Genomic DNA, 126,697 nt, shown 5'->3' with positions numbered 1-126,697 from the left:
GTTGGACTTTAACTTGGTGTTTTGAGACTTCTTACGGTGTACTTACACCTCAGACATTGTAGCAGGTCAGGAAGGCAGTGTTGGGGTTGACCACGGCCGAGGCAGCTACATACAGCCACATATTCTGTTATACTTGAAGGACTGCGGATTGAATGTGAGGCATTATGGGACTGGACTATCTTGACCACATTCCTGTGACTGCTCAGTTTCTGCAATCACGGACCATTGAAGCTGCTTCGCAGAGCCCCAACAGAGGACCTGGTGAGAATATTTACTCAGAATGAGTTAGAATTAAACTTATTCCAGGACCAGCTGGTGTTCAGTGGCTGAGATTCCTGAATCTGTAAAAAGGGGGTCTGACCAATCAACAAACAGTGGTAAATAGTTAGTTAAAAAGCGTTCTCAGGCATTGTTTAAATTATTTTATCCCAAATTTGTGATCAGAACTGTGAGGGACTTGTGATCCGATATTCAGTGAAGTGACGATATACTCCAAGTAGCACTGGACTGAAAAGCAGACCTCTGAGAGTAGATTCTAATGGTTATAATCCTACCCAAGCATGGCCAGTGAAAAATCAGAGCTCTTACCTGCTATTTGGAAACTAAGAACAAGAAACTTATTGATAAAATTATTAGAGAATACAGCCAACGTTTCGAGACTGGAAGACATTTCATAACAGCTCTTATGAAGGGTCATCCATACTTGAAACATTGGCTCCACTCTGTCTCCACAGATGCTGCCAGACCTGCTGAGCTTTTCCAGTATTTTCTGTTGTTGTTTCAGATTCCAGCATCCACAGTATTTAACTTTTATGATAAAATGATTAGTTCTGATTGGAAACCCCACGACCCTCCCGCAAAACAGAGGGAGTGGTGGCAAAAGGGGAAAAAGGATAAGGATGATAAAGTCTGGGTTCTGATTCTCCGAGCCCATGTAGAATCAACAAAATGAGTGAAGCAGTTTATAAAGAACGGAAGTTATCCATCCCTAAAAAAATTCATCAAATAAAAGTAATTAAGTTATGGAATATAACAAAAAAATTCAGAGATGAAGTTTACAATCTAGTTTGTTTTGATTTTTTACTTGTGTAAAGTGGTATTATTGTGGGCCAATTTTTGAATATAACATCCCTGCTGTTCAATTCTATCTCTCGAGAATGGAACCCTATTTATGGGCCCCAGACCTTAGGGAAGATGTGAAGTTCTTAGAGAGGGTGCAGACGAGATTTGCACGAATGGCAACTCACATCATTAAAAAGTAGCTGGATCAGCACTTGGCAAGTCAGAACAGTTAAGGCGATGGGCCAGGTGCTGGTAAATGGGATTCGGTGGGAGGTCAGGTGTTTCTTGCGTGTCGGTGAAGACTCGATGCGCTGAAGGGCCTCTTCTGCACTGTACGATTCAATGATGAGGCAATTCAGTTAGTTGGAGAGAGTGGAGCAGCTGAAATTTCTCTCTTTAAATCAGTCAAGACATTAGGGTCTAGAATGGGGTCATTCGGTCCACTGATTCAATGCTGGCACTTTGCATGTCAAACTCTTGTCCGTTCTATTTATTGACAGATCCATGCTCACTGCTTCCTGTCCTGGAGTGGAGATGCCGGCGTTGGACTGTGGTAAACACAGTAAGAAGTTTAACAACACCAGGTTAAAGTCCAACAGGTTTATTTGGTAGCAAAAGCCACACAAGCTTTCGGAGCCTTAAGCCCCTTCTTCAGGTAGAGAATAGAGAAACCCTACAGTACAGAAAGAGGCCATTTGGCCCATCGCGTCTGCACCGACCACAATCCCACCCAGGCCCTACCCCCATATCCCTACATATTTACCCACCATTCCCTCTAACCTACGCATCCCAGGACACTAAGAGGCAATTTTAGCACAGCCAATCAACCTAACCCGCACATCTTTGGACTGTGGGAGGAAACCGGAGCACCCGGAGGAAACCCACGCAGACACGAGGAGAATGTGCAAACTCCACACAGACAGTGACCCAAGCCGGGAATCGAACCCAGGTCCCTGGAGCTGTGAAGCAGCAGTGCTAACCACTGTGCTACCGTGCCGCCAGGTGAGTGGGAATTCTGTTCACAAACAGGGCATATAAAGACACAAACTCAATTTACATGAATAATGCTTGGAATGCGAATACTTACAACTAATCAAGTCTTTAAGATACAAACAATGTGAGTGGAGAGAGCATCAAGACAGGCTAAAGAGATGTGTATTGGACACTTTCAGCTCTCTGTGTCCTGGACACAGCTGGAAATCTCCATGCAGGCTCCCAGACAGATATATGTCTATCTGACTGGACTAACAATGTGTGGAATGTACAGACTGGGGGAACAATGGGTGGGGGCGGGACTCCCGGGTCCGCGCGCCTGAACCCGGAGACGTCACCGCGGAGCAGAGTGATTGCTATTGGCTGATTCAGGCAGGGCTCCATTGTGCCGTCACAATGATTCAGAGGGGCGTTCCCAGCACACAGTGTCCCATTGGCAGCAATATCACTGGTGACAGAAGCAGCACACTGCGGATTGGGCACCAGCTCAGCGCGGCTGGCGGTCAAAGCCCCGCCCACACCCCACGTGGGCTCGGGTTCCGCCCCCACATTGTCCACATGCGGGAGATTAGCCAATGGCAACGCGTGGAGGACCGGATGGGCGCTGGTCCTCCAGCCAATCAGAATCCGGGCCCTGTGTCAATGGCTGCGCGGAGCTTGGTCCATTGTCTGTGAGTAAAGTGTTTGAATTCTGCGCTCCAGAGGACTGTGGAGCCTCAGTCATCAAATATTTTCAAGAGAGAGATTGGTAACTTTTGAGGCATTGAGCAACCTGGGGGATAGTTTGGGAAATATTGGTCCTATGGAAATAGTGTGAGGTCGATCAGCCAATTCTCAATCAATGGTTGAGGCAGTTCGATGGGCTGAATGGCCAACTGCAGCTCCAATTTCTTATGATTTCTGTGTCCAGGGCAAGAAGCAGTGAGCATGGATCTGTCAATCAGCCTCAATCAGCACCTTCAGGAGAATTGGGAGGGTGAATATTAGATACAGCAGAGTGAGAATGGAGGGAGAGTGTGTGGGATGGAGATTTACAGCTTTTGCACAATGAGAGAGGAAAGAATGTTCCATAGAAACTAGAATTGTTTGTTCTGAATTTCTATTTCTATTTCTAACTCATTTTACAGGATATTGAAAGAGGAATTACAGGCTGAAATCTCAAATGTCACGTCTAGATCTGGCAGTCATATTCCTTGGGAGCGAAATATCATCGGCCTTTGAATCTGGAAGGGGAAATGTTTGTCCAGTCTGTCGATTTGAAAAAAAATTCAAACATCAGTGTGACTGGAACAGCACCAACACACTGTCACACTCGAGTGAGTGTGTTCCAATGCACTGACTAAAGAGCTTTAACCAGTTACACAGCCTGAATAAATATCACACCATTCACAGTGAGGAAAGACCGGACTGGTGTTGTGCCTGGACGAGGCTTCAACTGATTGTCCACCCAAGAGAGCGGCAAGGACACCTGCACCATGGAGAAACCATGGAAATGTGCGGACTGTGGGAAGAGATACAGATACCCATTTCAGCTGGAAGCTCATCGGCGCAGTCACACTGGGGAGAGGCCGTTCATCTGCCCTCAGTGTGGGAAGGGATTCGCTCTGTTATCCACGTTGCAGAAACACCAGAGAGTTCACACTGGAGAGAGACCGTTCACCTGCTCTCAGTGTGGGAACAAATTCACTCGGTTATCCAATCTGCAGGCACACCAGCGACTTCACACTGGGGAGAGGCCATTCACCTGCTCTCAGTGTGGGAAGGGATTCAGTCAGTTTTCCAGCCTGCGGACACACCAGCGGGTTCAGATTGGGGAGAGGCCGTTCACCTGCTCTCAGTGTGGGAAGGGATTCAGAGCTTCATCCAGCCTGCTGATACACCAGCGAGTTCACACTGGGGAGAGGCCCTTCACCTGCTCTCAGTGTGGGGAGGGATTCAGAGCTTCATCCAGCCTGCTGATACACCAGCGAGTTCACACTGGGGAGAGGCCGTTCACCTGCTCTCAGTGTGGAAAGGGATTCACTCGGTCTTCCAGCCTGCGGACACACCAGCGAGTTCACACTGGGGAGAGGCCGTTCACCTGCTCTCAGTGTGAGAAGGAATTCATAACTTCATCCAACCTGCGGACACACCAGCGAGTTCACACTGGGGAGAGGCCATTCACCTGCTCTCAGTGTGGGAAGGGATTCACTCAGTCATCCCACCTGTGGAGGCACCAGCGAGTACACACTGAGGAGAAGCCATTCACCTACTCTGTGTGGGAAGCGGTTCAGTGATTCATCCAGCCAGCAGAAACACCAACAAGTTCACACTGGGGAGAAACCGTTCACCTGCTCTGTGTGTGGAAAGGGGTTAAGACCATAAGACATAAGACATAGGAGCGGAAGTAAGGCCATTCGGCCCATCGAGTCCACTCCACCATTCAATCATGGTTGATTTCAACTCCATTTACCCGCTCTCTCCCCATAGCCCTTAATTCCTCGAGAAATCAAGAATTTATCAATTTCTGTCTTGAAGACGCTCAACGTCTCGGCCTCCACAGCCCTCTGTGGCAATGAATTCCACAGACCTACCACTCTCTGGCTGAAGAAATTTCTCCTCATCTCTGTTCTAAAGTGACTCCCTTTTATTCTAAGGCTGTGCCCCCGTGTCCTAGTCTCCCCTGCTAATGGAAACAACTTCCCTACGTCCATCCTATCTAAGCCGTTCATTATCTTGTAAGTTTCTATCAGATCTCCCCTCAACCTCCTAAACTCCAATGAATATAATCCCACGATCCTCAGACGTTCATCGTATGTCAGGCCTACCATTCCTGGGATCATCCGTGTGAATCTCCGCTGGACCCGCTCCAGTGCCAGTATGTCCTTCCTGAGGTGTGGGGCCCAAAATTGCTCACAGTACTCCAAATGGGGCCTAACCAGTGCTCTATAAAGCCTCAGAAGTACATCCCTGCTTTTGTATTCCAAGCCTCTTGAGATAAATGACAACATTACATTTGCTTTCTTAATTACGGATTCAACCTGCAAGTTTACCTTTAGAGAATCCTGGACTAGGACTCCCAAGTCCCTTTGCACTTTAGCATTATGAATTTTGTCACCGTTTATAAAATAGTCCATGCCTCTATTCTTTTTTCCAAAGTGTACGACCTTGCACTTGCCCACGTTGAATTTCATCAGCCACATCTTGGACCACTCTCCTAAACTGTCTAAATCTTTCTGCAGCCTCCCCACCTCCTCAATACTACCTGCCCCTCCATCTATCTTTGTATCATCGGCAAACTTGGCCAGAATGCCCACAGTCCCGTCATCTAGATCGTTAATATATAAAGAGAACAGCTGTGGCCCCAACACTGAACCCTGCGGGACACCACTTGTCACCGGTTGCCATTCTGAGAAAGAACCTTTTATCCCAACTCTCTGCCTTCTGTCTGACAGCCAATCGTCAATCCATGTTAGTACCTTGCCTCGAATACCATGGGCCCTTATTTTACTCAGCAGTCTCCCGTGAGGCACCTTGTCAAAGGCCTTTTGGAAGTCAAGATAGATAACATCCATTGGCTCTCCTTGGTCTAACCTATTTGTTATCTCTTCAAAGAACTCTAACAGGTTTGTCAGGCACGACCTCCCCTTACTAAATCCATGCTGACTTGTCCTAATCCGAGTTCTCTCGGTTATTCTGCCTGCAGACACACCAGGGAATTCACACTGGGGAGAGACCGTTCAGCTGCTCTGTGTGTGAGAAGAGATTCAGTTTTTCATCTCAGCTGTTGGTACACCAGCGAGTTCACGAGTGATTCCAGGGGTCGATTCTGCTGTTATTGTTTCTGCTCTCAATTATATTGGTCAATGGGGAGGGTCGGAGGGTTTCTTTCTGCTGGACTGGTCTGTCTCACAACTTTACTTCCAATGGCTGATGCTCTTTGAGTCTTGTTGCGAATACCTGGTTTCAAATTTCACAAGGATCACAGAGTGACAGGGTGCTCGGAAGTTCAGAGATATTTAGTCAGCATTTCTGTTTGAAACCTCCCAGATGCCCATCCAATTTCCTTTGTCATTGTTTATTGCCTCCACTTCCTCCACCCTCGTAGGCAGCGAGTTCCAGGTCATTACCATTCACTGCATCAAAATATTATTTCTCACATGGGCAGCACGGTAGCACAGTGGTTAGCATTGCTGCTTCACAGCTCCAGGGACCTGGGTTCGATTCCCGGCTTGGGTCACAGTCTGTGTGGAGTTTGCACATTCTCCTCGTGTCTGCGTGGGTTTCCTCCGGGTGCTCTGGTTTCCTCCCACAGTCCAAAGATGTGCGGGTTAGGTTGATTGGGCATGCTAAAAATTGCCCCTTAGAGTCCTGAGATGCGTAGGTTAGAGGGATTAGCGGGTAAATGTGTAGGGATATGGGGGTAGGGCCTGGGTGGGATTGTGGTCGGTGCAGACGCGATGGGCCAAATGGCCTTTTTCTGCACTGTAGGGTTTCTCTGATTCTATGATCCCACCCAAAACTTTAAATTTGCTTGTCATCCTTGTCCCATCAGCTAATAGGAACAGATTTTCTTTGTCCACCTGATCTAAACCTGTCAGAATCTTGTCCACCTCTATCAAATCTCCCCTCAACCTCCTTTGCTCCAAGGGGAACAACCCCAGCCTGACATTGACAATAAAGATCAATCCAACAGAATATGTTACCTTCTGAAATCAAATGGGAATGTTTAATTTCTGTTTTAAAGATACTGTGAATATATTGTCCTGGACAATAAAGGAATTGGAATAACTCACCTTGGGTGTGGTTGAATGGAATATATCAATCTGGAACCCACTTACATTCTAGTGAAAGTCTGGAATGTGTAGCTGGAAGTCCCTTCCTAACAGCACTTTGGGTCACCTATACCTCAGGCATTGTAGCAGTTCAGGAAGGCAGTGTTGGGGTTGACCATGGTCGAGGCAGCTACATACAGCCACATATTCTGTTATAATTGATGGACTGTAGTTTGAATGTGAGGCATTGTGGGACTGGACTATGGAGTCATAGAGGTTTACAGCATGGAAATAGGCCCATCAGCCCAACTTGTCCATGCTACCCTTTTTTTTAAACCCCTTAGCTAATCCCAATTGCCCGCATTTGGCCCATATCCCTCTTTACCCATCTTACCCATGTAACTATCTAAAAGCTTTTTAAAAGACAAAATTGTACCCGCCTCTACTACTATCTCTGGCAGCTTGTTCCAGACACTCACCACCCTCTGTGTGAAAAAATTGCCCCTTTCGACACTTTTGTATCTCTCCCCTCTCACCTTAAACCTATGCCCTCTAGTTTTAGACTCCCCTACTTTTGGGAAAAGATATTGACTATCTCCCTTATCTATGCCCCTCATTATTTTATAGACCTCTATAAGGTCACCCCTCAGCCTCCTGCGCTCCAGAGAAAAAAGTCCCAGTCTATCCAGCCTCTCCTTATAACTCAAACCATCCAGTCCCAGTAGCATCCTAGTAAATCTTTTCTGCACTATTTCTAGTTTAATAATACCCTTTCTATAATAGGATTGTTAGCGCGAGTGAACAGATACCACACCACTCGCACCCAGAGCCAAGATTGATAGCAGCACAGTTTATTATAGTGTTTTACGTCGACGGAGGTACAATCAGGACAGAGACAAGACAGTCCCGAAAAGTACTCTGCTTGCCTGCCAAAACGGAGTACAGTTATAGTAACGATCTGTTTTGATATGTAAATGGTTTGTGAGTGGTTTCCTGATATAATCATCCTGTTTCAATAGGTTTGTGGGTGTGGAGTTTGATGTGTAAATGGTTTTCTTTTATAGTTATCCCGTTAATGGGTTTTCTGGTCTAGAGTTTTAATATGTAAAGTTTGGTTTAAGAGTGTGATAATTGCTTTATGTCTCTGAATTCCTTTGGACAATGGGTGTTTGATGGGATGTCAGGAAGTTTTCCAGGTCTCATGGTATTTTCTGAATAGCATATTGATGCGAGTTCCTGAGTCTTTGTCAACCTGGTTTCTGTGTTTAAAAGATGTCTGCTTGCCTTACTCACACCTTTCTGGCTGAATGCTGTCCTGTTTTGCTTCATTTATCGAGTTATAGTTTAAGAAATATTCTAATCCTAATACCCACAAAATTTATGCCCGCCTACAGTCCCCCCTGTCGGTCAAAAGTGAATTTTTGTTGTTTATTTCCTTTTCACTTTTCTAACCGATCTTTCTCCCCTTTATTATATTTTGTGTCCGGTGCTTCCTGCCTCCGTACGCTGCAGTCGTACAGTTTAGGGGAGTCCCGGAGTTTGTCAAATCATGTGGAGGCGGGAGTAATCATCCCGCTTGGTTACCTGCCCCATCATACCAATTGTTCTAACTAAGTTCTTATGTGCTTTCATTCTCTTCCGCTGGCGGTAGGTGTAACATGTAGCCAATCCCCAGGAAAGGGCTAAGATGAGCTGGATGACCACCAGTGTGTGCGATGTAATTTGGACCCAGGGGTGGATGTTTACATTTAGACCCCAGTCCCACACCTTCTGTACCCATGTTTGACTTCGTAACGCCGTCTCGGTATCTTGTTCCAAGGTTTTGATGTGTGACTGTAACCGGTGGTATAATCGGACGGAGTGTCCTACTTTAAGTCGGAGCTCCCTTAGGACTTCGGTCAGGTGTGGGATGGGGGCTTGCTCGGGTTCTTGGTAGTCTCTTAGGTTGTCTTTTAGGGGGTCTGTGGCATTAAAGGCTATGGTCTGCCTATTTCGGATATTGGTGATGTGAGCTTGACCTATAGTGACTGGCTTGCGCGGGGTAAAACAGAAGTTAGGGTCGGGGATTGGGCATGTTAATCCGTTATATGTGAATGATGTACGTGTGGTGGCCACACAGTATCTACCCCGCCCCCCGTATCCTGCCCGGGCGAAATGTGGGTCTACGGGTATAATCTCTAAGGTGCAGTCCTGTGTTCGGTTAAACCCACATTCTGCTGCCTCTCCTTGTCTCAGTGGGTGAGGACAGATGGTGACCTCTCCCCTCTGCTTGCACCCTGCGAGAGAAACACTGGACATTATGCCATGTTTGGAGATGGCCATGTTTTCGGTTATGTGGTAGCGGAGGGAAGCATTGCCCCTAACAACACCAATATTTTCAATTCGGAAGATGGGGAATGGTCCAGCGTCCTGTGTGACCGTTGGAATTAGCAGAACCATTCCTATCCCGGTGCCCTCACTAACCTCGCAGTCGGGGATTACTGGATATACTCGTGTCATCCCCTTCAGGGTCCGGTCATCCAGCACCCCCTTCTGATCTGCGAGTTGCGCTAGTTGGGCGCTGTCGATCCAATCGGGCACTTCCCCCCTGTGTACCTGGTCCAAATTGTGTCGTATTTGTGCCACCATCCACTGACCATATGCATGGCATAACTGTCCCTGTTGTACCCGGGCAGTGTCTTCCCTTTCCCTGTCTATGAGGCGATTGATAGTTCGGGCATGTGCTTCTAACACTGCAATCCCATCTAGTTGGATATGGGCGCCCGCTTCCCCTAAGAATGCTTGTTCCGCCTGCTGGTCTAATGACCGCTGTAATATGTTTTTCATTACCCCTTTCAGCTGTTCAATTTTACTGTTGAGGCCCTGGATGTCAATGGAGTTAATCATTGTGTCTCCTGTATTCAGCCCTGTGAGCATATCATTGATAATACCCCGTTTGCTTCGGTATGTGTTGGTGTTTATGTTTCCCCTGTAGTGTGTGGCCCCCATTGCGTCAATGGCCCGTTTTATGGTCTCTCTCTCTAACATCTGATACAAGTTCTGTACCTGTTCTGAGCAATGCCTGGGTACCTGGATTCCTGAAATGTCGATCAGGACAGGTACCACCTCATGTTTTACGTTGTCGTACACAATTTCCCCCTCGTTCCACAACACCAGTCCTCCCTCCGGTCCCCTGCTTTGCAAGGGACAGGGTAAGATTTCGGGCCTTGTGGTCGTGGGGGCCCGCGTTGGAAGCGGTGCAAAACATACATACAATGAGACTGCGGGAGCCTCAACAAGTCCGTAATAGCCGCAAATGTCCATGTTTGAATTCAAAGTGTCCTGTGGTCGGGCCTCTTGTGGGTTGTCGGGGAGGGCGCAGAGAGTCCCAAAAACGCACTGGTCTCTGTTCTGGAGGTCCCGCTGTTGAATGCATGTTCGGAGTCCTTCTAAAGTGCAAGTGAAGCAGATCTCGTTGATACCCGGGTAAACTTGTAGCCATGCGTTAAGATAAGTTCTACTGTTCATAGGGTCCGGTCCAGCTGGCACACATAGTGCCTCGGATGTGTTGAAGGCTACCCCGTGGAATCGCGGGTAGATGGGGTGTTCTTCGGGTGCCACACTCGTCAGGAAGGTCGCCGCGAGGATCATCCTCCAAGTGGTCCACATGGTTCTGGAGAGGGGTTGGGGGAGGATATATAAAACCTGGTGGCCGCCAGTCGTTAGGTTCATATTAGGTGATGAACTTGTCTTACTTATCTTATTCTTATTTCTATCTACATATATACATTCATGCCTCGGTTGGCATATAGTTCCTTTAGTGTTGGAAAATAAAGGTTGTTATTTCGATTTCCGCTGTAAGGACAAAGATGGTTAAGGGCCAATACGTGGAGTGGACGGAGCATCCTCTGTCCTTTCAGTCAGTCTGCTCTGTCCTCTTTCCCCGTGGTGATAGGATTTTAATTGCGACCAATGTTTCCATCGGCCTTTTCCTTTCACATCGACACACGCACATGTATCGCTGGTAAGGATAACCTCGTGGGGTCCCATCCATTTCGGTGCAAACCCGGGTCGGTCTGGGGCAATCCGAATCAAAACCCTATCCCCTACTCGAGGGAGGGTGGGGGTATGACTGACATTTTCCTTTTTAGCCTGGTCTCTAATGGCTTGCTGGTCCCTGGCTGTGTGGTGCAGGTCTCGGAGTTGTGAATCTAAGTGTTGCACATATCGTTTGAGCTTGTCCCGGAGGGGTGTCATTTCTTCCCCTCCCACGGCGATGTTTTCGGGGAGTCGCATTGCTCTCCCGGTCATTAGTTCGAACGGGGTGAGCCCTATGGTTCGACCTGGGGTGGCCCGTAGGCGCATCAGGATACAGGGAAGGACATCTACCCACCCCTGACCTGTTTCTGCGATAGTTTTTGCTATCGTGTTCTTGAGGGTGCGATTCATTCTCTCTACCATTCCAGCACTCTGGGGGTGGTATGGTATATGGAACCGCTGTCGGATCCCTAAGGTTTTACATGCGTGTTTCATTACCTTGCCTGTGAAGTGTGTCCCCTGGTCGGAGTCCAGTTGCAACGGGACTCCCCATCTGGGTATTATCTCATATGCTAAGATGTGGGCTACAGTGGTTGCCCCGCAATCCCGGGTTGGGAAGGCTTCTACCCATCGAGTGAACTGGTCAATGAGGACCAGGCAGTACTTCTTCCCACGACTGGTGGGTAGAGGGCCGATGAAGTCAATTTGGAGGTTTTCCCAAGGTCCCTTTGGTCTGGGTTGGTTTGCTAGTTTAACCTTCAGGGGCCGGCCAGGGTTATGCTGTGCGCATATGATGCATCTTTGGCAGTGCTTAGCTACATCCCGCCCCATCCCTGGCCACCACCAATCTCCTGATAAACGAGCTAGGGTCCCATCCCGTCCGGAGTGGTTTGGTTCGTGGTGGAGTCGAAGTAGTTCCGCCTGTATGAATGAGGGGGCGACTACTTGATGTCCTTTCCTCCATATACCATCTTCGTCTAAGGACGCCCCGGTCTGTTTCCATCGCGCCACCTCGTCTGGGTCAGCGCTACCCTGTAGTTTATGAACATCCATCTCTTCCATGGGGGAAGAGATGATGGCAGCTATCTGTGGGAGGGCTTCCCCTGCTGCAGCTTTAGCAGCGGCATCTGCTAGTTGGTTCCCCTTCTGCTCTACAGTCCTTGTCTTTTGATGGGCTTTTATTTTAATTACGGCTGCTTCTGAGGGTAGTCTGGATGCTGTGGCCAGGTCTCGAATTATATTTTCATGTTTTATGTGTCCCCCCGCTGCGGTAATGAATCCGCGCCTATTCCATGCTATCATATAGTCGTGAACCACCCCGAACGCATATTGACTGTCCGTGTATATGTTTACCCTTTTGTCCCTTCCTGCGCTAAGGGCCTTTGTTAATGCTATAAGTTCGGCCACTTGAGCAGAGGTCTCCCCCCCCATGGTGCCCTTTGCTATTAGTGTTCCTTCCTGATCTACCACTGCCCATCCTGTGCGGTACTGTCCCTCCACCTGCCTTCGGGACCCGTCTACGTATAGTATTATATCGGGGTTCTCCAGTGGCTGATCACTAATCCCATCCTCTGTATCCATGTCTGGGTTAATCGGACAGTGATGTGGACTGCCGTCTGGAAGGAACCCCTCTGCTGGGTTTCTTCCGGTATCTCGTACGATTTTAATAGATTGGTCCTGAGGAAGGAGCACTGCCTCCCAAGTTGCCCTTCGAGCATCTGAAACAGTTCGGAGTCGACCTGTGTTTAATAATTCTACTATTGTATGTTTTGTGTGCAGGATGATCTGTCCTAACATAGTAATGGGTTCGCACACCCTGACTGCCCATGCGGCACAGTCCAGGGCTGCCACACATTTGTGTAGTCCTTTGGCTATCGGGGACTGCCGCACCGAATAATATGCTACAGGTCTCATGGTGCCCCCACTTTCTTGAGTCACAACGGAGCTATAGAATCCGTCCTCCGCATTATAAAAAAGATGGAACGGTTTCGCTATGTTGGGCAGGCATAAGGCTGGGGCCGCTAATAATTCTGATTTCAGGTGGGAGTATGCTGTTTCTTGTTCGGGTCCCCATTCAATGATTTCTGCCCCCGGCCTCCCCCCTTTTACCAATCGCTGGATAGGTTCTGCTATGGATGCAAACTGATCGATGAAATTCCGACAGTAATTAAAGAGTCCCATTACCCTACGCACCCCCCTAACTGTGTTCGGACGGGTCATGTTGGCAATTGCTGTTTTTCGGTCCGTGGGAAGGGTTTTCTTTCCCTGACTTATGTAATGCCCCAGATATCGGACCTCTGGTTTTGCGAGTTGTGCTTTGGTTGGGTTAACCTTAAATCCTGCTGTTTGTAAGCCCCGCAGGATTACTGACAGGGCTCCCAAATGCCCCGTCGGGTTAGTGGAGGCGATCAAGATGTCATCCACATATTGGAGAAAAGCGCTCTCATAGGGGGATAAGTTACAATTTTCGAGGGCTTTGCTCATAACCCGGTGGAATATGTTGGGGCTATTGTGGAATCCCTGGGGGAGACGGGTCCAGGTGTACTGTCTACCTCCACAGGTGAAGGCAAACTTCTCCTGGGAGTCTGGGTGGAGTGGAATTGACCAGAATCCGTTTGCTATGTCTAGCACGGAGAAGATACAATATTCAGGTCGCAGTCCGTTAAATATAGTGGCCGGGCTCGCAACGATAGGGTGTTCCTTTGGGGTGACCTTATTCAGGGCGGTATAGTCGATGGTTAGTCGGTAGTTCCCGTCTGGCTTACGGACGGGCCACATCGGGGAATTTGTGTGGGACACGGTGGGTCTCAGGATGCCCCGTTTAACCAAAGCCTGGACGATTGTTTCGGTTGCCTGTAACGCCTCGGGTTTTATGGGATATTGTTTATGAGGGGCATGGGCTGGTCCTTGTATTTGTAAAGGAAGGATTGTGACGAGACCGCAGTCTTGCTTGCCTGTAGCCCAGACCCGGGGTAGTGCTTGACATAAGAGTCCCACTAGTCCCTCCTTCTTCCAGTCTCGGGCCGTCGGAGCCGGAGCCCCCATGCCTATGGCTGCTACGTTCTTATTAGGGACCCAGTATCCTTGGATCCCGCTCTTGTGTTCTTTCCTTGCCGTCCACAGCAGGCGCTTATTGAAAGCGTCCACCACTGCTCCTAACTCTCCCAGGAGGTCTATTCCCAAAATTGTCCCTTCTTCATTTGGGCCCACCCAGAAGTGTACGGGGAGTATGATCCCCTCTACCTCAAGTAACACTGCTTCGCTCTGATATGCTATAGTCCTATCCCCCCCTATTCCTACTACTACTATGGAACGGTGGGTGGTGGGTAGTGCCATGTTGGTGAGGGATATCGAAGCCCCCGTATCTATTAATATTTTGCATCGCCGGCCCCCCTAACGATGCATTCACCCAGATACGGGGGTCCGTTCCCGGGGCGGGGGCCGATGCCACTCATGCAGATTTTTGTGCCGCCAAGGTTTGTATAATGTCCAGCAGCTGCTGGTGGCTGAGGTGCGCTGGGTCCGAAACCACCTCATTCTCCCTTATATCTGGGGCGCTTGCCGGGGTTTTCTCCAGTCTCTTCGGGGGCGCTCCCTTTCTCCTTGGGATCCTTCTGTCTTTGCAGGTAGATTCGGTGTGTCCGATTCTGCCGCACTTATTACATGTATTAGGAGGGTGCGGGATTATAGCTTGGCATTCCCTTTTGAAATGGCCTAATTCCCCGCACCTGTAGCAATGTCCTCCTTCAGTTCCTACCGCTGATATCCCTGCTCTGGCGCCCTGTGTTTTCCTTTGCTGGTTGTCTACAGTGACAGCCCAGTTTTCTAATTCATCGAAGGTGTTAAAGTTTACCAATCCTGTCTTTAGGATAGCTTGGTGTGCTGGGCTCAGCCCATCCCTATATAACTGGAGGAATGCCGGGTTCTGTCTATCTGCATCTGGCATTCCTCCGTGGGCTACAAAGGCATCGAATTTTCGTCGCCCGTATTCCTGAGCCCCTTCCTCCTTTTTCTGCGTTACTCCTACTATTACACTCCAACTCACGGGGACCTCCCCCATGGTCAGGATAATATCGTTTTTAAAGCCTGTCAGAGCCTGTTCCTGCTCCCGGCGGCTCCCGTCTAGGTCTGCACACCAAGTCCCATTCTGGTGTTCTGCCCGGAGCCGAGCCCAGTGATTCTCGGGCATCTTGGCTCTTACTAACCCTGCTATATCTCGGTTGTGTAAGTTGTGGCACAGTTGCATCTCTTTCATCTTTTGCCAAAAAATTGCGTTACTGTGCCTGGGCTGCAGGGTTGGGAGCTTTTCTAGTAATTTCATAGTGTCCCCTGGCGAGAGTGACACATAAGTCATTTTAATTTGGGCCTGCCTTCCTCGCCCGTCTCTCCCTTGTCCCCCTGGGATACATTCGATCTTAAGAGGTGCTGCTTTGGCGTTTGGGGGATCGGTGGTTACCGGGGGACTCCCCCCTGTTGGGCACCGAGGACTTGTCTCGTCTATTAAGCACTCCCAATCGGGACATTCCTCGTATGGGGCTTCACGGGAGAAGTCGGTCAGTGCCGGCAACACGGGGTTAATAGCCATCACAGCAGCATGCTTTTTCTGTTCAGCCTTTTCTTGTTTATCCTGAACGTACTTATGGACTCGCCCTGCTAGGGTGAGGTGTGCCTTTAGTATGAGGATCCAAGCCTTATCATCCTTGTTCCTCTTTTCCGTTGCCCACCATTCCCGTTGGCTCTCAAGGGGGTCTTGGGGTTTCCACCCTGTTTTAATCATGCTTTTAATTAGGTTCTTGTTTTTATCTGCTAGATAGCGGGTGAGGGACCCTTCCGGCCCCCATTCAAAAATGGTCTCAATGCTATCCATGTCGAATCTCTTAGCTAAGATCAGTGGTGTACTAATCCTGGTTTGGTGCTTCCCACAGATACTTGTGTAGGTATCCCTGGGGTTCCTGGTTTGGTGTTTCCACTGTCAGTACCTTTAAACCTTCAGCAGTAACACGCAGAGCCCGTCCTGCATGTAACGGGGAGATCACCGCTCACAGAGACAGGGGGGGGCTCTGACCACGACTACAGGGGCCGGGGGCCACTCTTTCCTGACCAAATCCTACCGCTAAATCAATCCACAGAGGCTCGCCGTTTCCCTATCTCCCCGGGAATCACCCTGACCTGGGTGCGGACAAGCGTGGGATTGACCGCAGGTAGGAGTTCCCCCGGCGTGTAGCCGTTCTTTCGCGCTACCAGAGGTCTCCTGCTTGTAGTGCCCGAAGCACTCACAGAGGCTCCAGACTTAGTAGCGCCCGGACATGTAGCAGACTCCTCGCGGATCTGTTTCCAGTGGCCCAGACTTTCGCGCCTGCAGAGGTCCTACCCGACTTGCAGCGCCCGGACTTAAACCGAACTTCGTGAGTCCGCGTTCATTGGCCCTAACCCTGGACGTCCTCCCGGCCTCCCGGCCACTTAACCCTTGTCTTCCTTAGGTACCTTTTGGGTCAGCTAATGTCTGGTCGGGTCCGCTGTCAGGGATACACGGAATGCAACAGTACACAATCAATTACAATTCGCGACCCCGCTCACCCGCCCAAAGAAGAACCTACCCCGCTGTGCAGCTCTCGATCGGGCTCTGTTCACAAGTTCAGATCGCGGCAGCCGTGGAACACTGCTGGCACTGGGAATTCCCGCGGACTTTAAATGAGTAAAGATACTCACCCAGTGTTTGAGAGGCGATGTTCCAGCGGCGGTCACGATCCCGGACGAGCCCCCAATTGTTAGCGCGAGTGAACAGATGCCACACCACTCGCACCCAGAGCCAAGATTGATAGCAGCACAGTTTATTATAGTGTTTTACGTCGACGGAGGTACAATCAGGACAGAGACAAGACAGTCCCGAAAAGTACTCTGCTTGCCTGCCAAAACGGAGTACAGTTATAGTAACGATCTGTTTTGATATGTAAATGGTTTGTGAGTGGTTTCCTGATATAATCATCCTGTTTCAATAGGTTTGTGGGTGTGGAGTTTGATGTGTAAATGGTTTTCTTTTATAGTTATCCCGTTAATGGGTTTTCTGGTCTAGAGTTTTAATATGTAAAGTTTGGTTTAAGAGTGTGATAATTGCTTTATGTCTCTGAATTCCTTTGGACAATGGGTGTTTGATGGGATGTCAGGAAGTTTTCCAGGTCTCATGGTATTTTCTGAATAGCATATTGATGCGAGTTCCTGAGTCTTTGTCAACCTGGTTTCTGTGTTTAAAAGATGTCTGCTTGCCTTACTCACACCTTTCTGGCTGAATGCTGTCCTGTTTTGCTTCATTTATCGAGTTATAGTTTAAGAAATATTCTAATCCTAATACCCACAAAATTTATGCCCGCCTACAGGATGACCAGAACTGCACACAGTATTCCAAGTGTGGCCTTACCAATGTCTTGTACAACTCCAACAAGACATCCCAACTCTTGTATTCAATGTTCTGACCGATGAAACCAAGCATGCCGAATGCCTTCTTCACCATTCTGTCCACCTGTGACTCCACTTTCAAGGAGCTATGAACCTGTACTCCTAGATCTCTTTGTCCTGTAACTCCCCAACACCCTACCATTAACTGAGTAAGTCCTGCCCTGGCTCAATCTACCAAAATGCATCACCTCGCGTTTGTCTAAATTAAACTCCATCTGCCATTCGTCAGCCCACTGGTCCAATTGATCAAGATCCCGTTGCAATCGGAGATAACTTCACTGTCCACTATGCCACCAATCTTGGTGTCATCTGCAAACTTTCTAACCATGCTTCCTATATTCCAGTCCAAATCATTAATATAAATGACAAATAACAGTGGACCCAGTACTGATCCCTGAGGCACACTGCTGGTCACAGTCCTCCAGTTTGAAAAACAACCCTCTACAACCACCCTCTGGCTTCTGTCAAGAAGCCAATTTTGTATCCATTTAGATACCTCACCCTGGATCCCGTGAGATTTTAACCTTATGCAACAACCTACCATGCGGTCCTTTGTCAGAGATCTTGCTAAAGTTCATGTTGACAACATCAACTGCACTGCCCTCATCTATCTTCTTGGTTACCCCGTCAAAAAACTCAATCAAATTTGACCACAGCTCAGTTTCTGCAATCATGGACCATTAAAGCTGCTTCGCAGTGCCCTGACAGAGGACCTGGTGAGAATATTTCCTCATTGAGTTAGAATTAAACTTATTCCAGGACTGGCTGGTGTTCAGTGGCTGAGATACTCGAATCTGTGAAAAGGGGGTCTGACCAATCAACAAACAGTGGTAGGTAGTTGATTAAGAAGTTAAGAAGCGTTCTCAGGCATTGTTTAAATTATTTTATCATAAATTTGTGATGAGAACTGTGAGGGACTATGACCCGATAGTCACTGAAGTGACGGTATACTCCAAGTAGCACTGGACTGAAAAGCGAGAGTAGATTCTAATGAATGGTTATAATCCTACCCTAGCATGGCCAGTGAAAAATCAGAGCTCGAGTGATCAAGAATAATAATGTGATAAGGTGCGAAGGAATAAGATCTCACCGTGTAAAAATCAAGTTGGGATGACATTTGTATCACATAGGAGTCAATGAATGGAATACATTGGGTATTGCACATCCCCTAGCCTGGCCTGATTGAACACATGAATGGGCTATTGAAACAACAAATCAAGCTTGACCACACACTCAAAGAGTGGCAAAGGCCTTACATAATTTGAATAATAGGCCACAAAAAGGAGGGGTGGCACGGTGGCACAGTGGTTAGCACTGCAGCCTCACAGCACCAGGGACCTGGATTTGACTCCTGGCTTGTGTCACCATCTGTGTGGAGTTAGCACATTCTCCCCGTGTCTGCGTGGGTTTCATCCAAGTGCACCGGTTTCCTTCCACACTCCAAAGATGTGGGTTAGGTTGATTGGCCATGATAAATTGCCCTTTAGTGTCAGGGTGTTATAGGGTAAATAAGTATGGTTATGGGGGTAGGGCCTGGGTGGGATTGTGGTTGGTGCAGATTGGATGGGCCGAATGGCCTCCTTCTGCACTGTAGGGATTCTATGAACCCTCTTGAGTCAGATGATAAAACAACCTGTCCCTTCAATTCTTCCCCCAGACAGGGAATATGACACACCTGTATGTAAGGGTGGCAAGGTGTGGGTACATATCTCAAACCAAACCCCACAGAAAAGGGGAGATAATTGCTGCTCGACATGCTTGGCTTGTATCTCCTAAGCTGCGTTCACTCCCTATGCATGGGGGATGGAAGGCATCCAGTAAAACATGCACTCAAAACAAATGTACTTGTGGAGAAGGACAGAAATATTATTTGTATAACGTCACTGTCCAGGCATCCGTGCTCAGTGCGGCGGATTGTAGCCAATGGCCTTTTGTGGTGGTATGTCCTCTACATAACTCCTCATACATGAAGCTTGTACCTTACAGCTGAGTCATGGCCAATGTCAATAGGAATTATCGCCAGTTAATGATACTATTATGCATGAAATTGGACAAGTTTGGTGGGGAAGCGATGGTCTCGTGATATTATCGCTAGATTACTAATTCAGAACTCAGCTAATGTTCTGGGGACCCAGGTTCAAATCCCACCACAGCAGATGGTGAAATTTAATGAAAAAGATCTGGAAATAAGAATCTCCTGATGACCATGAAACCATTGTCGATTGTCAGAAAAAAAACATCTGATTCACAATGTCCTTTAGGGAAGGAAATCTGCCATCCTTAACTGGTCTGGCCCACATGTGATTCCACGAATAATTTAAAAAAACTATGTCTGCATTACCAGCACTCACAATGTACATCTGAATGCCAGATAGCTTGAACCCCCTGTAAACCAATGTTGGAAAGATGCATGGGACATATTTGATGTACATACTAATAGAACATATTATTTGATATAGACACACCCACGGTATTGTGCATCTGCCTTCAATTGAACTTGATAAATTATGCAGGTTTATTGAACAAAATACACACGTTTCTGCACACCTAAGTTAAGACAGGCAACATCTTCTTAGGCAGAGTGTGGAAATGACCTGTGCTTAAGGCAAACTTCACCAAACATCGGGTGAACTTAATTGCCTCAGTTTTCACCTTTGGTGGGATGTTTTTAATGTATGGTCACCCAAAGCATCCGCTGTTTTTACTTTAATGTTACATCCTGTTGTCATACTGCTACTTTGTACCCTTTTGTTGTTCATTTTAATTGTCTTGTGGCACAGCGTACGTGCATTGTTCACACAGGTCATTGCTGTGAAGGAACTTATACAGGTACAGATGGGATTGCTGCGTTGGCTGCTGAATCTCAGGGTGGAATGTATAGAAAGTAAAGAGTTAAGATATTCACCAGTCAACTCAGCATTTATTCATGCTGTGAGAACCTAAAGAAGCAGCTGCGCTACAGTCACAAGCTGACCTTCCAGTGCTGTATTTGTATATTGTTTCCCAAGCCTGGGAATTGACCAAATCTCCTGTCAGGTTGTTTGTGCCGCACTGTAAAACACGGGGGGCGGGGCTTCGACCCGGGTACGTTGGTCTTCACCTTGGACCGGGATCACGAACGTTGCCAGGACCTCTCGAACTCCAGGCCAGCTGTCGTTAGATTAGTCCCCGACAGGCAGAAGGCAGTGAGACTCATTGTTTTAATTTCTCTCGTATTATTTACTCTTTTTGAATAAACCATTATAATAGTTTAGGGATTATAATTCTGGTCTGTCTCTTATTTAACATTCACGTGGATCATTGGTGGCACGGCGGTACAGTGGTTAGCTGCCTCACAGCGCCAGGGACCTGGGTTTGATTCCCAGCTTGGGTCACTTGTCTGTGTTCTCCCCTTGTCTGTGTGGGTTTCCTCCGGGTGCTCCGGTTACCTCCCACAGTCTAAAGGACGTGCTGGTTAGGTGCATTGGCACCTAACCTAACTGGGTCCAGTGCTAAATTCTCCCTCAGTGTACCCGAACAGGCACCAGAGTGTGGCGACTAGGAGATTTTCACAGTGTCTTCATTACAGTGCTCATGTAAACCTACTGTGACACTACCCAGAGGAAACCCATGCAGACATGGGGAGAATGTGCAAACTCCACACAATCACCCAAGGCTGCAATTGAACCCGGGTCCCTGGAGCTGTGAGACAGCAGTGCTAACCACTGTGCCAGCCCATGTTTGTGACCGGGTGTCCCTAGAGAGGGAGCATGTGGTGACTACCAACACAAGATCTTCCGTGGGCACTGCGGGGGCTGGAGTTCTTCATTTCTCACCAGAACCACATCATAGTTTTAAGTTTTTAACTTTTCATTCACGGTTTAGTTTTTGTCCCTTTAAAGGACTCCCCCCCCGAACCCCCCCGCCATTCATTTAATTTGATTGTTTAATTTGATACAAATTCTGATGTTAAAAAGAAGGGCAATTCATTATTGACCCCAAATAACAGAGAATATGGAACTTGGTCCATGGTGAGTGGTTGAGGTGAACAGCATGAATACATTGAAAGGAAAGTTAGATCCACACATGAGGGACACAGTAACAGAAGGATATGCTGATAGGGAGGAGATGCAGTGGGGTAGGTGGAGGCTGATGTGGACCAAATTATTGACAGACCAAAAGAGCTGACTGGCCCGGCCCTGTGCTGGAGACTCAATGGAACAGAGACTAATGTATTTATCTGAGAACTACCTGTAGTGATAGATACAGAATCTATCAATAAATTCAGGCCAGGCTTAAGGTTCATGGTGTTGTAATCTCAGTGAAAACAGTGTGGAGCAGCCCCAGCATCTCGGTTACAATGAATACTCATCTCCTGAAAGTCCTTGTGTGGCCAGTGACAATGTGCGTCTGTGAAAGCTGGACCATCGAGACGAGCGGCACAGTGGTTATCACTGCTGCTTCACAGCTCCAGGGACTTGGGTTCGAATCCCGGCTTGGGTCACTGTCTGTGTGGCGTTTGCACATTCTCCTCGTGTCTGCGTGGGTTTCCTCCGGGTGCTCCGGTTTCCTCCCACAGTCCAAAGATGTGCGGGTTAGGTTGATTGCCCATGCTAAAAATTGCCCCTTAGTGTCCTGGGATGCGTAGGTTAGAGGGATTAGCGGGGGGATATGGGGGTAGGGCCTGGGTGGGATTGTGGTCGGTACAGACTCGATGGGCCGAATGGCCTCTTTCTGTGCTGTAGGGCTTCTAAGATTCTAAGAGTGACGAGGTTCCAATAAAAGTGTTTGAAATGAAAGGACTCAGACGGATATTCCTTGTGTCACGGACGGCAAAGTGGGTGAATGAGTGGGTGCTGGAGAAAGCTGGTGTTCACCGGAACCTGTCTGAGGCTCTCACATCCCGGAAGCTCACCTATTTTGGACAGGTGTTGTGAAAAGGGAGGGAGTGTTTGGAAAAAGAGGTAATGCAAGACAAACACCTGGAAAATGTGTGCAAGGAAGGCCCGAGACGGGTGGATAATATCGGAATGTGGACCGGCCTCTCGATGGGACAGGCAGTGGAGAAAGATTGTCCAGAGCGCGGCCAACCCTCAGAACGAGGACGGATAAAAGACAAGACACCTGTAGTGGGAGGAAAAAGACTATTTACTATCCAGGGTAAAATTAATGTACTCGATAGAAACTAGGAGCAGGCCGTTCAAGTCTGCTCCACCATTCAACATGATCATGGCTGATCCTCGATCTCAATGCCATATTCTCCCCATACCACCTGAAGCCATTAAAATCTAAAAAAAATCTATCTCTTCCTTGAACATATTCAGTGACTGGGATTCCACAGCCTTCTGTGGTGGAGAATTCCACAAGTTCACTCCCCTTTGAAGAATTTTTTCCTCATCTCAGTCTCATCTGACACCTGCTTTTGTGGATCATTTCAGTGGAAATGTGCCCTCGCTCAAAGGGAACCAGCCACTGGAATGAAAATTGAGAGACCGGTCAGTCCAGCAGCAAGAAACCCTCCGAACCTCCCACTTCACCAACTGTCAGAATGAACATGGTTCAGTCCTGGATGTGATTAACAGCAGCAATAACAGCAGAATCCAACCCCTGTCATCACTCGTGAACTCGCTGGTGTCTCAGCAGGTGGGATGGCCGAGTGAACCCCTCCCCACACTGAGAGCAGGTGAATGGCTTCTCCCCAGTGTGAACTCGCTGGTGTCTCAGCAGGTTGGATGATTGAGTGAATCCCTCCCCACAGTCAGAGCAGGTAAATCGTCTCTCCCCATTGTGAACTCGTTGGTGTGTCTGTAGGGTTGATAAATCACTGAATCCCTTCTCACATTCTGAGCAGGTAAATGGCCTCTCCCCAGTGTGAACTCGCTGGTGTCTCCGCAGGGTAGATAAATCACTGAATCCCTTCTCACATTCTGAGCAGGTGAATGGTCTTTCCCCAGTGTGAACTTGCTGGTGTCTCAGCAGATGGGATGACTGAGTGAATCCCTTCCCACAATTGGAGCAGGTGAATGGTTTCTCCCCAGTGTGAACTCTCTGGTGTCTCAGCAGACTGGAGGAATCTCCGAATCCTTTCCCACACACGGAGCAGGTGAACGGCTTCTCTCCCGTGTGAACTCGCTGGTGTGTCAGCAGATGGGATGACTGAGTGAAGCCCTTCCCACAATTGGAACAGGTGAACAGTCTCTCCCCAGTGTGAACTCGCTGGTGTTTCAGCAAAGTAGATAAATCACTGAATCCTTTCCCACACACGGAGCAGGTGAACGGTCTCTCCCCAGTGTGACTGCGTTGATGTGTTTCCAGCACAGACGGGAATCTGAATCCCTTTCCACAATCGCCACATTTCCACGGTTTTCCCATGGTGTGGGTGTCTGCGTCTTGGTGCTTTTCCTGACACTCTGATGGTTAAACAGGCAATGGTTTCCCCGTCCTAATGAGTGACTCTGTCAGAGCTTGGTGTGAAGTTTTGAGATTTCTATTGGCAAATCCTCCCCTTTTAATATCCTGTAAAAGGAGTTTAAAATCTCATCACAGTCAGTACAGCTCAGAAACTGAGAACAGACAATTCAAGTTGCTGTGGAACATTCTTTCCTCACTGGCTTAAAGTGAATAATGAATTTAAAACATTATTGCAAGTCAGCAAATCAATCAAAATGCTCACAAAGGAGTGGAATTTCTCTCCAGATGTACAGAAATCAGAAATCGTAAAATTATGTTTAATTCATACAGAATTTTAAGAACTCATAATCTCTACAGTGCAGAAAGAGGCTCTTCAGCCCATCAAGTCTGCACTGATGACTCAGATGAATGAACATGGTTCAATCCTGGATGTTATTAACAGCAGCAGTAACAGCAGAATCCAACCCCTGTAACCACTTGTGAACTCGCTGGTGTCTGAGCAGGTGGGATGACTGAGTTAATCCCTTCCTACAGACATAACAGGTAAATGGCCTCTCCCCAGTGTGAATTCACTGATGTGTCAGCAGATGACACTAAAATAGGTGGTATTGCAGACAGTGAGGAAGGTTATCAAAAATTGCAGCAGGATCTTGATCAGCTGGGGAAGTGGGCCGAGAAATGGCAAATGGAGTTCAATACAGATAAGTGTGAGGTGTTGCATTTTGGAAAGTCAAATCAGGGTTGGACTTTCACGGTGAATGGCTGGACCTGAGGGAGTATCGAGGAACAGAGAGAACTTGGAGTTCAAGTGCACGGTTCTCTAAAAGTAGAGTCACAGGTAGGTAGGGTAGTGAAAAAGGTTTTTGGCATGCTGGCCTTCATCAGTCAGGGCATTGGGTATAGAAGTTAGGAAGTTATGTTGCAGTTGTACAGGAAGTTGGTGAGGCCGCAGCTGGAATATTGTGTTCGGTTTTGGTTGCCTTGCTATAGGAAAGATGTTATTAAAGTGGAAGGAGTGCAGAAGAGATTTACAAGGATGTTGCCAGGACTCAAGGGACTGAGTTATAGAGAGAGATTGGATACACTAGACTTTTTTCTTTGGAGCGTAGGACACTGAGGGGTGATCTTATCGAGGTGTATAAGATCATGAGAGGCATGGATAGGGTGAACATACTCAGTCTTTTTCCCGGGGTTGGGGAATCAAGAATGAGAGGGCATAGGTTTAAGTTAAGAGGGGAAGAATTAATGGGAACCTGAGGAGCATCTTTTTTACACAGAGGGTGATACATACGTGGAATGGACTGCCACAGGAAGTGGTTGAGGCAGCGACATTGACAACTTTTAAAAGGTATTTGGACAGATACATGGATAGGAAAGGAGGGCTATGGGCCAAATGCAGCCAAATGGGGTCAGCTTGGATGGGCATTTTGATCGGCATGGACCAGTTTGGGCCGAAGGGCCTGTCTCCGTTCCATCGATTCTATGATTGGATGACTGAATCCCTTTGCATACACAATGCAGGTGAACGGCCTCTCCCCAGTGTGAACTTGCTGCTGAATCACACCAGCCCCAGAGCCAAGGAACCTCTCACAGATAACAGAGCACAGCACTAAAAACTCTGAATTGTAGGTGAATGTTCAATAATACTCACCTCTGGAACAATTTCACTCTTTTCAAATTTAAAACCTCCTCCTGGAGCCTGCAGCTGGAAAGATATCAGAAGTACTGGAGTCAGGGAAAAATAGCAGTCATCAAATCTTCCAACTCCCTGTAAAAGGAGGTTACAAGAGTCATTTGTCAACTGTGGTTAGAAATTATGAGATAAACATTTTCCTTGTTTGAGATTGCTGTGTAAATCCTCCCCTTGCAACTCCCTGCTAAAGGAGTTTCCAAAATCCATCAGTCAGTCCAAGATAGAAATTTGTAACATTCTCTCCTATTTCCTTGTGTACAATTATTTAAGATCAATATGCTTACATTGGGAGCAGTTCAGACAAGATTCACTCAGCTGATTCCAGGCATAAATGTGTTTGTTTTATGAAGAAAGTTTGGGCAGGGTGCATCTGTACTCATTAACTTTTAGATAAATGAGAGATGAGCTTACTGAAGCATGTAAGATTATGTTGGTGCTTGACAAGATAAGTCCTGAAAGAATGTTTCTCCAAAACGGGAAATCTAGAACTGCAGGCAATTTAAAAATAAGGCTCTAAGACAGAGATGAGGAGAAATTTCTTCTCTGAGGACCAATAGCCTGTGGAATTCTCTCCCCCAGTGAGCAGTCAAGGCTGGTTCATTGAGTATATTCAAGACTGCTTTCTACACCATTTTCACTCCCACTCATGGGTTAGGGAGGTTGGGGCTGGAGGAAAATACAATGATCAGATGAGACATGAGTTTACTGAATGGTCGAGCTGAATGTGTCAATGTGTACTGAATGTGTACTGAATGTGTCAATGGCCTGCTCCTGCTCCTAATTCTGATGATCCTTTTCTTCTGTTATTCGGATGGCCACACATTCACCCTGCATAACCACCCCCTCTGAAGAGGGTGTACAGTAACCCAGCCCTGTTAGTCAACGAATCAAACATCTTCTCTCCTGGTCACCAGGACCCTGGAGCTCCACCCATTGCAGATGCCAGAATCTGAAACAAAAAGAGAAAATGCTAGAAAATCTCAGCAGGCCTGACAGCATTTGTGGAGAGAATAGAGCCAACGTTTTGAGTCTGGATGTCCTTTCGTCAGAGCTAAGGACAAAGAAAATCAAAAACAAATTGAGGGTGGGGGAGGGGGAGCTGTAAAACGACAAAAAGAATGTAAATTAGGGTAAAGATGACAGAGAGAAGTGCTAAAAGTGTCCATTAAGGGATCATAATGTGTGAATGGCAGAATAGAGGTACAGATGGTTCAGGCAGTTGGCTTGAACGGTGGGGTGGGGGTGGGGGAGGCAAGGAGAGTGGGATTGGAAAAGTGGAAAAATGAAAGAGAGAAAGAAGGATGATAAAAATGGATGAATGAGATGAAAAGAAGAAACAGGATTAAATAAAATAAATGGAAATGGGGTGATGGTGGAGGGGAGTGTTCATGCTCTGAAGTTGTTGAACTCAATGTTCAATCCAGAAGGCTTTAAAGTGCCCAATCGTTCCTCCAGTTTGCGTTGGGGTTCACCAGAACATTGCAAGGATGGACATGTGGACTAGAGCGTAGTGTGGTCTGTTGAAGTGGCAAATACAGTAAGAAGTTTAACAACACCAGGTTAAAGTCCAACAGGTTTATTTGGTAGCAAAAGCCACACAAGCTTTCGGAGCTGCAAGCCCCAGCTCCGAAAGCTTGTGTGGCTTTTGCTACCAAATAAACCTGTTGGACTTTAACCTGGTGTTGTTAAATTTCTTACTGTGTTTACCCCAGTCCAACGCCGGCATCTCCACATCACGAAGTGGCAAATGACAGGAAGGTCTGGGTCCTGCCAGAAGGTGCAACACCTGCCCCTTTACCTCCTCTCTGCTCACCATCCAAGATCCTAAACACCCCTTTCAGGTGAAGCCGTGCCATCTTTATCCTAATTACATTCCCTTTGTCCCATTCCACCCCATAGTATAAATCTTTTCTGATTCTCTTTACCCTTAGCTCTGACAAAGGGTCATCCAGACTGGAAACATTGGCTCCATTCTGATTCTGTCCCCACAGAAGCTGTCAGACCTGTTGAGCTTTTCCAACATTGTCTGGTTTAGCTCCGCCCACTGCCTGCGCATGCGCCCTGCTCCCCGCGGAACAAAGATGGCGACCACGGCACAGGGCCTGATCCCGGATAAAATCCCCGCAGCTGCAAACCCGAGACCCGTCGGGTCTGATTCCGACCTTGCGGCCTACAGCGGGTGTTTGTGAAGCCTCCGCTCCTTCCCCACCCCGGCTCTGCACCGCCCTCCGCCCCATCGACTCTCACCGCTGGAAAAACCGTCTCCCGCACTCGCAGGGCTCCGAGTAAAGTGACACTGCGCCTGCGCATTGGGCGCCTGTGGCGTAAATAGGGCACTTTCACACCCGCAGCGAATGCTGGGTGATAACTGCACCATTGAATTCTCAAACAGTTAATACAAAATAAAATTGTTAACGTTTGAGATAACAAAATATTGTGAATTGGTGATTTGCTGTGCTCTATTTCTGGAAGATCTGCTGTGGATCACACAGAGGTATCAAAGTTTTTACACCGTTTCCCCTCTCACTCATAGAGTCATAGAGGTTTACAGCATGGAAACAGGCCCTTCGGCCCAACTTATCCATGCCGCCCTTTTTTTAAACCCCTAAACTAATCCCAATTGCCCGCATTTGGCCCAGATCCCTCTATACCCATCGTACCCATGTAACTAAATGCTTTTTAAAAGACAAAATTGTACCCACCTCTACGACTACCTCTGGCAGCTTGTTCCAGACACTCACCACCCTGTGTGTGAAAAAATTGCCCCTCTGGACACTTTTGTATCTCTCCCCTCTCACCTTAAACCTATGCTCTCTAGTTTTAGACTCCCCTACCTTTGGGAAAAGATATTGATTATCGAGCTGATCTGTGCCCTTGATTATTTTATAGACCTCTATAAGATCACCCCTCAGCCTCCTACACTCCAGAGAAAAAAATCCCAGTCTATCCAGCCTCTCCTTATAACTCAATCCATCAAGTCCCGGTAGCATCCTAGTAAATCTTTTCTGCACTCTTTCTAGTTTAATAATATCCTTTCTATAATAGGGTGACTAGAATTGCACACAGTATTCCAAGTGTGGCCTTACCAATGTCTTGTACAACTTCAACAAGACGTCCCAACTCCTGTATCCAAACTCCTCTGTTGATGGTGCTGATTCTGGCTGGGTTCAATCGCACAGTCACTGGTTCCTCTCTCTGTCCCTGATACTGAATATTCACTCTTCTATATAATGATACAACACAAATAGAAACCATTTGGCCCATTATGTCTGTGTTGGCTCTCTGGAAGATCTATCCAATTAATTCCACAGCCCTGCTGGCAGAGTCAGAACAATGTATATCTGCTGCAGTAATCTGAGACCTTAATGGAAAAAGTTTTCCAGTCGGATAGTTCTCAGACACAATTGCCCTGTGGAAAGATTGATTATCCAATTCATTGAGCAGATATAAAGTGCCCATTAAGCACACAAAGTGCCTGCCAGAGATTAATTATATATTTCTGCAGACCCCCATATACTGTAGTGATATTATCCTAAAGGGACAAGGGAGTATTCCAGTGTGTTAAGAGTAATTGATTGATGGAATTACAAAGAAAAAGAATTAATGTCCTAAATCTTCAGAATTATTACTTGGCTGGGATGTTTCAGTGTGAAAGAATCCCACATATTAGTCAGGCAAAGAGGTATTGTCCAATGGACCTGTTAAATACAAATCACTGTTAGATTGCACTGGGGTTTATGTGATCTGGTTTTATGAACAAGGTCTATATCAGACTGGAGCTGTGTCTTTGATTCTCCACAACAGTTGTCATATCCTCACTAAATATCCACCACAACCACAACAGTTAGCCCAGAAATCTGAATTTATTGTGATCACAGCCTTCAAACTGTTACTGATACAATCACCAAATATTCTGAAAGCTCCTTTGGTTGTAATTCCCTCACAGAAAACCTACCCCTTTGGGGGAGAAAACACGGCTTCTCCACAGCAGAAAGGAAACCACTCCTCACCACTCCAAACTGAAAGATTGGGGATGTTGCTGGTAAGTGTCCAGGACAATTGCTATTTGTGAGGTGAAGGTAGATCAGCAGCAGGAGTTAGTGAAGGGAGTGATGGTAATAACCAAGCAAACTGAATCACCAGGAAAGCTGCTCTAGAGGAGATTCCATGGGATCCACTCAAAACACAATCGTTGGGACTTGTACGACAGACTCCAGGTAAATGTCTTTTAAAAACTTATCAGGACGCTGACCCAAATGTGACTGTGGGCAAAGAGGGTGGGCACCATAGAAAAAACTTCCCCTCATCACTCACAGCAAGTAAGGACTCACTCATCTGACACAGACTTTTTTTAAAATCACAAGCATGGTTTGAATTTGACTTTAGTCACACCTTAGAAAGGTAGTATAAGATCAAAGCAAGGCATATTTCTTGTTTTTTGACTCCTCAATATTATACAAGATGATCATACTATCAGCAGCTGAGGATGCGTCAGAATGTCCATCAGCACCTGAAGCTGTGCCTCATCTGTATCTAAACTAATCAGATCCTGCAAAATGCATTGTCCTAATGAACACATCCCATATTATTGATCTTCCCTGGGAAACACTGCAGCTTGATTATACCAGCTCACTCTCCACACTAAAAGGAGGAGACTGGTATATCCTGCTAATTACAGGTATATTTAGCTGGTGGGTTGAAGCTTTCCCTGTTTGTAAAAATGATGCAGACACTACAGCTAAAATCCTGTGGGAACAGATCTTTACCAGATGAGGTTTCCTGAAATGGATGGAGAGTGATAATGCTTCCTCAGCAGAAATAATGTAAAAGCTCTGTAGTCTTTGGAAAAGAAAAAATCCAGAAAAATATATATTTTTAAAAAAGTTGATGAATTTCATATTTATCCAGAAGTAAAGCCCAGTCAAGATAGGATGGTTATTATTGTCAGAAGCAAAACCTGACTCGCAGAATGAACATTGTTCAGTCCAATTGGGTGGCCCTGTGGCACAGTGGTTAACACTGCTGGCTCATAGTGTCAGGGACTCGGGTTTGATCCACAGCTTTTGTCACTGTCTTTGTGGAGTCTGCACGTTCTCCCCATGTCAGTGTGGGTTTCCTCTGGATGCTCTGGTTTCCTCCCACAGTCCAAAAGACATGCTGGTCAGGTACATTGGCCATACTAAATTCCCCCTCAGTGTACCCGAACAAGCGCCAGAGTGTGGTGACTAGGGGATTTTCACAGTATCTTTATTGCAGTGTTAATGTAAGGCTACTTGTGACACTAACAAATAAACTTTAAACTTTTTTAAAAAACAGCAGTAATGACAGCAGAAGCCAACCTCTACAGTCACCTGTGAAGTCACTGGTGTCTAACCAGGTTCATAGAAATCATAGAAACCCTACAGTACAGAAAGAGGCCATTCGGCCCATCGAGTTTACACCGACCACAATCCCACCCAGGCCCTACCCCCATGTCCCTACATATTTACCCGCTTATCCCTCTAACCTACCTATCTCAAGACACTAAGGGGCAATTTTAGCATAGCCCATCAACCTAACCCGCACATCTTTGGACTGTGGGAGGAAGCCGGAGCACCCGGAGGAAACCCACGCAGACACGAGGAGAATGTGCAAACTCCACACAGACAGCGACCCAAGCCGGGAATCGAACCCAGGTCCCTGGAGCTATGAAGCAGCAGTGCTAACCACTGTGCTACCATGCCACCCAGGTTGGATGACTGAATGAAGCCTTTCCCACACCCAAAGCTGATAAAAACTACTCCCCTCTGTGGACTAATTGGTGTCTCAACAGGTTGGAAGAAAGGGAAAGTCCTTTTGCATCCATGGATCAGGTGAATGATATCTCCCTCATGTGAATGAGTTGGTGATGCACATTTCATGTCTGCTTTTAAAGGTTTTCACACATTCGGAACATGTAAACACTCCTTTCAGTGTGAGCAAGGTAATGGTCAATGAGACACGGTGACTGAGCAAATCCCTTCCAGCACAAATGTTCGGGTTTGGAATGCACTGCCTAGATTGGGTGGAAGCAAGTTCAACTGAGGCACTCAGGAGGGACTTAGACTGTTATCAGAAAAGGAACAATGTGCAGGGTTTGATTTGATTTGATTTATTGTCACATGTATTCATAGACAGTGAAAAGTATTGTTTCTTGCGTGCTGTGAAGGAAGGGATTCAGTCAGTTTTCCAGCCTGTGGACACACCAGCGAGTTCACACTGGGGAGAGGCCGTTCACCTGCTCTCAGTGTGGGAAGGGATTCAGAGCTTCATCCAGCCTGCGGACACACCAGCGAGTTCACACTGGGGAGAGGCCGTTCACCTGCTCTCTGTGTGGAAAGGAATTCACTCGGTCCTCCCACCTGTGGAGACACCAGCGAGTTCACACTGGGGAGAGGCCCTTCACCTGCTCTCAGTGTGGGAAGGGATTCATTCAGTCATCCCACCTGCGGAGGCACCAGCGAGTTCACACTGGGGAGAGGCCATTCACCTACTCTGTGTAGGAAGCGGTTCAGTGATTCATCCAGCCAGCAGAAACACCAACAAGTTTCTTTTTCCGCTGAGGCGAGGGGAGAAAAAAACCAGAGGGCATGGGTTAAGGGTGAAAGGAGAAAAGTTTAGAGGGAATATTAGGGGGGGCTTCTTCACGCAGAGAGTGGTGGGAGTGTGGAATGAGCTGCCGGATAAAGTGGTAAATGCAGGGTCACTTTGAACATTTAAGAAAAATTTGGACGGGTTCATGGATGAGAGAGGTGTGGAGGGATATGGTCCAAGTGCAGGTCAGTGGGACGTGTCTGCCTGCAGACACACCAGGGAGTTCACACTGGGGAGAGACCGTTCAGCTGCTCTGTGTGTGAAAAGAGATTCAGTCTTTCATCTCAGCTGTTGGTACACCAGCGAGTTCACGAGTGATTCCAGGGGTCGATTCTGCTGTTATTGTTTCTGCTCTCAATTATATTGGTCAATGGGAACTGGCCGGTCTCATGACTTTGCCTCCAATGGCAGATGCTCTTTGAGTCTTGTTGCGAATACCTGGTTTCAAATTTCACAAGGATCACAGAGTGACCGGGTGTGAGGAAGTTCAGAGATATTTAGTCAGCATTTCTGTTTGAAACCTCCCAAATGTCCATCCAATTTCCTTTATAATTGTTTATTGTCTCCACTTCCTCCACCCTCGTAGGCAGCGAGTTCCAGGTCATTACCATTCACTGCATCAAAATATTCTTCCTCACATGGGCAGCACGGTAGCTCAGTGGTTAGCACTGCTGCTTCACAGCTCCAGGGACCTGGGTTCGATTCCTGGCTTGGGTCACAGTCTGTGTGGAGTTTGCACATTCTCCTCGTGTCTGCGTGGGTTTCTTCCAGGTGCTCTGGTTTCCTCCCACAGTCCAAAGATGTGCGGGTTAGGTTGATTGGGCATGCTAAAAATTGCACCTTAGAGTCCTGAGATGCGTAGGTTAGAGGGTTAGCGGGTAAATGTGTAGGGATATGGGGGTAGGGCCTGGGTGGGATTGTGGTCGGTGCAGACTCGATGGGCCGAATGGCCTCTTTCTGCACTGTAGGGTTTCTCTGATTCTGTGATCCCACCCAAAACTTTAAATTTGCTTGTCATCCTTGTCCCATCAGCTAATAGGAACAGATTTTCTTTGTCCACCTTATCTAAACCTGTCAGAATCTTGTCCACCTCTATCAAATCTCCCCTCAACCTCCGTTGCTCCAAGGGGAACAACCCCAGCCTGACATTGACAAAGATCAATCCAACAGAATATGTTACTGTCTGAAATCAAATGGGAATGTTTAATTTCTGTTTTAAAGATACTGTGAATATATTGTCCTGGACAATAACGGAATTGGAATAACTAACCTTGGGTGTGGTTGAATGGAATATATCGATCTGGAACCCACTTACATTCTAATGAAAGTCTGGAAGGTGTAGCTGGAAGTCCCTCCCTAACAGCACTTTGGGTCACCTATACCTCAGGCATTGGAACAGTTCAGGAAGGCAGTGTTGGGGTTGACCATGGCCGAGGCAGCTACATATAGCCACATATTCTGTTATAATTGATGGACTGTAGTTTGAATGTGAGGCATTATGGGACTGGACTATGGAGTCATAGAGGTTTACAGCATGGAAATAGGCCCATCAGCCCAAATTGTCCATGCTGCCCTTTTTTTAAAACCTCTTAGCTGATCCCAATTGCCCGCATTTGGCCCTATCCCTCTATACCCATCTTATCCATGTAACTATCTAAATGCTTTTTAAAAGACAAAATTGTACCCGCCTCTACTACTACCTCTGACAGCTTGTTCCAGATACTCATCACCCTCTTGTGAAAAAATTGCCCCTTTCGACACTTTTGTATCTCTCCCCTCTCACCTTAAACCTATGCCTTCTCGTTTTAGACTCCCCTACTTTTGGGAAAAGATATTGACCATCTACCTTATCTATGCCCCTCATTATTTTATAGACCTCTATAAGGTCACCCCTCAGCCTGCTACGCTCCAGAGAAAAAAGTCCCAGTCTATCCAGCCTCTCCTTATAACTCAAACCATCCTAGTAAATCTTTTCTGCACTATTTCGAGTTTAATAATACCCTTTCTATAATAGGATGACCAGAACTGCACACACTATTCCAAGTGTGGCCTTACCAATGTCTTGTACAACTTCAACAAGACGTCCCAACTCCTGTATTCAATGTTCTGACCGATGAAACCAAGCATGCCGAATGCCTTCTTCACCATTCTGTCCACCTGTGACTCCACTTTCAAGGAGCTATGAATGTGTACCCCTCGATCTCTTTGTTCTGTAACTCCCCAACACCCTACCATTAACTGAGTAAGTCCTGCCCTGGCTCAATCTACCAAATTGCATCACCTCGCATTTGTCTAAATTAAACTCCATCTGCCATTCGTCAGCCCACTGGTCCAATTGATCAAGATCCCGTTGCAATCGGAGATAACTTTCTTCACTGTCCTCTATGCCACCAATCTTGGTGTCATCTGCAAACTTTCTAACCATGCCTCCAATATTCTCATCCAAATCATTAATATAAATGACAAATAACAGTGGACCCAGTACTGATCCCTGAGGCACACTGCTGGTCACAGTCCTCCAGTTTGAAAAACAACCCTCCACAACCATCCTCTGGCTTCTGTCAAGAAGCCAATTTTGTATCCATTTAGATACCTCACCCTGGATCCCATGAGATTTTAGCCTTATGCAACAACCTACCATGCGGTACTTTCTCAGAGATCTTGCTAAAGTTCATGTCGACAACATCAACTGCACTGCCCTCATCTATCTTCTTGGTTACCCCTTCAAAAAACTCAATCAAATTTGACCACAGCTCAGTTTCTGCAATCATGGACCATTAAAGCTGCTTAGCAGTGCCCTGACAGAGGACCTGGTGAGAATATTTCCTCATTGAGTTAGAATTAAACTTATTCCAGGACTGGCTGGTGTTCAGTGGCTGAGATACCCGAATCTGTGAAAAGGGGGTCCGACCAATCAACAAACAGTGGTAGGTAGTTGATTAAGAAGTTAAGAAGCGTTCTCAGACATTGTTTCAATTATTTGATCATAAATTTGTGATGAGAACTGTGAGGGACTATGACCCGATAGTCACTGAAGTGACGGTATACTCCAAGTAGCACTGGACTGAAAAGCGAGAGTAGATTCTAATGAATGGTTATAATCCTACCCTAGCATGGCCAGTGAAAAATCAGAGCTCGAGTGATCAAGAATAATAATGTGATAAGGTGCGAAGGAATAAAATCTCACCGTGTAAAAATCAATTTGGAATGACATTTGTATCACATAGGAGTCAATGAATGGAATACATTGGGTATTGCAGATCCCCTAGCCTGGCCTGATTGAACACATGAATGGGCTATTGAAACAACAAATCAAGCTTTTAACCAGTGATCACACACTCAAGAGTGGCACAGGCCTTACATAATTTGAATAGGCCATAAAAAGGAGGGGTAACACGGTGACACAGTGGTTAGCACTGCAGCCTCTCAGCACCAGGGACCTGGATTTGACTCCTGGCTTGTGTCACCGTCTGTATGGAGTTTGCACATTCTCCCCGTGTCTGCGTGGGTTTCATCCAAGTGCTCCGGTTTCCTTCCACGCTCCAAAGATGTGGGTTAGGTTGATTGGCCATGATAAATTGCCCTTTAGTGTCAGGGTGTTATAGGGCAAATAAGTATGGTTATGGGGGTAGGGCCTGGGTGGGATTGTGGTCGGTGCAGATTCGATGGGCCGAATGGCCTCCTTCTGCACTGTAGGGATTCTATGAAACCCCGTGAGTCAGATGATAAAACAACCTGTCCCTTCAATTCTTCCTCCAGACAGGGAATATGACACACCTGTATGTAAGGGTGGCAAGGTGTGGGTACATATCTCAAACCAAACCCCACAGAAAAGGGGAGATAATTGCTGCTGGACATGCTTGGCTTGTACCTCCTAAGCTGCGTTCACTCCCTATGCATGGGGGATGGAAGGCATCCAGTAAAATATGCACTCAAAACAAATGTACTTGTGCAGAAGGACAGAAATATTTTTTGTATAACATCACTGTCCAGGCACCCGTGCTCAGTGCGGCGGATTGTAGCCAATGGCCTTTTGTGATGGTATGTCCTCTACATAACTCCTCATACATGAAGCTTGTACCTTACAGCTGAGTCATGGCCAATGTCAATAGGAATTATCGCCAGTTAATGATACTATTATGCATGAATTTGGACAAGTTTGGTGGGGAGGCGATGGCCTCGTGGTATTATCGCTAGATTACTAATTCAGAACTCAGCTAATGTTCTGGGGACCCAGGTTCAAATCCCACCACAGCAGGTAGTGAAATTTAATGAAAAAGATCTGGAAATAAGAATCTACTGATGACCATGAAACCATTGTCGATTGTCAGAAAAAAACCCATCTGATTCACAATATCCTTTCGGGAAGGAAATCTGCCATCCTTAACTGGTCTGGCCCACATGTGACTCCACGAATAATTTAAAAAAACTATGTCTGCATTACCAGCACTCTCAATGTACATCTGAATGCCAGATAGCTTGAACCCCCTGTAAACCAATGTTGGAGAGATGCATGGGACATATTTGATGTACATACTAATAGAACATATTATTTGATATAGACACACCCACGGTATTGTGCATCTGCCTTCAATTGAAGTTAATAAATTATGCAGGTTTATTGAACAAAATACACACGTTTCTGCACACCGAAGTCAAAACAGGCAACATCTTCTCAGGCAGAGTGTGGAAATGACCTGTGCTTAAGGCAAACTTCACCAAACATCGGATGAACTTAATTGCCTCAGTTTTCACCTTTGGTGGGATGTTTTTAATGTATGGTCACCCAAAGCATCTGCTGTTTTTACTTTAATGTTACATCCTGTTGTCATACTGCTACTTTGTACCCTTTTGTTGTTCATTTTAATTGTCTTGTGGCACAGAGTGCGTGCATTGTTCACACAGGTCATTGTTGTGAAGGAACTTATACAGGTACAGATGGGATTGCTGCGTTGGCTGCTGAATCTCAGGGTGGAATGTATAGAAAGTAAAGAGTTAAGATATTCACCAGTCAACTCAGCATTTATTCATGCTGTGAGAACCTAAAGAAGCAGCTGCGCAACAGAAACAAGCTGACCTTCCAGTGCTGTGTTTGTATATTGTTTCCCAAGCCTGGGAATTGACCAAATCTCCTTTCAGGTTGTTTGTGCCGCACTGTAAAACACGGGGGGCGGGGCTTCGACCCGGGTACGTTGGTCTTCACCTTGGACCGGGATCACGAACGGTGCCGGGACCTCTCGAGCTCCAGACCAGCTGTCGTTAGAAGGGTCTCCGACAGGCAGAAGGCAGTGAGACTCATTGTTTTAATTTCTCTCGTATTATTTACTCTTTTTGAATAAACCATTATAATAGTTGAGAGATCATAATTCTGGTCTGTCTCTTATTTAACATTCACCTGGATCATTGGTGGCACGGTGGCACAGCAGTTAGCTGCCTCACAGCGCCAGGGACCTGAGTTTGATTCCCAGCTTGGGTCACAGTCTAGGTTCTCCCCGTGTCTGTGTGGGTTTCCTCCGGGTGCTCCGGTTACCTCCCACAGTCTGAAAGACGTGCTGGTTCGGTGCATTGGCTATGCCAAATTCTCCCTCAGTGTCACCGAACAGGTGCAGGAGCGTGGCGACTCGGGGATTTTCACAGTGACTTCATTGCAGTGTTAATGTAAACCTACTTGTGACACTAACCGGAGGAAGCCCATGCAGACATGGGGAGAACATGCAAACTCCATCCAGACAATCACCCAAGGCTGGAATTGAACTCGGCTCCCTGGAGCTGTGAGACAGCAGTGCGAACCACCATGTCAGCCCATGTTTGCGACCAGGTGTCCCTGGAAAGGAAGCATGTGGTGACGACCAACACAAGGTCTTCAGTGGGCACTGTGGGGGCTGGAGAGCTTCATTCCTCCCCAGAACCACATCATAGTTTTACGTTTGTAACTTTTCATTCAGGGTTTAGTTTGTGGCTGTCCCTTTAAAGGATTCTCCCCCCCCCCCACCCCCCACCCCTCCCCTCCCCCACCCCCCCTCCCCCCACTCCCCACCTTCCCATTCATTTAATTTGATTGTTTAATTTGATCTAAATTTCGATGTTAAAGAGTACAGAAGGGGAATTCATTATTGACCCCAAATCACAGAGAATATGGAACTTGGTCCATGGTGAGTGGTTGAGGTGAACAGCATGAATACATTGAAAGGAAAGTTAGATCCACACATGAGGGACACAGTAACAGAAGGATATGCTGATCGGGAGGAGATGCAGTGGGGGAGGTGGAGGCTGATGTGGAGCAAATTACTGACAGGCCGATTGAGCCGGCTGGCCCGGCCCTGTGCTGGAAACTCAATGGAACAGAGACTCATGTATTTATCTGAGATCTGACTGCAGGATCGATCAAACAAACTCAGACCAGTCTTAAGGATCATGGTGTTGTGATCTCAGTGAAAACAGTGTGGAGCAGACACAGCATCTCGGTTACAATGAATATTCACCTTCTGAAAGCCCTTGTGTGGCCGGTCACAATGTGCGTCTGTGAAAGCTGGACCATCAATAAGAGTGACGAGGCTCCAATAAAAGTGTTTGAAATGAAAGGACTCGGACGGATATTCCGTGTGTCACGAACGGCAAAGTGGATGAATGAGTGGGTGCTGGAGAAAGCTGGTGTTCACCAGAACCTGTCTGAGGCTCTCACATCCCGGAAGCTCACTTACTTTGGACATAAGAACATAAGAAATAGGAGCAGGAGTCGGCCATCTAGCCCCTGGAGCCTGCCCCGCCATTCAATAAGATCATGGCTGATCTGAAGTGAATCAGTTCCACTTACCCGCCTGCTCCCCATAACCCTTAATTCCCTTATTGATCAGGAATCCATCTACCTGTGACTTAAACATATTTAACGAGGTAACCGCCACTGCTTCAGTGGGCAGAGAATTCCAGAGATTCACTACCCTCTGAGAGAAGAAGTTCCTCCTCAACTCTGTCCTAAACTGACCCTCCTTTATTTTGAGGCTGTGTCCTCTAGTTCTTGTTTCCTTTCTAAGTGGAAAGAGTCTCTCTGCCTCTACCCTGTCGAGCCCCTTCATTATCTTATATGTCTCTATAAGATGTGTTGTGAATAGGGAGGGAGTGTTTGGAAAAAGAGGTAATGTGAGACAGAACACCTGGAAAATGTGTGCAAGGAAGGCCCAAGATGGGTGGATAATATCGGAATGTGGACCGGCCTCTCGATGGGACAGGCAGTGAGAGCAGCTGGGAAATCAGTGGAGAAAGATTGTTCAGAGCGCGGCCAACCCTCAGAATGAGGACGGATGAGCGATAAAGGACCTGTAGTGGTAGGAAAAAGACGTTATTACTCAGGATAAAATTACTGTACTGTAAGAAACTAAGAGCAGGCCATTCGAGTCTGCTCCACCATTCAATATGATCATGGCTGATCCTCGATCTCAATGCCATATTCTCCCCATACCGATTGAAGCCATTAAAATCTAAACTAAAATCTATCTCTTCCTTGAATATATTCAGTGACTGGGATTCCACAGCCTTCTGTGGTAGAGAATTCCACAAGTTCACTACCCTTTGAGTTAAGTTTTTTCCTCATCTCGGTCTCATCTGACATCTGCCTTTGTGGATCATTTCAGTGGAAATGTGCCCTCGCTCAAAGAGAATCAGCCACTGGAATGAAAATTGAGACCGGCCAGTCCAACAGCAAGAAACCCTCCGACCCTCCCACTTCACCAACTGTCAGAATGAACATGGTTCAGTCCTGGATGTGATTAACAGCAGCAATAACAGCAGAATCCAACCCCAGTCATCACTTGTGAACCCGCTGGTGTCTCAGCAGGTGGGATGACTGAGTGAATCCCTTCCCACACACAGAGCAGGTAAATGATCTCTCCCCAGTGTGAACTCGCTGGTGTGTCAGCAGGTTGGATGACCGATTGAATCCCTTCCCACACTGGGAGCAGGTAAATGGCTTCTCCCCAGTGTGAACCCGCTGGTGTGTCAGCAGGGTAGGTAAATCACAGAATCCCATCTCACACTCTGAGCAGGTGAAAGGCCTCTCCCTGTCCCCGCTGTGAATTTGTTGGTGTCTCAGCAGGTTGGCTAACTGAGTGAATCCCTTCCCACAATTGGAGCAGGTGAACGGCCTCTCCCCAGTGTGAACTCGCTGGTGTGTCAGCAGGGTGGAGGAATCTCCGAATCCTTTCCCACACACGGAGCAGATGAATGGCCTCTCCCCGGTGTGAACTCGCTGATGTGCCAGCAGGTCAGATGAATCTCTGAATCCTTTCCCACACTCTGAGCAGGTGAATGGTCTCTCCCCAGTGTGAATGCGATGGTGTCTCTGCAGACTGGATGACCGAGTGAATCTCTTCCCACAGTCAGAGCAGATGAATTGCCTCTCCTTGGTGTGAACCTGCTGGTGTGCCAGCAGGGTGGATGAATCTCTGCATCTTTTCCCACACACTGAGCAGCTGAATGGTCTCATCCCTGTGTGAACTCGATGATGTCTCGCTAAGTTGGATGAAATACTGAATTTCTTCCCACACACAGAGCAGGTGAATGGCCTCGCTCCGGTATGAACTCGCTGGTGTGTAAGCAGGTCGGATGCATTAGTAAATCTCTTCCCACACTGAGAGCAGGTGAATGGTCTTTCCCCGGTGTGACTGCGTCGATGAATTTCCAACTCAGATGGGGACTTGAATCCCTTTCCACAATCCTCACATTTCCACGGTTTCCCCATGGTGTCGGTGTCTGTGTCTCGGTGCTTTTCCAGTCACAGGAATGGTAGAATGGGCGATGGTTTGCCTCATCCTATTAAATCGAGTGACTCTGTCAGATCTTGGTGTGAAGTTTGGTTTGAGATTTCTTACGGCAAGTTTTTCCCTTTTAATATCCTGTAAAAGAAGTTTGCAAATGTCATCACTGTCAGTTCAGCTCAGAAATTCAGAACAACCAGTCACTGATGGGATACATTCTGCCACATGGATAATTATGGATTGTAACATTGTCATTAAAACATGTGATACCAAAGCCACAGCAATGTGGTTGAATCTTAAGTACCTACCAAGGGCAACTAGAGATGGGCAAGAAATGCTGGGCAGCCAGCGACGTCCATGTCCCACAAATGAATACAAACGTGATTGTGTAAATAATTTACATTTAAAAATGTCTTCTGTCAACGGTGTAAATACTCATTTATATACGTATATCTATATATATATATATTTACATATTTATAAATGCTCATTTTGTCATTGATTTCCTGAAGCTCCTGTTTTGAGTTTCAGACAGTTCTATGCCAAGTGTTTGAGGTGATTAAAAGTCTTTCATCTTACTCTTTGCATATTGATGTTCACTAAAGCTACACAGATTGATTTTCTTCTCATTATAAATATATTTTCAATACTTAAAAGGACAGTCTTTCAGCAATCCCCATTTTCCTTCTTTCTGGTACACTTGGCTTTATTTATGAATTTGTTCCTAATTTTATCGGTTTCCCCACCCGCCACAATCTCCACAACACAGCAAAAATAATCACTATTCACTAATTGGGACTGTCAATGGCGGGCTTTATACCCAGCATTCCCCGCGGTGCTGAAAGTCCCCTTTCGACACTGCAGGAGAGTCGTGCGCAGGTCCAATGCTAATCCAGTTGGAGCATGCGCAGTACGAGTGATGTGTCCTGAGGCAAAGACGCTTCTTTGGTTAACAGGCAGTCGGTAAGGATGCGGAAACCCGGAGTGAGTAACGGAGGCGATTCTGGTTGGGGAGAGTTTGTAAACACCGGGTGAATTCTCTAACCCCCTATACGAACCTGAAGGTGCTGCGTTTGCCGCTCCGGGTCTTTTTCCCGAAACGTGGCCCCGGTTACTGGCCGCCATCTTGGTTCAAAGCCGAGGAGTGCGCATGCGTCTTCGTTCAGGTGATGTAACAGAGTGGACGGGGCTTCAGGGTCTCTGTTCCCAACTGGGTCCTAGTGCCCGGTGTACCATAGCTGAGTTAACAGATTTTAAACAGCTTCACCCACTCCCAGGCTGCAGCTGATGTTTGCAGCCTAATGGAGTCCATGGGCCATGTTTACATTATATTAATATTATATTATAGCCCAAAGATGTGGATTGCCCATGTTAAATTGCCTCTTAGTGTCCCACAATGTACAGGTTAGATGGGAAATTGTGAGGTTACCAGGATAGGGTGAGGAAGAACACCTGGCTAAGATGCTCTGTTAGAGAGTCGGTGCATACTCAATGGGTCAAATGGCACATTCTGCACTGCAGGGATTCTATATTCAGTGTGAGATGTTGCAGCCCTGTATAGTTACCTGAAGGAGCTGCTCTGCAACCTTTGTTAACACTTTCGCCCCAATCTCCTAGTCTTTGGCTGTGTGGGGGGAAGTTGGGGAGAACAAAGAAAAGTACAGCACAGGAACAGGCCCTTTGGTCCTCCAAGTCCATGCCAATCATGATACCCTAATTTACAAAAAACCTTCTGCCCTTACTCGGTCCGTATCCCTCTGGGCAGCATGGTGGCACAGTGGTTAGCACTGCTGCCTCAGAGCTCCAGGGTCCCAGGTTTAATTCTGGCCTTGGATCACTGTCTGTGTGGAGTTTGCACATTCTCTCCGTGTCTGTGTGGGTTTCCTCCGGGTGCTCCAGTTTCCTCCCACAGTCCAAAGATGTGTGGGTTAGGTTGATTGGCCATGATAAATTGACCCGAGTGTCAGGAGAATTAGTAAAGTAAATGTGCGCGGTTGCGGGAATTGGCCCTGGGTGGGATTTTTAAACATTAATTTATGGGACATGGATGTCGCTGGCTGGCCAGCATTTATTGCCCATCCCTCGTTGCCCTTGTTCAGAGGGCAGTTGAGAGTCAACCACATTACTGTGGCTCTGGAGTCACATGTAGGCCTGACCAGAAAAGGATGGCAGATTTCCTTCCCTAAAGGACATCAGTGAACCAGATGGGTTTTTCCGACAATCGACAATGGTTTCATGGTCATCAGTAGATTCTTATTTCCAGATATTTTTTGTTGAATTCAAATTCCACCACCTGCTGTGGCAGGATTCGAACGCGGGTCCCCAGAACATTAGCTGAGTTTCTGGATTAATAGTCGAGCGATAATTTCTAATTCCTCCCTATTCAAGTACCCATCCAGATTCCTGTTAAATTTTGCTAATGTGCCTGCTTCCACCACCTATTTCACAGCACGTTCCAGGCACCCACCACTCTGTGTGAAAAACTTCCACTGCACATCTGCCTTAAACATTCCCCTTCTCATCTTGAACCTGCGCCCCTTGTAATTGATAATTCCACCCTAAGAAAAAAACCTCTGACTATCCACCCTGTCTATGCCTCTCATAATTTTGTAGACCTCTATCAGGTCTCCCGTCAGCCTCTGTCTTTCCCGCGAAAAATCCGATTCAACCTCTCCTCGCCAACATCCTCGAGACCAGGCAACATCGTGGTGAACCTTCTTTGCACTCTCTCCAAAGCTTCCAGGTCCTTCTGGTAGTTTGATGGCTAGGAATGCATGCAATACTCCAAATGTAGCTTAACCAAGATCAGAGTATCTTCTCCTGGACCTGCTCTTGGGCCAGATTCAAACAACAATTTGTTGACGCTGAATGAGCAGTGTCCATAGCAATTGGGTGGATGTTGCATATCCTTGCAGTCTCTCCTGGAGAGGGAGCATGTGGTGTCCACTGATGCACTTGCTACCTTCCACAACTGATGAGCATCGCAGGGTACAAAGTAACTTCAAGACATTGGAAACAACATTCTGGTTTAGTTAGGAAGCTAACCTTTCTTCTTGTTGGTACTTTGTTGCTGATCTTTTTCTTTTAGTTTGTTTGGACCACATATTTGGGGAAACAAACAAGGGAAAAGAATATTCAATAGAAAATTAAATATCTGTTCTGAATTTCTATCATGTTACAATGATAATTTTTGTAAACTCCTTTTACAGGGTATTAGAAGAGGAAGTTTTGCAAATGTGAAACTCAAACACAACATCACACAAAAATACAGCAAAATTGTTCCATTCATCAGAACCTGATTATCATCGACCTTTGAATGTGGAAGCAGAAATGTTTGTTTGTTTTGCAAACATCAGTGTGACTGGAAAAGCACCGAGACACACACACACCCAAGTGAGAGTGTTCCAGTGAACTGACTGTGGAAAGAGCTTTAACCAGTTACACAGCCTGAAAAAAACATCACAACATTCACAGCCAGGAGAAATCATCACGTGTTCTGTGTGTGGATGAGGCTTTAACTGATCATCCAACCTGGAGATACACAAGGACACCAGTGCCATGGAGAAACAGTGGAAATGTGCGGATTGTGGGAAGGGGTTCAGTTACCCTTCCCAGCTTAAAAATCATCAACGCAGTCACACTGGGGAGAGACCATTCACCTGCTCCATGTGTGGGAAAGGATTCATTCAGTCATCCCACCTGCTTTCACACCAGCAAGTTCACCTTGATGAGAGGCTGTTAAACCATTCGGACTGTGAAAGCAACTTTAAAAGCTCGGAGGACCTGGTTACGCACCAGGTTGTTCACACTGAGAGACAGTTCAGTTGCTCTCACTGTGGGAGGGAGTTCATACGATCACAGAACCTCATCGAACATGAACGCACTCACACTGGGGAGAGGCCATTCACCTGCTCTGTGTGTGGGAAGGGATTCACGCGATTATCCTACCTCACTACACATCGTCTGGTTCACACTGATAACAGACCTTTCAAATGTACTGAATGTGAGAAGAGTTATAAAACCACAAGTGAATTGCTGATACACCAGCGGGTTCACACTGGGGAGAGGCCATTCACCTGCGCTGTGTGTGAGAAGGCATTTGCACGATCATCCCACCTCGCTAAACACCAACTGGTTCACACGGATAAAAGACTTTTCAAATGCTCTGAGTGTGAGAAGACTTACAGAACCACAACTGACCTGCTGACACACCAGCGAGTTCACAATGGGGAGAGGCCATTCAGATGTACAGTGTGTGGGACAGGATTCACTCTGTCGTCCAGCCTCCAGAAACACCAGCGAGTTCACACTGGGAAGAGGTCGTTCACCTGCTCCACGTGTGGAAAAGGATTCATTCATTCAGCCAATCTTCTGACACACCAGCGAGTTCACACTGGGGAGAGGCCATTCCTTTGCTCTGACTGTGGGAAGACATTCATCCACTCATCCCACCTTTTGAGACACCAGAAAGTTCACAAATGACGGAAGGATTTGGATTCTGCTGTTGTCTTTAAAAATTCATTTTACAGGACGTGAGGGTCGCTGACTGGGCCGAGCATTTATCGCCCATCCCTAATTACCCTCCATTGCAGAGGCCATCTCAGAGTCAACTACATTGCTGTGGCTCTGGAATCACATGTAGGCCAGACCAGGTAAGGACGGCAGATTTCCTTCCCTAAAGGACATTAGTGAACCAGATGGGTTTTTCTGACAATCGTCAATGGTTTCATGGTCATCAGTAGACTTTTAATTCCAGATTAATCACATCCAAGCCTGAAACATGTTCAGCCTGAGAGCTGGAGTTTCTTCATGCTGATGTTAATAATCTCCATAACTTGCTGCAGTTTAGTATTCCGATGCGAGTCAAATGAACTAATATTATTTCAGGCACACAGTCTGATTTATTTCTCCAGGATAAGAGGAGATTATTCGATATCCTGTTACTGACTGCTCCATTTGTGAGTGTTTTTTTTCTCCTTTCTCACTGTCTGGATCATTTCAGTTCTCAGACCTTCAGCTATTGGACCCAGACCTTCCAGAGCATCTCTCTTAGCCTGGGGAATCAGTGAAGGTAGTGATAACACACTCGGCCTCGGTCAAAGCAAAACCCAGTCTTGATGTGCTGGACCCATCATTGAGAATAGGGATGTTTGTGAAGTGTCCTCTTCCTGTGGATCCACTTTGGGCTGAAGTCAGTGAGGTCTCTGATCTGTGTTCTGTTCTTTATACCAGTAAAAGAAATAAACAAATAAAACAAGTGAAATCTCCTCAAAACATCATTGTAACAAAAAGACAGAACTTCAAAGAAAATGTATGAAAATTAATTAAAATGTTGTTTAATATAAACCAAAAGTAAATGGGCAGCACAGTGGTTAGCACTGCTGCCTCACAGCGCCAGGAACCTGGGTTCAGTTCTGGCCTTGGGTCACTGTCTGTGTGGAGTTTGCATGTTCTCCCCGTGTCTGTGTGGGTTTCCTCCGCGTGCTCGGGTTTCCTCCCACAGTCCAAAGATGTGCAGGTTCGGTGGATTGGCCGTGCTAAATTGACCCTAGTGTCAGGGGGATTAGGAGACTAAATATGTGGGGTTACGGGAATAGGGCTTGGGTGGGATTGTGGTCGGTGCAGACTCGATGGGCTGAATGGCCTCATGCACTGTACGGATTCTATGATTCTGTGACATGAAACAGAATGAGGGTGAAAGGTAACTAATGAGACTAAAATGTCATTACTGGGGGGCCGGGATTGATGATGCAGCCCAGACCCCACAAGAACCCACCAGTCATGGAAGGCCTGGCAGTGGCAGTGGACACCACGTGCTCCCTTTCCAAGGCCACCCAGCCGTGAATTTAACCCTGGTACAGAGGCAGACATTTGGGTTGGTGGAACCCCCTCGAGCAGATCAGTGTTTGGGAAATGGATGTCTGTAGAACATGAGGGCAGGGTTACATTGTACAGGAAGAGAAACAGAAACTCAAACAGCACAAGAGGCTGGTTATTGATGAATCTTGTGAGCACTATTCCCAGGGTATTAGCAGGGGATGATTTACAGGTCGGGAACTTATAGCCAAACATCACACTGAGCTCGAACAGAATCACTCGATTCATCAGGACCTGAATATCATTAACCTTTCAATGTGGAAGGAGAAATGTTTGTTTGTTCTGTCTGTGGGAAAAGATTTCATAGAAACCCTACAGTGCAGGAGGCCATTCGGCCCATCGACTCTGCACCGACCACAATCCCACCTAGGCCCTACCCCCACATATTTACCCGCTAATCCCTCTAACCTACACATCTCAGGACTCTAAGGAGCAATTTTTAACTTGGCCAATCAACCTAACCCGCACACCTTTGGACTGTGGGAGGAAACTGGAGCACCTGGAGGAAACCCACGCAGACACGAGGAGAATGTGCAAACTCCACACAGACAGTGACCCAAGCTGGGAATCGAACCTAGGTCCCTGGAGCTGTGAAGCAGCAGTGCTAACCACTGTGCTACTGTGCCGCCCTATTTCAAATATCAGTGTGACTGGAAAAGCACCGAGACACAGACACACCCGAGTGAGAGTGTTCCAGTGAACTGAGTGTGGAAAGAGCTTTAACCGGTTACACATCCTGAAAATACATCGCAGCATTCACAGCGAGGAGAGACTGTATACATGTTCTGTGTGTGGATGAACCTTTGACTGATCATCCAACCTGGAGAGACACAAGGACACCAGCACCATGGAGAAAGCATGGACATATGGGGATTGAGGGATGTGATTCATTTACCCGTTTCAACTGGGAAATGATCAACACAGTCACACTGAGGAGAGAACTTTCACCTTCTCCATGTGTGGAGATGGATTTACTCAGTTATCCAGTCTGTCGGCACACCAGCAAGTTCATTCGGGGAGAGGCTGTTCAGATGCTCCATGTGAGGGAAGGAATTTGCTTACTCATCTGACCTGCTGGCGTATGAGCAAGTTCACACTGAGGAGGGTGCATTCGCCTGCTCTGTGTGTGGGAAAGGGACTCACTCCATCATCCAACCGACTGAGACACCAGTGAGTTCACAAATGAGTGCAGGAGTTGGATTTGGCTAATGCTGCAGTTAGGATTGGATGTGTGGGTAAATCCTGAGGTGTGTAAGAAATGTGACCCAGCCGCTCTCTTCCATGGATCAGAGCTCCTAGACATGGAACAAAAGCTCCTTTACAACTGTGTTTAGAGTCAAGAAGAAGAATGGTGATTGCTGGAAACATGCTGTCAAATCAGAGATTGGTGTAAAGCTGGGATCTGTTCCTGACTGAGTGAAACGGCAGGTTTAAGTTTCCAGTCTGAAAAAAGTAGAGATTTAAAATGTTAGTGTGAATTCCTGAATCTACCAATGTAAGGCAATGGAAACATCAAGTTATATTTCTGTCTGGAACCTTTAACCATCTCTCACCTTCCATTGACTTCAATGTGATGGAAACTCACTGTTGAAATCTCTCAGCATTTGAAACATGTTTACAAATGATTGGAGGGTTTTTAGTTCAGATCTTTCTTCTGTCCACTTGAGGTATTAAATAACAGACTTTCTCCTGTGAATATCCAGCTGGAGTTTGGGCCCTGATGTATTTCCTTGTTCATCTTGTTGACTCTAAATATTTGAATCTTGTGGTTTCAAACACCAGATAATCAAATTCCCAACAACAGATTGTCTTTTACTGACTTTATTAACTGCACTGCAATAATACAGACAGAGTAATTCCTCACATGGTTCCAGTGCTCAACGAAGTACTGAAATGATCAAATTTATATGCGTTTCAGAGCCTGTAACATAGGAATGGTGTATTGGTCTGTAACTTTAATTCAATGTTCCTTCTTTTAATATCATGTCCACCACTTTCCTGTTACCTGATCAATTTGTTTATTGTTATTACAGGATTGTCACATATTTCCACTGTTGTATCTTTAATTTTATGAATCTTTGACGTAAGTTACACAGCAGTTAAGTCTTTGGGCTGTGAATGTGTTTCTTGAATAAAATACCATTACATTTTTAAAACAGGAATTCGATCTGGAGAACAGAGATAATACAGTCGATTCAGAACTCCCTTCTCCTCAGCTCTGATCTAAAAGGCTACGACTCTCATCAACTTTTACAGATGCACCATAGAAAGCATTCTTTCTGGTTATTTCACAGCTTGGTATGGCTCCTGCTCTGACCAAGACCACAAGAAACCACAAAGAGTTGGGAATGTAGTCCAGTCCATCACGCAAACCAGCCTCCCATCCAGTGACTCTGTCTACACTTCCCATGGCCTCAGAAAAGCAGCCAGCATAATCAAGGACCCCACGCACCTCGAACATTCTCTCTTCCACCTTACAAAAGTCTGAGGTCACGTACCACCCGAGTCAAGAACAGCTTCTTCCCTGCTGCCATCAGACTTTTGAATGATCCTATCACGTATTAAGCTGATCTTTCTCCACACCCTAGCTATGACTGTAATATTATATTGGACATCTTCTCCTTTCCTTCTCCCCTTTGTACTTTATGAACAGGATGTTTGTATAGTTCACAAGAAACAATACTTTTCACTGTATCCCAATACATGTGACAATAAATCAAATCATCCCTTTCCCCGTGTACTCTATGTACGGTATGCTTTGTCTGTATAGTGTGCAAGAAACAATACTAATACATGTGACTATAATAAATCAAATCAAATTCAGTTTAAACCCGGTTTGCAGACATGACATTCCATTCACATACAGAAGGTGAGTGAGATCCTGTGAGACACACACTGAGCCTAGGAGCTGAAAGTGATTCACAAACTGTGTTTTGTGTTCATTGATCCCAGGAATGTTACCAAACCTTCCCTGGATCTCGAGGCTGGGAGAGACACTCTGGTAGGTATGGGGAGCTGGGACTTGTCCATGAGAGTAACTGAAGGTATGAGACTGAAATAATCTCGAGTTAGAAAGGAGAAAAGGTTCAGTCCTGGGTGTGATTCTCAGCAGCAACAGCAGAGTCCAGCTTTGTGGGTAAGATGTGAAGTTTCTGGTGTTTCAGCAGGCGGGATGTCCGAGTAAATCTCTTCTCACACACAGAGCAGGTGAGCAGCTTCTTCCTGGTGTGAACTCGCCGGTGTTTAACCAGGTCGAACGACTGAACAAATCCCTTCCCACACACACAGCAGGTGAAGGGCTTCTCTCCAGTGTGGATGCGTTCGTGTCTCTGGAGGCTGGAGGACTCAGGGAAACGCTTCCCACACACGGAGCAGATGAAGGCCTTCTCCCCGGTGTGAACAAGCTGGTGTTTCTGCACGTGGTGTAAACAAGTAAAGGCCCTCCCAAACACATGACAAATGTACGGCCTCTCCCCGGTGTGAACCCGCTCGTGTATCACAACATGGGACAAACGAGGGAAACTCTTCCCACACACGAAGCAGGTGAACGGCCTCTCCCCGCTGTGAACTCGCTTGTGTGCGCGCAGGGCGGATGACTGAGTGAATCTCTTCCCACACACAGAGCAAGAGAATGGCCTCTCCCCAATGTGAATCCGCTTGTGCATCACAAGGTGCGTTGAACGAGTGAATCCCCTCCCACACTCGGAGCAGGTGAACGGCCTTTCTCCGGTGTGAATTCGTTGGTGTATCACAAGGTCAGATGAGCGAGTGTATCCATTCCCACACTCGGAGCAGGTGAATTGTTTCTCCCCCGTGTGAACAAGTTTGTGCCTCAGAAGATGGAATGAATAATTGAATCTCTTCCCACACACAGAGCACGGGAACGGCCTCTCCCGACTGTGAGTACACTGGTGTCTCAGGAGACTATTGTTCGTTTTAAAGGTCTTCTCACACTCTGAGCATTTAAAACTTCGCTCATCAGAATGAATGAGCTGGTGCTCAGTGCAGTGGGAGGACTGAGTGAATCTCTTCCCACACTGGGAGCAGCTGAATGGCCTGTCCTTGGTGTGAACTTGTTGGTGCTCAGTGAGATGCACTGAGTCGCTGAACGACTCCCCACAGTGAGCAGCTGAACGGTCTCTCGTGTGTGTGAAGGAGCTGGTGCTCTGCAAGGCGGGAGGACTGGCTGAACCTCTTCCCGCAGTGGGAGCAGCTGAACGGTCGGTCGTCAGTGTGAAGGAGCTGGTGTTGGGCCTGTTCCTCAGGCGTCTCAACGCTGTCCCCAGAGTCAGAGCTTTGAAGAGGCTCCTCATCAATGTGATCGAGTTGGTGAGCCAGCAGGTTGGACGAACACATGAATTTCTTCCCACACACGGAGCAGGTGAACGGACTCTCACTATGGCGAGCTCGCTGTCGTGTCAGCATGTTTTCCAGCTGTATCAATCCCTCCCCACAGGAAGAGCAGGTTTACAGACTCTCACCAGCTTCCTGCTGAGACAGTCAATTAAATCCCTTCAGGTGTACAAATCTTCACATCCTGACGAATTGACTTTCCAATTGTGACACAAAGTTTGGTTTGTTTTTCCTGACTGCAAATCCTCCTCTTCCATTACCCTGCAAAATAATTTCACAAAGAATTACATAGACTATATAATACACAAACAGGCCATTCGGGAAATCTAGTCTGTACGGAGTTTCTACTCCACACGAGTCTCCTCCCATTCTGCTAACCTCATCTCAGCCTTTCAGCTTCACTTTTCTCTCATTCTCATCTAGTTTCCTTTTGAAAAAATCTAAGTTATCTGTCTCAACTACTTCCAGTGAGTTCCACATTTTAACAACTGTTTGTGAAAAGAAATGTCTCCTGTTTTCCTGTTGGATTTATTAGTCTGGATTGTGCACTGTGAAGATGTGGTGCAGTGGGGAATGACCCTTCTTCTGAGTCAGAAGCTCTGGTTTCCAGTCCCACTCAGAGTACATGGCCGAGGAAGGTGTGTTCATAATGTGGCCAAACTGTAAATCATTCATAGAATCACTACAGTGCAGAAAGAGGCCATTCGGCCCATCGTGTCTGCACCGACCACAATCCCGCCCTTGCCCTATCCCCATGCATTGACCCAGGCTAGTTTCCCTGATACTAAAGGGCAATTTAGCATGGCCAATGCACCTAACTTGCACATCTTTGGACTGTGGGAGGAAACCAGAGCACCCAGAGGAAAGCCACGCAGACACACTGAGAATGTGCAAACGCCACACAGACAGTGACCCGGGCCAGGAATCGAACCTGGATCCCTGGCGCTGTGAGGCAGCAGTGCTAACCACTGTGCCGCCATGCTGCCCTTCGAACATACACCAATGATAGACAATAAGAGCAGGAGAGATTCCTGGTCAGTCATATGATGGAAATAATTTGGAGCCTCTCCCATCACTATCCATGGCTCCACGGGTAGCGGATATAAAAGTTTCTGTTGCCACTGCAGCCTGGTTCCTTGTGGGGTCTAGCTGGCTGGTGTGGATCAGATTGGTGTCGACAGCACGTGGTTCAATCCCCATTCTGGCTGGGGTGGATTTGGGTTCTGCCTCTTTGCCCTACCCATGGCGGAGATCCTGACACTTTGGTCAGTCATGATGTGGAGCTGCCGGCGTTGGACTGGGGAAAACACAGTAAGAAGTTTAACAACACCAGGTTAAAGTCCAACAGGTTTATTTGGTAGCAAAAGCCACACAAGCTTTCGGAGCTCCGAAAGCTTGTGTGGCTTTTGCGACCAAATAAACCTGTTGGACTTTAACCTGGTGTTGTTAAACTTCTTACTTTGGTCAGACCAGCCTTCAGGTAGAGAACACAACAATCAGAAGTTTGTGTGTTCATGGCTCCCAGTATTAGATAGATCAACAAACATTCTAACTGCTAATCCCATTCAGAAGAGACAAATAATTCTCTTGATTTGAGTTTGCTGTGTGTAAACCATCCCCTTGTAAAAGAGTTTCCAAAATCCATCACAGTCCTCCTGCTGAAGGGAGCACTGCGCACGCGCGCTGCTGCACTGCCACTGATAAAGATGGCGCTACGCATGCGCTTTTCTACACATTGCCCCCTACAAAGATGGCGGTCGGTATCCGGGTCTTTCAACCGCGGAACCAGCTGCGTCTCATTCCGGGATTGAGGCCTCTATCGAGGATTATCTGAAACATCGGCACACACCCACCGGCTCCAGCTCCCTTCCGCTCTCAGACGTTACTCACCCGCTTGATATTTAACACGACCGCCTCTGTTCTGGTTTTTGTGGCGGACACCACTGATTTCTAAACCTTTCCCTCCGACGCCATCCTTCCCGCTCACCCGGCACTTACTCACTGGCTGCATACACACACTGCGCATGCTCCACATCACAATACCCAGGGGCTGATTGACGGCAGCTCCGGGCCATAGGAAGAGGGGGCGGGGCTGGAGGACCGAGCGGGAGCGGCTGGTCCTCCAACCAATCGGAGTGAATGAGGGGCGGGACCTGAAGCATGCGCAATGCGGGTAATGGCGACGGACGGACGGTTTTAATTTGGAAGTGAGATCAATCCGAGGTCGAGGGCGGCGCGCGGGGAATGATAAATATGGCGGGTGGGTGGAGAGACTTTGTAAACATGTTGTTCAAACCCAAACCCCGGAAATGAACTTCCCGGTTCCCCCCCCTTTGTACAAAATGGAGCGGCAGCTTGTAGTGTTAGACCCGGGCTGACTGCCGCCATTGAGGCTGCATGTGGGAGGCCGGCAGGGATTGTGATCGGAGAGTGAAGCCCTGACGTCACAATGGAATGGGTGAGGGTGTGACGTCACAATGGAATGGGTGAGGGTGTGACATCACAATGGAATGGGTGAGAGTGTGACATCACAATGGAATGGGTGAGAGTGTGAGGTTACAATGGGATGGGTTGGAGTGTGAGGTCACAATGGAATGGGTGAGAGTGCGATGTCACAATGGAATGGGTGTGAGTTCCAGATGAGCTGAGACTGGGCTGGAGTCGGGCGATGTCACTGACATGTGGCCCAGTGGCACAGTGGTTAGTGCAGCTGCCTAACAGCTCCAGGGACCCGGGTTCAATTCCAGCCTCGGGTCACTGTCTGTGCAGAGTTTCTACATTCTCCCCGTGTCTGTGTGGGTTTCCTCCGGGTGTTCCGGTTTCCTTCCACAGTCCAAAGATGTGCAGGTTAGATGGATTGGCCGTGATAAATTAACCCTTGGCATCAGCAGGATTAACAGGGTAAATACGGAGGATAAATGGGGATGATTGGGCCTGGGTGGGATTGTTGTTGGGCTCGATGGTCTGAATGGCCTCCTCACACTGTAGGATTTCTATGAATGAAGGTAGAAATAAGCAGTCTTGATGATGATGTGGATATGTGGCTGGAAGCTCATCCTAGAGTGAAATATTTCACCAGGGTTGTGAACAGCCGGTTCAGCTTCAGCCAATTGCCAAGAAGAGGGATAGAGTTGCTGGTGAGGGAGTGGAGTTTGTAGTGGGGGCTGAACACAATGGGTTCAGTCTTCCCAGTATTTTTTGAAAGAAATTTCTGTTTTTTAGTACTGGATATCAGACAAGTCAAGATATGAGTTGGAGGGGAACTTGGAGTTGATGATGCTCACATTTACCTGTTATCTTGGTCCTTCGAGGTGGTGGAAGTTGAGGGTTTGGGAGATTCTATCAATGTTCTCATTGAGTTGTAGATGTATAAAATCCCTCTCCTTCATTCCCGATCTCTCCTATTTCTCTCTGTCTTTTCCCATAGTGCCCAGACTGGATGGCAGGTTCCCTTCCCTGAAGGACATTAGGAAATCAATTGGGTGTTTTGACAATCCAGCAGTTTTCATGGTCACTTTTTCCTAGTGCTGTCCCCACAAATTACCAGGTTCATTCAGCTCAATTTCACAACCTGCCTTTGTGTTTTTGTGGGTTCTCTCTCACTCCCTTTTTCTGTTTTAATTCAATTTCACAGGGTATTAGAAGAGGAGGATTTGCAGTTTGGAAACTGAAACCAAGCCTGGTATCAGCACCTTATGGAGTCGGCCAATTTATTGTACCCTGAATATCATTGCATTTTGAACATGGAAGAAAATAGCACTATTCACAGTGGAGAGAAACTGTACACATGTTCTGTGTGTGGACAAGACTTCAGCCAATCATCTGACCTTTCGGAACATAATTGCAGTCACAACAGAGAGAAACTGTGGAAATGTGGGGACTGTGAGAAGGGATTCAAATCCCCATCCTTGCTGGAAATTCATCAACGTAGTCACACAGGGGAGAGGCCATTCACCTGCTCCCACTGTGGGAAAGGATTCACTCAGTCATCCAGTTTACATATACACCAGAGGACTCACACTGAGGAGAGGCCATTCACCTGCTCTCTGTGTGGGAAGGCATTCAATCGGTCATTCAGCCTAGCATTGCACAAGCGAACTCACACGGGGGAGAAACCATTCACCTGCTCTGTGTGTGGGAAGGGATTCAATCAATCATCAAACCTAGCAAAACACCAGCGAATTCACAGTGAGGACAGACCATTCACTTGCGCTGTGTGTGGGAAGGGCTTCAAAGCATCATCCATGCTAACAAAACACCAGCACGTTCACAATGGGGAGAGGCCATTCAGCTGTTCTCAATGTGGGAAGAGATTCGCGCTCTCAGCCAACCTGCTGACACACCAGCGAATTCACACTGGGGAGAGGCCATTCATCTGCTCCCAGTGTGGGAAGGGATTCACTCAGTCATCCAGCTTACACATACACCAGAGGACCCACACTGGGGAGAGACCATTCAGCTGTTCTGTTTGTGGGAAGGCATTCAGTCAGTCATCTAACCTATCATTACACCAGCGAGTTCACACTGGGGAAAAGCCATTCACTTGCTCCCAGTGTGGGAAGGGATTTGCTCGCTCATCCAACCTCCTGATACACCTGCGAGTTCACACTGGGGAGAGGCCGTTAACTTGCTCCCAGTGTGGGAAGCGATTCACTGACTCATCTCACCTGCTGGCACACCAGCGAACTCACACTGGGGAGAAGCCTTTCAGCTGCTCCCAGTGTGGGAAGGGATTTGCACACTCAGGCAATCTGTGGACACATCAGCGAGTTCACACTGGGGAGAGACCATTCATCTGTTCCCAGTGTGGGAAGGGATTCAGTCAATCATCCAACCTAGCAATACACCAACGGATTCACACTGGGGAGAGGATGTTCACTTGTTCCCAATGTGGGAAGGACTTTGCTCACTCACACACGTTGCAGGGTCACCAACGAGTTCACACTGGGGAGAAGCCGTTCACTTGCTCTGTGTGTGGGAAGGGATTCAGTCAGTCATCAAATCTGCTGAAACACCAGCGAATTCACAAGGAACTATTGTGATTGAATTTTGCTGTGAATCATATTCAGACTGAACCATGTTCATTTGGGTCTGTTTCTGCTGAATTGAAAAGTGACTCCAGCCCTGCTGTAGGTGTTAATATTGTTGGTCTGAGAATGAAGGATTTGGGGTCAGGAAACTCACACAAAACATCAGATCAGGATTGGATGGAGCCACACAATTTATCGTAACATGAAAAGCAGAGATTTTTGAACCTGGAAGGAAACAGCACCGTTTACAACCACAGTCACATTAGCGAGAGACCATGGAAATGTGAGACTGTGAGGAGAGACTCAGTTACCCGTCAGAGCTGGAAACTCAGTGGCGCACTCACACTGGGGGAAGGCCATTCACCCACTCTGAGTGTGGGAAGGGATTCACTCAGTCTTCTGAGCTGATCACATTGGGGAGAAACCATTTAACTGCCCTGAGTTTTGGAAGAGATTCACTCGGTCATCCACACTGCTGAGTCACCAGCGAGTTTACAACTAACCACAGTGATTGGACTTTCCTGTTAATCACATCGAGGACCGAACTATGTTCAATGTAAGTGAACTGGCAAATGAGGTTAAGGAACAGGTCAATAGAGGTGCAGTGGCAGATTTGAAAGGGTTATTTCAGAAAACCCAGAACAGATACATTCCAGTGAAGAAGAAAAATTCCAAGGGGAGGATCCACCATCCGTGGTTCACTAAAAAAGTTAAAGATAGTATAAAACTTAAAGAAAAAAGTAAACAATTGCACAAAGATGGGTGGCAGGTCAGAAAACTAGACAGAATATAAACAGCAAAGAATGATAAAAAGATTAAATAAGGAGAAGAATTGGAGTACGAGAGAAAGGCAGCTAGAAAGATAAAGATGGATAGTAAATTAGAAATCTTTGTATCCTCATTGGCTACCGGGGAGGTCCCAGAGGATTGGAGAAAAGCCAATGTTGTTCCTTTGTTTAAGAAGGGTAGCAATAATAATCCGGGTAATTACAGGCCGGTGAGCCTTACATCAGTGATAGGGAAATTATTGGAGAGGATTCTTCGAGACAGGATTTATTCCCACTTGGAAATAAGTGGACGTATTAGTGAGAGGCAACATGGTTTTGTGAAGGGGAGGTCATGTCTCACGAACTTGATCGAGTATTTCGGGGAAGTGACGAAGATGATTGATGAGGGTAGGGCAGTGGATGTTGTCTACATGGACTTCAGTCAGGCCTTTGACAAGGTCCCTCATGGCAGACTGGTGCAGAAGGTGAAGTCGCATGGGATCAGAGGTGAGCTGGCAAGGTGGGTACAAAACTGGCGTGGTCAAAGAAGACAGAGGGTAGCAGTGGAAGGGTGCATTTCTGAATGGAGGGCTGTGACAAGTGGCGTTCCTCAGGGATCAGTGCTGGGACCTTTGCTGTTTCTAATATATGTAAATGATTTGGAGGAAAATGTAACTGGATTGATTGGTAAGTTTGCGAACGACACAAAGGTTGGTGGATTTGCGGATAGCAATGAGGACCATCAGAGGATACAGCAGGATATAGATCAGTTGGAGACTTGGGTGGAGAAATGGCAGATGGAGTTTAATCCAGACAAATGTGAGGTAATGCATTTTGGAAGGTCTAATATACATAGGAAATATACAGTAAATGGCAGAACCTTTAAGAGTATTGATAGGCAAAGGGATCTGGGTGTACAGGTACACAGGTCACTGAAAGTGGCAATGCAGGTGGAGAAGGTAGTCAAGAAGGCATACAGCATGTTTACCTTCATCGGCCGGGGTATTGAGTTTAAAAATTGGCAAATTATGTTGCAGCTTTATAGAACCTTAGTTAGGCTGCACTTGGAATATAGTGTTCAATTCTGTTCGCCACACTACCAGAAGGATATGGAGGCTTTGGAGAGGGTACAGAAAAGATTTACCAGGATGTTGCCTGGTATGGAGGGCATTATCTATGAGGAAAGGTTGGAGAACCTTGGTTTGTTCTCACTGGAGCGACGGAGGTTGAGGGGCGACCTGATAGAAGTCTACAAGATTATGAGGGTCATGGACAGAGTGGATAGTCAGAAGCTTTTTCCCGGGTGGAAGAGTCAATGACCAGGGGGCACAGGTTTAAGCTGCGAGGGGCAAGGTTTAAAGGAGATGTACGAGGCAGATTTTTTACGCAGAGAGTAGTGGGTGCCTGGAACTCGTTGCCGGGGGAGGGAGTGGAAGCGGATACGATAGTGACTTTTAAGGGGCATCTTGAGTTTTACATGAATCGGATGGAAATAGAGGGATATGGTCCCTGGAAGTGTAGGGGTTTTAGTTCAGTGAGGCAGCATGGTCGGTGCAGGGCCATGGAGGGCAGAAGGGCCTGTTCCTGTGCTGTAATTCTCTTTGTTCTGTAAACATTTCTCTGGATATTTGAATAAAAAAAGAGTTATCCAAGTGAATGTTGGTCCAAGAGAAAGTGATTCCGGGGAATTAATAATGGAAAGTGAGGAGGTGACAGATGAATTCAACAGGTACTTTGTATCAGTCTTCACTATAGTTTAGTACTCTACCCGATAGTATCGAGGATAGAAGTAATATCTTATCGGGGTGTGGAAGGGAGAGAGGAACTCCGGAAAACTGCTGTCACTTATGAAGTGGTACTGAGCAAATAGTTGGAGCTGTCGGCTGACAAATCCCAGACCCTGATGGACTTCATTCTCGGCTCTGAAAAGAAGCAGCTCGTGAGATAAAAGCAAAGTATTGCGGATACTGAAAATCTGAAATAAAAACAGAAAATGCTGGAAAGACTCAGCAGGTCTGGCAGCACCTGTGGAGGGAGAAACAGAGTTGAAATTTTGAGGCCATATGGCTGTTCTTTAGCTGAAGAGGGGTAGAAACAACTGGGGTGAGATAGTTGATGCATTGTTTTTAATTTTCCAAAATTCTCTGGTTTTGGTGAAAGTTCCATTAGATTAGAAAGTAGCAAATGTAACTCCTTTATTCAAAGAAGGAGAGAGACCAAAAGCAGGAAACTACAGGACAGTTAACTTAACATGCCATAGGAAAAATGTTAGAAGCTATTATTAAATATGTTACAGCATGGCAGTGAGAAAAATTCAGGCTATGAAGGAGAGTCAACATGGTTTTGAGAAAGGGAAATCATATTCAACCTATTTTCTCAGTTCTTTGAATGAGTCACATGTGCTGTGGATAAAGGGGAACCAAAGGTGCATAAAGGCGAATGTACTGAGATTTCCAGAATGCATTTATAAGGTCAGTGTGGAAAATGAAAACTCCTAGTGGGGCGGGGGGAATGGTAACATATTGGCACGGAAAGAAGATTGGCGAGTTAATAGGAAACAGGATTGGCATAAATGGGTCTTTTTCTAGTTGACTGGATGTGACGAGTGGTGTGCCACAGGGATCAATGCTGGGACCTCAACCTTTTTACCATTTATATCAATAACTCAGATGAAGGAATTGAAGGTATGGTTGCTAAATTTGCCTGTTCGGGTACACTGAATTTGGGAGAATTTAGCATAGCCAATGCACCGAACCAGCACATCTTTCGGAATGTGGAAGGAAACCAGAGCACCCGGAGGAAACCCACGCAGACACGGAGAGAACGTGTTGACTCCACAAGACAGTGACCCAAGCCGGGAATCACACCCGGGCCCCTGATGCTGTGAGGCAGCAGTGCTAGCCACAGTGCCACCATGCCACCCAGTTGGACTGAACAATGTTCATTCTGAGAGTCAGGTTTTGTTTCTGACAGTAATAACCATCCGAACTCAACTGGATAAATATGAAATTAATCAACTTTTTTTCAAAATTATTCTTCTGGATTTTTTCTTTTGGAGAGCTATTACACTATTTCTGCTGTGAAATGAGAACTATTGTCATTCTCCATCCACTTCAGGAAGCCTCATCCAGGATTTTAGCTATTGTGTCTGCATCATTTTTACAAACAGGAAAGGTTTCAATCCACCAGGTAAACATAGCTGTAATTAGCAGGATCTACCAGTCTCCTCTTAGTGTGGAGAGTGGGCCTGTATAATCAAGCTGCAGTGTTTCCCAGGGAACATCAATAATGTGGAACATGTTAATTGGGACAATGCATTTTGCAGAATCTGATTAGTTTGAACACATGAGGCACAGCTTCAGGTGCTGATGGACATTCTGATACATCCTCAGCCACTGATAGTATGATCATGTTGTATAATATTGAGGAGTCAAAAAACAAGAAATACGCCTTGCTTTGATCCATCAAATATACTAATTCCTTTCTAAGCCATCGAGTTGTGACTGAAGTCAAAGTTAAACCATATTTGTGAAAGAAAACTTCATTGTGTCAGATGAGTGAGTCCTTACTTGCTGTGAATGATGAGGGAAAGTTTTCTCTATGGTGCCAACCCTTTTTACCCACAGTCATCTTAGGTCAGTGTCCTGACAAGTTTTTAAATGACATTTAACTGGAGTCTGTCGTACCGGTCCCAATGATTGTGTTTTGGGTGGATCCCATGGAATCTCCACGAGAGCAGCTTTCCTGGTGAGTCAGTCTGCCTGGTTATTACCATCACTCTCTTCACTAACTCCTGCTGCTGATCTACCTTCACCTGGCAAATAGCAATTTATCCTGGACATCCAGTAACATTCCCAATCATTCAGAGTTTGGAGTGGTGAGCAGTGGTTTCCTTTCTGCTGTGGAGAAGTTGTGTTTCCTCCCCCAGAGGGGTAGGTTTTAGAACATAGAACATAGAAAGCCACAGCACAAACAGGCCCTTCGGCCCACAAGTTGCGCCGATCACATCCCCACCTCTAGGCCTATCTATAGCCCTCAATCCCATTAAATCCCATGTACTCATCCAGAAGTCTCTTAAAAGACCCCAACGAGTTTGCCTCCACCACCACCGACGTCAGCCGATTCCACTCACCCACCACCCTCTGAGTGAAAAACTTACCCCTGACATCCCCCCTGTACCTACCCCCCAGCACCTTAAACCTGTGTCCTCTCGTAGCAACCATTTCAGCCCTTGGAAATAGCCTCTGAGAGTCCACCCTATCCAGACCCCTCAACATCTTGTAAACCTCTATCAGGTCACCTCTCATCCTTCGTCTCTCCAGGGAGAAGAGACCAAGCTCCCTCAACCTATCCTCATAAGGCATGCCCCCCAATCCAGGCAACATCCTTGTAAATCTCCTCTGCACCCTTTCAATGGCTTCAACATCTTTCCTGTAATGAGGTGACCAGAACTGCGCGCAGTACTCCAAGTGGGGTCTAACCAGGGTCCTATAAAGCTGCAGCATTATCTCCCGACTCCTAAACTCAATCCCTCGATTAATGAAGGCTAGTACGCCATACGCCTTCTTGACCGCATCCTCCACCTGCGAGGCCGATTTAAGAGTCCTATGGACCCGGACCCCAAGGTCCCTCTGATCCTCTACACTGCTAAGAATGGTACCCTTCATTTTATACTGCTGCTCCATCCCATTGGATCTGCCAAAATGGATCACCACACACTTATCCGGGTTGAAGTCCATCTGCCACTTCTCCGCCCAGTCCTGCATTCTATCTATGTCTCGCTGCAACTTCTGACATCCCTCCAAACTATCCACAACACCACCTACCTTGGTGTCGTCAGCAAACTTACCAACCCATCCCTCCACTTCCTCATCCAGGTCATTTATGAAAATGACAAACAGCAAGGGTCCCAGAACAGATCCCTGGGGCACTCCACTGGTCACTGACCTCCATGCAGAGAAAGACCCCTCCACAGCCACTCTCTGCCTTCTGCAGGCAAGCCAGTTCTGGATCCACAAGGCAACAGCCCCTTGGATCCCATGCCCTCTCACTTTCTCAAGAAGTCTTGCATGGGGGACCTTATCGAACGCTTTGCTGAAGTCCATATAGACCACATCCACCGCTCTTCCTTCGTCAATGTGCTTGGTCACATTTTCAAAGAACTCAACCAGGCTCGTAAGGCACGACCTGCCCCTGACAAAGCCGTGCTGACTACTTTTGATCATACTAAACTTCTCTAGATGATCATAAATCCTGTCTCTCAGGATCCTCTCCATCAACTTACCAACCACTGAGGTTAGACTCACCGGTCGGTAATTTCCCGGGCTGTCCCTGTTCCCTTTCTTGAATATAGGGACCACATCCGCAATCCTCCAATCCTCCGGAACCTCTCCCGTCTCCATCGACGATGCAAAGATCATCGCCAAAGGGAATCTTTCCATCGACGATGCAAAGATCATCGCCAAAGGGAATTTTCTGAGGGAATTACAACCAACGTAGCTTTCAGAATATTTGGTGATTATATCGGTAACAGTTTGAAGGGCTGTGACCGCAATAACCTCAGAGTTCTGGGCTAACTGTTGCGATTGTGGTGGATATTTAGGAAGGATACTACAATTGTTGTGGAAAATCAAACACACAGCTCCACTCTGATACAAACCTTGTTCATAAAACCAACACCTGATCGCATAAACCCCAGTGCAATGTAATAGTTATTTGTCTTTAACAGGTCCATTGGACATGACCGCTTTTGCCTGACTGAGACGTAGGATTCTTTCATACTGAAACATCCCAGCCAAGTAATAATTATGAAGATTCAGGATGTGAATGCTTTTTCTTTGTAATTCCATAATTCAACCATTGGCCCTTTAGGATAATGTCACTGCAGTATTTGGGGTCTGCAGAAATATACAATTAAACTCTGCCAGGCACTTTATCTGCTTAATGGGCACTTTATATCTTCTCAATGAATTAGGCAATCAATCTTTCCACAGGGTTGATTGTGTCTGAGAACTATCCGACTGGAAAACTTTTTCCATTCAGGCCTCAGAATACTACAGCAGATATACATTGTTCTGGCAGAGAATTAATTGGATAGATCTTCCAGAGAGCCAATACAGACATAATGAGCCAAATGGTTTCTATTTGTGCTGTATCATTCTGTAAAAGAGTGAATAATCAGCATCAGGGACAGAGAGAGGAACCAGTGACTGTGCGATTGAACCCAGTAAGAAGTCTGACAACACCATGTTAAAGTCCAACAGGTTTATTTGGTAGCACAAGATTTCGGAGTGTTCCTTCTTCTTCAGGTGAGTGAAGAGTTCTGTTCACAAACAAGGCATACATCGAGACAGACTCAATTTACAAGATGATGGTTGGAATGCGAGTCTTTACAGGTAATCAAGTCTTTACAGGTATAGACAATGTGAGTGGAGAGAGGGTTAAGCACAGGTTAAAGAGATGTGTATTGTCTCCAGCCAGGACAGTTACTGAGATTTTGCAAGTCCAGGCAAGTCGTGGGGGTTACAGATAGTGTGACATGAACCCAAGATCCCGGTTTAGGCCGTCCTCGTGTGCGGAACTTGGCTATCAGTTTTTGCGCAGCAATTCTGCGTTATCGTGTATTGTGAAGGCTGCCTTGGAGAACGCTTACCCGAAGATCAGAGGCTGAGTGCCCGTGACTGCTGAAGTGTTTCCCGACAGGAAGAGAACACTCCTGCCTGGTGATTGTCGAGCGGTGTTCATTCATCCGTTGTCATAACATCTGCATTGTCTCCCCAATGTACCATGCCTCGGGACATCCTTTCCTGCAGCTTATAAGAACATAAGAACATAAGAAATAGGAGCAGGAGTAGGCATCTAGCCCCTCGAGCCTGCCCCGCCATTCAATACGATCATGGCTGATCTGAAGTGGATCAGTTCCACTTACCCGCCTGGTCCCTATAACCCCTAATTCCCTTACCGATCAGGAATCCATCTCTCCGTGATTTAAACATATTCAACGAGATAGCCTCCACCACTTCAGTGGGCAGAGAATTCCAGAGATTCACCACCTCTGAGAGAAGAAGTTCCTCCTCAACTCTGTCCTAAACTGACCCCCCTTTATTTTGAGGCTGTGCCCTCTAGTTCCAGCTTCCTTTCTAAGTGGAAAGAATCTCTCCACTTCTACCCTATCCAGCCCCTTCATTATTTTATATGCCTCTGTACGATCACCCCTCAACCTTCTAAACTCCAACGAGTACAAACCCAATCTGCTCAATCTCTCCTCATAATTTACACCCCTCAACTCCGGTATCAACCTGGTGAACCTTCTCTGCACTCCCTCCAAGGCCAATCCTTTCGCAAGTAAGGGGACCAAAATTAGGAGCAGAAGGAGGCAAGTTCAGCCCTTCGAGCCTGCTCCGCCTTTCAATCAGATCATGGCTGATCTCTCCCTGGTCTCAAATCCACTTCCCCACCTGTTCCCCATATCCATCTTTCCCTTTCTTTTTATCAGAAATATGTCTATCTTCCTCTTGAAACAATTCAATGATTCAGACACCACCTCGCTATGTGGCAGCGAGTTCCACAAATTCACCATCCTCTGAGAAGCTCCTCATCTCAGTTTTAAATCTATAGCCTCGCAACCTATACCTGTGTGACCTCTTGTTCTAGATTGTCCCATAAGAGGAAACATTTGCTCTACATTTACTTTATCAATCGCTTTTAACATTTTATGTCCTTCGATTAGATCCCGCTCATCCTTCTAAACTCCAGCGAGTATAGTCCAAACTGCTTAATCTCTCCTCATTTATCATCCCCTTCATCCCCAGAATAAATACTCAATTAACTGTTTGTCGATTCAATCAGGCTTAAGTGTTGAATGATTCTTCTGAGCTTATTCTCCCAAACAGTTCCTTTACCACAACCATTACCTCTCCCTTTGCCTTTTGTTCCAGGATGTTTTTGTCATTTATTCTCATCCGACCTCTAACCAATCCCTAACTTTCCATTTTGTTCCACCTGACCCTCCTCCATTTCTCACCAGAATCAAACCCATCACATTTCTCCCTCTCTTTAGTTCTGAGGTAGAGTTACATTGGACATGAAACGTTAACTCTGTTTCTCTCTCCACGGATGCTGCCAGACCTGCTGTGTTTTTCCAGTTCTTTCTGTATTTACTTTCGATCTACCTGTAGTGATGGGAAAAACATTATTTACCACCGAGGATAAAATAAATGTTTTTCAACAGCATTTGTGAATCCTTTCGGTGGAAATGTACTCTCTCAGGCTCAAAGAAATTTAGCCCACTGGAAGCAAAGTTGTGAGACCGGCCAGTCCAGCAGAAAGAAACCCTCCGACCCTCCCACTTCCCAAACTGTCAGAATGAACATGGTTCTGTCCTAAGTGTGATTAACAGCAGAATCCAACACCTGTAATCACTTGTGAACTCGCTGGTGTGTCCGCATGTTCGATAATTGAGTGAATCCCTTCCCACAATCAGAGCAGGTGAACGGCCTCTCCCCAGTGTGAACTCGCTGGTGTCTCCTCAGGTCAGATGAATCACTGAATCGCTTCCTGCATTGGGAGCAGATGAACGGCCTCAGCCCGGTATGAACTCGCTCGTGTTTCCTGAGGTCAGACGAATGACTGAATTGCTTCTCACATTCAGAACAGGAGAATGGCTTCTCCCCAGTGTGAACTCGTTTGTGCGTCCGCAGGATGGATGAATTACTGAATTCCTTCCCACACACAGAGCAAGTGAATGGTCGCTCCCCAGTGTGAATTCGCTGGTGTGACCGCAGGTGGGATAACTGGGTGAATCCCTTCCCACAATTAGGACAGACAAATGGTCTCTCTCCAGTGTGAATTCGCTGGTGTGTCTGTAAAATGGATGAATTACTGAATCCCTTCCCACAAACAGGGCAGGTGAACGGCCTTTCCCCTGTGTGACAACGTCGATGAATTTCCAGGTGACTCGGGCAACAAAAACATTTCCCACAATCCCCACAACACATTTCCATGGTTTCTCCATGGTGTCAATGTCCTTGTGTCTCTCCAGGTTTGACAATCAGTTGAAGCCTCGTTCACACATACAACCCGTGTGCAGTCTCTCCCTGCTGTGAATGGTGTGATGTTGCTTCAGCCAATGTAACTGATTAAAGATCCTTTCACAGTCACTGCATTGTACACTCTCACTCAGGTATCATTCTCTGTACTGTTCCAGTCACACTGATGTTAAAATCTTTCACAGCAGACAAAAAGGACAAACATTTCTCCTTTTAGATTCAAGATTGATGATATTCAGCTCCCGATGAATGGAGTGACTCTGTCAGATCCTGATGTGCTATCTGCTTTGAGAGTTCTGTCTGCGATATCTCCTCCCCTAATATATTGTAAAAGAGTTTACAAACGTTATCAGTGACAGTACAGGTTAGAAATTCAGAACAGAATTTTAATTGCGAAGGAACATTCATTCCTCTCTCATTTATCGAAGGCCGTAAATATCTGGACCACACACTCTCTATTCACATTCTGCTGTATTTAATACATACCCAATAACACTATGATGTATAATTATACAGTACTCTATTACATGATTAGAGATACATAGGGCTGTGAGGGAGTATTTTATTTCGACAGCTAGTGTTGCTGACCTGAAACTCTCTGCCTACCAGCTTGATGGAAGCAGAGAAGGTGAATAATTTCAGAATGAAATTGGGGGGGGGGGCACTTGAAGGAAATAACCTGTAGGGGGACTGGGGATGTAGAGAAGGAATGGGAGTGACTGGATTGTCCTACAGAGTGTTAGCATAGGCTCAAATTACTGAATGGACACCTTGTGTCGTAATGACGCTGACTGGAAATGCATATTGTAGCTACAGTAGGATAATACAAGATTAGAAATAATTAATGTATTTTGTTACAAATAATATATCTAATCTGTACCATATTACAAGACTAGACGTATCTCTGTCCTATCTTAATTTAAATGTCAGCCTATCCTGGAGAAACCATCTCTTTAATTGTGAACATTAGGAAAGAGACCATCCTTTTACCCAGACAAATAAATGTGTCAGACTGAGAGAGCGAAAGGATGTCAATGTCTTGAAGAGAGAGAGACCTGGGGCAACCTTTCCAGAATCTGCAGCCTCCCTGGATTCACTTCCTCTCCCTTCAGTTGCTGCAAGTCCCCAATTACCCCCAGAATGAGAAAAGAAATGGAAAGGGGGATGAAAGAAAGTGTTTCACTCACAAATGGTAGAGACAGGAGGAAGTTTCAGTCTGTTGTGCACCTCAATCTGAGTATCACAAAGCCCGATTGGCTGAAGGACCAGAGTCCTTCCGGTCTTTTCCCATTGGTCAACACCTCAGCACGAAGGTCAGAAGGCGGGCTGCCCCGCTCATGCGCAGTGTCGCCTCTCCACTGGACATGCGCAGTCCCAGGCCGGGGGGAGGGGGTGATCACCAAGAGGCTTCTCGCTCTGGCCGGAGCCGCCAGCCGGTTGCCTGGAAACCTTGGCTGGAGGAGGTGCAGGGGGAGGGGAACAATGGGTGGGGGCGGGACTTCCGTGTCCGCGCGCCCGGGCCTGCGCACTGGCACCCCATGACGTCATTGTGGAAGAGACTGATTCCTGTTGGCTGATTCAGGCAGGGCTCCATTGTGACGTCACAATGCGGAAGCTCGATTGATTCAGATTCAGACTCAAACTCCCTCCTCTGGGCAACATCTGGGAGGAAATCAATGTTTCCCCCTTTCCATTTCTTTTCTCATTCTGGGGGAAATTGGGGACTTGCAGCAACTGAAGGGAAAGAAAGTGAATCCAGGGAGGCTGCAGACTCTGGAAAGGTTGGCCCAGGTTTCTCTCTCTCTTAAAGACATTGACATCCTTTGCAATGTTCCACAGGAACTAGAATTGTCTGAGCTGAATTTCTATCTTGTTCTGACAGTGATGACTTTTGTAAATTCTTTTGACAGGATATTAGAAGGAGATGATTTGCTGATAGAAATGTCAAGATCTAACATTCACTCAATTCATGGGAGCTGAATGTCATCGGTTTGAATCTGGAAGAAGAAACGTTTATCTGCTTGAGTTGGGTGAACCATTGGTGTGAACAGAAAAGCATCGAGGCCCGTGCAACCCGAGTGACGGTGTTCCAGTGCACATATTGTGAAAACTGCAGGAGAGACAGAAAGACACTCAGATCATGGAAAAAGCATGGAAATGTGAGGACTGTGAAAAGTCATTCCGTTCCCCATCAGTGCTGGAAATTCATCGACGCAGTCACACCGGGGAGAGGCCATTCACCTGCTCCAATTGATCCACTGGAGCAAGCTGAGAGGGGTGATTGAAAAGCAGCAGTGCTGGTAAGAGATTAATTGGATTAATTGAATTGTTTATTTATTTAATTAGTCAGCTAGTGTGTGTATTTTTTTGGCCTTTACTTTAACAGCAGTTTTTCAAGTTTAAAGTGAAAACTAGAAGTGGGCAGCAAAGGAGTCTGGGAAGGGTTTTTATTTTAACTTTAAAAGTCAGTTACCTGGGAGGTTCCCCCTCATTGATCCACTGGAGCAAGCTGAGAGGGGTGATTGAAAAGCAGCAGTGCTGGTAAGAGATTAATTGGATTAATTGAATTGTTTATTTATTTAATTAGTCAGCTAGTGTGTGTATTTTTTTGGCCTTTACTTTAACAGCAGTTTTTCAAGTTTAAAGTGAAAACTAGAAGTGGACAGCAAAGGAGTCTGGGAAGGGTTTTTATTTTAACTTTAAAAGTCAGTTACCTGGGAGGTTCCCCCTCATTGATCCACTGGAGCAAGCTGAGAGGGGTGATTGAAAAGCAGCAGTGCTGGTAAGAGATTAATTGGATTAATTGAATTGTTTATTTATTTAATTAGTCAGCTAGTGTGTGTATTTTTTTGGCCTTTACTTTAACAGCAGTTTTTCAAGTTTAAAGTGAAAACTAGAAGTGGGCAGCAAAGGAGTCTGGGAAGGGTTTTTATTTTAACTTTAAAAGTCAGTTACCTGGGAGGTTCCCCCTCATTGATCCACTGGAGCAAGCTGAGAGGGGTGATTGAAAAGCAGCAGTGCTGGTAAGAGATTAATTGGATTAATTGAATTGTTTATTTATTTAATTAGTCAGCTAGTGTGTGTATTTTTTTGGCCTTTACTTTAACAGCAGTTTTTCAAGTTTAAAGTGAAAACTAGAAGTGGACAGCAAAGGAGTCTGGGAAGGGTTTTTATTTTAACTTTAAAAGTCAGTTACCTGGGAGGTTCCCCCTCATTGATCCACTGGAGCAAGCTGAGAGGGGTGATTGAAAAGCAGCAGTGCTGGTAAGAGATTAATTGGATTAATTGAATTGTTTATTTATTTAATTAGTCAGCTAGTGTGTGTATTTTTTTGGCCTTTACTTTAACAGCAGTTTTTCAAGTTTAAAGTGAAAACTAGAAGTGGGCAGCAAAGGAGTCTGGGAAGGGTTTTTATTTTAACTTTAAAAGTCAGTTACCTGGGAGGTTCCCCCTCATTGATCCACTGGAGCAAGCTGAGAGGGGTGATTGAAAAGCAGCAGTGCTGGTAAGAGATTAATTGGATTAATTGAATTGTTTATTTATTTAATTAGTCAGCTAGTGTGTGTATTTTTTTGGCCTTTACTTTAACAGCAGTTTTTCAAGTTTAAAGTGAAAACTAGAAGTGGGCAGCAAAGGAGTCTGGGAAGGGTTTTTATTTTAACTTTAAAAGTCAGTTACCTGGGAGGTTCCCCCTCATTGATCCACTGGAGCAAGCTGAGAGGGGTGATTGAAAAGCAGCAGTGCTGGTAAGAGATTAATTGGATTAATTGAATTGTTTATTTATTTAATTAGTCAGCTAGTGTGTGTATTTTTTTGGCCTTTACTTTAACAGCAGTTTTTCAAGTTTAAAGTGAAAACTAGAAGTGGGCAGCAAAGGAGTCTGGGAAGGGTTTTTATTTTAACTTTAAAAGTCAGTTACCTGGGTGGTTCCCCCTCAGTAGTAGTTTTTTTTTCTCTCGGGCCCCTAGCCCTATAAATTGGTGCAGAGGAGATACCCGATCCTCTACACTGGTAGAGGATCCCACCCTTCCATCCTCCTCTAACCTAATTATAAGTGTGGGGAAGTTTTTTGTTTTCTTTTTTTCTTGCTGGTAATGGCTTCAGGGATGGCAGTTCAGGCAGTATGCTGCATCTCCTGTGGGATGTATGTGGTGAGGAAATCCAGTAGTGTTTCAGGAGATTTTAGTTGTAAGAAGTGCATTAGATTGCAGCTTCTGGAGGAGCGTGTAAAGGAGCTGGAGGGGGAGGTAGAGGAACTCCGCATAATTCGGGAGGCGGAGGTGGAAGTTGATAGGAGTTATAGAGAAATAGTAACTCCTAGAAATGAGGCTTGGGTCAATGCCAGGAGGAGGGGTAAGAAGCAATCGGGAAGACAATCCCCTGGGGCGGTTCCCCTCCATAATAGGTTTTCGGTGCTGGAGGCTACAGTTGAGGAGGAATCAACTGAGCATAGAGAGCAGATCTCTGGGGGTGAGCCGAGTGAGAAAGCTCAGGTGGTTAGGGGCTGTAAAAGACTGGGCCTTGTGATTGGGGACTCCACAATTAAGGGGACAGATAGGAGGGTCGGAACTAAAGGTAGGGACTCAGGGTTGGTGTGTTGCCTACCAGGGGCTGGGGTCCGGGATGTGTCTGACAGGGTATTCAGGACTCTTAGGGGGGAGGGAGATAAACCACAAGTTATTGTACATGTGGGGACACACGACATAGGGAGGATAGGGGAAGGGGATATTAGGCAGGGATTTATGGAGTTGGGGTGGAAACTAAAGGCCAAGACTGACAGAGTGGTTATCTCTGGACTCTTGCCTGTACCACGGGATAGTTTAGAGAGGAATAGGGAGAGGGAAGGTTTGAATTCATGGCTGAGGGGATGGTGCAGGAGGGAGGGGTTCAGGTACTTAAGCAATTGGGGCTCGTACTGGGGAAGGTGTGACCTCTATGAGAAGGATGGTCTACACCTTAATCAGAAGGGGACCAATATCCTGGGGGGTAAATTTGCTAAGGCCATGCAGGGAGGTTTAAACTGATTCGGGGGGGGGGAGGGATCCTGAGTAGTGGGGCTGAAAGTGAGGGATGCATGGATGGGGACTGCAATGCACGGCATTGCAGAGGTGGGGTGGAGCAGGGTTTGAAATGTGTATACTTCAATGCCAGGAGTATTCGCAATAAAGTGGGTGAACTTGCAGCGTGGATCAGTACCTGGGACTTCGATGTTGTGGCTATTTCAGAGACATGGATAGAGCAGGGGCAGGAATGGATGCTGCAGGTCCCGGGGTTCAAATGTTTTAGTCGAAGTAGGGAAGGAGGTAGAAGAGGGGGAGGGGTAGCATTATTGGTCAGAGATTGTATCACAGTGTCAGAGAGGAGGTTTGATGAGGACTTATCTGTTGAGGTAGTATGGGCGGAGATTAGAAATAGGAGAGGAGAGGTCACCCTGTTGGGAGTCTTTTATAGACCTCCTAAAAGTTCTAGAGAGGTTGAGGAAAGGATTGCGGAGTCAATCCTGCTTAGGAGTGAAAGTAATAGGGCAATTGTTATGGGGGATTTTAACTTGACTAATATTGACTGGAATTGTTATAGCTCTAGCTCGTTAGAGGGGTCAGTTTTTGTTCAAAGCGTGCAGGAAGGTTTTTTGACTCAGTATGTAGACAGGCCAACTAGAGGTGAGGCTATATTGGATCTGGTGCTGGGAAATGAGCCAGACCAGGTGCTAGACTTGGAAGTTGGTGTGCATTTTGGTGATAGTGACCACAATTCGGTTACGTTCACCTTAGTGATGGAAAGGGATAGGCATGAACCTCGGGCCAGTGGTTTTAGCTGGGGGAAGGGTAATTATGAGGCTATTAGGAGAGAATTAGGAAACATAGGTTGGACTAGGAGATTACAGGGACTGGGAACGTCCGACATGTGGAGTTTTTTCAAGGAGCAGCTACTGCGAGTCTGTGATAGGTATGTCCCTGTCAGGCAAGGAGGAATTGGTAGGGCTAGGGAACCGTGGTGCACCAAAAAAGTTTCTTTGTTGGTTAAAAAGAAAAAGGAGGCTTATGTTCGGATGAGACGTGAGCACTCGGGTAGTGCACTAGAAAGCTTTAGATTGGCTAAGAGGGAGTTGAAGAGCGAGCTTAGAAGGGCTAAAAGGGGACATGAGAAGACTTTGGCGGATAGGGTTAAAGAGAATCCTAAGGCGTTCTATAGGTATGTCAAGAACAGAAGGTTGGTTAGGGCAAGTTTAGGGCCAGTTATAGATGGCAGAGGGAAGTTATGTGTGGAACCGGAGGAGATTGGTGAAGCATTGAACCAATATTTCTCTTCGGTGTTCACGCAAGGGGACATGAATATAGCTGAGGAGGACACTGGGTTGCAAGGGAGTAGAATAGACAGTATTACAGTTGATAAGGAGGATGTGCAGGATATTCTGGAGGGTCTGAAAATAGATAAATCCCCTGGTCCGGATGGGATTTATCCAAGGATTCTCTGGGAGGCAAGAGAAGTGATTGCAGAGCCTCTGGCTCTGATCTTCAGGTCGTCGTTGGCCTCTGGTATAGTACCAGAAGATTGGAGGTTAGCGAATGTTGTCCCATTGTTTAAGAAGGGGAACAGAGACTTCCCCGGGAATTATAGACCGGTGAGTCTCACTTCTGTTGTCGGCAAGATGTTGGAAAAAATTATAAGGGATAGGATTTATAGTTATTTGGAGAGTAATGAATTGATAGGTGATAGTCAGCATGGTTTTGTGGCAGGTAGGTCGTGCCTTACTAACCTTATTGAGTTTTTTGAGAAAGTGACCAAGGAGGTGGATGGGGGCAAGGCAGTGGACGTGGTATATATGGATTTTAGTAAGGCGTTTGATAAGGTTCACCATGGTAGGCTTCTGCAGAAAATGCAGATGTATGGGATTGGGGGTGATCTAGGAAATTGGATCAGGAATTGGCTAGCGGATAGGAAACAGAGGGTGGTGGTTGATAGTAAATATTCATCATGGAGTGCGGTTACAAGTGGTGTACCTCAGGGATCTGTTTTGGGGCCACTGCTGTTTGTAATATTTATTAATGATCTGGATGAGGGTATAGTTGGGTGGATTAGCAAATTTGCTGATGACACCAAAGTCGGTGGTGTGGTAGACAGTGAGGAAGGGTGTCGTAGTTTGCAGGAAGACTTAGACAGGTTGCAAAGTTGGGCCGAGAGGTGGCGGATGGAGTTTAATGCGGAGAAGTGTGAGGTAATTCACTTTGGTAGGAATAACAGATGTGTTGAGTATAGGGCTAACGGGAGGACTTTGAATAGTGTGGAGGAGCAGAGGGATCTAGGTGTATGTGTGCATAGATCCCTGAAAGTTGGGAATCAAGTAGATAAGGTTGTTAAGAAGGCATATGGTGTCTTGGCGTTTATTGGTAGGGGGATTGAATTTAGGAGTCGTAGCGTTATGTTGCAACTGTACACAACTCTGGTGCGGCCGCACTTGGAGTACTGTGTGCAGTTCTGGTCCCCACATTACAGGAAGGATGTGGAGGCTTTGGAGAGGGTGCAGAGGAGGTTTACCAGGATGTTGCCTGGTATGGAGGGGAGATCCTATGAGGAGAGGCTGAGGGATTTGGGATTGTTTTCGCTGGAAAGGCGGCGGCTAAGAGGGGATCTTATTGAAACATATAAGATGATTAGAGGTTTAGATAGGGTGGATAGTGATAGCCTTTTTCCTCTGATGGAGAAATCCAGCACGAGGGGGCATGGCTTTAAATTGAGGGGGGGTAGTTATAGAACCGATGTCAGGGGTAGGTTCTTTACCCAGAGGGTGGTGAGGGATTGGAATGCCCTGCCAGCATCAGTAGTAAATGCGCCTAGTTTGGGGGCGTTTAAGAGATCCGTAGATAGGTTCATGGACGAAAAGAAATTGGTTTAGGTTGGAGGGTCACAGTTTTTTTTTTTAACTGGTCGGTGCAACATCGTGGGCCGAAGGGCCTGTTCTGCGCTGTAATGTTCTATGTTCTATGTTCTAATTGTGGGAAAGGATTCACTCGGTTATCGATCTTGCTGACACACCAGCGAGTTCACACCGGGGAGAAGCCATTCACCTGCTCTGATTGTGGGAAGGGATTCACTCAGTCATCGCACTTGCTGATACACCAGCGAGTTCACAATGGAGAGAGGCCATTCACTTGCCCCGTGTGTGAGAAGGGATTCAGCGATTCATCCACACTGCAGACACACCAGAGAGTTCACACTGGGGAGAGGCCATTTATCTGCTCCATGTGTGGTAAAGGATTTGCTCAGTCATCCAACCTGTATTCACACCAGCGAGTTCACACCGGAGAGAGGCCATTTCCCTGCTGTGTGTGTGAGAAGGGATTCAGTAACTCCGCCAACCTGCTGAGACACCAGCAACTTCACACTGGGGAGGCTTCCTTCACCTGCTTTGAGTGTGGTAAAGGATTCAGTGATTCATCCAACCTATTTTCACACCAGCGAACTCACACTGGGGAGAGGCCATTCACCTGCTTTCTGTGTGGAAAGGGATTTAGTCAGGCATCCAGTCTGCAGACACACCAGCGAGTCCACACCGGGGAGAGGCCGTTCACCTGCTCAGTGTGTGGCAAGGGATTCAGTGATTCGTCCAACTTTATTTCACACCAGCGAGTTCACACTGGGGAGAGGCCATTTAACTGCTTTGTGTGTCAGAAGGGATTCAATCGATTATCTAACCTGCTGACGCACCAGCGACTTCACACTGGGGAGAGGCTGTTTGCCTGCAATGAATGTGGAAAAGGATTCACACGATCATCCCACCTGCTGAGACACCAGCGAATTCACAAACGATTACAAGCATTGGATTCTGCTGTTATTGCTGCTATTAATCACACCCAGAACTGAACCACGTTCATTCTGACAGTAGGTGAAGTGGGAGGGTCGGACGGTTTCTTTCTGCTGGACTGGCCGGTCTCATGACTTTGCTTCCAGTGGGCTGATGTTCTTTGAGCCTGGGAGAGCACATTTCCACTGAAATGATCCACAAAAGCTGATGAAAGATATTTATTTTATCCTGGATAGTAAATAGTGTTTTTCCTAACGCTACAGGTAGATCTAAAATAAATACATTTGTCTCTGTTCCATTGAGTCTACAGCACAGGGCCAGGCCAGTTGGCTCAATTGGTCTGTGTCAGTATTTATGCTCCACATGAGCCTCCCCCTCGTCATCTCCCCCCATCAGCATATCCTTCTATTCCTTTCTCCCTCAGGTATGTATCCAGCTTCCCCTTCAATGTATTCATGCTGTTCACCTCAACCACTCGCTGTAATAGTGAGTTCTACAGTCTCACCACTCGCTGGTAAAGAGGTTTCACATTAAATCCCTATTAGATTATTGAATCTCTGAAAATGCACACAGCATTTATAACAAAAAGGATGAATTGTCAGCGCGGATAGAGATAAATGTGTGTGTCCTGATAGACATTACAGAGACTTAGTTGAAAGGTGACCTAGGCTGGGATCTAAATATTGAAGGGTATTTGACATAATGGAATGGCAGGAAGCTAGGAAAAGGTGATAGGATCTCTCCCATTAATTAACGATGACATTAGTTCAGTACAGAGCTACCACCTTAGCCTGAAAGATCAGGATGAAGGATCGGTTTGGGTCAAGATAAGAAATGGTAAAGGTGTGAGGTCTCTTGTGGGAGTATTTAATGGGCCCCTTACCTATGTTACACTGAACTGATTTTTTAATTTTGAACATGACACTATAATAGTATATTTATTTACTAGTGTGACAAACAGGCTTACATTAACACTGCAATGAAGTTACTGTGAAAGTCCTTTAGTTGCCACAACCCAGCGCCTGTTTGGGGAGACTGAGGGAGAATTTAGCATGGCCAATGTGCCTTACCAGCACGTCCTTTGGACTATGGGAGGAAACCGGAGCACCTGGATGAAACCCACGCAGACACGGGGAGAACATGCAGACTCTGCACAGACAGTCACCCAAGCCGGGAACTGGCCATGGGTCCCTGGTGCCGTGAGGCAGCAGTGCTAACCACTGTGCCACCGTGCCGCACTAAGATACTATATTGCACTGCACATAAATAAAATAAACACCTGATCAAAAAGGACTAGGAAAAAGTATAAACTTATAAATCTCAACTCCTTTTCACAAATACAGATCAAATACTTCATCATTCCCATTTCCCAGTCACATAATTTTCTAATTATTGTGATTATTCAAATAGTATTTCTATTAAACTCATAGATAATACCATTATTTAATTCCATGACTTTATATAAACTAACATTTGAAGCTTATACATTGTTTTAAAGCTGTATTTACACATATTTTCAAATCTTCACCCAAAGCATTCCAAAGATTCATCCACAAACTGAAATATACACAGACTTCAAAGTTGTACAAACATAACATTTTTTAAACTTGTTTTTTTCTATTTAATTCATGATCATCATCCCTTAAAGTCAACAGTTTCTTTGCAAATTTTCAGGCAAAGATTCATTTTTTGCTTCATCCAAAATCATTGCAGTTTTCAGTTCAACTGACTTCCTAAACTTTAAAACCTGGACATTTTATAAACAATTTGTTGCTAAGTTCTTGAAAATTCACTTTATTACTATTCATTTGGCTTTTTTCTGTAACATGTAGATCGGATTAATAAAGTTAAAGTTTGATGTTTATTTATTAGTGTCACAAGTAGACTTACATTAACACTGAAATGAAGTTAATGAAAATCCCCCAGTCACCACACTCCGGCACCTGTTCAGCTACACTGAGGGAGAATTTAGCATGGCCAATGCACCTAACCAGCACGTCTTTCGGACAGTAGGAGGAAACCGGAGCACCCGGAGGAAATCCACGCAGGCGCAGGGAGAACGTGCTGACTCCACACAGTGACCCAAGCCAGGAATCAAACCTGGGTCCCTGGCACTGAGAGGCAGCACTGCTAACCACAGTGCCGCCATGTCGCCCAAATATTCATGCTTTATAACGTTTCCCCAAACCTCTGAAGAATCATTTCAAATGAACAATACAAAATATGCAATGACTGCAGATCCAATATGGGCGGCACGGTAGCACAGTGGTTAGCACTGCTGCTTCACAGCTCCAGGGTCCCGGGTTCGATTCCCGGCTCGGGTCACTGTCTGTGTGGAGTTTGCACATTCTCCTCGTGTCTGCGTGGGTTTCCTCCCGGTGCTCCGGTTTCCTCCCACAGTCCAAAGATGTGCGGGTTAGGTTGATTGGCCATGCTAAAAATTGCCCCGTAGGGTCCTGAGATGTGTAGGTTTGAGGGATTAGCGGGTAAATATGTAGGGATATGGGGGTAGGGTCTGGGTGGAATTGTGGTCGGTGCAGACTCGATGGGCCGAATGGCCTCCTTCTGCACTGTAGGGCTTCCATGATAAATTTAGTTTTACTCAGAATTTCAATACTCTTTGATTATTTTGTTTTGATATATTGTATATGTGGTTCCCAACAAAATATATGGTCTAGGAGAACACCCAGAACTATATTTCCATATTGGTGAGGCGATGGTGTAGTGGCAGTGTCACAGGACGAGTGGCCCAGAGACTCAGGGTAATGCTCTGGGGACCCAGGTTCGAATCCTATTGTGGCAACTGGTGAAATATAAATTAGATGAAAATCTGGGATTAAATGTCTAATGATGATTGGAAATTATTGTCGATTGTCATAAATGCCCATCTGGTTTATTGATGTCCTTTAGGGAAGCAAATCTGCCAACCTTATCTGGTCTGACCAACATGTAACTCCAGATCCACAGCAACATGGTTACCTTTAATTGCTCTCTCAGATCAAGGACAATTAGGAATGAGCAATAAATGCTGTCCCAGTGACACCCACATCCCATGAATAAATAAATGTTGACATTGTCTGTGGGGAGAGAATAGAGCCAACGTTTCGAGTCTAGATGACCCTTCATCAGAGGGGTCTGACCCCTCTTCTATTTTTGTAAATGTTGACATTGTTTATTATATTAACCAAGGGATTTACTTCACCAAATAACATAAACTTCGTTCCACTCAGAGTCGGTCACAATTCATTTTTGACAAACAATATTTTTATTTTCTCCAATTCAGCACTAACAATTTCAATAAGCTCTTGAAGATCCCACCCAGAATAAAACATATTGGCATCATCTGCAAACAAAACTAATTGTAATAACTTTGATACATTCCAAATGTCATTAATATATAAAATAAACAATTTAAGGCCCAAAACAGATCCCTGTGAGACTCCACACAGAATATTCACAAAATCTGATTCACATCATCGACTGTTACAAATTGTTGAGATTTTCCAAATAACTTCTGAGCCACTTATTCACTATTCCCCTAATCCCTTATGTTTCCAGTGTTTTAAGTAATATTCCATGGTCAATTGTATCAAAATCTGTGTAAGATCAGTAAAAACCTCTATTGGAAATTGTCTTTTTGTCCACAGCATTCGTCATTTTCTCCACAAATTCCATCAGTGATAGTGAGATAGACCGACTTGGTCTGACTATTACACAGTGAGTTACATTGAGCAATGGAATTATCAGACCATTTAGCAAATGACTTCTCTTTTCTCTGCAAAATGAGAAAAGTGAACACACTCTCCTGAAATTAGTATAATCATGTAGTATAATATGCCCGGCTAGCTCAGTCGGTAGAACGTGAGACTCTTAATCTCAGGGTCGTGGGTTCGAGCCCCACGTTGGGAGTTGTTGTTTGGGGCAGCAGGGTAGCACAGTGGTTAGCACTGCTGCTTCACAGCTCCAGGGACCTGGGTTCGATTCCCGGCTTGCGTCACTGTCTGTGTGGAGTTTGCACATTCTCCTCGTGTCTGCATGGGTTTCCTCCCACAGTCCAAAGATGTGCGGGTTAGGTTTATTGGCCATGCTAAAATTGCCCCTTAGTGTCCTGAGATGCGTAGGTTAGAGGGATTAGTGGGTAAATGTGTAGGGATATGGGGGTAGGGCCTGGGTGGGATTGTGGTCAGTGCAGACTCGATGGGCCGAATGGCCTCTTTCTGCACTGTAGGGTTTCTTCTATGTTTACCACCAGCTTTAAACCATGGAGTAACTTAGTATATTTTCATTTTACAGGGAAATAGCCCAGTTTGAAAAGACCGGTTGCAAATATGTCAATGGTTTTACTCCACAATCAATAACCTGCTTAATGATTGACATCTCAGTATTGTCTGAATTGGTAGATTTTTTATTCTTATGATATTTCACAATATCAATGACCTCCTTTCCATCAACACCTCTAAAACGTGAGATGGGATGAAGAGGTGGATCACTTTCTCTTGGAACTTTTATCATTGTCCATGAACTCTGTTAAAAAGAAATCCACATTTGAAAGCCCAGCCATTATATGAAATATCAGCACTATAACAGGAGGAGATAAGAAAGACAGATACATTGATCTTTTCATCAACACATCTGAGAGTTAAGAATGTGTGACATGATTTTGGGATACCGGAGTGAGTGTACAGATGTGATTTGTTACATGTGAAAAATAGCAAGCCTAAATTCATGGTGAGATGGAGTGAAGAGCGGGTCCCAAACACACACAGCTACTTGAGACACAGCAGGAGATGAAATGGTTAATGTGGCCAGGGCATTGAGACAACATTGTGACATCATCAAGGCACTGACACACACTCCAGAGAGAAACTGAGTTCAAAACAATCAGGATCCAATTAAACACACTGCACATGGACACAAAGTGAGGAAAGTTAAAGTAAAATGGATAATATTATAGATTGGGACAATTAAGGGCTTGGAAGAAATAATACTGAATAAGAACTGTCCACAATTTGGACAGGGGTAAAGAGAGAGCTGGAGAATCTTTTACATCCATGCTTGATCTGTTGCTTGAAGCATCTGTCCTTATGTACAAGTAACCTGGAACTCACGGTGCTCCTTCAGTAGTAGGAAAGATCGATTAGATGTTACCCCAGGCGGGGCCAGAACAGAACTGGAAAATAACAGAGTGAAATTGAGTGAGGGATCAGAGAGAGAGTTCTCCCCCCTCAAGGTGTGGACTATAAGAATCCTGGGGGACCCCCTACTTTGGGTTTTCTTGCTAATTAGTGAACATTAGGTTAAATTCTGTGACTGGCTGTGCATTGATTTTGAATTTGATTGTTACACTTCTCCTGTTTTTATTCCTGTTGTGATTACGCTCTGGGTAAGGATGGTTGACAGGTGACAGGATGGGAAATTGTGGTTTGGGTCATTAACCAAATGTTTTATTGATCTGAAAGGTGTAAAAGGGGCCAAACTTCAGCAGAAATCCAGCAGAGCTGAGAACAGACGACTTGCTGTGTGGGAGCAGGGAGATAAACAGCTCCCAGAGGACAGAGAAAACAGGAGTGCCTTGAATCCTGGATGACACCTGGGTGTCAAGGCCACCATGTTTTCACTGCTTGCCATGGGAATGCTGACTCCCTGTACCAGGGACGGAGCGTGGGAAGACAATTGTTTGAGAGTTTGACGTGGCTTGTGCGGGTACAGATGGTTCAATGACACGTTTTGTAATTGGTCCGTTCAAATGTTAGCCGGGCAATGATTGGGTAAAATCAGTCTCCATAGTCTTTGTGATGTAAAAAAGTATAAGAAGGGATTCCCCGAGCACAGAGATTAGTCGAGGTTTTACATTTTGCATTGACTGGTGCCATGGCATCTGGGGCAGAGCAGGGAGCATTTCCGTGGAGATGCTGCTTCTACCCAGAGTGTAATGGTAATGCTGCTGCACTTTGATACGACTGCTCAGACATTAGCCTGTGTCAGCTCTTATTGATCCTGAATAAAATCTAACCACTGTCACCAATAAGGGTTATCACTGGGAATCATTTCAGAGTTTGGGAAAAGGGGAGAAAGGGTTAATTGACTCCCTGAACCCCATTTTCTAACATCGCTGTGTCAAAAATAAAATCCCATCTCCCCCTCTGGCTCCTTTGCCAATTACCTTAGAGGGACTCACTTTCTGTTCAAGAGCCTGCCAACCCCTCTCACCCGCTTTCCCTAAAGTGCATCAATCTCATCAGGAAAAGTCCAGAACAATCAAATATTTTTACTGATAAAAGTTTATTAATGAAACAGAACATGGTTAAAACAAACAGAAAATGACTTGAGGATCAAAGACAACCAGAGTAAAGGGATGTTCACAATGTTCTGGACACAAATCGTGTTTCTTCAGCTCCTCTGTCCCCTGTTCCTGTGACACCCCGCTTTGGACACAGGGACACTGAACCCTGGGGGGTCACCATCAGCCCTGGTCACCTCCTCCGGTGCCCTGATTGGTTGGAGGCCCATTTCCCAGTCAGTTCTCCAGCACCTTCCTGTCTCTCTATTAGTGCGACGCCCAGGGCAGTTTCCCAACTGGGGCGCAGGCCCCATTATTCTCAGCTAAATGCTGCCCTCAGCTCCGTCGCCTGGCTGTCATTGACACGAGCAATAGAGAGACAAAAAGGTACCCCAGGCTCAAATGGGAAGTTGAAACTTGTGGCTCTAAACCAACACTTCAACATTTGTCAGTCAAATCCATGTTATTTACACTGGGAGTTTTTATGATGAGATTAATTGAAGTGTTCGGCTCGTCAGCAAACTCGAGAAGCACTGATTCCAGATTGTTCAATACTTCTGCCTTGAATCACAAAAGCTTCTCACTTTATCCCCTTCCTGAACTGAATTCCATCATCCTGAGCAGCTGTGGGTGTCACCTCTCTGTGTAAACTCCTGCCCCTTTTTATAAGGCTCTCTCATTCCTTATTGTGGGTCAATTCTTCAATGGTTGAGGATCGCTCTATGATGCAGTGAGTGTTTATCCGGTCAATCAATGTTTCTGATGTCAGTCACAACGTCCATCGTTACTTTTCACCTGTTTCTTACTCTGTGTTTTATAAAAATAAAGTTTTAAAATTTTTACAGAATGGTCAGCTGTAAGGTTTCTGTAGTTGGTGATGAGGTCATCCAAAGGTCAAAGCCTCTCTCTTTTCTCCTTCCCATTTAACGAAGGGGTTGTGTGGAATATTCCATTCAGGGGGAGGTGGTGGGAATGTCGCTGGCCGAGTAATGCAGAGAACCAGCAAAGGATCTGGGGACAGGCAGCCGGTGGGATTTGAATTCAGTGAATCATTCTGGAATTATATAAAGTTCGTCTCAGTAACAGTGACCATGAAACTATCATCGATTGTTTTAAAAATCCATCCGGTTCACCCTACTAATGCTCCCTATTCGGGAAGGAAATCTGCCATCCTTACCCGGTCTGGCCTACATGTGAATCCAGACCCACACAGCGATGTGGGTGACTCTTAACTGCCCCTCTGAAATGGCTGAGCAAGTCACTCCGTTCAGGGGCAATTAGGAGCTGAGCAACGTGTGCTGGGGCTTTGCCAGCAGTGTCCACATCCCAGGAAAGAATAAAGAATATTCCACGGAAAGTGATGGGTGATTTGAAATGAATTGAAAGTCGGTCAGGAGGTGCTCGTATCGTCCAGAGCTGCTTTTCAATGGAGCCTCCTGTTTAAAATAAAAACACATCAGTGTGTCCCTTTCCCAGACACAGTTGACCTCGGAATATCACAATGCCGTTTTTAAACATTCCTTTGTTAAAGAATCAGACATTTAGAATTGTGAAACAGACAGAAATTAAATGTTCCGTTTTTCCTGGGATCCTCCTGTGCCTGGCACCGGTGTCCTGAACAAGGTTATTAACATTCTCTGGGTTAAAGGTTCCTCCTGGTTCTTGCTGTCTGTTGTGTCCTTTGTCACAGTCGGTACCAGGACATTTCTATTGAAAGGTTGTTAAGAAATTCCAGTGAATTCCAGCCCCTTGTGTAACGTTCCATTTGGTGTGCGTCAGATTCAGAGATGTCCACGTGTGTGTGAAAAGGGTTCTGGGTAAGGGCTTTAACCCTTCTTTCCCCGTTAGTAACAATGAGCCCTGTATTCAATTCTAAAGTCTAAAGTCCTCATTAGATATCAATTCTACCTGTTATCTACATTTCACCAACCAGTCTATATTTTCATCACAGGACTGCAGTGGGAGCACCGTCAACATCTTACTGACTTGATCGATTTTATCGAGGAGATGACGAAGGTGATCGATGAGGGTAGAGCAGTGGATGTTGTGTACATGGATTTTAGTAAGGCTTTCGACAAGGTCCCTCACGGTCGGCTCATCCAGAAGATTAAGATGCATGGGATTCACGGTGACTTGGCCGCTTGGATTCAGAATTGACTTGCCCATAGAAGTCAGGGAGTAGTGGTGGAGGGTGTTTTTCTGGCTAGAGGTCCGTGACTAGTGGTGTTCTGCAGGGATCCGTACTGGGACCTGCGCTATTTGTGACATATATAAATGACTTGGATGAAAACGTGGATGGGTGGGTTAGTAAGCTTGCAGACGACACAAAGCTAGATGGAGTTGTAGATAGTGTAGAAGGTTGTCAAAGGATACAGTGGGATGTAGATCAGCTACAGATATGAGCGGAGAAATGGCAGATGGATTTTAATCCAGACAAGTGTGAGGTGCTGCACTTTGGGAGATCAAATATTAAGGATAAGTATACAGTTAATGTACAGAGGGATCTTGGGAATCAAGAAAGTTCAAAGGAGATGTGAGAGGTAAGGTTTTTTACACAGAGTGGTAGGTGTCGGGAATGCGCTGCTAGGAGTGGTGGTGGAGGCAGATACGATAGGGGCGTTTAAGGGGGTTTTAAATAAGCTCATGAATATGCAAGGAATAGAGGAATATGGACCAAGGGCAGGCAGAAAGGAATAGTTTAATTTGGCATCATGTTCGACACAACATGGTGGGCTGAAGGGTCTGTTCCTGTGCTGTACTGTTCTACGTTCTATTTGTGATCTCCATTTAGAAAAAGGAAATAGAGGCACTGGAGAAGGGGCAAGAAAGATTCACAAGAATAATCCCAGAACTGTAATCACTTGTGAACTCACTGGTGTTTCACCAAGTTTGCTGACTGAGTGAATCCCTTCCCAGTCAGAGCAGGTGACCAGCCTCTGCCTGGTGTGAACTCACTGGTGGGACATTAGTTCCCGAGAGCTTTTGAAGCCGCGCCCACATTTAAAGGGTCTCTCCTGGGTGTGATGATGTTGTGTCTGGGCAGGCTGGATAACTGAGTAAATCCTTTCGCACACACCGAGCAGGTGAATGGTTTCTCCCCGGTGTGAACTCACTGGTGTTTCAGCAGTGTTGATGATATTCTAAACCTCCTTGAACAGTGAGAGCAGCTGAACGGCCTCTCCCCGGTGTGAATATGCTCGGGATCATCAGTTCCTGAAAGCTTCTGAAGCCGGCCTCTCAGGCAGAACATTTAAAGGGCTCTCCTTGGAGTGAGTGGCTTTGTGTCTCAGCAAGGTGGATGAATGAGTGAATCCCTTCCCACACACAGAGCAGGTGAATGGCCTCTCCCCAGTGTGAACTCGCTGGTGTATCCGCAGGCTGGATGACCATTTAAACCTCTTTGAGCAGTGAGAGCAGCTGAACGGTCTCTCCTCAGTGTGAGTGCGCTGGTGGGACACCAGATCCTGAGAGCTTTTGAATCCGCTCCCACAGTCAGAGCATTTAAACGGTCTCTCATTGGTGTGAGTGAGATTGTGTGCGCGCAGGTTCGATGAAACAGTGAATCCCTTCCCACACACAGAGCAGGTGAATGGTCTCTCCCCAGTGTGAACTCGCTGGTGTTTCCGCAGGTCGGATGATGTTCTAAACCTCTTTGTGCAGTGAGAGCAGCTGAACGGTCTCTCCTCAGTGTGAATGCGCTGGTGGGACATCAGCCCTCCAGAGCTTTTGAAACCACTCCCACAGTCAGAGCATTTAAAGGGTCTCTCCTGGGTGTGAGTGACTTTGTGTGTCAGCAGGTGGGAGAATTGAGTGAATCCCTTCCCACACACAGAGCATTTAAACGGTCTCTCATTGGTGTGAGTGAAATTGTGCCTCTGCAGGTGGGATGACTGAGTGAAACCCTTCCCACACACAGAGCAGGTGAACGGTCTCTCCTCGGTGTGAACTCGCTGGTGTCTCTGCAGGTCGGATGACGTTCTAAATCTCTTTGAGCACTGAGAGCAGCTGAACGGTCTCTCCTCAGTGTGAATGCGCTGGTGTTTCAGCAGTTCTCCAGAGCTTCTGAAACCACTCCCACAGTCAGAGCATTTAAAGGGTCTCTCATTGGTGTGAGTGAAATTGTGTCTGTGCAGGTGGGATGAATGAGTGAATCCCTTCCCACACACCGAGCAGGTGAATGGCCTCTCCCCAGTGTGAACTCGCTGGTGTCTCCGCAGACCGGATGATGTTCTAAACCTCTTTGTGCAGTGAGAGCAGCTGAACGGTCTCTCCTCAGTGTGAATGCGCTGGTGGCCCATCAGTTCCCGAGAGCTTTTGAATCCGCTCCCACAGTCAGAGCATTTAAAGGGTCTCTCCTGAGTGTGAGTGACCTTGTGTTTCTGCAAGCTGAATGACTGAGTGAAACCCTCCCCACACACAAAGCAGGTGAATGGTTTCTCCCCAGTGTGAATGCGTTGATGAATTTCCAGCTCATTTGGGAACCTGTATCTCTTCCCACAGTCCCCACATTTCCATGGTTTCTCCATGGTGCGGGTGTCCTTGTGACTCTCCAGGTTAAACAATCAGTTAAATCTCACACAGAACACGGGTACAGTCTCTCCCCGCTGTGAATGCTGTGATGTATTTTCAGGCTGTGTAACTGGTTAAAGCTCTTTCCACACTCAGTGCACTGGAACACTCTCACTCGGGTGTGTGTATCTCACTGCATTTCTAGTCACAGTGATGTTTACAATCTTTTGAAGCCAAGAGGCCAAACAATCTTTTCTCCTGTTCGATTCAAAGGACGATGATATTCAGGTCCCAAGAAGTCGAGTCACTCTGTCAGATCTCGATGTGATGTTGAAGATTTCTGCCTGATTTCTCCTTGTCTAATATCCTGTAAGTCAATTTAGAAAAAACATCACAATTCAGAATACGATCGAAATTCGAATCTACATTTCTAGTTTATGGAGCATTCATTAAAGACACAGTCATGGAGCATTAAACTTGCCGAGCAGGGCCTCCCGTATCAGCACACAGGCAGCTGCTTTGTGAGACTGCCAGCAGTACAGACAAGTCAGAGATAAGGGTGTCCTCAGAAGTGGGATCATTGTGAAAGCTCAGGGACGGTTGATAAGATGCAGCAATTCTATGATTCTAATGAACATTCTTTCCTCTCCCATTCCCCAAAAGCTGTGAATCTCCATCCCACACACTCTCCCTCCATTCTCACTCTGCTGTATCTAATATTCACCCCCCCAATTCTCCTGAAGGTGCTAATTCAGGCTGATTGACAGATCCATGCTCACTGCTTCCTGTCCAGCACAGAAATCAGAACAAATAGGAGCTGCAGTCAGCATTCGGCCCATCGAGTCTGCTCAACCATTCATTGAGATTATTGGTTGATCTACCTCTGCATTATTTTCCCCACACTGTCCCCCATATCCATCGATATCTTCAATATCTAGAAACCTATCAATCCCTCTCTTGAAAATTCTTGATGACTGAGGCTCTATAGTCCTCTGGGGTAGAGAATCCAAAACATCACCACATCCTTGAGTGAAGAAATCCTTCCTCATCTGAGCTTTCTCTCCATTTTCCAGCCTGTTCCCAATAATTATTGACTCCCTTGTCATTCAAAAACTGTCTAACTCATCCTTGAATATATTCAATCCCTCCACTGGCCCCTGTGGAAGAGAAATCTAGATATTAACAATTCTCTGAGGGAAGTGATTGTTGGAAATATATAATATAGCTGCAGTCCAAAATTACACAGCCAGATATAATAAGTGTATTTTATTACAGAGCTATAAATAATATATCTAATCTGTACCATATAACAACAGGGGAGCTGAAAGCCTCGTGGTATTATCACTAGACTATTAATCCAGAAACTCAGCGAATGTTCTGGGGACCCGGGTTCGAATCCTGCCACGGCAGATGGTGGAATTTGAATTTAAAAACAAAATCTGGAATTAAGAATCTACTGATGACCATGAAACCATTGTCGATTGACCAAAAAACCCATCTGGTTCATTAATGTGCTTTAGGGAAGGAAATCTGCCGTCCTTACCCAGTCTGGCCTACATGTGACTCCAGAGCCACAGCAATGTGGTTGACTCTCAACCATCCTCCGAAATGGCCGAGTGAGCCACTCAGTTCAAGGGCAATTAAGGATGGGCAATAAATGCTGGCCCAGCCGGCAATGCCCGTGTCCCAAGGATGAATAAAAAAACATCAGACACGTCTCTGTCCGATATTAGTTTACTGTCCCCTTTAATATATTTCAGAAATTAGATGGGCTCATGAAGGAAATAAACTTGAGGGGAAAGGGAATATAGAAGGGGAATGGGACTGACTGGATTGTTCGACAGAGAGTCGGCATGGATTTGAACAAAGAACAAAGAACAATACAGCACAGGAACAGGCCCTTCGGCCCTCCAAGCCCTCCCTGGTCCAAACTAGACCATTCTTTTGTATCCCTCCATTCCCACTCCATTCATGTGGCTGTCTAGATAAGTCTTAAACGTTCCCAGTGTGTCCGCCTCCACCACCTTGCCTGGCAGCGCATTCCAGGCCCCCACCACCCTCTGTGTAAAATATGTCCTTCTGATATCCTCCCCCCCTTCACCTTGAACCTATGACCCCTCGTGAACGTCACCACCGACCTGGGGAAAAGCTTCCCACCGTTCACCCTATCTATGTCTTTCATAATCTTATACACCTCTATTAAGTCTCCCCTCATCCTCCATCTTTCCAGGGAGAACAACCCCAGTTTACCCAATCTCTCCTCATAACTAAGCCCCTCCATACCAGGCAACATCCTGGTAAACCTCCTCTGTACTCTCTCCAAAGCCTCCACGTCCTTCTGGTAGTGTGGCGACCAGAACTGGATGCAGTATTCCAAATGCGGCCAAACCTACGTTCTATACATCTGCAACATCAGACCCCAACTTTTATACTCTATGCCCCGTCCTATAAAGGCAAGCATGCCAAATGCCTTCTTCACCGCCTTCTCTACCTGTGACGTCACCTTCAAGGATCTGTGGACTTGCACACCCAGGTCCCTCTGCGTATCTACACCCTTTATGGTTCTGCCATTTATCGCATAGCTCCCCCCTACATTATTTCTACCAAAATGCATCACTTCGCATTTATCAGGATTGAATTCCATCTGCCATTTCTTTGCCCAAATTTCCAGCCTATCTATATCCTTCTGTAGCTTCTGACAATGCTCCTCACTATCTGCAAGTCCTGCCAATTTTGTGTTGTCCGTAAACTTACTGATTCAGATTGAGTTACTGAATGGACTCCTTCTGCGCTGTAATGACTCGATGAGTGGAAATATATAACATAGCTTCAGTGCTACATTACAAGAGGAGAAATAATAATAAATGTACTTTGTTACAGAACCATAAATAATATATCAAATCTACAATGTAACAACACTAGGCATATCTCTGTCCTCTCTTAATTTATTGTTCTCTTAAATGTCAGCCATCTCCTGGGGAAACCAGCCCTTTAATTGTGAACATTCGGAAAGAGACCATCCTTTTAGCCAAACAAATAAATGTGCCAAGCTGAGGGAGCAAAGGATGTCAATGTCTTTCAGTCAGAAAGACAGAGACCTGGGCCAACCTTTCCAGAGTCTGCAGCCTCCCTGGATTCACTTTCTTTCCCTTCAGTTGCTGCAAGTCCCCAATTTCCCCCAGAATGAGAAAAGAAATGGAAAGGGGGAGAAAAGAAAGTGTTTTACTCACAGATGTGGGAGACAGAAGGAAGTTTGAGTCTGTCTGTACTCAATCTTCATTCAGAGAGAGAACAGCAGCCGCTTTGTGCAGTTTCCGCATTCAGAAAATGGGGGGCTCTGGTTGGCTGCAGGAGAAAGGTACTTCCGGTCCTCCAACTCTTCCCATTGGTCAATGCCTCAGCGTGCTGGTGGGAAGGGGCGGGCAGCCCTCCGCACATGCGCAGCTTCCACTCTCCCTTGGACATGCGCAGTCCCGGGCCGGCTGGGGGAGATCATCGAGCGGCTTCTCGCTCTGGCCGGAGCCGCCAGTCGGTTGCCTGGAAACCTTGGCTCGAGGAAGTGCATGGGGAGGGGAACAATGGGTGGGGGCGGGGCTCCCGCGTCCGCTCGCCGAGCCGGCGGACTGGAACCCCAGGACGTCATCGCGGAGCAGACCGATGCCTATTGGCTGATTCAGGCAGGGCTCCGTTGTGACGTCACCGTGCGGAATTTGTCCAATGAGCTTCAGAGTGAAACTCCCTCCTCTGGACAACATCTGGGAGGAAATCAATGTTTCCCCCTTTCCATTTCTTTTCTCATTCTGGGGGAAATTGGGGACTTGCAGCAACTGAAGGGAAAGGAAGTGAATCCAGTCTGTACATTCCACACATTGTTACTCCAGTCATATAGACATATATCTGTCTGGCCGCCTGCATGGAGATTTCCAGCTCTCTGTGTCCAGGACAGGCGATTCCCTTCTTTTTGAGGTCTGCCCATTTTGATCTGTCCCTCATTTAATTTAATTTGGTCCACTTGTTTTGCCAAAAAGATTAACAGAATAGTTAGTGATTTATTTCAAGTTTAATTGTTTTGCCAAAAAGATTTAACAGAATGTTTATTTGTCCCTCAGTTGATTTGATTTAGTTTAATTGTTTTACCGAAAAGATTGACAGGAAGCAGTGAGCATGGATCTGTCAATCAGCCTCAATCAGCACCTTCAGGAGAATTGGGAGGGTGAATATTAGATACAGCAGAGTGAGAATGGAGGGAGAGTGTGTGGGATGGAGATTTACAGCCTTTGTGGAATGAGAGGGGAAAGAATGTTCCTTAGAAACTAGAATTATCTGTTCTGAATTTCTATCTTGTACTGAGTGATTACTTTTGTAAACTTCTTTTGCAGGATATCAGGAGATGAGCATTTACAGACAGAAATCTCAAACCAGACGTCCCGTCCTCACTCAATTCATCGGGATCTGATTATCATTGGCCTTTGAATCCAGAAGAAGAAATGTTTCTCTGTACCGTTTGCTTCAGAAAGTTTTAAACATCAATGTGAGTGGCAAATCACCGAGACACACACATACTCGAATGAGAGTGTTCCAGTGCACTGACTGTGGAAAGAGCTTTAACTAGTTATACAGCCTGAAAAAATATTACAGTATTCACAGCGGGAGAGACTCTACTCGTGTTCTGTGTGTGGATGAGGTCTCAACTTTAAATCAAAACAATTCTGTGATTTCTTTTATTCATTCATGGGACATGAGCGTCGCTGGCTGGCCAGCATTTATTACCCATCCCTAGTTGAGTCAGAAGGTTTTAGTTTTAGTTTAGTTAGGGTATCATGATTCGTACATCATTGAGTACATATGGGAGAAGGAAAGCAGAGGGATTCAGTGTAGAAGTATTGAACAATCTGGAATCAGTGTTTATAAGAACATAAGAACTAGGAGCAGGAGTCGGCCATCTGGCCCCTCGAGCCTGCTCCGCCATTCAATAAGACCACGGCTGATCTTTTTGTGGACTCAGCCCCACTTACCTGCCCACTCACCATAATCCTTAATTCCTTTACTGTTCAAAGATGTATCTATATTTGCCGTAAAAACATTCAATGAGGTATTTATTTTGTTTGAGACTCTCCCACTCCTGAAAATATCTCACCATCTACCCTGTCAAGCCCCCTCAGGATCTTATATGTTTCAATAACCCCTTTGTCTTCAAAACTTCAAGGAACACAGACCTTGACAATTTACTCCCTCTTGAGAGGACAACCCTCCCATCCAGGAATTAGCCTGGTGAATTTCCTTTCGGACTACGTCCAATATTACTATATCCTTGTTTAGGGAAGGGGATCAAAACTGTATGCACTATTCCAGGTGAGGCATCACCAACACACTGTACAGTTGCAACAAAACTTCCCTGTTTTTAAACTCCAACCCCTTTGCAATAAAAGCCAAAATGCCATTTTCCTTCTTACCTCATGTGGGACCTGCCTGCTAGCTTTTTGTGATTCATGCACAAGAACACCAAGATCCCGCTGTACTTCACTCACCGGCAGCCTCTCTCTATTTAGATAATCATCCTGTTGATTCCTCTGACTGAAATACATGACCTCACACTTCCCCACTTTAAACTCCATTTGCCAGGTTTTGAAGACAGAGGGGTGACTTTATTGCATCTTCCCCAACTCTTGATTCATCTTTCCCAGGCCCTATCCCTGTAGCCCTACATTTTCACCCCACTAATCTACCTAATCTACATCTATTGGGACACAAAGGGGCAATTTAGCACGGCCAATCAATCTAACCCGCACATCTTTGGACTGTGGGAAGAACCTGGAGTACTCAGAAATCCACACAGACATGGAGAGAATGCGCATACACCACACAGACTGTCACCCAAGGCCGGGATTGAACCCGGGTCCCTGGCACTGTGAAGCAGCAGTGCTAATCACTGTGCTGCCATGGCGCCCTTTTTAAATAAACTACAAGTACAGATTTCTCTCAATCTACCCTCCTCCTTACATCCTCAAACAATTCAAGCAAATTTGTCAAACATGATTTATCTTTCATAGAACCATGTTGACGAGGTTTGATGATATTCAGCTTTCCTAAATGATTTTCTATTTGCTCTTTGATTATTGACTCCAGCGTCTTGCCAATAATAGATGTTAAATTAACTGACCTATAGTTCCCTGCCTTCTGCCTTCTCCTTTTTTGACCAAGGGAATCACATTGGCTGATTGCCAATCTTCTGATACTCTCCCAGAATCTAGCGAGTTACGAAAAATTTCAACAAAATTCTCCACAATCACTTCAGCAACCTCCATTAAAAGCCTAGCGTGCAGTTCATTGGGTCCTGGTGACTTGTCTGCCCTTAGCCACTGAAGGGAAAGGAAGTGAGCCCAGTCTGTACATTTCAGATATTTTTGGTCCAGTCATATAGACATATATCTGTCTGGCAGCCTGCATGGAGATTTCCAGCTCTCTGTGTCCAGGACAGGATGTGGAGATGCCGGCGTTGGACTGGGGTAAGCACAGTTAGAAGTCTCACAACACCAGGTTAAAGTCCAACAGGTTTATTTGGTAGCAAATACCATAAGCTTTCGGAGCTTGCTGTTCCTTCATCAGATGGAGTGGTCTCTGTTCTCCAACAGTGCACAGACACATAAATCAAGTTACAGAATACTAATTAGAATGAAAATCTCTACAGCCAGCCAGGTCTTAAAAGGTACAGATAATGTGGTTGGAGGGAACATTAAACACAGGTTAAAGAGATGTGTATTGTCTCCAGACAGAACAGCTGGTGAGATTATGCAAGACCAGGGGCAAGCTGTGGGGGTTAGTGATAATGTGACATAAATCCAACATCCCGGTTTAGGCCGTCCTCATTTGTGCGAAACTTGGCTATCAGTTTCTGCTCAGTGACTCTGCGCTGTCGTGTGTCGTGAAGGCCGCCTTGGAGAACGCTTACCTGAAGATCCAAGGCTGAATGCCCGTGACTGCTGAAGTGCCCCCCCCCCACAGGAAGAGAACAGTCTTGCCTGGTGATGGTTGAGCGGTGTTCATTCATCCGTTGTCGTAGCGTCTGCATGGTTTCCCCAATGTACCATGCCTCGGGACATCCTTTCCTGCAGCGTATCAGGTAGACAACGTTGGCCGAGTTGCAAGAGTATGTACCGTGTACCTGGTAGATGGTGTTCTCACGTGAGATGATGGCATCTGTGTCGATGATCTGGCACGTCTTGCAGAGGTTGCTGTGGCAGGGTTGTGTGGTGTCATGGTCACTGTTCTCCTGAAGGCTGGGTACTTTGCTGCGGACAATGGTCTGTTTGAGGTTGCGTGGTTGTTTGAAGGCAAGAAGTGGGGGTGTGGGGATGGCCTTGGCGAGATGTTCATCTTCATCAATGACATGTTGAAGGCTCCGGAGGAGATGCCGTAGCTTCTCCACTCCGGGGAAGTACTGGACGACGAAGGGTACTCTGTCCACTGTGTCCCGTGTTTGTCGTCTGAGGAGGTCGGTGCGGTTTAACCAGTTACACTGGTTTTAACCAGTGGTTAAAGGGCTTTAACCAGTTACACTGCCTGAATAAATATCACACCATTCACAGTGGGGAGAGACTGTACCCGTGTTCTGTGTGTGGACGAGGCTTTAACTGATTGTCCAAATAAGACAGAGGCAAGGACACCTGCATCATGGAGAAACCATGGAAATGTGCGGACTGTGGGAAGAGGTACAGATCTCCATCTCTGCTGGATGCTCATCGGCGCAGCCACACTGGGGAGAGGCCATTCATCTGCTCTCAGTGTGGGAAGGGATTCACTCTGTCATCCAGCCTGCAAAGACACCAGCGAGTTCACACTGGGGAGAGGCCATTCACCTGCTCTGTGTGTGGGAAGGGATTCACTCATTCATCCATCTTGCTGAGACACAAAGCCACTCACTCCAAGGAGAGCCCCTTTAAATGCTCTGCCTGAGAGGCCGGCTTCAGAAGCTTTCAGGAACTGATAATCCCGAGCATATTCACACCGGGGAGAGGCCGTTCAGCTGCTCTCACTGTTCAAGGAGGTTTAGAATATCATCAACACTGCTGAAACACCAGTGAGTTCACACCGGGGAGAAACCATTCACCTGCTCGGTGTGTGCGAAAGGATTTACTCAGTTATCCAGCCTGCCCAGACACAACATCATCACACCCAGGGGAGACCCTTTAAATGTGGGCGTGGCTTCAAAAGCTCTCGGGAACTAATGTCCCACCAGTGAGTTCACACCAGGCAGAGGCTGGTCACCTGCTCTGACTGGGAGGGATTCACTCAGTCAGCAAACTTGGTGAAACACCAGTGAGTTCACAAGTGATTACAGTTCTGGGATTACTCTTGTGAATCTTTCTTGCCCCTTCTCCAGTGCCTCTATTTCCTTTTTCTAAATGGAGATCACAAATAGAACGTAGAACAGTACAGCACAGGAACAGACCCTTCAGCCCACCATGTTGTGTCGAACATGATGCCAAATTAAACTATTCCTTTCTGCCTGCCCTTGGTCCATATTCCTCTATTCCTTGCATATTCATGAGCTTATTTAAAACCCCCTTAAACGCCCCTATCGTATCTGCCTCCACCACCATCCCTGGCAGCGCATTCCAGACACCTACCACTCTGTGTAAAAACACTTACCCCTCACATCTCCTTTGAACTTTCTTGATTCCCAAGATTCCCCCTGTACATTAACTGTATACTTATCCTTAATAGTTGATCTTCCAAAGTGCAGCACCTCACACTTGTCTGGATTAAAATCCATCTGCCATTTCTCCGCTCATATCTGCAGCTGATCTACATCCCACTGTAACCTTTCACAACCTTCTACACTATCTACAACTCCATCTAGCTTTGTGTCGTCTGCAAGCTTACTAACCCACCCATCCACGTTTTCATCCAAGTCATTTATATATGTCACAAATAGCGCAGGTCCCAGTACGGATCCCTGCAGGACACCACTAGTCACGGACCTCTAGCCAGAAAAACACGCTCCACCACTAATCTCTGACTTCTATGGGCAAGTCAATTCTGAATCCAAGCGGCCAAGTCACCGTGAATCCCATGCATCTTAATCTTCTGGATGAGCCGACCGTGAGGGACCTTGTCGAAAGCCTCACTAAAATCCATGTACACAACATCCACTGCTCTACCCTCATCGATCACCTTCGTCATCTCCTCGATAAAATCGATCCAGTTAGTAAGATGTTGACGGTGCTCCCACTGCAGTCCTGTGATGAAAATATAGACTGGTTGGTGAAATGTAGATAACAGGTAGAATTGATATCTAATGAGGACTTTATACTTTAGAATTGAATACAGGGCTCATTGTTACTAACGGGGAAAGAAGGGTTAAAACCCTGACCCAGAACCCTTTTCACACACACGTGGACATCTCTGAATCTGACGCACACCAAATGGAACGTTACACAAGGGGCTGGAATTCACTGGAATTTCTTAACAACCTTTCAATAGAAATGTCCTGGTACAGACTGTGACAAAGGACACAACAGACAGCAAGAACCAGGAGGAACCTTTAACACAGAGAATGTTAATAACCTTGTTCAGGACACCGGTGCCAGGCACAGGAGGATCCCAAGAAAAAGGGAACATTCAATTTCTGTCTGTTTCACAATTCTAAATGACTGATTCTTTAACAAAGGAATGTTTAAAAACAGCATTGTGATATTCCAAGGTCAACTGTGTCTGGGAAAGGGGCACACTGATGTGTTTTTATTTTAAACAGGAGGATCCATTGAAAAGCAGCTCTGGACGATACGAGCACCTCCTGACCGACTTTCAATTCATTTCAAATCACCCATCACTTTCCGTGGAATATTCTTTATTCTTTCCTGGGATGTGGACACTGCTGGCAAAGCCCCAGCACACGTTGCTCAGCTCCTAATTGCCCCTGAACGGAGTGACTTGCTCGGCCATTTCAGTGGGACAGTTAAGAGTCACCCACATCGCTGTGTGGGTCTGGATTCACATGTAGGCCAGACCGGGTAAAGATGGCAGATTTCCTTCCCTAATAGGGAGCATTAATAGGGTGAACTGGACAGGTTTTTACAACAATCGATGAAAGTTTCATGGTCACCGTTTCTGAGACTAACTTTATATAATTCCAGATTGATTCACTGAATTCAAATCCCACCAGCTGCCTGTCCCCAGATCCTTTGCTGGGTCTCTGCATTACTCGGCCAGAGACATTCCCACCACCTCCCCCTGAATGGAATATTCCACACAACCCCTGAGTTAAACAGGAAGGAGAAAAGAGAAAGGCTTTGACCTTTGGATGACCTCATCACCAACTACAGAAACCTTAAAGCTGACCATTCTGTAAAAGTTTATAAACTTTATTTTTATAAAACACAGAGTAAGAAACAGGTGAAAAGTAACGATGGACGTTCCGACTGACATCAGAAACATTGATTGACCGGATAAACACTCACTACATCACAGAGCGATCCTCAACCCATTAAAGAATTGACCCACAATAAGGAATGAGAGAGCCTTATAAAAAGGGGCAGGAGTTTACACAGAGAGGTGACACCCACAGCTGCTCAGGATGATGGAATTCAGTTCAGGAAGGGGATAAAGTGAGAAGCTTTTGTGATTCAAGACAGAAGTATTGAACAATCTGGAATCAGTGCTTCTCGAGCTTGCTGAAGAGCCGAACACTTCAATTAATCTCATCATAAAAACTCCCCAGTGTAAATAACATGGATTTGGCTGACAAATGTTGAAACGTTGGTTTAGGGACACAAGTTTCGACTTCCCATTTGAGCCTGGGGCACCTTTCTGTCTCTCTGTTGCTCGTGTCAGTGACAGTCAGGCAACGGAGCTGAGGGCTGAATTTAGCTGAGAATAACGGGGCCTGCGCCCCAGTTGGGATACTGCACTGGTAGAGAGATGGGAAGGTACTGGAGTGGGAAATGGGCCGCCAATCAATCAGGACACGGGAGGGGGTGACTGGGGCTGATGGTGACGTGACCCCCGGGGTTCAGTGTCCCTGTGTCCAAAGCGGGGAGTCGCGGGAACGGGACAGAGCAGCTGAAGAGAAACCATTTGTGTCCAGAACATTGTGAACATCCTTTTTCTCTGGCTGTCTTTGATCCTCAAGTCATTTTCTGTTTGTTTTAACCATGTTCTGTTTCATTAATAAACTTTTATCAGTAAAAATATTTGATTTTTCTGGACATTTCCTGATGAGATTGATGCACTTTAGGGAAAGTGGGTGAGAGGGGTTGGCAGGCTCTTTAACATGCTGGGCTTTCAAGAGAGCTGTTAAACATGCTCTCTCTCTGATCCCTCACTCAACTTCACTCCGTTATTTTCCATTTCTGTTCTGGTCCCACCGAGGGTAACATCGACTCGATCTTTTCTTCTGAAAGAGCACCGTGAGTTCCAGGTTACTCGTACATAAGGACAGATGCTTCAAGCAACAGATCAAGCATGGATGTAAAAGATTCTCCAGCTCTCTCTTTACCCCTATCCAAGTTGTGGACAGTTCTTACTCTGTATTATTTCCCCCAAGCCCTTAATTGTCCCAATCTATAATATTATCCATTTTACTTTAATTTTCCTCACTGTGTGTCCATGTGCAGTGTGTTTAATTGGATCCTGATTGTTTTGAACTCAGTTTCTCTCTGGAGTGTGGGTCAGTGCTTTGATGATGTCACAATGTTGTCTCAATCCCGTGGCCACATTAACCATTTCATCTCCTGCTGTGTCTCAAGTAGCTGTGTGTGTTTGGGACCCGCTCTTCACTCTATCTCACCGTGAATTTAGGCTTGCTATTTTTCACATGTAACAAATCACATCTGCACACTCACTCCGGTGTCCCAACATCATGTCACACATTCTTAACTCTCAGATGTGCTGACGAATGGATCAAAGTGAGTGTCTGTCTTTCTTATCTTCCCGTTATTGTCTGATATTTCATGCAATGGCCGGGCTTTCAAATGTAGATTTCTTTAAAACAAAGTTCATGACCCATGGCCTTCACTGATTTACAACTCCGCTAATACAAAGAACAATATGGTGGCACGGCGGCACAGTGGTTAGCACTGCTGCCTCACAGCACCAGGGATCCAGGTTTGATTCCTGGCTTGGGTCACTGTGTGGAGTTTGCACATTCTCCCTGTGTCTGCGTGAGTTTCCTCCGGATGCTCCGGTTTCCTCCCACAGTCCAAAGATGTGTGGGTTGGGTTGATTGGCCATGCTAAATTGACCCTAGTTTCTGGGGGATTAGCAGGGTAAACAGGTGGGGTTACGGAGAAAGGCTGGGAATATTGTCAGTGCAGGCTCGATAGGCTGAATGGCCTCCTTCTGTACTGTTGGGATTCTATTCTATGAATATAATGAAGCAATATAATGGGCATCTTGTTTATTTTGAGCCTGGGCTAATACAGTGACCTGGGGTTTTCTGACCTGGATCATAACACATTTCACCCACGCCCAAGGTGAGTTATTCAAATTCCTTTATTGTCCAGGACAATATATTCACAATATCTTTAAAACAGAAATTCGACCTCCCACATTTGATTTCAGGGATTAACATATTCTGTTAGTTTGTTCTTTATTGTCGATGTCAGGCTGGGGTTGTTCCCCTTGGAGCAAAGGAGGTTGAGGGGAGATTTGATAGAGGTGGACAAGATTCTGACAGGTTTAGATAAGGTGGACAAAGAAAAGCTGTTCCCATTCGCTGATGGAACAAGGACGAGGGGGACATAGATTGAAGGTTTTGGGTCAGAGATGCAGGGGGGAGATATGAGGAAGAATATTTTGATGCAGCGAATGGTAATGAGCTGGAACTCGCTGTCTACAAGGGTGGGGGAAGTGGAGACTATAAACAATTACAAAGGAAATTGGATGGGAATTTGGGGGGGTTTCAAACAGAAATGCTGACTAAATATCTCTGAACTTCCTCACACCCGGTCACTCTGTGATCCTTGTGAAATTTAAAACCAGGTATTCGCAACACGACTCAAAGACCATCAGCTCACTGGAGGCAAAGTCATGAGACCGGCCAGTCCAGCAGAAAGAAACCTTCCAACCCTCACCATTGACCAAGAATGAACAAAATGCAGTCCTGGATGTAATTGAGAGCAGAAACAATAACAGCAGAATCTAATCCCCATATTCACTAGTGAACTTGTTGGTGTCTCAGCAGGGTGGATGAATCACAGAATCCCTTCCCACACTGAGAGCAGATGAGCAGTCTCTTCCCGGTGTGAACTCGCTGGTGTGATTGCAGGGTGGATAACCGAGTGAATCCCTTCCCACACACGGGGCAGGTGAACGGCCTCTCCCCAGAGTGAACTCACTGGTGTCTCCGCAGATTAGATAACTGAGTTAATCCCTTTCCACACTGAGAGCAGGTGAATGGTCTCTCCCCCGTGTGAACTCGCTGGTGTGTCCGCAGGTTTGATAAATGAATGAACCCCTTCCCACACTGAGAGCAGCTGTATGGCCTCTCCCCAGTGTGAACTCGCTGGTGTGTCTGCAGGCTGTCCAGTTGAGTGAATCCTTTCCCACACTGAGAGCAAGTGAATGGTCTCTCCCCAATGTGAACCCGCTGGTGTGCCCGCAGATGAGATAACTGAGTGAATCTTTGCCCACATGCAGAGCAGGTGAATGGCCTCTCCCCAGTGTGAACTCGCTGGTGTGTCTGCAGGCTTGATATCCGAGTAAATCCCTTCCCACACTGACAGCAGGTGAATGCACTCTCACCAGTGTGGCTCTGCAGAGTGGATGAATCAGTGAATCCCTTCCCACACACCCAGCAGGTGAACGGCCTCTCCCCAGTGTGGCTGCGCCGATGAGCTTCCAGTAGAGAGGGCGCTTTGTATCTCTTCCCACAGTCCTCACATTTCCACGGTTTTTCCAAATTTTCGGTCTCCTTGTATCACTGCAGGTCAATCATTTGAAGTCTTGTCCACACAGAGAACACGGTATGGTCTCTCCCTGTTGTGAATGCTGCAATGTATTTTCAGGCTGTGTAACTGGTTAAAGCTTTTTCCACTGTCAGTGCACTGGAACACTCTCACTCGGGTGTGTGTTTGTGTCCCGGTGTTTTTCCAGTCACACTGCTGCTTAAAATCTTGCAGTGGACAGACCGGTCAAACATTTCTCCTTCCCATTCAGAGGCTGAGGATATTTAGTATCCAAGGAATCGAGTGACTCTGTCAGATCGAGATGTGATCGTTAAGATTTATCGGTGTGATTCCTCTTCTAATATCCTGTAAAAACAATTTACAAAATTCATCACAGTCAGTACAGGATAGAAATTCAGAACAGACAATTCTAGTTTCCATGGAACATTCTTTCCTCTCTCATTCCCCAAAAACTGTGAACTCCATCCCACACACTCTCCCTCCATTCTCACTCTGCTGTATCTAATATTCACCCTCCCAATTCTCCTGAAGGTGCTGATTGAGGCTGATTGACAGATCCATGCTCACTGCTTCCTGTCCTGGACACAGAGAGCTGAAAATCTCCATGCAGGAGAAATAACAGAAATATGGCTACTTTCCTCGACTAAGAATGTTTTAACTGGATTGTTTCAGTTAGTGAAGATACAGGGGGGTTGTGACTGATGATGATATTGAACTTGCTGCCAATGTGGGTGATCATAGAGTTTTACAGCATGGAACGAGGCCCTTCGGCCCATCGTGTTTGCACCGGCCATCAAGCACCGTTCTATTCGAATCCCATTTTCCACACTTGGTGTGTAATCTTGCATGCTATGGCATTTCAAGAGTTTATCTAAATTCTTCTTAAATGTTAAGATGATTCCCACCTCTACCACCCTTTCAGGCAGTGAGTTCCAGATTCCCACCACCGTCTGAGTGAAAAAGCTTTCCCTCACATCTCCTATAAACCTCCTGCCCCTGAACTTAAATCCAGGCCCCTGGTTATTGACCTCTCTACTAAAGAGAAAAGTTCCTTCCTCTCCCCCCTATCTGTGCCCCTCAGAATTTTATACACTTCAAGCAGGTCCCTCTCACTCTTCCCTGCTCCAAGAAAAAAACGCCAGCCTATCCAATTTCTCTTGATAGCTGAAACACTCCAGCCCAGCCAACGCCCTGGGGAATCTCCTCTGCACCTTCTCCAGTGCAATTACATCCTTCCTCTCGGTGAGGCGACCAGAACTGCACACAGTACTCCAGCTGTGGCCTATCCAGTGTTTTATTAAGCTCCATCATAACCTCCCTGCCCTTATGTTGAATGCCTCGGTTAATAAAGGCAAGTATCCCATGTGCCTTCTCAACCACCTTATGTAACTGTCCTCCTGTCTTCAAAGATCTATGGTCCCTCTGATCCTCTGTACTTCCTAGGATCTGACCATTCATTGTGCATTCCGTTACCTTGCTAGTCCTCCAAAAATTAATTACTTAAACTTTTCAGGGTTGAATTCCACTTGCCACTGTTCTGCCCATCTAACTAAAGTTTGAAGGTTTATTTACTAGTGTCACAAGTAGGCTTACATTAACACTGCAGTGAAGTTACTGTGAAAATCCCTGAGTCGCCACACTCCAGTGCCTGTTTGGGTACACTGAGGGAGAATTTAGCATGACCAATGCACCTAATCAACACGTCTTTTGGACTGTGGGAGGAAACCGGAGCACCTGGAGGAAACCCACGCAGACATGGGGAGAACGTGCAGACTCCACACAGAGGGTGACCCAAGCCGGGAATCGAGCTTGGGTCCCTGGCACTGTGAGGCAGCAGTGCCTCCGTGCCGCCCTGTTGATATCGTCCTGTAATCTAAGGCTTTGCTCCTCAGTTTTTAGCACATCACCAATTTTTGTGTCATCTGCAAACTTACTTATCATACCTCCTATATTCACATCCAGGTCATTAATGTACACTACAAGCAACAAGCAACCCAGCACCAATCCCTGCGGGACATCACTAAGCACAGGCATCCAGTCACAAACACAATTTTGGATCCAGTTTGGCAAATTGCCCTGGATCCCATGGGCTTTTACCTTCTCCGTCAGCCTCCCATGTGGGACCTTGTCAAAAGCCTGAATGAAGTCCATGTTGACTACATCAACTTAACTACCCTCATCTCACACTGAGTCACCTCCTCAAAAATTCAACCAGATTTGTAAGGCATGATCTCTCTTTGCCAAAACCGTGCTGCCCATCCTTGATTAATCCTCACCTCCCCAAGTGGAAATTAATTCTGTCCCCAGAATTTTTTCCAATAGTTTCCCTATTGCTGAAGTTAGACTCACTGGCCAGTAATTTGTTGTTTTTTTCCCTACTTCCCTTCTTGACTAGTGGTACCATATCAGCTGTCCTCCAGTCTGCTCCTGTCCCGAGGCAGGTACATTAGGGAGACCATGCAGATGCTACGACAACGAATGAATGAACACCGCTCGCAATCACCAGGCAGGAGTGTTCCCTTCCAGTCGAGGAACACTTCAGCAGTCACGGGCATTCAGCCTCTGATCTTCGGGTAAGCGTTCTCCAAGGCGGCCTTCACGACACACGACAACGCAGAATCGCTGAGCAGAAACTGATAACCAAGTTCCGCACACATGAGGACGGCCTAAACCGGGATGTTGGGTTCATATCTGTAACCCCCACGACTTGCCTGGGCTTGCAAAATCTCACCAACTGTCCTGGCTGGAGACAATACACACCTCTTTAACCTGTGCTTGGCCCTCTCTCCACTCACATTGTCTGTACCTTTAAGACTTGATTACCTGTAAAGACTCGCATTCCAACCATTATTTTGTAAATTGAGTTTGTGTCTCTGTGCCCTGTTTGTGAACAGAACTCCCACTCACCTGATTAAGGGACAGCGCTCCGAAAGCTAGTGGCTTGTGCTACCAAATAAACCTGTTGGACTTTAACCTGATGTTGTTAAACTTCTTACTGTGTTTACCCCAGTCCAACGTCGGCATCTCCACATCATAACTGCAGCATAACATCCTCTTTCCTGTGTTCAATTTCCCTCGGAATAAAGGATAGCATTCCATTTGTAAAAACGTTGATTTATTTAAACAAAGATTTATAGGGTTCACTTGTTTACAAAAACCTCCCTCACCGTAAATCACACCAGGTTCCAGTGACTTAACCAAATGGCAAGAAAGAATGCTTTAAATGGTGAATTCAGAAAGTTTATTAATGAGCAAAAATCTAACAAGAGAGAAGGATAAAAAAAAGCAAAGAATCTATTAACAGTAAAAGGAGAAAGCTTAACTTGAACAATTGAACAGACTTCTCTCCATCCTTCTCAAACCAGGACAAAAAGTGACCGCTCTGAAAACATGGATAACTTGTAAAATCAACAGCTTTCAACACCTCTCTGTAGGGCACAGTGGTTAGCACTGCTGCCTCACAGCGCCAGGGACCCGGCTTGGGTCACTGTCTGTGCAGAGTCTGCATATTCTCCCCCAGTCTGTGTGGGTTTTCTCCCACAGACCGAAGGACTTGCTGGTTGGGTACATTGAGCATGTTAAATTCTCCCTCAGTTTACCCGAACAGGCGCCAGAGTGTGGTGACGGGGGGATTTTCAGAGTAACTTCATTGCAGTGTGAATGTGTGACACGGATAAATAAACTTTAAAAAACCTTGAACTTTTAAAAACTTCTACCAAATTGGTTTCTTGAATTCCCTTTTTTATACTTTCAAAATGTAGAAAGCCCAGCTCAGCCAATTGTTGGGAATTAGCCAATTGGTCTATAACTTGTCAATAATGAAACTGGTTTGGTTTTTAGCAAGTTGCACACATTGTCTGAATTTTAAGACAATTCTTTCTCTCAAACGATATCTCTTAGTTTGGGGTTGCCTGAGTGTTGACCAATAAATGGTTAACATCAGTCGTTCAATGTTGAGACATCTTGAACAGGAGCTGATTCATTCCCTCCAGTCAAGGTTAACAAAGTATTAAAGTTTATTTATTAGTGTCACCAGTAGGCTTACGTTAACACAGCAATGAAGTTCCTGTGAAAATCCCTTTGTTGCCACACTCTGGCGTCTGATTGGATACACTGATTGAGAATTTAGCACGGCTAATGCACCTAACCAGCACGTCTTTCGGACTGTGGGAGAAAACTGGAGCACCCGGAGGAAACCCACGCAGACACGGGGAGAACGTGCTGACTCCGCATAGTCACCCAAGCCGGGAATTGAACCCAGGTCCCTGGCACTGTGAGGCAGCAGTGCTAACCACTGTGGCACCGTGCCACGCTAACAAGTCTTGTTATCTGTTTTTTTCTATTCTGTTGGCCTCAGAAGGGAACATTTTATAATTCCCACAGCATTTTAAACATTCTTTAGATCTTTATAATTCTAAACGTTATAAACTTTTGTGTTCAAATTTACATTTCCAGCCTAACAACTGTATTGATGAATCATTTATTCTTTAATTGTCTCTCAATTCAGGCTGTCCATTTAACTAATTTCCTGCTTTACAATTGTGGGAACTTCAGTCCACAGATAAGGGAGTCAAATGCATTGTTAAAAGCAGGATGTTCTTTATATAAATAAAGAACAAAGTTTAAAAATAATTGGCCAACATTGGAACCAGCCTGGACTTGCAGACTGAAACCCCGCCCAAAGCCCGCACATGCTCAGAAGGGAGAGAGGTTGAGAAGAACACTCTGTAACACTTCTCCCCTTAAATTTCAATCCCCCATCAGGACAGAAATACAACAAAAGTAATGTTTTTAACGACACGGAAGTCTGTCAGGAGCTTTGCGGTTGCATTGCGACCTGTACAATACCACTGGTAAATCTTGTAATGGTGTTTCTGGAATGGGAGGTGAAGAGGTAGTTTGAGAATCTGTACATGAACATTCCTCTTCCACTCCCACAGCAGAATCAACTGGCAAAGCTGGAACCATTTCCTGAACATCCACAGCAGCATGATCCTCTGCCATGTTCTCTGTAATGGTTGCTGACTCTGAAACTGTTCCTGACTCGGGGTCACACCGCAAGCGAATATGGTCTTGGTGTCTGCGAACAACTCTTCCGTTTTACAGTCTCACCACCCAAGATACTGGACCACTTTGGTTTAAAATTATTCCCGGTAACCACCTTTGGTTACTCCCCAAGTTTCTGATGTAAACCTGATCACCCGGTTTGAACTGCCTCTCTTTGGCGCGGTAGTCGTGTCCCTCCTTCTGCTTCTCTTGTCTCCTGCTCACTTTTGCTCTGAGATCTGGATGAAGCAGATCCAGATGAGACTTCAACCTTCTACCTAAAAATTCCACAGGAGAGAGTCCGGTTGTGGATTGTGGTGTGATGCGAAACTGGAACAAAAATCTTGAGAGCTTGTTCTTAAAGTATCGCCTGCCATTCTCTGCAATCCCTCCTTCAGAGTTTGAACAGCTCTTTCTGTGAGACCATTTGTAGCCAGATGAAACGGTGCAGTACGCACATGGTGTAGACCATTCCTTTACAGGAATTCCTGAAACACCTCACTTGTAAACAGAGTGTCGTTATCTGAAACAAGCCAATCTGGTAACCCAGGGCTTGCGAAAATTTGACAGAGCTTCTCTATTGTCACAGGAGCCGGAATATTACTCATGGTCTGTGCTTCCAACCATTTTGAATGCACATTTACAACAACCAAACACATGTGATTCATGAAAGGTTCCCCAAAGTCCACATGTCTGGACAACGGCCTATCAGGCCACTCCCAAGGATGAATTGTGTTGGAGGGAATGAACTCAGAAGAATCATAAGAACATAAGAAATAGGAGTAGGAGTAGGACATCTGGCCCTTCGAGCCTGCCCCGCCATTCAACAAGATCATGGCTGATCTGAAGCGAATCAGTTCCACTTACCCGCCTGCTCCCCATAACCCCTAATTCCCTTATCGATCAGAAAACTATCTACCCGCGATTTAAACATATTCAACGAGGAAGCCTCCACCACTTCAATGGGCAGAGAATTCCAGAGATTCACTACCCTCTGAGAGAAGAAGTTCCCCCTCAACTCTGTTCTGAACCGGCCCCCCCCCTTATTTTGAGGCTGTGCCCTCTAGTTCTGGTTTCCCTTCGAAGTGGAACGAATCTCTCCACCTCTACCCTATCCAGCACCTTCATTATCTTATATGTCTCTATAAGATCGCCCCTCATCCTTCTAAACTCCAACGAGTACAGAACAATCTGTTTAATCTCTCCTCATAAGCTACACCCCTTATCTCCGGTATCAACCTGGTGAACCTTCTCTGCACTCCCTCCAAGGCCAATATATCCTTTTGCAAATAAGGGGACCAAAACTGCACACAGTACTCCAGTTGCGGCCTCACCAGTGCCTTGTACAGTTGTAGCAAGACCTCCCTGCTTTTATATTCTATCCCCCTCGCGATAAAGGCCAACATTCCATTTACCTTCTTGATCCCCTGCTGCCCCTGCAGACTGAGGTTTTGCGATTCGTGCACAAGGACCCCCAGGTCCCTCTGCACAGTCGCACGATGTAATTTTTCTCCATTTAAATAATATTCCAATTTACTATTATTTCTTCCAAAGTGGATAACCTCACATTTGCTAACGTTATATTCCATCTGCCAGATCCTCGCCCACTCGCTCAGCCTATCCAAATCTCTCTGCAGATCATTCAGCACTCAATCCTGATTCAATCGACAAACAATTTATTGAGTTATTCAGTCCCAGTGGGGAGAAGCCACAGGGGCTGACCATGTGCAACTCCACCCAACAAAGAAAACCATCAATTCTTATACAGTTACTCAGCTCATCCCAGCTGGACACAATCCAATCAGAATGATAATAGATTACATTAATTATATATAGGTGCAATGAAATTAGTATCTGGGCATTATGGGGTTTTGTGATCACCTCATGAACAGATAGGTGCCCCATCATGATGTTTTCCAGACCCCCTTATCTACTATCCTTGGGCTTTCTTTGGTACCAGACTCCCTTGGTTTGAAAAGGGGTGGATTAAAAGTTCTCAAATGGACATCAGCACCCTTCCTTTGTTTTAATCTAACGACCACACGGTCTGGGAATCATTTCTATTTAATAATCTCACATTTTAAACTTTTTCCTTCAGTATCCAATTCTAGAATTTTCCTTTTCATTGTGTCAATTGCATCAGGAATAAATCTTTGGACCTGACAGGAAGTTTAACCCAAGATCAATCCAACACAGGATTGGTCAGAATCATTTCACATGTCCCAAATTTTAAATAACCATTACAAATTAAAACTCTCATTCTCACATGTGTGAATTGTATCCGAATTAGAATTCCCGCATGTTTAGTAAAATATCCTGGAATCCTGTCTCTGGCCAGTAAATATGGCACAGTAAGAAGTCTCACAACACCAGGTTAAAGTCCAACAGGTTTATTTGGTAGCAAATACCATAAGCCTTCGGAGCAGAGCTCCTTCGTCAGATGGAGTGGTCTCTGTTCTCAAACAGGGCACAGACACAGAAATCAAATTACAGAATACTGATTAGAATGCAAATCTCTACAGCCAGCCAGGTCTTAAATGCACAGACAATGTGGGTGGAGGGATTCTGATCAGTATTCTGTAATTTGATTTCTGTGTCTGTGCCCTGTTTGAGAACAGAGACCACTCCATCTGACGAAGGAGCTCTGCTCCGAAAGCTTATGGTATTTGCTACCAAATAAACCTGTTGGACTTTAACCTGGTGTTGTGAGACTTCTTACTGTGCTTACCCCAGTCCAACGCCGGCATCTCCACATCAGTAAATATGGCTCCAGGTTCATAACTTCTGAACAAAAAAACTTTGTTAATTACAGTTCCCTTTTTAAAATCTGTTTGATTTAAATCACAGATAGAAAACCTCAAAGCTTGAAGCATTCAACCCACAAATATTATCCATACACCAGCAGAGAAACTTCGCACGTGCTTTACAACAATAACTGAAATAAATTCCTTAAGCGTTCTTGTAGTTCTCTTTTTAAACTCCCAGAAATACCTTTAATTGAAGACTCGAGACAAGGTTAATTCCCCAGATAAACTTGAACAAATGCAGTTGTGGAAGTAATTGAGAGCAGAAACAATAACAACACAATCCAATCCCTGAAATCACTCGTGAACATGTTGGTGTCTCAGCAGCTTGGATGAAACTCTGAAGCCCTTCCCACACATAGAGCAGGTAAACGGTTTCTCCTCAGTGTGAACTCGCTGGTGTCTCCGCAGGCTGCATAAGTCAGTGAATCCCTTCCGACACTGAGAGCAGGTGAACTGCCTCTCCCCAGTATGAGCTTGCTGGTGTCTTTGCAGGCTGCGTAACTGAGTGAATCGTTTCCCACACTGGGAGCAGGTGAATGGTCTCTCCCCAGTGTGAACTCGCTGGTGTCTCCGCAGGTTGGATAATCGAGTGAATCCCTCCCCACACTGAGAGCAGTTGAATGGCCTCTCCCCAGTGTGAACTCGCTGGTGTGTCCGCAGATTGGATAGCCGAGTGAAACCCTTCCCACACTGAGAGCAGGTGAATGGCCTCTCCCCAGTGTGAACTCGCTGGTGTCTCTTCAGGTGGGATGACCGAGTGAATCTCTCCCCACACTGAGAGCAGGTGTACGGCCTATCCCCAGTGTGGCTGCGCTGATGAGCTTCCAGCAGAGATGGGTATCTGTATCTCTTCCCACAGTCTGCACATTTCCATGGTTTCTCCATGGTGCAGGTGTCCTTGCCTCTCTCTTGGGTGGATAATCAGTTGAAGCCTCATCCACACATAGAGCACACCGAGTACAGTCTCTCCCCGCTGTGAATGCTGTGACATTTATTCAGGCTGTGGAACTGGTTAAAGCTCTTTACAGTAAGAAGTTTAACAACACCAGGTTAAAGTCCAACAGGTTTATTTGGTAGCAAAAGCCACACAAGCTTTCGAAGCTCTAAGCCCCTTCTTCAGGTGAGTGGGAATTCTGTTCACAAACATCTTTGCAGGCTGCGTAACTGAGTGAATCGTTTCCCACACTGGGAGCAGGTGAATGGTCTCTCCCCAGTGTGAACTCGCTGGTGTCTCCGCAGGTTGGATAATCGAGTGAATCCCTCCCCACACTGAGAGCAGGTGAACGGTCTCTCCCCAGTGTGAACTCGCTGGTGTGTCCGCAGATTGGATAGCCGAGTGAATCCCTCCCCACACTGAGAGCAGTTGAATGGTCTCTCCTCGGTGTGAACTCGCTGGTGTGTCTGCAGATTGGATAATCGAGTGAATCCCTCCCCACACTGATAAAGCTCTTTAGCCAGTGCACTGGAACAGCGCACATCCGGTCCTCCAGGCGTTGCCATTGGTCAATGTGCCGCATGTCGACAATGAGGGGGCGGAGCCCGGGCCCACGTGGGGGTGGGCGGGGCTTTGACCGCCAGCCGCGCTGAGCTGGTGTCCAATCCGCAGTGTGCTGCTTCTGTAACCAGTGATATTGCTGCCAATGGGACACTGTGTGCTGGGAACGCCCCTCTGAGTCATTGTGACGGCACAATGGAGCCCTGCCTGAATCAGCCAATAGCAATCACTCTGCTCCGCGGTGACGTCTCCGGGTTCAGGCGCGCGGACCCGGGAGCCCCGCCCCCACCCATTGTTCCCCCAGCCTGTACATTCCACACATTGTTAGTCCAGTCAGATAGACATATATCTGTCTGGCCGCCTGCAAGGGGATTTCCAGCTCTCTGTGTCCAGGACAGGAAGCAGTGAGCATGGATCTGTCAATATATAGAACGGGGGGCAAGGGTTTGATCAGCAGAGAGCCAGCATTGAATCAGTGGACCGAATGGCCCCATTCTAGACCTTAACGTCTGACTGATCTAAGGAGAGAAATTTCAGCTGCTCCAGTCTCTCCAACTGAATTGCCTCATCATAGAATTGTACAGTGCAGAAGAGGCCCTTCAGCCCATCGAGTCTGCACCCACACACAACTGACCTCCCACCTAATTCCATTTACCAGCCCATAGCCTTAAATGTTCTGATTTGCCAAATGCTGATCCAGGTACTTTTTAATGATGCGAGATGCCATTCTCACAAATCTCCTCTGCACCTCTCTAAGAACTTCACATCTTCCCTAAAGTCTGAGGGCCATATATCAGATCCCATTCTCAAGGGATAGAATTGAACAGAAGGGAAGTTATGTTTGACTTGATTAGAAGCATGGCTATACTGCGCTGGGAATACTGTCATCATTTGTGATCTCCATTTAGAATCATAGAATCCCTCCAATGTGGAAGGAGGCCATTCAGCCCACTAAGTCTGCAATGACTCTCCGAAAGTTCATCCCAGCCAGGTCCACCCCACCCTATTCTTGTAACCCCACGTATTTGCCACAGCTAATCCACCTAATCTGCACATCTTTGGACTGTGGGTGGAAACCAGAGCACCTGGAGGAAACGCATGCAGACATGGGAAGAATGTGCAAACTCCACACAGACAGTGACCCAAGGCCAGAACTGAACTCAGATCCCTGACGCTGTGAGGCAGCAGTGCTAACCACTCTAGAAATGGATGCACTGGAGAAGGGGCAACAAAGATTCACAAGAATAATCCCAGAACTGAGAGCATTTAGCCCTCAGGAAAGGCTGGGGCTGCTGATTGTTACAAAGACATTATCAGTTTAAATTAGGTTTATTTTTGGTCTTTTATTCTGTTCCAATTTGGCTGTACGCTGCCCAATTCTGGATCCCAAATTGTCCTTTTAAAGGGTTAGAATTTGGCAGAGACATAACCATCAAGCAAAGAGTCAGACACCAAATCAGTCAATTGTATCAAAGTTTATTGATTATATGCAACTTTTGGAAACTGATGATGGGATGTCGGGTAAAGTTTACTCATAAATGATACTCTCCCAACTCCACACTTTTAAATCCAAGAGAGGTGGATGACAACGTGAACTCCTGGGGCTTACAGAGAAACAGTCACTGCCTCCCAGAAGCACAGATAGCACCTTCCTGGGGTTTCGACGGCAGGGAACCCATCACTGAACCAGTCCCCGGACTAACTACTCATCTTTTTTTAATTCATTCGTGGGACATGAGCGTCGCTGGCTGGTTAGCATTTCTTGTCCATCCCTAGTTGCCCTTGAGAAGGTGGTGGTGAGCTGCCTTCTTGAATCGCTGCAGTCCATTTGCTGTGGGTTGACTCACATTGCCATTAGGGGGGGAATTCCAGGATTTTGTCCCAACGACTGCGAAGGAACAGCGATATATTTCCAAGTCAGGATGGTGAGTGACTTGGAGGTGAACTTGCAGCTGGTGGTGTTCCCATGTATCTGCTGCCCTTGTCCTTCTAGATGGAAGTGGTTGTGGGTTTGGAAGGTGCTGTCCAAGGATCTTTGGTGAATTGCTGCAGGGCGTCTTGTACACACTGCTGCTACTGAGCGTCGGTGGTGGAGGGATTGAATGTTTGTAGATGTGGTGCCAATCAAGCGGGCTGATTTGTCCTGGATGGTGTCAAGCTTCTTGAGTGTTGATGGAGCCGCACCCATCCAGGCAAGTGGGGAGTATCCCATCAAACTGCTGACTTGTGCCTTGTAGATGGTGGATAGCCCTCTGGGGAGTCAGGAGGTGAGTTACTTGCCACAGTATTCCAAACCTCTGACCTGCTCTTATAGCCACTGTGTTTATGTGGTGAGTCCAGTTGAGTTTCTGGTCAATGGTAACCCCAACGATATTAACAGTGGGGGATTCAGTGATGGTTACACCATTGAATGTTAAGGGGCAGTGGTTCGAGTGTCTCTTATTGGCGATGGTCATTGCCTGGCATTTGTGTGGCATGAATGTTATTTGCCACTTGTCAGCCCAAGCCTGGATATTGTCCAGATCTTGTTGCATTTGAACATGGACTGCTTCAGTATCTGAGGAGTCACGTATGGTGCTGAACATTGTGCGATCATCGGCGAACATCCCCATTTCTGACCTTATGATGGAGGGAAGATCATTGATGAAGCAGCTGAAGATTGTTGGCCTAGGGCACTACCCTGAGGGACTCCTGCAGAGATGTCATGGAGCTGAGATGACTGACCCTCCACAACCACAACCATCTTCCTATGTACCAGGTACGATTCCAGCAAGCGGAGAGTTTGCCCCAGATACCCATTGATTCCAGTTTCACTCCGGCTCCTTGATGCCACACTCGGTCAAATGTGGCCTTGATGTCAAGAGCTGTCACTCTCACCTCACTTCAGGAATTCAGCTGTTTTGTCCATGTTTGGACAAAGGCTGTAATGAGGTCAGGAGCTGAGTGACCCTGGCAAAACTCAAACTGGGCGTCACTGAGCAGGTTACTGCTGAGCAGGTGCTGCTTGATAGCACTGTTAATGACCCTTCCATCACTTTACTGATGATCGAGAATTGATTGATTGGGCGGTAATTGGCCGGTTTGGATTTGTCCTGCTTTTTGTGTACAGGACATATCTGGGCAATTTTCCATATTGTTGGGTAGATGCCAGTGTTGTAACTGTACTGGAAGAGCTTGGCTAGGGGAGCGGCAAGTTCTGGAGCACAAGTTTTCAGTACAAAGAAGAACAACAAAGAACAATACAGCACAGGAACAGGCCCTTCGGCCCTCCAAGCCTGCGCCGCTCATGTGCCCAACTAGATCATTCGTTTGTATCCCTCTATTCCCAGTCTGTTCATGTGGCTATCTAGATAAGTCTTAAACGATCCCAGTGTGTCCGCCTCAATCACCTTGCTTGGTAGTGCATTCCAGGCCCCCACCACCCTCTGTGTAAAATACGTCCCCCTGACATCTGTGTTGAACCTTGCCCCCCTCACCTTGAACCCGTGACCCCTTGTGTTCGTCACCTCCGACCTGGGATAAAGCTTCCCAGTATTAAAGTACTATTGCCGGAATGTTATCAGGGCCCATTGCTTTTGCAATATGCAGTGCCTCCAACCATTTCTTGATATCACGTGGAGTGAATCAAATTGGTTGGAGACAGGCATCCGAGATGCTGGGGACCACTGGAGGAGGCCGAGATGGATCATCTCCTCTTCCCTGAGCTTTATTGGAAACTACCTTCATGTTGATAGGAGGAAGCTCGACTATCCCTGAAGATCCAAACCACTTCCCCCACACTCCATGTTCACAAAGGTGGATCCCTCTTTTTACACCCAAAAGATGTTGTGAGCCTACCTGAGGCAAGTGGTTGGAAACGGCTAAGAGGCCTATAATTTGTCAATCAAGTCAACTCCATTGCTTCCAGTTAATCACTGGTCTTCAACTTAGGACAATGCCTTCCTTTCAGCTATGCCTGTTATCTTGATGTCTTTACAGGAATCCCATTCATTCAGACAGACTCAACAGTCAAGGACAGTGTGTGTGTTCCTGATAGGGAGAGAGTCCAAGGCTCATCCCATTTCTTTCCCAGCTCTGACACCACCTTAATGTCCTCATAAGAAAAGCTGATGGAGAAATACAGAAATATCCTAAAGTGACTTCTCATTAACTGCTGATTATTAATAACTTATCCTTCAATTGAAACTTAACTGAGCTTCACTATTTGGTCAGTCGCCTGTTTCTGGCTGATTCCTATTGATGTAATAACCCTTCATGAATACATGTGAGTGATTATACTGAACATTAAACGGCTTCTTATCTCTGTGCGAGAACAAAATGACATTTTGACCTTTCATTGCTGTGAATGTAACTGGAATTAAACTGAAAATGGCTGGGTTTCACTAAAATCTAGCGTGCAGACTTAGTTACACGACTGGCCTGGCCCTGTGCTGTAGACTCAATGGAACGGAGACAAATGTAGTTATTTTAGATCTACCTGTAGTGGTGGAAAAACACTATTTATTATCCAGGAAAAAAGAAATATCCTTCATCAGCTTTTGTGGATCATTTCAGTGGAAATGTGCTCTCCCAGGCTCAAAGAGCATCAGCCCACTGGAAGCAAAGTTGTGAGACCAGCCAGTCCAGCAGAAAGAAACCCTCCGACCCTCCCACTTCACCAACTGTCAGAATGAACATGGTTCAGTCCTGGATGTGATCAACAGCAGCAACAACAGCAGAATCCAACTCCTGTCATCACTTGCAAACTCGCTGGTGTCTCAGCAGGTGGGATGACTGAGTGAATCCCTTCCCTCACACAGAGCAGGCGAACGGCCTCTCCCCAGTGTGAACTCGCTGGTGTGTCAGCAGATGAGATGAATCAATAAATTTCTTCCCACAGTCAGAGCAGATGAACGGCCTCTCTCCAGTATGAGCTCGCCGGTGTCTCAGCATGTTTGATCGCAGAGTGAATCCCTTCCCACACACAGGGCAGGTGAATGGCCTCACCCCCAGTGTGAGCCCGCTGGTGGTTCCACAGGGTGAAAACATCCCTGAATCCTTTCGCAAAAGCAGAGCAGCCAAAGGGCCTCTCTCCTGTGTGAACCCGCTTGTGTATCAGTAAGTTTGATGGCTGCGTAAATCCCTTCCCGCACTCCGAGTAAGTGAAAGGTCTCTCCCCGGTGTGAACTCGCTGGTGAATCTGCAGGTTGATGAACTGAGTGAATCCTTTCCCACACATGGAGCAGATAAAAGGTCTCTCTCTGGTGCGGACTCGCTTGTGTGTTAGCAGGTTTGATGATTCAGTGAATCCCTTTCCACACTCAGGGTAGGTGAATGGCCTCTCCCCAGTGTGAACTCGCTGATGTCTCAGCAGGCTGGAAGACTGAGTAAATCTCTTCCCACGTTCAGAGCAGGTGAACGGTTTCTCCCCGGTGTGAATTACCTGGTGTTTCAGCTGGCTGGATAACTGAGTGAATTCCTTCCCACACTCTGTGCATTTGTACGGCCTCTCTCCAGTGTGAACTCGCTGGTGCATCCGCAGGATGTTTAACTCAGTGAATCCATTTCCAGACTGAGGGCAGGTGAACGGTCTCTCCCTGGTGTGACTGCGCCGATGGGTTTCCAGTGCAGATGGGAACTGGAATCCCCACCCTCAGTCTCCACATTTCCACGGCTTCTTCATGGTGCGGATGTCCTTGTGACTCTTTGATTTGATTCATTATTGTCACATGTATTAGTATGCAATGGAAAGTATTGTTTCTTGCGCGCTATACAGACAAAGCATACTATACACAGAGAAGGAAAGGAGAGGATGTAGAATGTAGTGTTAGTTATAGCTAAGGTGCAGAAAAAGATCTCCAGGTTTGACGATCAGTTGAAGCCTCATCCACACACAGAACACGGGTACAATCTCTCCCCGCTGTGAATGCTGTGATGTATTTTCAGGCTGTGTAACAGGTTAAAGCTCTTTCCACACTCAGTGCACTGGAACACTCTCACTCGGGTGTGTGTGTGTCGCAGTGCTTTTCAAGTCACACCAACGATTAAAGTCTTTTGAAGCAGACAGAACAGAGAAACATTTCATAGAATCATAGAAACCCTACAGTGCAGAAGGAGGCCATTCGGCCCATCGAGTCTGCACCGACCACAATCCCACCCAGGCCCTACCCCCACATATTTACCCACTAATCCCTCTAACATACGCATTTTAGGATTCTAAGGGGCAATTTTTAACCTGGCCAATCAACCTAACCCGCACATCTTTGGACTGTGGGAGGAAACCAGAGCACCCGGAGGAAACCCACGCAGACACGAGGAGAACATGCAAACTCCACACAGACAGTGACCCGAGCCGGGAATCGAACCCAGGACCCTGGAGCTGTGAAGCAGCAGTGCTAACCACTGCGCTACCGTGCCGCCCTTCTAGATTCAAAGGCCGATGATATTCAGGTCCCAATGAATTAAGAGACTCTGTCAGATGTTGGCTTTCGTCTGTCAATCCTCGCCTTCTGATATCCTGTAAAAGAAGTTTACAAAATACATCAGTGTCAGCACTGGATAGAAATTCAAAACAGACAATTCTAGTTTTGATGGAACATTCTTTCCTCTCTCATTCCCCAAAAATCATAAATCTCCATCCCACTCATTCTCCCTCCATTCTCACTCTGCTGTATCTAATATTCACCCTCCCAATTCTCCTGAAGGGACCAATTCTTGCTGACCAATAGATCCATGCTCACTGATTTTATATATGTTTATTGGACTAAAAACCGATGTAATACACAGTACTGTGTTACTGGATACATGGGGGATGTGCGGAAGAACTTGATTTCAGCAGCATGTGGAAGTGGAGGTAGATGGCACCAGAAGGAAATAAACTGACAAATTTACTTGCAACGGGGATATGGAGGGGGGACTGGGACTGACTGAATGTAACCAGTACTTAAAAATTATAAGGGTCGAGAAAGGGTAAACAGAACTGACATGTTTCCCATAGCAGAAGGTGCGATTACCAGGGAGCGTAGGTTTAACACAGAAAATGACAGAGCTCAAGAGTCTGATGAAGGGTCAACCAGACTTTAACGTTGGTTCTATTCTCTCGCCACAGATGCTGTCAGACCTGCTGAGATTTTCCAGCATTTTCACTGTTTTTTTGTTCAGATTGCAGCATCTGCAGTATTTTGCTTTTCACATAGATTTAAAGTGACTGGTGGACAGTTTACAGGGGACAGGAGGAAAAACCTTTTCTCCCAGGTCGGCATCTCAAATTCAGCCCAAGGTGAGATGAAGCTGAAACGAGAGTCGGCATGGACTCGAGTTACTGAATGAACTCCTTCTGTGCTGTAATGACTCTGACTGGAAACATACAGCATAGCTACAGTATTATATTACTAAACTAGAAATAATCATAAATGTATTTCATTACAGAACTACAAATAATATATCTAATCTGTATCATATAATAACACTAGATATATCTCTGTCCTATATTAATTTACTGTCCCCTTAAATGTCAGCCATCTCCTGGGGAAACCAGCCCTTTAATTTAATAACATTCGGAAAGAGATCATCATTTTAGCCAGACAAATCAATGTGTCAAGCTGAGGGAGCAAAGGATGTCAATGCATTTAAAATAGAGAGAGAGACCTGGGCCAACCTTTCCAGAGTCTGCAGCCTCCCTGGATTCACTTATTTTCCTTCAGTAGCTGCAAGTCCCCAATTTCCCCCCAGAATGAGAAAAGAAATGGAAAGGGGGAGAAAAGAAAGTGTTTTACTCACAGATGTTGCCCTCTTTTTAGGTCAAACCAAATAAACAAACTCAGATTAAGTCAGGACAGATTTTGGAGACAGGAAGAGGTTTCAATCTTCATTCACACAAAGCCCGCGCTCTGATTGGCTGGAGGACCACAGTCCTTCCGGTCCTCCAACTCTTCGCATTGGTCAACACCTCAGCCTGAAGGTCAGACTTTGGGCTCGACCCCACATATGCGCCGCTTCCCCTCCCCATGCTCAGTCCCTGGTCACCTCCCGCGCGGCAGATAGAGCGGTTTCCCAGCGCGGGGGAGTGAGAGAGCTGCGGCCGCCATTACGCATCTGGAGCCCTGTCTCCAAACTTCTGAGACTGGGATGGCAAGTGGGAGTTGGGGGGGGGGGGGGGGGGGGGGGAAGGGGGTGCGCAGTGACCCCACCTTGACGCTAAGTACATGTGGGGAGTCATTGGATTGGGTTGGGATGTCCCCTTAGCAAAACAGTTTATTAACTTCTGGTGGAACGATTTAGCCTCCCAACTCCTGGGAATTAGTCCTTAAATTGACAAATGCCCCTTCCAACACGCCCTTCCCCCAACTTCCTCTCCGCCTTCTCACTTCCCCGTCCACCTCACCCCGTCACCCTTCCCCATCTCCTCCTACCTTCCCCCCTCCATCCCTCTCACCATCTCCCCCCTCTCTTTACCTGTCCCCCTTCTCCCGACACCCCTCCCCCTCGGACCACCCCTCCATCCACCAACCTCCCACTGCTTCCCATTCCACCCCACCCTCCCCTCAACTTCCACCCCCACCTTCCCCGTCCCTTTCCACCCACCACCCTCCCCACCCTCTCTCCTTGGAGAGAACATTCTTAATTAACCTATGGAGGCAAGATAGGAATTTTCATTCTAAAGTTCCTATCTGACCTCTGTCGGTTTATTATTAAAACTTCACCCAAAGTCTTGTTTGTAATCTGGAAACTGTTTGTTCCTCAAACAAGTAAACAACCTTGCTGATATGAGAACCTTGATGTGGAGCATTTGACTAACCTGTTTTCACAGTATACATCAGTAGTTCCTAAACTTTTTCCACTGGGTCGCACTTTCGGAACAAAAATTTGCTTGCGCCACACCGAATTCTTTATTGATAAGAAATACATTCATAGAACATAGAACATAGAACAGTACAGCACAGAACAGGCCCTTCGGCCCACGATGTTGTGCCGAGCTTTATCTGAAACCAAGATCAAGCTATCCCACTCCCTATCATCCTGGTGTGCTCCATGTGCCTATCCAATAACCGCTTAAATGTTTCTAAAGTGTCTGACTCCACTATCACTGCAGGCAGTCCATTCCACACCCCAACCACTCTCTGCGTAAAGAACCTACCTCTGATATCCGTCCTGTATCTCCCACCACGAACCCTATAGTTATGCCCCCTTGTAATAGCTCCATCCACCCGAGGAAATAGTCTTTGAACGTTCACTCTATCTATCCCCTTCATCATTTTATACACCTCTATTAAGTCTCCCCTCAGCCTCCTCTGCTCCAGAGAGAACAGCCCTAGCTCCCTCAACCTTTCCTCATATGACCTACCCTCCAAACCAGGCAGCATCCTGGTAAATCTCCTCTGCACTCTTTCCAGCGCTTCCACATCCTTCTTATAGTGAGGTGACCAGAACTGCACACAATATTCCAAATGTGGTCTCACCAAGGTCCTGTACAGTTGCAGCATAACCCCACGGCTCTTAAACTCCAACCCCCTGTTAATAAAAGCTAACACACTATAGGCCTTCTTCACAGCTCTATCCACTTGACTGGCAACCTTTAGAGATCTGTGGATATGGACCCCAAGATCTCTCTGTTCCTCCACAGTCTTCAGAACCCTACCTTTGACCCTGTAATCCACATTTAAATTTGTCCTACCAAAATGAATCACCTCACATTTATCAGGGTTAAACTCCATTTGCCATTTTTCAGCCCAGCTTTGCATCCTATCTATGTCTCTTTGCAGCCTACAACAGCCCTCCACCTCATCCACTACTCCACCAATCTTGGTGTCATCAGCAAATTTACTGATCCACCCTTCAGCCCCCTCCTCTAAGTCATTAATAAAAATCACAAAGAGCAGAGGACCAAGCACTGATCCCTGCGGCACACCGCTAGCAACCTGCCTCCAATCCGAAAATTTTCCATCCACCACCACCCTCTGTCTTCGGTCAGACAGCCAGTTACCTATCCAATCGGCCAACTTTCCCTCTATCCCACACCTCCTCACTTTCATCATAAGCCGACCATGGGGGACCTTATCAAACGCCTTACTAAAATCCATGTATATGACATCAACTGCCCTACCTTCATCAACACACTTAGTTACCTCCTCAAAAAATTCTATCAAATTTGTGAGGCACGACTTGCCCTTCACGAATCCGTGCTGACTATCTCGGATTAATCCGCATCTTTCTAAATGGTCGTAAATCCCATCCCTAAGGACCCTTTCCATCAATTTACCAACCACCGAAGTAAGACTAACCGGTCTATAATTACCAGGGTCATTTCTATTCCCTTTCTTAAACAGAGGAACAACATTCGCCATTCTCCAGTCCTCTGGCACCATCCCCGTGGACAGCGAGGACCCAAAGATCAGCGCCAAAGGCTCTGCAATCTCATCCCTTGCCTCCCACAGAATCCTAGGATACATTTCATCAGGCCCAGGGGACTTATCGACCTTCAGTTTATTCAAAACTGCCAAGACATCCTCCCTCCGAACATCTATTTCCTCCAGCCTATTTGCCTGTAACACCTTCTCTTCCTCAAAAACATGGCCCCTCTCCTTGGTGAACACTGAAGAAAAGTATTCATTCATCACCTCGCCTATCTCTACTGACTCCATACACAAGTTCCCACTACTGTCCTTGACCGGCCCTAACCTCACCCTGGTCATTCTTTTATTCCTCACATAAGAGTAAAAAACAAAATTCAAAAACAAAAAAAACAACTCCTCGCAGTGCTTGATTCATAACATAGAACACAACTACTTTATAATATCATGGGACATTCAGAAAGTATAAAACAATGCTTGTTTAAACCATGTTTAAATGTTTCTTTGATTGTCCTTGAATCTTCCCGCCACACTTGCCATCCTCTCTCGCCGTACCAGTGTGGCGCGCCACATCCTTTGGGAACACTGGTCTACATTAACGATTTGGAGGAAGGAACTGAAGGCACCGTTTATAAGTTTGTAGATGATACAAAGATATGGAGAGGGACAGGTAGTATTGAGGAAACAGGAAGGCTGCAGAAGGGCTTGGACAGGTTAGGAGAGTGGGCAAAGAATTGGCAGGTCGAATACAATGTGGAAAAGTGTGAGGTTATGCATTTTGGAAGGAGGGATGGAGGCATAGACTATTTTCTAAATGGGAAAATGCTCAGGAAATCAGAAAGACAAAGGGAGTCATTGTTCAAGATTCTCTTAAGGCTAACATTCAGTCAGCAGTTAGGATCGCAAATGCAATGTTAGCATTCATGTTGAGAGGGCTAGAATACAAGAGCAGGGATGTACCTCTGAGACTGTATAAGGCTCTGGTCAGACCCCATTTGGAGTATTGTGAGCGGTTTGGACACCATATCTAAGGAAGGATGTGCTGGCCTTGGAAAGGATCCAGGGGAAGTTCACAAGAATGATCCCTGGAATGAAGAGCTTGTCGTATGAAGAACGGTTGAGGACTCTGGGTCTGTACTCGTTGGAGTTTAGAAGGATGAGGGAGGATCTTATTGAAACTTACAGAATACTGCGAGGCCTGGATAGGGTGGACGTGGAAAGGATGTTTCCAAAAGTAGGAAAAACTAGAACCAGAGGGCACAACCTCAGGCGAAAGGATCGTCCCTTTAAAACAGAGATGAGGAGGAATTTCTTGAGCCAGAGAGTGGTGATCCTGTGGAACTCTTCACTGCAGAAAGCTGTGGAGGTCAGGTCATTGAGGGATAGATAGGTTCTTGATTGATAAGGGGATCAGGGGTTATGGGGAAAAAGCAGGAGAATGGGGAATGAGAAAAAAAATCAGCCATGATTGAATGGTGGAGAAGACTCGATGGGCCGAGTGGCCTAAGTCTGCTCCTATGTCTTATGGTCTTATGTGATTTTACTCTAATGCAGGAGTATTACGTCTATCACCCCTTTTACTAAATCTATTAATTCACTCTGACATTTCCCCCCTTTTGTTCATTGGCCTTGTCCAAGGTAGCCAACTTCCTTTCCCTTTACAATCTTCTTCTCACAACTAATTTTTAGATATAATTGAAGCGGTATAATTGGATATAAAAGCAGTGATAACATATAATTGCTGTATAAATTGCATAGATTCAAAAAGATTCTCAAGCTGTCCCTTAACCTGCTCCATCTTGTAATAATTCTTATTCAGTATTATTTCTCCCTCGCCTTTATTTGTCCCAATCCAAAATCCTTTTTACTTTAATTTGTTCTTCCAGTCAGTTTCTCTGGAGTTTGAGTCAGTGCCTTGATCATTTCAAAATGATTTCTTACTCTTCAGGCCACATTAACCATTTCATGTCACGCTGTTAGTCAAGCAGCTGAGAAAGTCCTATTTGAATCATAGAATCATTGCAGTGCAAAAGGAGGCCATTTGGCCCATCGAGTCTGCACAGACCACAATCCCATCCAGGGGCTATCTGCATAACAACACTTATTTCCCCTGCTCGTCTCCCTGACACTAAGAGGCAATTTACGATGGCCAATCAACTTAACCTGCATATCTTTGGAGTGTAGGAGTAAACCGGAGCACCCGGAGGAAACCACGGCGAGGATGTCTGTGTGGAGTTTGTACAATCACCCGAGGCCGGAATAGACACGGGTCCCTGGCACTGTGAGGCAGCCATTGTGCCACCATGCCACCCTTCATTCTTCAGTACAGCTGCACCATGTACTCTTGGATGTTAGTTCATTCCCAATTTACAAACCACTTCTGCAATCACACATAAGTGTTCCAATTCCATCTTCAATCCTCTGTTGGAGCCTCACCTTAAAATGCCATGTTCACACATTTCCCTACCTATTAAATGTTGTCTCTCATGTTGTTATTTATCAGAGAGTGTTCTTTTGTCCTGCTTGTTGGCATCTCTCTGCCCTCCCCGACTTGCGCCCCCCCCGACTTGCGCCCCCCCGACTTGCGCCCCCCCCCGACTTGCGCCCCCCCGACTTGCGCCCCCCCCGACTTGCGCCCCCCCGACTTGCGCCCCCCCCGACTTGCGCCCCCCCGACTTGCGCCCCCCCGACTTGCGCCCCCCCCCGACTTGCGCCCCCCCTGACTTGCGCCCCCCCCGACTTGCGCCCCCCCTGACTTGCGCCCCCCCTGACTTGCGCCCTCCCCGACTTGCGCCCCCCCTGACTTGCGCCCTCCCCGACTTGCGCCCCCCCCGACTTGCGCCCCCCTGACGTGCGCCCCCCGACTTGCGCCCCCCCCGACTTGCGCCCCCCCGACTTGCGCCCCCCCGACTTGCGCCCCCCCCGACTTGCGCCCCCCCGACTTGCGCCCCCCCCGACTTGCGCCCCCCGACTTGCGCCGCCCCCGACCTGCCCCCCCCCGACCTGCGCCCCCCCCGACCTGCGCCCCCCCCGACCTGCGCCCCCCCCCCCGACTTGCGCCCCCCCCGCTTCCCATCTCCAGCTGTTCCCCCCAACTCCTTTCCCACAGACCCAAAACCCGCTGCTGAATCTCCCTCTTCCTCCCCTTACTGCCAATGCCCTATAGATTCCTCTCTCGGCTCAATCCCCCCCGAACCCCTCTCCTGAACCCACTCCCAATCCTTTTAAACCCGCCACCCTCAGTCTCTCACCCCCAAATTCCCCTCCCCCCCGCCTCCAGCCTCCCCCCAAAACCCCTCCTTAAATCCCCACTCCAGAAACCCACTCTAAATCCCTCCACGTACACACCTCTCATCTCACTCGGCCCCCTTCCCCGATCCTCTCTGCCCCTCCCCCCGAGCCTCTCTGCCCAATCTTCTCCAATCCCACTCTAATCACCCCCCCCACTCACTCTCTCTCAGGAACTCACCGCCAAAGCCCTCTGAGCCCCTCCCAATCCTTCTCAACCCGCTGCCCTCAATCTCCACTAATTCCCCCCCCCAAAACTCCTCTTTCCCCCACCTGATTCCCCCTGTCCCTCTGCCCGATCTCCTTTAATCCGACTCTGTAAGCACCCCCTCCCCCCGCTCAATCTCTCTGACACCCACTGCCAATTTGACTCTCAGCCCCCTGAATCCTCCAAGTTCCTGCCCCAAATCCTCAGCTCCCCCCCCAAAGGCTCCCTTTGCCCCCCCTGCCAAAATCAAGCCACCCAATCCTTCCTCAGTCCTCCCCACCCCTGAATCCCTCTGAGTCACCCCCCCCGCTCCGAATCGCTCGACACCCCCCCAATTCTAACCCTGATGCAAGGCCCCACCCTAAATCCCTCTCTGAATTTCCCCCCTCCCAAATCCCTATAAATCCACCCCGCCCTCAATCCCTTTCCCTCCACCCCGACTCGCCCCCCCCGCTAACTCCCTCTGACTCCCTACCCCATCCAGACCCTCCCCAAAGTCTAAGCCCCTGAGATTCCTCTAGAATGCCCCCTGAATGTCTCCCGAGATCACCCCCACCCTCGCCACATTCCTCTGCCCCCGAATCCTGCTCCCTCTCCAATCCCACCCCTTCAATCTGTCTGAGCACCAAACCATGTCTTTTAATCCCCGTAAACCCCCCAATCCCTCCTGTATCCCTCAGACCCCCAGAAATCCCCCTCTAAGCCCCCCCTTCCCGAATCCCCCTCAATTCCCCCCGATTCCCTCCCTCTCAGCCCCGCTAAATCCCAAAGTCCCCATGAGACCCTTAAATCCCCGAATCCCTCTAATTCCCGACCACAATCCCTGAGTCTCCCCCTACATCCCTCTCCACTCTCCCCCTTTAATCCCCCTCAATTCCCCCCCCCCCCCCCACTCCAGCCAAATCTGTCGTCCCTCCTCACAATCCCTCTAAATCTCCCGATCCTTCCCTCTGAGCCCCGTATCCCTCTAAGTTCCCCTCTTTCCCCCCCCCCCCCCCCCCCGCCCCTCTCAACCTGGCAAATTCCCACTCCCTCCCTGTGAACAGCCTCTGGACTGACAGATCCCCCCCCTTTCTAATTAGTACCCCCCCTCCCACCGCGCGTCCATCCCCGTCCACCACCCCCCTGTAAACAGCTCCTGGTGGAGTTGGATGTGGAAACTCTGCCCATTTTAAACATTAACGTTCAAATGACTAATTCCCTTGACACTGAGCAGCCTGTGTTATAACATCCCCCACCCCCATCCTGTACAACAGACCCCCTGTCTGATTCCCCCTCCCCCCTCCTCCATTTCCCCCTTTCTCTGATAACCCCTGACTCTGGTCAGCCTGTGTTATAATATTGCCCCCACTTGTACAACAGCCTCCCCCACCGGCCCCTTCCCTCTCTGTCTAATAGCCCCTGGCTCTGAACAAGCCCCTGTATTACACACTCCCCCCTTTCAGCAGTGCTGGATCCCTCTGAATTGCCCCCGATTCCCTCCCTCTGCGTTCCTGGGCCTTTGCTGCTTGTGAACAGCAAACCCGTGATCTGGCCCGTCCCCCACGAGAGAGCAGAGAGAGAGATATAAGAGACAGAGAAGCAGAGATATAGAGATGGAGATAGAGAGAATGCTGCTGTAATTCAGACAGAATGATTCACAGAGAGGGGGAAGCAGATAGAGAGAGGGAAGCGATAGAGAGAGAGATAAGAGACAAATAAAAGCAGAGTTAAAGTTAACATTTTATTTGTTAATCACAAGTAGGCTTACATTAACACTGCAATGAAGTTATTGTGAAAAGATATAGAGATGGGGAGTGAGAGAGAATGCTGCTGTACTTCAGACAGAATGAGTTACAGAGAGGGAGCAGAGATAGACAGAGGGGGGAGCAGAGATAGAGAGAGAGACGGAGAGGAGGCTGCTGTGATTGAGATAAAATGATCCACAGAGAGAGAGATGTCCAGAGAGGCTGAGATACAAAGTGAGATGTCGAGATAAATAGAAAGTGGGGCTTTGGCAAGACAGAGTGACAAAGTTTCAGAGAGAGTGAAAGATAGAGAGAAGGAGAGAAAAAGGGAAAGATGCTGCCATTGTGAGAGGCTGAGGTATAAAGGATGGGGAGAGACAGGGATTGGAAAGATGTGGAGAAACAGTTCTGAGGATGGGGGAGTTGCACAGACAGAGCTTCAGGGAGAGGGATTGAAATCTGTGGGATTACATTGGAGCAGGGATCACTGGGAATACCCCCCTCCCCCTGACACACAGACCACTAACCCTCCGTGTAAAAGCCCCACCAGTCTATCTGTGAATAAAAATGAACGACAAAGACACGGGGACTTTTATTAATATTTTTCTCTCTGGTTATAGCTCTTGTCCGAGGATTCCTCACGGCAAAACTATTCGCTCTCTGCATCGCCAAAGTTTCCAAAGGAATTCTCCTTGGAAGAGAGAAAGAGAAAATAAAGTGAAATTTGATTAAACACAAAACAAAAGCTGATTAAAAACAATAAAAGGCACAGCAAGATCCCAGGACTTGCTGAAATTCACAATCTCACTGGGGGGGGGGTGGGGGAAACATTCATTTTCACCTCCTCATTATTAAACCCTGACAAAATGGGAACACGTTTCAAATGAAATGAACTTCCAACTGCCTCCTGACTGTCCCGATATTGAATTTATTAAACACGTCAAAGTATTCTGGGGGCTTTACTCCAGAGACAGGCCAGTGAATAAACACAGGAGGCCCCAATGAAGTTCCCACTTCTATCAGTCACCTCTCCCCCCCCCCTCTGTTTCTCCCTCTCCGTCTCCTACACACTTCCCCCAGATCTATATCTGTCCAATACCCCGTCTCTGGATAACCTGTCCTGATCTCTGCTCTGTTTCTCTCTCTCGAGGTGAATCTGGATTGAAATGCTCTCTCTAAGTTTCTGTCTGACCGTTTAAAATGAAACTCACAATCAAGGGAAATGAGAGGGGGGCGGGTGCAGGAAAATCCACAATCCCACCCTGAAGCGGCTGCTTCACATTTTATTGAACCATTGAATTCAGCCACTTAAACCCTGTTGGGGAATTAAGCGAATGCAAAAGTGCTGCTGAGATTTATAGAACAGTATAGCACAGAACAGGCCCTTCGGCCCACGATGTTGTGCCGAGCTTTTTCTGAAACCAAGATCAAGCTATCCCACTCCCTATCATCCTGGTGTGCTCCATGTGCCTATCCAATAACCGCTTAAATGTTCCTAAAGTGTCTGACTCCACTATCACTGCAGGCAGTCCATTCCACACCCCAACCACTCTCTGCGTAAAGAACCTACCTCTGATATCCTTCCTGTATCTCCCACCACGAACCCTATAATTATGCCCCCTTGTAATAGCTCCATTCACCCGAGGAAATAGTCTTTGAACGTTCAATCTATCTCTCCCCTTCATTTTATAAACCTCTATTAAGTCTCCCCTCAGCCTCCTCCGCTCCAGAGAGAACAGCCTGAGCTCCCTCAACCTTTCCTCATAAGACCTACCCTCCAAACCAGGCAGCATCCTGGTAAATCTCCTATGCACTCTTTCCAGCGCTTCCACATCCTTCCTATAGTGAGGCCATGAAGTGCGGCCTAGTCACAGAGGCTGCATTATTCCTCAGGTAGAAAGAACAAACCCCCCTCTCTCCCACCCCCCAGTTAAACAGAACAATCTTCTCCATCCGCACCCACAAATCCCAGCGCCCTGTCTAAACACACAAGCAGGACTCTGGGATTGAGAACAAAGCCTTTCCCCCAGGCTCAGGAATTTGAATTTCAGCTCCCTCTCCCTCCCGAGTGCTTCACAGTGAGAGGGAGAGAGAGAGACTGGGAATGCTGCAATCAGGATCCCACAGGGAGTCCCACACTGCAGGAGGACACCTCCCCCGCCCCCCCCAGAGCCTCTGTCTCTATCCCCCACCCCCCTCCACTGAGCCCCCCACACTCCCCACCCATTCTCTGTTCCTCTCTCTCTACCCCACCCTCCTTCCTCTCCATCTTTTCATGTTTAAAGTGTGGGGTGCTGTCACAGTGCAGGGAATATGGGGCGGGGAGGAGGGCACAGCAAGATCCCACACACAGTCTGAGCAGGGCCAGATACAAAGTGATTTTTAAGTGAGGATTGGGCTAAAGTGAGTGGGCAATGAGGGAACCACACTTCTCCCTCTCTCTCTCTCCCTCGCTCCCCACCCACCCTCCATCTCTCCCCCACCCCAAATAAAAATAATGA

General features: G+C 46.6%; 5 protein-coding genes and 1 non-coding gene across 7 annotated transcripts; 4 read left to right on the top strand and 2 right to left on the bottom strand.

Moving 5' to 3' along the window:
- Positions 1 to 22,871: 22,871 nt before the first annotated feature.
- Positions 22,872 to 114,160, bottom strand: LOC144487878 (uncharacterized). The gene is given in 12 exon segments (XM_078205925.1): positions 22,872 to 23,668; positions 25,165 to 25,255; positions 25,321 to 25,374; positions 39,809 to 40,381; positions 65,181 to 65,277; positions 65,530 to 65,612; positions 84,421 to 84,940; positions 99,004 to 99,126; positions 107,608 to 107,913; positions 108,316 to 108,542; positions 113,392 to 113,626; positions 113,712 to 114,160. Coding segments are annotated over 12 exon segments (3,555 nt in total).
- On the top strand, positions 41,619 to 46,007 carry LOC144487881 (uncharacterized). 2 transcript variants are annotated; one of them, XM_078205930.1, is made up of 2 exons: positions 41,619 to 41,687; positions 43,934 to 46,007. In XM_078205930.1, exon 2 carries the CDS (start codon positions 44,283 to 44,285, stop codon positions 45,204 to 45,206), a length of 924 nt encoding a protein of 307 aa, XP_078062056.1. In that variant the 5' UTR covers positions 41,619 to 41,687; positions 43,934 to 44,282; the 3' UTR covers positions 45,207 to 46,007. The 2 variants fall into 2 exon arrangements, with proteins under 2 accessions (XP_078062056.1, XP_078062055.1); XM_078205929.1 differs by having other exon boundaries at positions 41,628 to 41,708.
- LOC144487880 (uncharacterized) lies at positions 47,243 to 52,980 on the bottom strand. The gene is made up of 2 exons (XM_078205927.1): positions 52,845 to 52,980; positions 47,243 to 51,215 (listed from the first exon to the last, which is right to left on the bottom strand). The coding sequence occupies exon 2, from the start codon at positions 50,912 to 50,914 to the stop codon at positions 49,688 to 49,690; it is 1,227 nt and encodes a 408-aa protein (XP_078062053.1). The 5' UTR covers positions 50,915 to 51,215; positions 52,845 to 52,980; the 3' UTR covers positions 47,243 to 49,687.
- LOC144487879 (uncharacterized) lies at positions 53,115 to 58,406 on the top strand. The gene is made up of 2 exons (XM_078205926.1): positions 53,115 to 53,214; positions 54,589 to 58,406. Exon 2 carries the CDS (start codon positions 54,650 to 54,652, stop codon positions 55,994 to 55,996), a length of 1,347 nt encoding a protein of 448 aa, XP_078062052.1. The 5' UTR covers positions 53,115 to 53,214; positions 54,589 to 54,649; the 3' UTR covers positions 55,997 to 58,406.
- Positions 67,939 to 74,660, top strand: LOC144487877 (uncharacterized). Its single transcript, XM_078205924.1, has 2 exons — positions 67,939 to 68,014; positions 73,801 to 74,660. The coding sequence occupies exons 1-2, from the start codon at positions 67,939 to 67,941 to the stop codon at positions 74,658 to 74,660; spliced, it is 936 nt and encodes a 311-aa protein (XP_078062050.1).
- On the top strand, positions 78,438 to 78,510 carry trnak-cuu (transfer RNA lysine (anticodon CUU)). Its single transcript has one exon. It is a non-coding gene; the product is annotated as a tRNA-Lys (tRNA).
- Positions 114,161 to 126,697: the final 12,537 nt, after the last annotated feature.

Source organism: Mustelus asterias, unplaced genomic scaffold, assembly GCF_964213995.1.
Source record: "Mustelus asterias unplaced genomic scaffold, sMusAst1.hap1.1 HAP1_SCAFFOLD_1093, whole genome shotgun sequence".
NCBI classification, from domain to species: Eukaryota; Metazoa; Chordata; class Chondrichthyes; order Carcharhiniformes; family Triakidae; genus Mustelus; species Mustelus asterias.
The sequence above is the reverse complement of the archived record's forward strand: the minus strand, read 5'-3'. Positions and strand labels throughout refer to the sequence as shown.

What these genes read in the sequence shown, in the direction of transcription:
- LOC144487880 (XM_078205927.1), bottom strand. Translation starts at nt 50,914, where the DNA reads ATGAGGAGCCTCTTCAAAGCTCTGACTCTGGGGACAGCGTTGAGACGC.
- LOC144487879 (XM_078205926.1), top strand. Translation starts at nt 54,650, where the DNA reads ATGGAGTCGGCCAATTTATTGTACCCTGAATATCATTGCATTTTGAAC.
- LOC144487881 (XM_078205930.1), top strand. Translation starts at nt 44,283, where the DNA reads ATGGAGAAACAGTGGAAATGTGCGGATTGTGGGAAGGGGTTCAGTTAC.
- LOC144487877 (XM_078205924.1), top strand. Translation starts at nt 67,939, where the DNA reads ATGGAAAAAGCATGGAAATGTGAGGACTGTGAAAAGTCATTCCGTTCC. An exon ending in GCTGGAAATTCATCGACGCA is followed by an intron (nt 68,015 to 73,800) that starts GTCACACCGGGG and finishes ATTGTGGGAAAG; the next exon opens with GATTCACTCGGTTATCGATC.